Source organism: Chiloscyllium plagiosum, chromosome 36, assembly GCF_004010195.1.
Source record: "Chiloscyllium plagiosum isolate BGI_BamShark_2017 chromosome 36, ASM401019v2, whole genome shotgun sequence".
Lineage (NCBI taxonomy): Eukaryota > Metazoa > Chordata > Chondrichthyes > Orectolobiformes > Hemiscylliidae > Chiloscyllium > Chiloscyllium plagiosum.
The window spans coordinates 18,594,750-18,738,928 of record NC_057745.1 but is presented as its reverse complement, the minus strand read 5'-3'; the positions used below and the strand labels follow the sequence as shown (position 1 = coordinate 18,738,928).

At 39.9% G+C, this 144,179-nt stretch overlaps 1 protein-coding gene across 1 annotated transcript; it reads right to left on the bottom strand.

The window, feature by feature from the left end:
• Window positions 1-69,513: 69,513 nt before the first annotated feature.
• LOC122541017 (retinal dehydrogenase 2) lies at window positions 69,514-138,618 on the bottom strand. The gene is made up of 13 exons (XM_043677453.1): window positions 137,594-138,618; window positions 112,519-112,623; window positions 109,921-110,061; window positions 108,360-108,489; window positions 100,064-100,125; window positions 97,592-97,720; window positions 97,350-97,463; window positions 81,101-81,203; window positions 79,751-79,935; window positions 78,681-78,845; window positions 78,393-78,550; window positions 73,343-73,417; window positions 69,514-73,084 (listed from the first exon to the last, which is right to left on the bottom strand). The coding sequence occupies exons 1-13, from the start codon at window positions 137,708-137,710 to the stop codon at window positions 73,012-73,014; spliced, it is 1,557 nt and encodes a 518-aa protein (XP_043533388.1). The 5' UTR covers window positions 137,711-138,618; the 3' UTR covers window positions 69,514-73,011.
• Window positions 138,619-144,179: the final 5,561 nt, after the last annotated feature.

Sequence of the window (144,179 nt, the reverse complement as noted above, 5' to 3'; positions counted from 1 at the left end):
AAGTCTTCCAAAATAAAATAGATTAATTTTTCATGTGCTTTGCTTGAATTTTTATTTCTCCTCATAGACATGTATAATATATAAATAATCATGAAAATCCAGATGCATTGATACCTGTGGACATATATGTGCTTTAAACTTCTCTCATTCATTTTGCTTTCCTGATTAACCTGATTATCAATAGCTCCTTAATAGCCATTTGAAATATTTCTGTATCATACGAAAGCAAGATAATTTGTAGTTTGAAATTGTTTTCAAAGGAACCATATCACAACAACTGTTTGCATTAGTATAGTATCTTTAATGTAATAAGATGTCCCAAGCCACTTTACAGGAGCAATGCGACACCAAGCCATGTAAGGAGGTATGGGGGCAGATGACCAAAAGTTTTGTCAGCACGGTAGGTTTGAAGGAGTGTCTTAAAGGAAGAAAGAGAGTTAGCGAGACCAAGAGAATTGAGGAAGGAGGGAATTCCAGGGCTTACCTCCTTGGCAGTTTAATTCATGGCCACCAATGGTGGAGCAATTAAAATCAGGGCTCCCCAACAGGTCAGGATTAGAGAAATGATGATGTCTCTAGCAATGTAGGACTGGTGGAGATCACTGAATCAACATTAATAATCTTTCCTGTATTACTGTTCTAATAAAGAGAGGTTCTGCAAGGTACAAAGGCTTTTCCATCTCAAACATGATGGGCTGAACGGCCTCCTTCTATATTCTAACAATTCCATGATGCTGTGAAAGAACTGAGCACCTGAATTCTCCTGTGGGAGATTATCCTTAACAAGCAAGTGATCCTTCTAATTGCCTGCTGTAACTGAAGCCCAGGGATGATAAGTGGCTGGGGAAATGCTTTATCTCTTCACTTTCGTTTATTCATGTTAGATGTCTGCAGCGAACAATTGGGATGAATAGCTTGTTATCTCACTTAGAGAGAACATCTTTGCATGTGATCCCTGTGTTGTACAGGACAGCCATGAGCTCACACTCTCTGTGTGGGTTTCAGAAGCAGAGTATGTTCAGGGTGATGTGAAAGGAGGCGTTCTTGAGCATCTGTGTGCTGGGTGGATAAAGAGCACTTTCTGTACTCCTGGGATTAGGCATGTGGTAATTTTGTTTTTGTCTGGGTAAGGTTTTTGCTAGAAGAGATCTGGTGTTCTTCTTTATAAATCCACAAGGAATAATCTCTGTACGATACCTGTTACGCTGTAACAGCTCCCCACTACTTTCTCAAGGCCAACCAGGGTTGGGCAATAAATGTTGGCCTCGCCAATGACTCCCACATCTCAGAAATGAATAAATGACATTTGATTTTAGGGCAACAAACACTGATGGGAAACAAAGGAGTGAGGACATAAGCTCCAGTCGCAGTTTGTACTTTGCAATGCAAAATCAGTGAGGCGCAAAATCCCCGAATGATCAAGTTCAAATTAACATGTCTTTCATATACCAGATTTCAAGAGCACATCAAATGGAGAGTTTATCCAGAAGCACTGTGAAGACACATCTAAATGACACAGACACACTTGGATTATCACCTTGTAATCTTTACAGTTACTTAAGAAAGCAAATGGTACTGACTGATATGCAAGTGCTGGGGCAGGGATTTCATGTCCGTGCAAGGTTACAAGGAGAGAAGTGCTTTGATACAGGATCCTTCAGTGACTGTCGCATTCTTGGGAATTATGTTTTGGGCCCTCTGCCCAAAGATCAGTCCCTGCCTCAATGACTTCACCTGGAGCTGATTTGACTTGGAGGTGTCGGTGTTGGACTGGGGTGGACAAAGTTAAAAATCACACAACACCAGGCAATAGTCCAACAGGTTTATTTCAGAGTGCTGGTCTGAAAGCTAGTGCTTCCAAATAAACCTGTTGGACTATAACCTGGAGCTTTTTGGGCAGTTTTTGGGTGGTTTCTGCTATTGCCTTCCACTCTCAGGTACAGCTCAAAGGGGGTGTCCCATGTCTGTCTGAGCTGGAAAATAATAAAAAAAATCAATTAAATCCACATGACTTGGCAGAGTCCTGAACCATCCAATAGCCCTCTAGCCAAGTGAACTAACTGACAAAGTTTTGGGTGTGTATATTCTGAAATGGGTGTGTTTTTTAAAAATGTTTTTCGACCGAAAGATATGCACATATAAATATCCAAAGTGTGTGGATCCAAAATCTGAAAGTCTATTTATTTACATCTCTGTACTATCCTAATGTATGCAAATGTAAGAACAAAATAATACATAATACCTTCAAGCAACGGTCGTGAAATAAAATTTTATATTTGATGTTATTAATGAAGCAAATTGCAATGTCAATTAAAGACTCAGCTCTCTTTCTGCCCAGTTCCTGCTCCTAATGTTACTGCCAAGGGGGCTTGCTGGTTGGGGGCCAGGAATCTTTTGCTTTAGAAGTAGGTTGGGCTGATTGGCCTTCTTGTGAACAGTGTCATTCCATGGTTCTAGGAGGAAGGGTGAATCTGGTTCCTTTACTCATCTCCTCTGACAGTAATCTAGGAGCGAGGTGTCTCCTGACCTCTCTCTAGGGTATATTAGGCTTTAACAGATCTGTAAGCAAACTGGGCGAGTACCCTCCTCATGTAAGAATTAGCAGGAATAAACCATACATTAGGCAGCACATCTTATCGCGGAGGTTGTGCAACCTTTTAGAGAGATGGAAAGCTGGGTGCTTTATGCTGGGCTGTTCTGACCAAGAACCTGAAAAATGGCAATCGCTTACTGGTCATTAACGGACACGGTCATTTACAACAATTGCAGCCAATGGGATCCTCACAGAGGGTGTCTTAAAGAGATGGATTAACAGTTGGAGACGACAGTTGAACTTTAGATTCCAGACTAGTTGAGTGATCATCCAGCATCCGCCTCACTTATGCAACTCAAAGTTAGTGGGCATCATGGTAGCTCAGTGGATAGCATTGCAGCCTCACAGCACCAGGGTTTGATTCCAGCCTCAGGTGACTGCCTGTGTGGAGTTTGCACATTCTCCCCGTGTCTACATGGGTTTTCTCCCACAATCCAAAGATGTGCAGGTCAGTTGAATTTGCTGTGCTAAATTGCCCATAATGTTAGGTACAGTAGCCAGGGGTAAATGTAGGGGAATGGGTCTAGGTGGGTTACTCTTCAGAGGGTCAGTGTGGACTTGTTGGGCTGAAGGGCCTGTTTCCACACTGTAGGGAATCTTATCTATAGCAAAAATAAAATGTAGCTTTATTTTGTCTGATATATACCAAGCAGGGGAGGCAGTTAATACACAAGCTAGAATTTATTTCCTCTGCCTTTCCTTTATGTTCCAGGAAGGAAGCAGAGTTCTCCTTTAAGTATGAAGCCCAGGGACCCATTGTGATTTGCACACATGGAATTGATCCATGGGTCCAGGGCTGCAGCTGGAATTTCCCATTCTGTTTAAAGGTCAGCCTGGGGATTTGGCTGGGTTCAGGCATGAATCAGAAAAAAAAATGAAGGGAAATTGAGCCTGGCTAGAACACCCCCAGACTCACTGCTCACTCCATTGACTCATTATAGGGGAGACATGCCATAGTGGCAATGCTACTGAACGAGTAATCCAGAGATTCACATTGTTGCTCTGGGGCACATACACAAATCCCATCAGGGCAGATGGTGCAATTTAAATTCAATGAATAAGTGAAAGCTAGTTCCAGTGATGGTGACCCTGAAACTATAACTGAATGTCGTAAAATCCCATCTGGTTCAGTCACATTCTCGAAAGAAGGAACTCTGCCATGCACACCCAAACTAAAACAAAAACCTGCCAACGATGCTGGTGAGCTGAAACAAAAACAGAAATTGCTGGAGAAGCTCAGCAAGTCTGGCAGCATCTGTGGGAAAAAAGTAGAGTTAATCTTTCAAGTCTGGTGACACTTCACCAGAATCTTAATAAAGTGTTTTTCTTGAACTTTGTTCAAGTTAATGATCTTTCAGATGCTTCTTTAGTTAATCATCCTTAATATTCATTTATCCACTACATTTTTTGTAGGCTACATGTTCCTGGTAATATATATTTGTGGCTATGTGTCCAATGCATTAACCAATGCATTAATCATTGCGGCGACTCTCCTACTGGCAATTACAAGTGAAATGTTAGTAATTCATTCACAAGAAATCTCTCGCACTTACTCAGAAACTAAATGAAGTAGCTCTACCTTAAAATGTATGCAATACAGGCACTCCTGCTACTTCATGCAGGATAATGCTGGACATTTCAGTGAAATTAACTGAATCCATGGCATATTACTGAAGCCTTAACATTTCAGGGCGGATCATGAAGCAGCCACTGGAGACTGGAACAGACCCAGTGATTCCAAAAGAACGCACTAATCACCAGAAGATAAGTAGCGGAAGTTTCATGCCAAGCCTGAAGACCACTTTCAGTCCCAAGCTGTGTCTTTGGAACAAGCTATTGGCTTCCTCTGAACCGGGAGTTTTATATCCCAGTCTTGACTCCTCGACTGGAACTTTTCTCTGTAGAGGCTGTTTCACAGGCTTTGTTTCAATTTACACATGAGCTTAAAGTCAAAAAGAAACAGGCCATTTAGCCCAAGTGGTCCAGATCAGCATTATGTTCCACACAAATCTCATCCCACATTATTCCATCTGTCAGCATACTCTTCTAGTGCTTTCGCTTTTACCTGCAGATAATCCCTCCAGCAGCTTTCCTCAATTACTCCTTATTGTAGTAGATGTCACATTCTTCCCATTCTGAGTAAATATATTTCTCCATCAATCCACTTTTAAATATACTTGTCAAAAATCAAATGCCACCAGGTTATAGCCCAACACGTATATTTGAAATTGGTGCTATGCCTGAAAAGGAGCAGCGCTCCGAAAGCTTGCAATTTCAAATAAACCTGTTGAACTATAAACTGTTTTTGTTGATTTTTTACTTTGTCCACTCCAGTCCAAATCCAGCATCTCCACATCATGAATATGTGACTGTCTTATTTTCATGACCCCTTCATTTTGGTCTCACCCGCAAGTGGAAACATCATCTCTACGTATATCTCACTAAATTCAAAAATTTAAATACCCTTTTGTAAGAGTTAAATTGAAAAAATGTTTTGTTTTAATGGCCTCTGTCAGCTTCAGTCTTTGCTTTTCTAGAGAAAAGAGCCCCACCCATTTGAAGCCTTTTATTTTAAGTATGTCCCCTCAGTTCACCAGTGCCTGTCTGTTGCTTTTTAGAATATGAAGGTCTGAACCATGCACAGAGCTCCAAGTGTCGAACTTTTGAAGGGTAAAAACAGGACACCAGTACGCTGGCCTGCAACTGTCAACACATGAAAAACATCAAGTAACACTTATCCTGCATTGTGAGTTCAGTTCAAAGCCACATTGTTCAGTAGAAAAACCTCATCCACTTTCTCCTTGGATGAAACTAAGTTAACGTGATCTCTGGCAGGTCTGCTAGAGAAGACAAACCTTTTGCATGTTGGCTTTTCCCCATGGGGCCTAAGCGATGTCACTGCTCATCGTAGGCAACATTTCTACCTCAGCATGAGTGCATGTAGCAGTCACTCAGTAATCTTCACATGGAGCAGAATCATAATCATAAGGAAATCACCAGGATGGTGTCTATTATTATTTACTCTTTCCTGAGATGTAGCCATACCCAATGCTTGTTGCCCATTCCTAAATGCCTCGAATTAATTTGGCCATTTCAGAGGGCAGTTACAGCTCAACAGCATCTCTATGAGTCACGTGTTGGCCAAAGCAACAAAGGATGGCAGATTGCCTTCCCTTAAGAACATTAGTGAAACAGATGGTTTTTTATGACATTTTACCATGGCGTCATGAGCACTATTGTAGAGACAAGTCTGTGAGTCTATGGCAGATATTTTTCTCTGAGAATGAATAGATGGTATACTTATACATTTTTGCACATATTTTTTTCTCTCGGAGATTCTGTGTGGTCTTAAGCCACACACAAGAAAATGCTGAGTTTAATTATTGGGGTTCTGCACTTCAGCCTGAGTGCCCTTGGCTAGGGAAAGAGAACATTGGCCAGTGTTTACCCCTTTGTCATTACCTTGGGATTTTTGTTAACAAATGTGATTGTAAGCTGAAGAAAAGATATGGCCTCAACTGAGATAGTCGCATTGAGAGTAAGTGTTGACATTTACTGTTTAGGCTGAAGAATGATCAGCTGGGGAGATACAGACAGTTGCTGGGACCTACAGAGCTAAACCGTAGCATCAGCCAACTTCTTCAAGACAGATGGGACAAAAAATATTGAGATTCCTTATGGAACTGCCACATAAGGAACATTGGTCATGAACCCTCATTTATTACCACATGGCTTTGTGATGTGAAGAACCAAAATACCACGTCAAGCACTAAAATCTTTTAAACTTAAACCAACACAAACAGCAACAAGTAATGAGTAATTGTTCAGAACTTTTAATAACAAAACCATGGTCTTCACTACAGATGAGATTGTAGGTTCATAGAATAGTGGAGTACAACAGCACACCATTCAGCTGAATGATTCCACACCGGCTCTTTAATTGAGTTAGGTCCACTTGTGTATATTTTCCCCATCTCCTCATCTCAACTCTCTTTATCTAATCATGTCAAATTGCTGGCCTCTGTTGATCAGGTCTTCAGCCATTATAAACAGTTTCTCTTTACAAAATCTGTCTAAAATGTCTTTGATTTCTAAGTAAATCTTCCCTGTTATAAGGAACATTAGGAACCCATTGAAACCAAAAGTTAGGGTCGTGAGGTTTCTTGTGATTCAAAGCAGAATATTTTAGTCGTTAGTGAAGTCCAGCTAGTGAATGTCATCCGGACCAGTTTGTTTTAAAGAGAACTGGGGGTGAAATTGATTTTAGTCAGTGAGCAAAGGAGGAGGGTATGGAATTAGCAGTACATTTTACACCCATCAGATTCTTTCATTTCCATTTTAGCATGGAAGACAAAATTGGGCAGCTGTAAAATGATTTGTTGACTCACTTATGCATGTTTTTGCAACTGTCTCAGACTCATTTCACCATGTGATTTAAAACAAAATTCCTGATAACATCTTTTATAACATTTTAGTATGATGAGTGATGGTTTCAATGAATTACACCAGAAATGATGCATACATCGGCCTGAAAGATTTTGCTTCCATTTATAGTTCTGAGCCATATAAATTAACCAATGCAGGAAGTGAGGAAGAGGAAACAAATTTACATTTCTAGAAAAAATAACTTTACATTTATAGCACTTTTCTTAACCTTAGGATGTTTCAAAGTGCTTTACAACCAATGAGATCGTTTTGAAGTGCTGTCAGTATTGAGATCGAAGAAATATAACAACAAATTTGTACATAGTAAACTCCAACAAAAGAAATGTGATCATGCCTGGATAATCTGCTTTACTCATTTCTGGAGTAGGTCTGTAGTGATTGTAACGAGGTCAGCTAGGTGGTTTTCACAGAATGAGTTTCTTGATTGGTGCTGATCCAAATCAGGGAGCCACGGCTGACAGATAAGAACAAGGGTGCCAGATATCCTGTTCATCCTGAGAGTTGGCTCTGAGGGAGCTGGATCAGTATCAAAAGCTTTCCATATATGAATAAAGAGTGACTCGGTGATGAGATACCAGCCTCTGTGAGGTTATTTAAGTGGTGATGAGAGAAAAGCATGGGTCCTGAAGAAATTCACTCACAACGATCATCTTTGCAATGGGGTAAGCATTTCTAGCATCATGCCATTATTTGGGAAGCTTGACTCATTGATCCTGTCCTTGAAGACTGGGCCCAGTATGTGGGAAGAATTTTTTTTTTTCTGGGCAATTGATATTGGGGCAGATGAAAAGTATTCTCCTGACAGCTTGTGGGTCCGCAGTTTTTTTCATTTATTAGGAGCCTACCTTTCCCTGAGGCATCAGATACTAAAATCTTTCAAAAGTTAACAGGTTTGGGTAAGGAATATTATGAGCCCAAGCCTTCTCAAATCTGAGGTGCTATCGGATTTTACTCAGCCATTTGAGAACCAGAGGAATCCATGTCAGGATGTTTGACTAGGTGAAGATGAGAGGCTGAGGCACGTGACTTTGGTTTAACCCTTAATGAGATGTTGAGAGACTGTTTGGAATGTGGGATTAATGATGTAACCATGCAAAAGCACCTACTAGCTGAAACCCAACTGGACTCCAAACAAGCACTACATCTGGCTTTATCATTGGAAACTGTGGCAAGTGAAGCATATGAGTTGGGGTATTCCGACGGAAGTGAACACCCTTGCCAGTCCGATTGAACTTAGGGAATACCACTTGACTAAATGCAATTGCACAGCCTCACTCAGGACATACCCTGAACAGTGGGACTCTGGGTCATCCCACAGCAAAACCCCAAAACAAAGCCAAACCATGGCCAAATGATCGAAACTTTCTTCGAAATCAGGGCAGGCAAGCCATTACAGTTGCTGCTGGTGTGCAGACCCGAGACAGCAAAAGAGTCCCACTAGACTGAAATGGAGTATGAGAACTCATAACCTATATCCAGGAGAGTGCACACCCTGAATAGTTAAATTGCCTAGCAACATCCAAATCAGAACCAATCTAAATGGACATCTGGTTTAATGGTCACCCGGTTCTAATGGAGGCCGATACCAGTGTGCAGCTGTATCAGTGATCACAGAATCAGACTTTACAAAAATCTGCTCTGGATTCCAACCCTTGAATTTGCATAAGACCTCAGCTCGACTGAGATACTGTTCTAGGGATCCTTACAGATTAAGGGTACAACTTTGGTTCTGGTTTCCTATGAGATGCAGCTTGTTCTGATGGTAGTAAAAGGCTCGGGCCCAAGCTTGATGGGGCAAAATTAGTTGAGAATGATTCACCTGGATTGGTTTAACATTTTCCGATTAGAACATGGCTGCCTGAGTGAAATCCTAATTAAATACCTGGACAATTTTTAGGAAAATCTAGGGACTTTCCAAGGAGCCAAGGCTGCCTTACATGTTGACTTGGAAGCAAGTGCATGATCCTGCAAGGCCAGCCCAGTGCCATTTGCCTGACTGGCCAAAGCAAAGGTAGAAATCAGGAGGCTGGAAAGCGAAGGACTCATCAAACCAGTCCAGTTTGCTGAATGGGCTACACCAGTTAAACTGATTGTGACGTTCGATGGGTTGGTTTATCTTTGCAGGGATTTTAAACAAACGATAAACAGCTTTTCACAGCTGGATAAATATCCAATCTCTTGCATAGAGGATTTATATGCAAAGCTGACAGGGGACTGACCTTCATAAAGCTGGGCATGAGCCATGTGTACTTGCAATTGCAGTTAGAAAAGGAGTTCTAGAAGTATTAATTATCAATTAATTAATTACAATTAATACCCATAAGGCTTTGCACCAATACACGAGACTGCCATTTGGGGTATCATCAGTCTATGCAAGTTTCGAATGGACAATAGAGAACATTTTACGAGGTTCTACCCCAGGACCCATTTCTCTGGATAATGTGCTAATAACAGAGAAGACCAGTAAGGAGCACTTAAAAAACTTGGATGAAGTCCTGAGATGTTTCTCCCAAGTGGGTGTATTGCTTAGAAGCAAAGAATGTTACACGCACTCTCAAGTGACTTACATGAGCTAGAGAATGACCGAGACTAGGTTACACCCATTGGAAAATAAAGTCAGGATGATCAAAGGTCTCCTACGTCTATACCAGAATTTAGATCTTTCCTCAGGCTGTTAGATTATTATGGAAAGTTCATGCATAACCTGGCCTCCTGCCTGGCATCTTTGCAACAATTCTAAAAAACAGGTCAGCCTTGGAGATGGTCACATGGCCAAGCCTTAGCTTTCAGGGACGTGAATAAACAGCTGTCATCCTGGAAGGTGTTGGCACACGATGATGCCAGGTGAGATCTGGTATTGATGTGCCATGCCTTCCCATATGGCACCAGGATAGTATTATCTCATAGGTGGCCCAATGGAGAGGATTAGTGTATGCATCCAGGACTTTGACTAATGCAGAGCGTAAATACGCCCAGATAGAGAAGAAAGGTTTGGTGATCATATTTGGAGTCAGGAAGTTCCACCAATACCTTTATGGTCTTAGATTTGCAATAGTACTGGGCCACAAAACCCTGCTAAGTCTACTTAAAGAGGACAAGGAAGTGCTGCCCATAGATTCAGGCTGAATTTACTGGTGGGTTCTAATTCTAAGTGGTGGGTTCTAATTCTAAGTGTGTATAATTACAGGTTGGAACACTGTCCAAGAGGCCACGTAACAATGTGTGTGCATTTGTCAAACAAGCAGATGATGATAGAACAACTGCGAGCATCTTTTGCAATACACAGACTCCTGGAATTGTTAATCACAGATTAACTGTACATCATTTACGAGCAGGGAATTTGAGTATTTACTAAAGTCAAATGGCATTCCACATATATGGACAGCTCCATACCATCCATAATCCAATGTTCTGGCAGAAAGGGCAGTCCAAACTTTGAAGGCAGGCTTAAAGAAACAGCCTACAGCTTCACGAGACACCAAACTCTCCCTGTTCCTATGTGACTATTGGACTATCCCTTATGCAACGACAGGGATAGCTCCAGCAGAGTTGCTCATGGGTAGAAGACTCTGCATAATGTTAAAGACTCTGCATAAGGTTAAATCTGATCTTCCTGGAACTGGGGTGAGGAGGGTGAAAGACATCAGGAACATTATTTCTGTACACAGGATTTGGCTAAATGAGAGAGACAGTTTACTTCAGGGGACAAAGTTTGGTGTAGGAACCACAAGAGTGGGCCTGCATGAGTGAGAAGCTTGATTGACACGAGGTCAGGTCCAGTGATGTATAAAGGTCAGGTGGTGTGACAGTCCTGAACAAGCATAAGGACCATATGAAAACTGCAAACTCACAAACTGTGTGAAACCAAAATGTGCTCACACCTCAACTACTCTTTGGACTGTTCTGGAAACCACGGGCTCCCCCTCTCCACCAAGTGTTGAAGATACCTCGGAATCTGAGATGGACACAGTAGCTGCCTTGATGCTACCTGAAGAGGAGAATTAATTTCTTCCAAGATGCTTCAGGTCTAAGAGGCAAGCTACTGTGTGTTACATGCCACCTGTATTCGAGGCAGAGTTAGAGGAACCTGACCCAGTGCTAAAACACTCCAGGAGCTACAAAATATAACTGGTCTATATGCTAGGACTCAGAGGGGTAGGAATGTAGTGAGGAATATAATGAGGCCAGCCAGGTGGACCTGAAAGGATATGAATTCCCTAATTGGAGCTGTTAATCTAGTCCAATCTAATAGTGCGTGTTGGGTAGGCTAGAGGTTATTAGGACCGGATGGGATCTTTCCCAGGTTGCTGAAGGAGGCGGGAGAGGAAATAGCTGGAACCCTGACAGATATCTTTGTAGCATCCTTAAATACAAGTCAGGCGCCGGAGGACTGGAGGGTTACTCATGTTGTTCCTCTGCACAAGAAGGGTAGTAGGGATATTCTGCGTAACTACAGACCAGTGAGCCTAACATCAGTGGTGAGAAAGTTGCTGGAGAAGATACTGAGGGATAAAATTTATTTATATTTGGAAAAGAATGAGCTTATCAGTGATAGGCAACATGGTTTTGTACGGGGGAGATCGTACCTTACCAACTTAATAGAGTCCTTTAAGGAAGTGACCAAGTTGATAGATGAAAGAAGGCCTGTAGATGTCATATACATGGATTTTAGTAAGGCATTTGATAAGGTTCCCCATGGTAGACTAATGGAGAAAGTGAAGCCACATGGTATGCAGGGTGTTCTAGCTAGGGTGGATAAAGAACTGATTGAGCAACAGGAGACAGAGAGTAGTAATTGAAGGGAGTTTCTTGAAATAGAGAAAAGTGACCAGAGATATAAACAAGAACGTCAGAGGCTCTGATCACTCTGAGAGCGAGGGAAGGAGCTGGATCAGTGCCAAGGACTCTCCACCTGTAAGTAAGGAATGACTAGGTGACGGGATACTGGCCTCTGTTGAATTATTTCAACACCCAGCTCCAAACAAATATGCTTCTGCTTCTAATCATTCATCTGTTAAGTATAAACAGTTCTTGATTTTGAGAGTATTTTCCTTAAGAAGGAATGATGCAATGTATTTTCAGGTTGTGAACAGTTGAGTGTTTAACTGGTTTTGAATGTATTATTCTAATCGTTCCAAATGGAAGCCTAATCGGCCACTTCACCTGTACATTGACCCTGACAAAATGCCTGATGTGGGGGAGGTTATGTTCTGAAAACCCTTTGATCACCTGGCAAGGGCAGTAAATATAAAGAGCCATCCTCTGCTCGTTACAGTCCTCTCAGTAAGTGGAGGAACTGCTGGAATCCATTTCAGGCAATTTGTAGGACATGTGGTTACTGCCTGGGGAAGATTCTTAATTGAATTTCATCTGCTCTATTCCAAAATGAGACAGATCATAGTCCAACCCATCCCTCTTCCAGGACAAGATTGAAATCTCTCATGGCATTGGAAGAAATGTAGGAATTTAACATTAATGTAAAACGTAGCCAGTTCTTCAGACCTCGTTTCGTTATTGTGATGGAATTCAGTGCCACGTACTCACACTCACTTCATTTAAAGTTTTAGAACATTCGCAGTCTTAGTACTAAAAAGATCCAGGCTGACAGAAAATTATTGATGGTTCTCACAGTTCTGTGCTTAAAAAGCGTCGCCCTTTTATGTAAAATTCCACTCACTTTGAAGCCACCCTTCTAACAAACAGTACCCTACACAGTGAGGAAGCAGAGAGCTGATGGAACATGCTGCATACTGTGCCGATATAACTCTATCACATCTGTTAGCAAAGCCATTCTCTACCCAACACCTCTGAGAGCCATGCCTCCAGTGACATGAAAATGCAGAAATTCCTGTCAAAGGGGACAGCATTGATTAGCATCTTTTTGTGGAAGTGTTTATTTGTAACAAGGTAATGGGATTGGCTACACCCTCTTGATAGTCTGCATTAGTCAAGAGATCCAAATGGAATGTTGCTCTGTGTGAATTGGTTATGCACCCTTCAAGTATAAAAATTAAACCCATACAGAAGGTAATTAAAGGATTTTTGACGAACAGCTCACAAGGTTTAAAGCAAAGCAGAACAATAGGTACTACAAGATCTTTTTGAGTTGATAATCATCTGTGTTTGCTGCACAATTAAAGGCAAGTTTAATCAGTTGCATTTATTAAGTTTCCTGGAGTGTCCAGTCAAACTATTTGCTTCCACTTGACTCTTTATTTCACTCCAGGTGTGTTATTTATGTCTTTTATGCAGTGAAGGAAGTGCAATGAAATGATTTAACACATTTTGAAAATCAAATTTGTTTTTAAGGTACTACTTGCAACAAAGACATGATTGACAATGCTGTAAGTGATGGTCCCGTTAAGAATGAAACAGGACATGTGCCAGAGATAATAGAGAGCAGCTGATGCTCATTGAAGCATACATGAAAAAAAAGCTGGTTTTTCCAGCAAGGGGAGTTGGTCAGGAAGGGAAGAAGGAACAGGGTTGAGACTGTATGATGGGTAAATAAACAGTTGTGGAAGACAGACCGAGGCCTACTTTGATGATTAGCAATATAACAATGGTGGGCACACTAATGTGATCACAGGTGGAGCTCTGCCAATTCCTTCATTGTTTTAGTAGGGCAGAGGCCTGAGGTCCGTCAGACTGGCCATAAATTGAGAGCCGATTATTTTTATCTGCCCATCATCACAGTAATGCAACTAGATCTGACCATTTGCAAGATGGTCTGGGGAAGCTGGGGAGATTATGGTGGAGGAAGTGAGGGTTACCTTTCTCCGTTACTGGACTGTCTACTCTTTTAAGAGAGAAGGGGTAAGGGAGAAAGACACCTCCCGCCTCCTCATCTCCTCCACTTCCCCATTATTTTTATGACTAGATGAGGACAAGGGACCTAAGACCCCTGTGTATGTAGAAAGAAAAACTGGTGACAATGAACCAAACATTGTTACAGCGGAGAAGGAGGCCAATTGGTTCATCATACCTGTGCTAATTCTATTACTGGGTGCCAATCTGCTCCTTTTTCTCATATCCCTGCACACCATTACTACCCAAATATTCATCCAATGCTCCCTTGAATTACTCAAATACAATGTTTTTGAAATTAGATTCCCTACAGTGTGGAAACAGGCCCTTTGGCCCAACCAGTCCACACTGACCCTCTGAAGGGTAACCCACCCAGACCCATTTTCCTCTGACTAATTGACCTAACACTATGGGGAAATTTAGCAAACCAATTCACCTGACCTGCACATCTTTGGATTGTGGGAGGAATGTATAAACTCCACACAGACACTCACCTGAGGCTGGAATTGAACCTGGGACCCGGATGCTGTGAGGCAGCAGTGCTAACCACTGGGTCACCGTGCCACCCTATTTGTCAGGATATTGCCGGGAATGGAGGGTTTGAGATGTAAAAGCAGAATGGAAAGGTTGGGACATATTTCACTGGAGTGTAGGAGGTTGGGGGACGGGGTGTCTGGTTCAAAAAAGTTCCTATATCTTATCCTCAGCCCTATCTCATCCATATGTATTCCTACCTATCATGGAAGCTTGCAATGTGCAAGTTAAGTACCACATTCCCTACAACAATGATTATAAAAATACTAGGTTGGCTGCCTTGGGAAGTCCTGCAAGAGGAACTACATAAATATGAGAGTTTTTTTTTGATTTCTGATCTGATTACAACTGATATCCCACAAGAGGTGAATAATGTCCGTTATTCTCTGGAAGTAACCTAGAATATATCTAAACAGAAAACCATCAGTTGTTTCAATTTAAAATGTTTCAAGTACTTGAGTTTCAACATTAAATAGTTCAGACTGTGCTAAGAATTACACCAACAAGCAACTTAAGATCATCAGCAAGGCACAAATACTCAGAATTTGCACATAAATTGCACCATGGGGACAACCAAACTCTGCTGTGTCCCCATGGAAATGCCCTGTCCAATCAGAATCTACCTGTCTGGACTGAGAATTAAGATTGACAGCTAACTGTCTTTGCGTCAGGTCCATGTCAATGACAGTCCCAACCAATCAGCACCTTCTCTCATACTGCATAAAATGGTGTCTAAGTCTATCTTTTTGCATCCTAGTTCTGATGAGTGCAAGACACAAGCTTATAACTTCTGGTCTCCTTTTAGTAATGCTAAAAGGAGTGCTTTAGAGCCTGTAAACTCTGAAAGGACCAATATTGCAGCTCACCCCACCTTGCAAGAGCACCTCCTCTTGTCTGGACAGTTCCGTACTGATGAAGGGGTGAAAATTGATATTTTGGCCAGATCCCTAGGTGAGCAACAGGAAGACCTATGAGTAAAACAGACCAGATAATTAGTCAAAATGAAATGAAACATAAAGAAAGTCACAGTTTTTATATTGAACTAATATTTGTAGGTTTTTGTTTGAATTGTTAATCTACTGTTTCTTGCACAACTAAAGTAAGTTGAATCAGTTGCATTTATTAAGTTTTCCAGAGCTTCTCCAATGAAAATATTTGCTTCAAGTTGACTCTCTTTTTCTATCCTGATTTTTTTTTAAATGCTCAATTTCCAATCAAGAAATTATGGTCATTTTATATCTTTCACTAGAGCTGGAGGGCAGACATTTAAATTCAGGTGCATCTGAAAAGCACATGAACCTCACATGGATCATATATTAAAGACCTCCACTTATAGATCTAATGTTGGAAATGGGAAACAGTTCAGTCTGCGACTAATAGCGTGTGTGCCTTACGAGTATAGTCCTGTCATCACCTACATGCCCTTAATCAGCAAGCATCTGTTTCCTATTTCATTTTATGCAAGGTGCAAGTGTTTTGCACTTGAGGTCCTTGTAATATATGCAGCTTTGTCAGAATCATTTTAGGTAGACTTTTGTAAACAGACATTTTCAGCAGGGATTCAGATCTTCAGCTGAAACTATACACCGTTATATTGTCAAAACTGTTTTCCTGAAACGTAATCTGTTTGGACATGTTTCACTACTGGAAAACACATCTTGTAACTCTTTTACCATTAGTTGGCATTACACTCTTTGACAAATAACAGTTTAACGAAGAGATTTCATTGTTTTCAGCTAAATGTGCTCCCTTCCAGCACAGTGTCTGATCAATGCAGCAAAAAAAAACACTCCTGAAGAAGGGCTTATGCCCGAAACGTCGATTCTCCTGTTCCCTGGATGCTGCCTGACCTCTCCTGTTCCCTGGATGCTGCCTGACCTGCTGCGCTTTTCCAGCAACACATTTTCAGCAAAAAAAAACACTCCCAAACATCTGGCTTCCATGCTACTGAATTGCATGTCTCACAACATTTTATTTATCTGTTAATTCATTCTATCCTTTTATTAATTATGTCCTGTTTATTCGGCTGTTGTCAATTTAATCTGATGTGGAATCTATATAATATAATTAGAGAAAAGGGGAAAGATGGGCTATGCCAGTTTGGAAAAACCTCTGAGGCATACTTGTACCTAGACCGAATGCAAACTTGCCCTTTCTTAAAGCTGATGCTGACTGACTGACTTACATTGCACAATTGCATCTACTGAAATGATTCTGTGTGAGCTAGGGCAAGCTTTTAGCATGAGGTGAATTTAAAAACACCGTCGGCAATGGAGGAACCAGCTGCAGCCAAATCTTAGTCACAATTGCAAGGTTTAGGGTGCTGAATGTCAACCATTCTTGATATTGAGGGATGTCAATGGAAGAGAAAAGGAAGAATTGAATTTACATGGCACCTTTCACCACTCACGCTGGAAGTCTAGTTTGGGTATTAATGAATTGCAGGAAACTTGGTAGACATTTTATGTGTTAGCTCCCACAAACCACAATGGTCAGACAATCTGCCTTTCAGGATTATTGGTTGAGGAATAAGTATTACCTAGATGCCATTGCTGTTCAGAATTATACCATGTGTTAATTTGCTTTCATTCAAGAATACAGAAAATGTTCTGGTTTAGTGGCACATCCAGATGGTGACAGCTCTAACAAAGCAGCGCTCTCTCAGTATTGGACCTCAGTTCCTGAAGTGGGGCTTTAACTCACAAACCACCTGACATAGAGGCTGGGCTGCCAAAACACTAGCCACACCTATAGGCCAACAATGCTAGAGCCTGGTTCTGGTGGGTAACCCTGACGGCCTGGGAACTGAGTCCTCCTGGCCTGAGGAAAGGGTGAATCTGGCTGTTAAGGCTTGTCAGCAGCAGTAGTTTAGACTTGTCAAGTAAGAAAAACAGCTTTTGAACTGCATCCTCATCACTACAGAAATCAATGCAAATGGACTGCAGCGATTGAAGAAGGCAGCTCACCACCACCTTCCGGCAATTAGGGAGGGCAATAAATGCTGGCTCAGTCAGTGATGCCCATGTCCCCCGAGTGAACAGAAAAATTAAAACTCTAAGATTTCCTAATCCCTGCCTTATTTATAACAGTCCCGCACAACATTATATGCTGCCCCCCACCACAGACTGTAGTTTACAGTATATGAAGGAACTGTGATTTTGTAGGTAATTTCCTTAAACTGTGAAAAGGCTGTTCCATTCATTTCTCAGAGGTTGTGCAATCAAGTGAATCCCTGCAGAATTCTAGCCCTTGGTGTAGCTGGTGCATTTCCTGTATGTTGAAACTTTATTGCTGGAACAGCACAGCAGGTCAGGCAGCATCTAGGGAACAGAAGATTCGACGTTTCGGGCACATGCCCTTCTTCAGGAATCATTTCCTGTATGTGTCAGGCCGAATTCCTGTCACACCTTCAGCGGTCACATCGAATGATGTATTCAAATTCAGAGAAAGGCAAATCAAAATTTAAAAGGTAGGAACTATCATAGATCAGTTGCAGGACAGAAAGAGACCATTGTGTCTCTGCTGGCACTTACAAGAGCAGCTAATCCCAAACTCTCACCTCTTCTCTGTAATCTTACAAACATTTTTTTTCGTAATAATTATCAAATTCTCTGCTGAAAGCTTCATTGGAATTTGCTTCAGGCAGTGCGCTCCTGATCCTAACTGCTTGCTGCTTAACTAAGTTTTTTCTTGTGTCGCCATTGCTTCTCTTACCATTCATCTTGAATTAAGTGCCCTGAGGTTCCACAGTATGTGAACATGAAGAAACAGTGACCTAAGTAAGAACTTCACGCTTTGACTCAAACACTGCCTGGGATTTTTTTCAGAGCTTTGCCTTATTGCCTTCAGTAAGTTTGCGCAGAAAACCTACTCACTGATAAATGTTTCGGCACATTGACATCATTAGAGCAAGATCAACTGAGGAAAATCCTAGGAAGTAGCTCACAGCTGACACTGTAGTATCTGTTGATATGATGTAAGCATAATCTCTTGGATACAACTCAAATTAATTTGTTCACCCTTTTACAGAGACAATAAATTCAAATAATAACGTAACAGTTTGGTTATTGTGCTGGTCTCTATTAATAATAACTGATCATAGAGGACAAAAGGTTCAACTCATACTAATCCAACACTCCATCCATTTAAGATGCTTTGGAATACATTAGCTCCTGTGGAAGGCATTGATTACGCTCTAATGTGTACCAGGTTTGTAATCACTTTGAGAAATAATTTGTTTATCATTTCACATGCACATACACTGCAACCTCTAATTTAAGGATGGAAATCCATTCCCCAGTAGGTTGTGAGCCAAGAATCCAGGATGGTTATTGGCAAAATGTGACCACTCCCAGATTAGACATCCCCTAACCAAAGAGGTGATGGGAGCCCTACAATTGCTGCTAATTATCCTAACAGGGTTTTCTTATCAGTGGACAGTCAAACTGACCTTCTCAAACAAGATCACTTAGAGTCATAGAGTCATTGAGATGTACAGCATGGAAACAGACCCTTCGGTCCAACCCATCCATGCTGACCAGATATCCTAACCCAATCTAGTCCCACCTGCCAGCACCCGGCCCATATCCCTCCAAACCCTTCCTATTCATATACCCATCCAAATGCCTTTTAAATGTTGCAATTATACCAGCCTCCACCACTTCCTCTGGCAGCTCATTCCATACACAAACCACCCTCTGTGTGAAAAAGTTGTCCCTTAGGTCTCTTTTATATCTTTCCCCTCTCACCCTAAACCTATGCCCTCTAGATCTGGACTCCCCGACCGCAGGCAATGCTTTGCCTATTTACCCTATCCATGCCCCTCATAATTTTGTAAACCTCTATAAGGTATCCCCTCAGCCTCCGACGCTCCAGGGAAAACAGCCCCAGCCTGTTGAGTCTCTCCCTATAGCTCAAATCCTCCAACCCTGGCAACATCCTTGTAAATCTTTTCTGAACCCTTTCAAGTTTCACAACCTCTTTCTAATAGGAAGGAGACCAGAATTGCACACAATATTCCAACAGTGGCCTAACCAATGTCCTGTACAGCCGCAACTTGACCTCCCAACTCCTGTTCTCAATACTCTGACCAATAAAGGAAAGCATACCAAATGCCTTCTTCACTCTCCTATCTACTTGCCACTCCACTTTAAAGGATCTATGAACCTGCACTCCAAGGTCTCTTTGTTCAGCAACACTCCCTAGGACCTTACCATTAAGTGCATAAGTCCTGCTAAGATTTGCTTTCCCAAAATGCAGCACCTCGCATTTATCTCAATTAAACTCCATCTACCACTTCTCAGCCCATTGGCCCATCTGGTCAAGATCCTGACGTACTCTGAGGTAACTCTCTTCGCTGTCCGCTACACCTCCAATTTTGGTGTCATCTGCAAACTTACTAACTGTACCTCTTATGCTCGCATCCAAATCATTTATGTAAATGACAAAAAGTAGAGGGCCCAGCACCGATCCTTGTGGCACTCCACTGGTCTCAGGCCAAATATTGGGTCAGACTATCCTATCGCTCAGTGTGCTCAGAGCTAACTCAAAACATATAACCTCACAGAAATAGAAAGAAATAAAACTTCTTTGTGTGAACCATCGAGAAATTTGATGAATTTGACTTTTTCATTCTATTAGTTCTGCTATTCTTTTCTCTTGCAGGGTGATAATACTGTGGCTTTACAGGTGTATTTTGTCCTGGTTTCATTTGAGGAGAGGTTTTGAGCCACATAAGCTGCCTTTTTGAATCTAATGAAGTAACAGCTTCTGAGGCTTTGGAGTTGTTTTAATGGTTGGAAGAATAGAAGCAGCATGAACGGGTGGAGTCTGGCTCTCTCAGAACCAGGGTTTTAATTTAGCTTTCAGCAGTTGTTGGGCTTTGAAGTTGGCTTTGGAAGCTGTTACATCTCTCTTAGCCACAGCAACAAGTTAAAGTTCACTCTCTGCTGCCAGAATCACATGTGAGACAATCTGTATTACTGAATTTGCCTTTGCTAAGGGTGTGTCTATGGAACGTTACTACATTGGAAAAGTTGCTGTTGCTGGAAAAGTTTAAAAATATATTATTCCGTTAAATTTTCCAATAGAGTTAAAGTTATGCCAATTCTTCTTTCTTTTGTTTGTATTTTAAGTGTAGGGTAAGAATTAAGTTTACTTTGCTTAAAGCTGAATAGTGTAACCAACTGAATTACATCTGAAACACACTTGCCTTTAAATATGATAAAAGTTAGAGTTGAGGCTATCTCCTTGATATATTTGAAGGGGGTTCGGTTTGATCTATAACAGGAGGTAGTAACTCACTAAGGATTTGAATCCAACAAATGGCAGTGTCTTGCACTTTTGCCATGTATGAATTAAGAACTGACCAGCTGTCTGGCCTTCAGTGGCATCACAGGCTGGTGTAGACCTTGCCAACCTCTGGTTAGCAATAAGATGGAGAAAATCTAACTGATTTCTACCTTGTTTGCAGAGATTGCAGCATCTGCTATGGGGTGTGGACTCAATCAGCTGCAGTCAGTCAGCTTACCCCGTTTGACAATCGAGCCTTCGACGGTTTAATATACAGTATATGATAAAGAGCCACACAGGGAGTTCTGCTCTCCAGCAGAGGTACTTGGGAGGCTGATGCTGGTTTTATTTTGTGAATCTAATTATTAGCTCTCCTCTAAACATGTCAAAAGTCCTGTGTGGGCAGAACCACTTGATTTCCCCATACTCTGAATCATTGCCAAATTATATTCATAGGACAGCATTGTGTTGCTCCCAACGTGTGTGCAATTGTTTGGAGATTTCCAATAAGTCAATTATTTTTTTCAGTCCAAACCCTTAATACAGAGTGATTTCATTCAAATGATCTGTTTTGATGTTTCAGTCCTGACTTTTTAGAATTGGATCACTATTCATAGAATTATCTAGAAATTGCAGCATAGGAAGACGTCATTCAGCCCACTGTTTCCTGCCAATTTTTATGTGGCAAACGAATATTGTTCCACTCTATTTGCTGTAATTCTACATATCATTCTGTTCCATGCTCCTTCAAGTACTTAATCTAGATTCCCTTAAGTGCATCTATGCCACTTTCCTAAATAATTCCCTGGGTTGCAAGTTCTACATTTGGCACTCCTCTACAAATCCCTTACAAGATTTACCAGTGATTACGTTACAGTGAAGCCCCAAAGGCCCTAGCACAAATCACACTGTGCAAGAGCACCCCCCAACCCCTCCACTCCCATGTGGCTCTCCAGCTTTTCCTTCCATTTCATGAACAAAGTCCTCCAGGTTTCCGGGCTCCTCCCAGAGGCCCAGGATCCCAGTTTGGGGCCTTCCATTCACCCTACACTAGGGACAGATTTGTTGATGACAACTTGTTTTGAATTCCTCCACCAGAAATTTCTTCTCTATATCTATCTGAGCGGGAAGGAGGTGTTGGATGTGTCCCTGATCAGACTACAAAAGGAATTTGTCAGAATGTTTTATCACCAAAACTGTCAAGCAAGCCCCGACTGGTAGTGAGAGGGGCTTATCTGTCAATATCTTCAAACATACTTGGACTAACAGCACTATCTTACACTGCCCTTAACGCACGTGCGGTGGTAAGGAAAGATGGCCCAGCTCCTTCTAGAATGTGCCTTTGCAAAGAAGGTCTAGAAAGAGAAGCAATGGTGGTTGCTGAGCAGGAGGCTACTCTACGAGCCGTTCTCAAGGATGCACACAAGGATGATTCTGGGTGGCACGGTGGCTCAGTGGTTAGCACTGCTGCCTCACAGCACCAGGGACCCAGTTTGATTCCAGTCTTTATCTACGTGGAGTATCCATGTTCTCCCCATGTCTGCATGGGTTTCCTCCAAGTGCTCTGGTTTCCTCTCACAGTACAAAGATGTATAGATTAGCTGGATTGGCAAAGCTAAATTACTCTATAACGTCCACGGATGTGTAGACTTGGTGGATTAACCATGGTAAATGTGGGGTTATGGTTGGATAGGGTGGGGTGCTCTTCAGAAGGTTGGTGCACACTTCATGGGTTGAATGGTCTCTATCTGTACTGTGGGAATTCTATGATTATAAACATTGTGAAAGATGTACATTGACCTGCTGTGATTTCCTGATCTCCCAGCATAAGGAGCTGGCCATGATAGAGTGTTGCAGAATGGTGCCATCCAAGGGCAGCTGCCCCAGAGGAAAAGAACATTTTGGGCCTTCTCCCGTGGGAGATTGGGAGTTGTGTCAAACCACTTAGTTGTGTGTTTAATGTAAGGTAATGCAGATGCAATCAGCATTGTCAACATTGATGGCAACACTCATTCCTTTGTTGGACCTTAATATTCCAATGCATTCCACTCTCGTCCCCCAAATCCTACTCATCATTAGCCTGATGTCATCCAAAGCTCTGTTGCCTGTGTCGTCACTTGTATTAGGTGCTATTCATTCATCATCTCTGTGCTCATTCACTGATATTAACTCCCAGTTCAAAAATGCATTGATTAAGAGCTTCTGATCTTAGTTTTCAAACCTCTCCATGACCTCCCTATCTTTTCAGCCATCTCCAATAAACTCTCCATCATATTTATGCTCCTCTAATGCTCATGCCTGGATAATGCTGATCTAAATTAATCTATCAATGGTTATGCTTTTAGCTATTAGTCCTAAGCTTCAGAATTTCTTCCCTATACCTCTCTGCCTCTTTACCACTCTTTCTTCCTTTAAAACCCTCCTTTGAAGTGTTTTATTGCCTTATGGGGGGAGCTGCTGGCATTATGATAAAATCATGGACTAGTGATCCATAGACCCAGGTCCATATTATCTTTATGGCTCCATGAAGACAAATTAGAAGCTCATCCTTTCTGCTCTCCCTTGCCCGGAGCATCAGGTAAAAGTGGGCATGGTGTTCATGGAACACACAGTCTGCCTGACTGTGTTCCATGCCATCTCTTGATTCACTCAAAAGAAAGGGCCTACTGGCTGAGAAAGGTGCTTAAAAGTGTGTTGCTGGAAAAGCGCAGCAGGTCAGTCTGCATCAAAGGAGAAGGAGAATCGACGTTTCAGGCATAAGCCCTTCTTCTTATGCCCAAAACGTCGATTCTCCTTCTCCTTTGAAGCTGCCTGACCTGCTGCGCTTTTCTAGCAACACATTTTTAGGCTCTGATCCCCAGCATCAGCAGTCCTCACTTTCTCCTGGCTGAGAAAGGTGGCCAGCAAGTAGATGGGAAATCTGTGCAAAGTTGATGTCTATACTGAGGTTGAAAGGTGGGCAGTAAGGCTTTATTGGCACTACCAGCCTGTGCCGAGTAACATGAGTGAAAAACTATCCCCAAGAGCTTTCAATTAGCTTCATGGTAGTCAGAAATATTTTGCAGTACTGTTACCATCCTTGTAGACACTAATAAATTTTAGAATAATATTCAAGTTTCCAGTAACTGACAGCAACAGTTCAAGTTTTAAGCCTTATACTACAAGGAATAAACTAAAAGCTACATTGACTAAACACTTCGCCAGTGGGTAATTTATACTCCAAACTTAAGGAAAGTTTCTTCATTTAACTTTTAAGATAATCAAGAAAATCCTCCTCATGTTTATACATTATCCCTTTTGTGGACATTTCAATCCCCAGGAACCACTACCTGTTCCTGATGTTTCCTTTTCCCTTTTCCAGGCAGATAACTTTGAATTCCCAGCCTGACTTTACACTTTAAGGGATTCCCTGCAGATGCCTTGTTCCAGCTGAAGCCATGTGTATCTTCTAGCCTCATTTAATTCCTCATGAAACTGGTCTCTTCAATCTAAATGCGAGCTTCCACAGATGTTCTGCATGGTGAACAATACAGACTGTTGCAATCTCACTGCACTCTCTCCATCTCACTGTATCTGTGAAGTTCAAAAATTTCTTAAGTAAATCCTGTGAATCAAAACTACAATGGTTTTCTATGGCCTGTACCTCTCACAAAATCCAGCTCTGTGGTTATGTCATAGAGATGTACAGCATGGAAACAGACCCTTCGGTCCAACTCATCCATGCCAGCCAGCTATGCTAAATTAATCTGATCCCATTTGCCAGCACTTGGTCCATATCCATCTCAACCCTTCCTATTCAAATAACCATCCAGATGTCTTTTAAATGCTGTAATTATACCAACCTCCACCACTTACTCTGGCAGCTCATTCCATACGTGTACCACCCTCTGTGTGAAAAGGTTGCCCCTTAATCTCTTTTATATCTTTCCCCTCTCATCCTAAACCTGTGTCCTCTTGTTCTGGACTCCTCCACTCCAGGGAAAAGACCTTGTCTATTTATCCTGTCCATGCCCCTCATAATTTTATAAACCTCTATGAGGTCACCCCTCAGCCTCTGACTCCATAGGGAAAACAGCCCCAGTCTGTCAACCTTTCCCTATAGCTCCAATCATCCAACCCTGGCCACATCCTTGTAAATCTTTTCTGAACTCTATCAAGTTTCACATCATCCTTCTGATAGGAAGGAGACCAGAATTGCATGCATTATTCCAAAAGTGGCCTAACCATTTTCCTGTACAGCTGCAACATGACCTTCCAATTCCTATACTCAGTGCTCTGACCAATAAAGGAAAGCATACCAAACTCCTCCTTCACTATCCTATCTATCTGCGACACCACTTTCAAGGAACCATGAAGCTGCACTCCAAGGTCTCTTTATTCAGCAACACTCACCAGGACGTTACCATTAAGTGTGTAAGTCCTGCTGTGACATGCTTTTCCAAAATACAGCACCTCCATTTACCACTTCGCAGGCTACTGGCCCATCTGGTCCAGATCCTGTTGTAATCTGAGGTAACCCTCTTCGCTGTCCACTACACCTCCAGCTTTGGAGTCATCTGCATACTTACTAACTGTACCTCTTATGCTCACATCCAAATCATTTATATAAATGACTAAAAGTAGTGGACCTAGCACCGATCCTTGTGGCACACCACTGGTCACAGGCCTTCAAATACCACCACATTTTCAGCCTTCAACACCGCTTTCACCATCAGCCCCCACCGAAAATCTCTGTAAATCCAGACACATATCTAACTTTCATCTATTTGACTGCACTCTCATGAGTTTACTACTGCTTCAAAACATCACACCTGTACATCATAGGATACACATTCTGACAGCTATTCACCATAAGAGCCATGTTATCCAAATTGATGCATGTCACTCACACATTTTTTGCTGAAGAAGATGTAGAAAAAGTACCAATAGAAACTAATTACAGTGAGAAGGATATGCCTACATACTCCAAATATAGGCTTTAAGTATCCAGGTAGAAATGCAGATTAACTGTTTTCTGAGCCTCCAGCTTAATCCAGCTGTTCCTTGTGGCTGTGTTCTGGTGGGTCCATTGACTGGGCTGCTTCAGCAGCGGCTGAGGGTGAAGTGGATCTGGGCCTGGTTTCTCCTTGAGGCTTTTGCAGCAGCATGATTGCTCTGGCCCAGCCTGGGACTCCTTTAGGCAGTTCTGGCAGTGCCTGGAACTCCTTTCATTGGCTGGTTTCATCGGCGTCTCTCTGGGTCTCTGTGTGGCAGCTTCAGTCGATCTGTGACTGCATCCGACGTTTTCTTCGGCATCGTGGTGGCTCTGCCCCTGGATTCTAACAGAGAGTTTGTGTCCTGGAGCACAGAGCCATGAAATGGATTCAGTGGACTTTGGCTTAAACTCTTTTATTACTAAATTTATTTTTTTTCTTTATTATATTATCTTGGAATTATTCTAAACTTTTATTTTAAATTTATTACACAATTTTGGACTTTTGATGGTCTGTAATGCCAGACTTCTTATTTCTTTATTTTTCTAATTTTTTTCCGAAGGATTTGTACTCAAGTTGCTGTACCTAGGTACCTTTGTGCCTAAGATGATGCTGTAAGTGGCGATTTGTAAACTTTTCACTGTACTCATGTGAGTACATGTGGCAATAAAACTAATTCACTTCTATTTTGCCTTGGAATTAAATAGACAGTGTCGAGTATAACCATTTATAAACCTGACATCTGGCACCTCCATGTGGCACTTAGAGTCATAGAGTTGTAAAGCTGTACAACACGGAAACAGACCCTTTGGTCCAACCCGTCCATGCTGACCAGATATCCCAACTTAATCTAGTCTCATGTGCCAGCACTTGGCCCATTTCCCTCTAAACCTTTCCTATTCACATACCCATCCAGATGCCTTTTAAATGTAATTGTCCCAGCCTCTACTACTTCCTCTGGCAGATCATTCCATACACCACCACCCTCTGTGTGAAAAAGTTGCCCCTTAGGTCGCTTTTAAATTTTTCCCCTCTCAACCTAAACCTATGCCCTTGAGTTCTGGACACCCCCACTCCAGGAAAAAGAATTGTCTATTCACTCCATCCATGCTCTTCCATAATTTTATAAACCTCTATAAGATCACCCCTCAGCCTCCAGCAATCCTGGGAAAACAGCCCCAGCCTATTCAGCCTCTCCCTGTGGTTCAAATCCTCCAACCCTGGCAACATCTTTGTAAATCTTTTCTGAGCCCTTTCAAGTTTCACAACATCCTTCCGAGAGGAAGGAGACCAGAATTGCATGCAATATTCCAAAAGTGGCCTCACCAATGTCCTGTACAGCCGCAATATGATCTCCCAACTCCTATACTCAATGCACTGGCACTTGGAGAACGGTTTGTCCACATTCATCATAGATATGTTTGTCGTTGTCCACAGCTGAGAGCATCTTGTACCTTGCCAGGAAAAAAACCTGGGCCATGCTTTACCCTTTAACAACTAAACCATCCCAAACCTGATTCAGGCGAAAGTCAGAATAGTCATGTGACACCCTGCATTCCTCCATTTTACCTTAACCTGAAAAGACAGTCCACAACAACCTTATGAACATCTTATTTGTAACAGTTTTGCTTTTAGTTTCAGGCCATTTATAAAGAAGTATATTTTCTTTCCCGTGAGGAATATAAACTTCAAAATACATATTAATTTCTATTCTTGGCATAATTTTTAGCCTCAGTTCACTTAATGGTTTCAACCCCAGGAAAAGTATCTGCTGAACAATTATGGGCTTTTAGAACCCTATTTCCACATTGGGAGCCCTGCCCTAGAGTTCAACCATAACCCCACTAAATCAAATTGAAAGCATGATCCTGCAAAATAAATGCACAATTTGGAAGGGTTCAGAAAATACTTACAAGGATGTTGCCAGGGTTGGAGGATTGGAGCTATAGAGAGAGGTTGAACAGGCTGGGGCTGTATTCTCTGGAGCATCGGAGGCTGAGGGGTGACCTTATAGAGATTTATAAAATCATGAGGGGCATGGATAGGATAAATAGACAAAATCTTTTCCCTGGGGTGGGGGAGTCCAGAATGAGAGGGCATAGGTTTAGGGTGAGAGGGGAAAGATATAAAAGAGACCTAAGGCGCAACGTTTTCACGCAGAGGGTGGTACGTGTACGGAATGAGCTGCCAGAGGATGTGGTGGTGACTGATACAATTGCAACATTTAAGAGGCATTTGGAAGGGTATACGAATAGGAAGGGTTTGGAGGGATATGGACCGGGTGCTGGCAGGTGGGACTAGATTGGGTTGGAATATCTGGTCGGTAGGGACGAGTTGGACCAAAGGGTCTTTTTCTGTGCTGTACATCTCTATGACTCTATGACTCTAAACAGATGGAATATCTTCTGGGTTGAAGCGTGTTAAAAGTCTTGGTCATCATAAACATTTACAAAGTCATCTGAACGCTGAGCTTAGGTTACAACCTTGTAATATACACCTTAAGGCAGCTGTTATTATTTATAATGTAGGCTATCTGTGTGTACCTTAAAAAACAAACGTAAACCTTTGAGGACAGGAAGCCTTCCTGCTTTCAAACTGCACTCACTTCTTCTCACTTAACATCTGCAGAAATGGTATTCCATAAATTTCTAATATTTAAATATAATGGACCTCTTGTGGGTTTGTTTATGTCGGCCTTGCTCAGCCTTAATAGCAGCCAGTCCTCCCACTCCCTGCACAGTTAGCCATGTCCTCCCCTCCTCACAAACATCTGTCTCTCTCTCTCTCCCCGAACCCCAGTCAGTGCGAGTGCCTGGGAGTATTTGTTGAAAAGGGCCTCTGTCTCACTTATGCTCCCAATAACATCCATTGTTCCCTCTGCCTCCTCTGCTTCTAGATCATTGCACCAATGAAATAAACAAGAATTTGTTTAGCAGAACTAGACATTTGTGCACATCCCCACATTGGAATCCTCTTTAGCCGTGCTCTATTGAGCATGTGATCAAACCCAAGCCATTCAGTGACTTCTGGAAATGTTATTCTTTTACTTTCGAGTCAGACTCATAATGTACATTTTGTTTATGTCAGGCATCTGAAGGTGGGAAGCTGGCTGGCCATTTGAGAATCATAAATAATGAGGATAAGGTGCAGCTGGAAGCCAGATGTTCAGAGGCCTGTTCGGTTGCATCATGCTGTTTGTGGAAGGGAAATGTGGAAAATTGTTCGAGCCAAGTTTATGCATCTTTCTCTGGATTCATTCTGGTCCTACGCCATGCCCTCACTCAGATCATCTTACCCATGAATCCCATTTCCTGCTCCCTTGATCGCAATCTCATTAAACTCTTTCCTAACCAATCCCTATCCTCCCCACACCACCCCGTTCTGTCTAACATTCACTAATCAGGTACCATCCATCTCACTCTGTCCTCACTACCACTGACATCACTCTTGCAAGCTGACTTCAACCTTGCCTTCCTCTCTGTAGCTTCTGGAAGTTGTTAGTCCCAAATTTGTACCATCTTTCCGACAAGCCCAGGTTTAATTCTTTGAGATTTGTATTTCTGTTGAATTCCCAGAAAGGCAATAAGCAGGTTCATGTGACCATGGTGTATTAGCCTCTCAATCTCCTCAACACTGCTTTAATATAGTAAACCTTGCCATTCATCCTCAATGGCTTTCCTGCAGTGTTTATTTCAGTGTGATTTGCCTTTCTTGGGTGCGTTGTTCAGAGCTTCTGAAACAATTACTTCACTTCCTGACACCACACTGTTGGTTGTGGAGCGACCCAGCAGTCTGTTCTTACTCATTGGTATAGTAGCATTGTCCAGAAATATGTGATCCTCTCTCCACATGCACTACTGCCACCCAGCTCTACAGCTCCATTTATCCTCCTGATCGGTCCAATCTGTCCTCTGTCCCCATGTGTCCAATCTATCCTTAGACAGCCTGTTGAATATCCAAACTTGATTGAGTCAAAATTTCCTCCAGTTATTCCTGGGAAAGACCTGCTACAAACTCCATACTTTCTTTGACCTCTGATTCCACCTATTTTCCTGGGTGTAGACTCAGGCTGAACAAAACTTTGAGATCTTGCTGTGCAACTCAACACTGAGCTGAGTTTCTCATCCAATGTGCTTTCCATTAGAAAGACCCATATTTCCATCTACTCCAATTCTTGCCTCAATCACCTGTTGCTAAACCATTATCCATGCCATTGGCATCTCCAGGCTTTCCTATTCCAATATGCCCCTGATATTCCAGTGTTTAGCTCCAACTTGTGATGCGAGCAGCAACTATTCTTGTGTTTCCTGTTGTACAAGATTTATTTCAGTAGATGGCTAAACCAATCAGAAATTAAAGCAGACTAATAACTAAAAGTTTGGGCTTTAATTAAGTTACTCTGATTGCTTCTCATTCTAGCAGGAATCTTGCTGAAGTGATAGTGATCTCTGGTTTTGCAGGCTGTATCTGTGACCTGATTGGTTAAAAGTGTTGGATACATTTTATCACATAAAACAAATGTTTTAAGTGGGCACCTTCTTGAAAATCTCCCAAGAATTTTTGTATCAAGCTTATCTACAGTGATGAATAATGAAAATAACAAAGCATTTCCTGAGGTTGGAGCACTGTCTGATTTTAGTCTGAGTGGTGGAACAATACGTATGATAACCTTTCCTTGTTCATTATAAATTAAAAGCCCAATACGATACCAGAGTTGCATGAGGTTAAACTGGTCCTCAGAACATGTCATCTTCCAGTTTCATCCCCCTCTAGAACACGAAATGCAAAACTGAGTTACATAAGGAAATATTCAGTCAGATGATCCAAAATGTGATAGTTTTGAAGCAGAGACAGAGATGCAGAAAACTGAGATGCAGAGACATTTAGGGAGGGAAGTTTGAGTCTAGGAAACCAAAGATATGACTACCGATGGTGTACAACCAAATTAGAGATTCTCAAGAGGCCAGAATTAGAGTCTGACTTAGACAAGGCACATTATATCAAAGCTTTTTGTCTTACACTTTAGTCATCAGGACAATTCACAAGAATATCAGTTTAAGAGAAAACCAACATTTATGAGAGGAGAGTATGAGAGGAGGGTGCTGATTGTTTGGCAAGTGAACTCTGAGTGAAAGAGGCATTGCTATTTAAAATGTATCAATTCATAATGATTGACATTTAATTACTAGGCTTTACTTAAGACTCATACAGGATGGAAACAGATCCTTTGGCCCAACTTGTCTGTGCCACCCAGATAGCTCATCTGACCTAGACCCATTTGCCAGCATTTGGGCTATACCCCTCTAAACCCTTCATATTCATATACCTATCCAGATGCCTTGTAAATGTTGTATTCTGCCAACCTCCTGCCACCTCACTCCATATATACACCACCTTCTGCTTGAAAAACTTACCTCTCAGGTCCTTTTAAATTTTTAAATTCCACACTTAGGGGCATGTTGACTCTGATTAGTCAAGGTATTGTCCTGAATAACGAACTAAAGCATAATAATCAAATCCAATTGCCAACCCACTAGTACTCTCCTCTAATGCAGTATAAATTTTGGTTTTCCCTTAAGTTGGTATTCTTGCAAATTGTCCTGATGAGTTCAAGATAAAAAACTTTGTCAAGATGCATCTTATCTCAGCAATTCTCACGTTCTGTACAACCAACAACTACTTATCAGCTAGCATTAGATAAGTATATACATAGCAGAGGGCTGTGAGGCTGCATGAGATTACACAGATAAGGATGTACAGGAAGATGTATAATATGTTCTGTAATGCAAACCAGGAATATATTTTAGATTTAATGCTATAAAGAACATTACGTAGAAAATAGGAGCAGGAGGAAACCACTTTAGCCTTGAAACTACTCAATTATCCAGTAAGATCACTGTTGATTTTCAACCTCAATTACACTTTTCTGTCCTATCCCTATACCCAATAATTCCCTTAGAGTTCAAAAGAAATTCTGCAGTAGCCAGCTTACATTTCTAATACAAGGGAAGGTAAATGGAGTTTACAAGAATATTTTAAGAAGTTGCTCTTTGGCCTATCCACAGCCGGTGTGAATGGAAATCTTCACTGTGTACCCAAGTGTAAGTGAAGATCTGAAATGGAGCTTTACGCAAAAGGAAACTTCAAGAAAAAAAGCAAGGAAATAACCGAGAAATGATCTCCTGCATTCAGGTCAACGCAGCATTTCACAGCCTTCTTAACACTTCAATATTAGAGAACAAGGCTAGATTATTTAGATTTGCAAAACAAATGGTCGACATGTTCCCATTAGTTCCCATTGTCCGTTGTTCTATGCTGATAATGTGACCTAAAATGAAGAGAAACGAGATTGCATAATTTAAGGAAAATTCCTGATGGATTTATTATACATATCAAAGTTTGAAAACATGCACCAACTGGTTTATGGACAGCTTCTTCCCTGCTTTTACCAGACTTATGAAAGGACCCCAAATATATGTTTCCACACTGTAAGTAATCTAATCTAATCTAATATATTAAAATTGATCTTTCTCTGCATCTTCTCTGTAGCTGTAACCCTATATTCTGCATTCTGTTCAATTACCCTGATGTACTTATACAAGATATGTTTTATCTGATTAGCACACAAAACAATACTATTCACTGTATCTCAGTACATGTCACAATAATAAATCAAATCAAATCAAAGCAAATATCACAAACAAATAACGTAGTCTGTATCCATTTGACTTTTCTTATTATTTTATCTTTCTTATTCTCTCCTGGTTTTTGATTAGATTACTTACAGTGTGGAAACAGACCCTTCGGCCCAACAAGTCCACACTGCCCCGCCGAAGCGCAACCCACCCATACCCCTACCTTTACCCCTTACCTAACACTACGGGCAATTTAGCATGGCCAATTCACCTGACCTGCACATCTTTGGACTGTGGGAGGAAACCGGAGCACCGGAGGAAACCCATGCAGACACGGGGAGAATGTGCAAACTCCACACAGTCAGTCGCCTGAGGCGGGAATTGAACCCAGGTCTCTGGCGCTGTGAGGCAGCAGTGCTAACCACTGTGCCACCGTGCCGCCCACGTGATCTTCTGAGGGTGGTAACTCAAGATCTCTTAATGGCATAGCAAATACTCTTTCTAACAGATTGAAATTCTTCTCCTAAGTTAACAATTTACACAAGATATTGGGCTGGGGGATATTTTCAAATATTCAGTAATGTTGCCATCCACTCACTGCTGAACAGGAAATGGGAGCTTCAATGATACGCCTATGTTTGGCAGCATTACTGCCTATAATGCATTGCCAAGGAAGCTTTAACACTGTGGGAATGAATTCCTGCTTTTAAATTGAAAACACTATTTAAGTCAATTATTGGGGGGATGTATCTTATTTGCCAAGGCATTGTGTTCATGTTCTCCAGCTATTGAAAAGGCAATTTGAAGTAGGTTACAACATTTCCCGCTGACTCCTTGCCACACTTTCCCTGATTTATTCTCCATTGTTTTCAAGCTGTAATTGTATATCATATGATAATCCAACAAGATGAACACATGCTGAGCTGTGATGATATACTTCACTGTTTTTATTACAGCTTGAGTGCTAAATATGATATGTGTTGAAAGGTGTAGCTGTTTCATTGTTTGATACATGGGCTGCAATAGATATTTTCAAACCTGACATCATTAAACATGCAGTAAAATCAAACTGAAATTTGAATGTAACTGGCACAATGTACATCAACTTTAACATGAATATATTAATGAGAAGTGTTTGGAATTTGTGCCAGAACACACCAGAAACTGGAAACAACAGACACTAGACACTGTTTCACAATATGGTTCACTGACAGCATGGTTCAAATCTTTCTACAACTCAAATAGATCAGTTTTCTTTTATTCTTTCACAGGATGTAGGTGGCATTGGCTCACACGGGCCAGCATTTGTTACCCATCCCTAGTTACCCTTGAGAGGGTGGTGCTGAGTTCCCTTCTTGAAAAAAAACTTTTAACTTCTCTGTTGTAGCTTATCATAACCAAGAGGCTTGCTGCACCATTCGAGAGGGTAGTTAACGGTGATTTACATTGTATGAGTCCAGAGTCACAGCGGCCAGATGATGCTTGGTTGGCAGATTTCTTTCCATAAAGAATGCTACTGAACAGATGGGTTTTTAACAACAATCAGATAGTCTCAGTAATGGTGACCAAGAAACTATTTTTTTAAACTCAAGTTGGATAATCAATTGCATTAAAATCCCACTAGCTTCCATGGGATTTGAGATCATGGTCCCTGAGCATTAACCTTGGCCTTTAGATTATTAGTCCAGTAACATTATCATTATGCAGGGAAGAACCAATATTGAAATCAAAATTGATGCATGGTTTCTTCGCAAATTGTTAACACAGAATCAACAAGTAAGTAATATTTAAATTTCTCTCTCTATAATAACAGTCTTTGGTCATTGCAACATTTTTAAATATATTTTGAAAGGATCAAATGGTAGACCTTTAGAAGGACACAGTATGAAATGGTACAATATAGAAGGAGACCATTCAGTTCATCCTGCCTATACTAGCTCTTTGAAAGCACTAACTGGTCCGACTCACTACTCTGTTCTTTGCCATAACCATGGGATCGCTAAAAGATCTTGCTCAGAGTCAGTCAAGAACAAAGTTATGCATTGAAATATCAAATGACCTCCTCCTAAAGCTATGTGGATATTACCTGCTGATTATAGACTAATTCTTGATAAATTGCACAGAAAAGGACCTGAACACCAAACCTAGACACCAGACAGTGAATGCAGCATGGTCCCATCCCAAATCCAGAGAGAGAATAAATTGTCTTTGGAAAGGGTTCACAATAATAATATCAGGGCTCAGGGGTTCAATTATGAGGACAGACTGTATAAACAAACATGACTTGAATTTCCTTGGATTTAGACAACTCCGGGTGATCTAATTGTGAAGTTTAAAACAAGAAAGGATGTGACCAAGTAAAATCAGAGAAGCTTCTTACTCTGATGGGAGATTGTAAACTAGATTGGGTATAATCTTCAGACTAGAGCTGGGTAATTTAAGAGTGAAACCCCAGAGCACTTTTTCACACAATTCCTGAAGGGAATGGAAGGCTGAATTCTATGGCTTGGGCAGTCCTGCCACCCCACCCCCTTTTAACAATGTAAGATTCGGAGAAGTATTAATTAGGTTAGAATGATGTGTTGGCCCCTTTCTCAGGAGGAAGTTCTGGCTTGGGGGAATTCCAGACAACTGGAAATCCTTTGTCAAAGTATGTCAACGGCTTTCTCTGACTAATTATGTGGCGTACACTGTGTGAGGTCCTCAGCTCTTCCTAGGTGCCTTCTTAAGTGTTATGGTAGTGCCATCTCTGCCCTTTGGGCCATTGTCCTATTAGCTTGTTCAGATCTTCTGCTTCAGCTAACATTCGCAGTCTATGTGTGTTCAGGAGGGGTGGTGTCCTCACACCACACCAGCTGAAGCTGATGGGCATCTTGCTTACTCTTATCTGACTGTAAATGAGATCTCAGCTCATATGCATGACCTGCTACTTGGACTCATGGGAGTCGAAGAGTTGTGGACCACCTGATTTCCACCACCCACACCCCATTAATAGGGGATCCAGCTGGGCAGGAGGGTTCATGAGCACCATCCATCACCACCATCTCCTATGTACCTCAATCAAAAGTGTTCCAATGAAAAATCCAATAATTTTATATTGGCCTTTGTTTCAGTGTTAAATTGGACACAAACCACAAAATGCTGGAGAAACGCAGCAGGTCAAGCAACATCAGTAGAGAGAGAAACAGTTAACATTTAGAGTTTGATATAACTCGTTGCCTTGAAACATTAACTCCTGTGTATCTCTCCACAGATGCTGCCAGACCTGCTAGGTTTCTCCAGCACTTCTTGATTTCATTTCGGTTTTCTAGCATCCATAGTGTTTTGCTTTTATTAATGTGAACTGAACTCAATGCTAAGTTGAACTGACTTGCTGAAAGCATCATGTGCCACTTCATATGGGCAATTTGAGCTCACCTTATAGTTCCTGTCAGATAACTGGGGAACAGATACAGCGTGCACCAAGGGATGTTGCTATATGTGAATTGAGTAGGGGGATACAGTGAAAGGATTTCCTAGTCAGAAATCTTGATCTGTGCTCACATGTTCCTCACCTGCATCAAAATATTGCTTATTACTAGCTTGGAGAGACTACTGTGTGAAGAAATGTGAGCAATGAACTTAATGCTTTGTGCTCAATGGATTTCCAGCCCCATTGTGGACAGTAGTTGGAAAGTCTGGCTCACTGCTGGATATTCACTTCTGGACTCTGCCTGCTTTAGTGGAGCCATTTGGAATCAGATGGGAATCTGTCCACTTAAGTAACCATTCTGCCCCCACAACATCCCCCTCAACTTGTTTCCCACAGACTCCCCAATAAATGCAAGGACATGCTCAGTGTTTGCACTGACAGAGGCATGAAGCAGAATTGACATGATGACGTCCTCTGTCTCTCTGTTTACCATCTGCACTGATTGACAATTAGGTGCATTTACAATAGGAGAAAGTGAGGACGGCAGATACTGGAGATCAGAGTCAAAATGTGTGGTGCTGGAAAAGCACAGCAGGTCAGGCAGCATCCAAGGAGCAGGGGAGTTGGCTCTTCAGGAATGATGAAGGGCTTGTGCCCAAATGTTGACTCCCCTGATCCTCGATTGCTGCCTAATCTGCTGTGCTTTTCCAGCACCACACTTTTTGACCCTACATTTACAATCGGGTTCAGGCTTGCTAAGCAACATGAAGAAGGAGGAGGCAAATTACTTAACCTATAATTTCATGAAAATCAATAAAGAGGCTGCTATCCCTTTCATCCTGCTCAATCCATTTGAGATTGGCTACAGTATATTCATTTGTACATCCATCTGACATGGGAAAGATGGATATAGTGATAGTGTCCCCTACCAAAAGGTTCAAATCCCACCTCAGAATGTGATGGGCATGAATGTGTGATATCACATGTCCATATAGGCTAATTGAAAATGTATCTGTCTGATCTCAATCCCCACATACCAACACAGTCCTTTTGGACTTGACAAAGGAACAGTGCATGTGTGGTGTTGGAAAAGCACAGCAGGCCAGGCAGCAGCCGATTCATGATTCCTGATGAAGGGCTCATACCCGAAACATTGATTCTCCTGCTCCTCGGATGCTGCCTACCCTGCTGTGCTTTTCCAGCACCATACTCTCGACTCTGATCTCCGGCATCTGCAGTCCTTACTCTCTCTAAAGGAGCAGCACATGCCAAGGTTTCACATTCTGAAGATTACAGATACAATGTTGTGCCAAATGCTTTAAATGGATCAGCACTTTGCCAACGGCTTTTAAAATTACAATTGCCATTAAACCCAGAACCATCAGGTAATTCTAGAGCCAGACCGTGACTACTGCTCTCATTGACCCACTGTGCATTGAAGCCTGAAGAAAAAACATGGAGGTAATTCTCCCTAAGTTTATTAATGTCACTGGCTTCTCCCTGGGCAACAGGAGAATAACATACTGGAATAACAGGGAAGTCTGTTCACCCAAGCATCTGTTCAGATGAATTGTGCTCCACTTGCATTCTGCTCAGATTTTGCCTGAATGTAAAATCTACATCTGTGTGTCACTTTATGGCTAATATAAAACACTTTTTAAAAAATATAAAATTCAATTTCCATTATGTCATGAAAATAATTCATTTCCTAATAGTTCACTAATAATATTTTCAGGCAATTATTAGACACTTCAGGAAAAGCCCATGCAACCACACGCAGCACTATTAAATAAAGGAAACAGAACGACAACAAGTTCAATTTTCCAGCCTGCCTTTCTAAAATGGGGAGTTACATTAAGATGAAGAGCTACAGTCTATTGTGGCAATGTGTACAGGTCTAAGGATCTCTGTATTCTCAACCCTAGAGGTGTTCAGCAAATCTGATGTGACCATTTCATCATGTGAATTAGGTGCAGACCCTTCAGTCTGCTTCACCATTCACTGAGGTCGGTGCTACTCCAATTACTCCACAATACCACCAATGCACAATAACCTTTTACCCCTTTACCTCTCAAAAACGTGGACATGTTTCCAATGCAGCTACATCCTTCCTTAAATAAGGAAATCATTGTTGTATTTAATATTCAAGATGTGGTCTCACAGCACCCTGCATAGCTGGAGCATAATTACTCTACTTTTGAATTCAATAACCTTGCAATAAACAATAACATTATTTTAGATTTCCTAATTACTTGCTTTACCTGCTTACCAACATTTTGTAATTTGTGCATGTTGACAACCAGATCCCTCTATTTCCTGAGCTCTGCTATCTCACTTCATTTCGATAATATGCTTCTTTTTTATTCTTTCTGCCAAAATGAATAATTTTACATTTTTCCATATTATACTTCATTTAGCAGACCCTTGCCCACTCACAACTGATCTGTCTCCAACTGAAGCTTCCATATAACCTCTTAACAACTTAGTTTTATACCAGTCTTTGCACAATCAACATCTTTGGTCCCTTCATTTAAGTCAGTTATATATAAAGTATAAAATGTTGAGGTCCCAGGATTGATTCCTGTGGTATGATACTTGTTGCATCTTGCAAACCATAACATTATACCTTCCCTCTCTTTCCTGTTAGCTGGCCAGTCTTCTATGCAGTCAAATACATTATCCCCTTTTCCTTGCCTTCTTATTTTCTGGAATAGTCTTTAGAGTCATAGAGTCACATAGCATGGACACAGACCCTTCAGTCCAACCAGTCTGTGCCAAACATAATCCCAAACTAAACTTTTCTCACCCGCCTTCTCCTGGCCCATATCCATCCAAACCTTTCCTATTCATATACTTATTCAAACATCTTTTAAACATCGTAATTGTAACCACGTCCATCATTTCCTCAGCAAGTCCATTCTGTACACAAAACGCCCTCTGTGTAAAAACATTTGCCCCTCATGTATTTTCTCTCCTCTCACATTAATAATGTCCTAGAGAAAAGACAACTACCATTAACTCAATCTTTATCTCTCATTATTTTACAAACTTATACCACATCTCAACCCTGTACTCCAGTGAAAAAATCCCCAGCTTACCCAGCCTTTCTTTGTAACTCAAACCTTCCATATCTGGCAACATCTTGGTAAATCTCTTCTGAACCCTCTCCAGCTTAATAATATCCTGCCTGTAACTAGGCAACCAGGACTGGACATCGTGCTCCAGAAGAGGCCTCACCAATGTCCTGTACAAGCTCAGTATGACGTCCCACTCATATACTCAAAGGACTGAGCAATGAAGGCAAGTATACCAAACGCCTTTTTAACCACCTGTCTATATGTGACGCAAACTTCAAAGAAATATGTGCCTGCACCCCTAGATCCCTCTGGCCCTATCATTAATTGTATAAGCCCTACCCCTGTTTGTTGTACAAAATGCAATACCTCGCATTCATCCAGATTGAACTCCATCTGCCATTTTTCAGCCCATTGACCCATTTGATCAAGGTCCCTGTAATCTTAGAAAACCTTCTTCACTGTCTATTATACCACCAATTGTTGATGTCTTTCCTGAGCAATGTCTCTTGCCAATCTTTGTAGAGTATATTCATATGTTCCCCTTGAAAGAATTCAAATCAGTTAGTTAATTATGGTTGTTCTTTCACAAAACCATGTTGCCTCTGCCTGATTATCATCTCTAATTGTCCTGCAAGAACATCTTTAATAATAGCTTCTATCATTTTCCAGTGACTGATATTAAGCAAAGTGACCAATAGTTTCCTGTTTTCTGTCTCCCTCCTTTTTTGAATTAAGAAGTTATATTTGCTATCTTCCAATCTAAATGTGAACTTCCACAAATCAAGGGAATGATAGAACTTTTAAAATAATGCATCAGCTATCTCACTAGCCACTTCTTCTAAGAGCTGAGGATAAACTTTGTTAGGATACAGGGACATGTTAGCTTGTAGTTTCAATGACTTGCTCAAGACCACTTCTCTGGTGATCATAATTTTCTTTAACTCCTCACATTCCTTCTCTTGATTTATAGTTACTTCTGGAGTGTTACTTTATATCCTTCATTGTGAAGACTGATGCAATGTACCTGTTCAACTCATTTGTTACTTTTTATTTTCTGTAATTATTTCCCCAGAAATAATTTCACTTTCTTGAGGATAAGTGCTCACTTGGTTAACTCTTTTTTTTTAGTAATATTTAAAGAAACTCTTACTCTTTATCTTGATGTTTCCAGCTACTTTTCAGTTATGCTCTAATTTTTACTGCATTATTAATTTTTTAGTCAAACTTTGATTTTTAAAAATTTTGTCCAATCTTTTGACCTGACTCCCATTTTCACACAACCACATGCTTTATCTTTAATTTTTGTTTGTTAGCCACGGATGGTGGGCCCTCCCCTGGGATCTTTCTCCCTGGTTGGAATGTTAGAATGTTGAACACATTGCAAACCTATGCAGAATAGGAAGAAAACCACTTGCATTTATTTGGTTTTAATGACCACTGCACGTCTCAAAGCACTTTTCAGCCAATTAATTACTTTTGAAGTGTGGTCCCCGTTGTTATGTAGGAAATGCAGCAGCCAATGTGTGCATTGCAAACTCCCACATATAGCAATGTGTCTTTGTGCTGTTGATTGAGGGGTGAATATTAGTCTAAAAATCGATCCTAGAGATGAGGAGAATTGAAATTCCTCCCACTAAAATCTTTTGGTGAAAAACTTATGTTAATACAAAGCAGGATATCTATTTTGTGGTGAGGTCCGTTTCTTTAAAATATTGCCTCAAAAATCTGAATGGTACAACTAAATAAACCTGCAGAGAATGTGTGTGTGTGTGTGTGCGCATGTGTGTGTGTGTGTATGTGTGTGTGTGTGGGAAAGATGACTTGGTCTGAGCTGATTTACTAATACAAGTAAAGGTTTGTTTTTTCTCTCCCCAGTAGGGAAACAATGCCAGATATTTTCTGCAGATGTAAGCAGGGGCAGATAATGAGCTCAGAAGAAAAACAACACCAGTTGAGTTGGATTTTAGCCAAGGATTGCTTGGCCTGTGGACTCAAATTGGGGACCGTTCCTGCTTCCTGTTGCCTCCAATATCTCTCGCAGGAGTTTAGGAACAGAAAAAGAAGTGGCACTGTTACAGCTTCACAGCATGCCAGCCTGGACAACAAGATATAAAGTGGAGATGACTGAAGAACTTACATCTTGCCATATAATAGAAAACCAAAAACAAAGTTAGAATATCTGCTGCAGAAAGGTCCATTGATATTTAAAAGAGTGGAATCTGAATAAGTTAATTTCACATTTTAGTGACAGCACTAGCATTGAAGGTTAAACAAGGACCAATGTACACGCTCACTATCTCCAACATGTGATTCTGTTTGCACATCATTCCTGGAAATGGAACATTGTTCCAAAGCTTCTAGCCTCCTGAGTTTGAATAAAGCATATCTAAGTGAAATCGAATAACATAGCAACTCATTTCCAGTGGCAAAGGAAGGAGGTTTTATTCTCCTTCTGACTGGCGCTGGGAAAAGTTAGATTAGATTCCCTGCAGTGTGGAAACAGGCCCTTCAGCCCAAACCGACCTTCTGAAGAATAACCTACCCAGATCCATTTCCCTCTGACAAATGTACCTCAACACTATGGGCAATTTAGCATGGCCAATTCACCTGCCCTGCACATCTTTGGACTGTGAGAGGAAACTAGAATACCCAGAGGAAGCCCACGCAGACATGGGGAGAATGTGCAAATGCCACACAGACAGTCACCCAAGGCTGGAATTGAACCTGGGACCATTGGTATTGTGAGGCAGCAATGCTAACCACTAACCACTGAGCCACGTCAGCACCATTGTTTCAAAGACTGGCTCCAATGCAGGAAGAGATTTAATGACTGAGCCAGGATTGCCAACCTAAGATTAAGAATCACACAACACCAGGTTATAGTCCAACAGGTTTAATTGGAAGCACACTAGCTTTCAGAGCGACGCTCCTTCATCAGGTGATTGTCAGGTGACAATCACCTGATGAAGGAGTGTCGCTCCGAAAGCTAGTGTGCTTCCAATTAAACCTGTTGGACTATAACCTGGTGTTGTGTGATTTTTAACTTTGTACACCCCAGTCCAACACCGGCATCTCCAAATCACAACCTAAGATTACCCTTGATATCAGTCCTGTTATCTTTACAGACCAGAACCTCCTTACTTAACCCTGTCATTATCAACCCTTCACCAACTATTGCTCATTCCATTCCCTCAGTTAGAGTAGGATACTTCATCACACCACTGTCTGTCACATTCTGGCAACCACACTCAATCCTGCTACCCTCACAAATACCAGGGTGGCCCACACTTGCTGCTTTTTTCCTTCCTTCAGTACGGGCACTATACTCTGCTGTTTAACCCATCATCAAAATGAATCAACTGTCCAAGCACTAAGCACCTGCTATTCTTTTGGCAAGGGCTATTGGTTCAGAAGACTAGGGAGAATACACAAAGAAGCAGACACCCCAACATGAATACCAATGGAGGAGGTAACCTTGGCAACCATTGGCATCTGGAGGTCATGCAATTCAAGGCTGATAGCCATGGCCAGTAAAGTTCTTGTGTATTTGCTTTTCTTTGTATATATTATATAACGCATAAATGGTTCAAAATAATATTTTATAATATTTTAGGGCGGTACGGTGGCACAGTGGTTAGCACTGCTGCCTCACAGCGCTAGAGACCCGGGTTCAAATCCCACCTCAGGTGACTGACTGTGTGGAGTTTGCACATTCTCCCCTTGTCTGCGTGGGTTTTCTCCGGGTGCTCCGGATTCCTCCCATAATCCAAAAAGTTTGCAGGTTAGGTGAATTGGCCATGCTAAATTGCCCGTAGTGTTAGGTGAAGGGGTAAATGTAGGGGAATGGGTTTGGGTGGGTTGCGCTTCAGTGGGTTGGTGTGGAGTTGTTGGGCCAAAGGGCCTGTTTCCACACTGTAAGTAATCTAATCATAATGTTACCTTAGCCACAATATCAATTGTATTAAATTAATGGAAACAAAGTAATTTGTAGGTGGTAAAGCAAGCTCTTTCTTCTTACACTGACACTGTTGTTTTGAATTGTACAAGATTTGAAGTTGAATATAGAGAAATTTTCTTTGTTATAAAGTTCGCCCTGTCATGTCTTTTATTGAGTTAAACTGCTACCATCATGTTTTGTTAAGTGTTTATAATGGAAAGAAACTTGCAGTTTTTTTTTTCATCTTTATTTGAGAGCATTGAATTTTCTAAGCAGAAGAATTTTAACGTTAAAGTAACAACTTTATTACAATGGGTTACAACAGTACTAAATAAATCAGATGGATATCCAGGATTATTAATCACTCAGGAAACTGAAGCTAGGGAACATAGTCTACAAATTAGAGTCAGAGCTTAAAAAAGGGAATCATTTCCATGCACAAAGTTTTTTCTTTTGCAAATTAGAAACTCTCTTACTCCAGTGGCAATTGATTCTCGATTAATGCTATTCTTAATTTTTTTTGTTTTTAATTTGGGATTGATAAATTTTTGTTAACTGAAAATGCAAAGGATATGGGATAAAAGTAGATCTATGGAATTCAGTCATGACTTCATTAATCAGGGGAACAAGCTCATGAGGGTAAATAGCCAATTCCTGTCTTTTTGAATTCAGGACATAAATGCTGTTTTTCTGTTGCATACTTTTAGTTTCATTGTGAGGATATTTTTATTGCTACATAGATACAACAGAGACTCAAACTCTCACAGATTTTAATACTTGCTCATATGCCTGCAGACTTCAAAAGCACTTCATTGGCCATGAAGCTCTTTGGGTATCCTGAGGATATGACAGGTACTGCATAAATGCAAGTTATTTCTATTTTGTTCTTTCTACCTGTTACTTTAGTCCATGCTGTTCCAAACAGCTCATTTTTATTGTAATCATTCTAAATGGGAAATTCCAGCAGATCTTGTGTTAAATGAACTCTATAGATACGAGTTGACCCAAAAATGTAAAAGCATAAATGACAGAGTTTTAAAATAATAAGTTGGTGATTGTTTGCAGTTAAATTTTTAGAGACTTGAGACATCCCTACAATACAACCTCCAATATGAGAATACAATTATTCTCCAGACTTGTGACACAAAGGCTTCAGAATGATAATCTCTGGGTCTTCGAGTTTGTAAGTTCAAGATATAGTTTTATTGAATTAGGGGGAAATGACTGGGAAAACTTAGCAATGTAAGTCATCAGAACCTCTAATTTGTTGCTCTAGGATGTAGGATAATGTAGCATAGAAGGAGGCTATTCAGCCCCATATGCTCATGCCCGGTCTTTGAAAGATCTATCAAATTAATCCCACTCCCCTGCTATTTTTCGATAGTCCTGCACATGTTTTCACTTCCAATATTCTTACAAGTTACTATTGAATCTGGTTTCACCACAGTTCAGGCAATGCATTCCAGACCATAACCATTTATTGTGTGAAAAAGATTTCCTCATGCCTCGTCTGGATCTTTTGCTAATCACCTTCAAACTTTTTGTCTTTTTGTTACTGTCTCTTTTGCCACTAGGAACAGTTTCTCCTTCATTTCTCTTTCGAAGCACTTTAAGACTTTCTTCACTTTAATCAGATCACTTCTTCACCTTCCCTGCACTGCTGTGAAAAGAACAACCCCAACTTCTTCACTCTCTCTACATAATTGCAGAGCCTCATCTCTGGGATTATTTTAGTCAATCTTGTCTGTGTTTTCCAAAGCTTTGACATCCTTCCTAAGCAATGGTGCACAAAACTGCCCACAGTACTCCAGCTTGGGCTAAACAAGTATTTTATTAAAGATTTAGCATAAGGTTCTTACTTGTGCATTTTACGCCTTTATTCATTCAATATGATTTCTGTCTCCCTTTTATGAAGGCTCTGTAGAGGTTCCATACATTTTAGTTTATCTTGAGGCAATTGCCAGCTCTTTAAAGGATCTGTAGTGCATTATACAACTTCTCTGTTGTAGATTTATTGAAAACCCAAGACATTCAATTCTGAGAATACTTGTGAAAAACCATCATATCTTGGAAATAGGATCAGTGCAACCAAAATCCAGATTTAAGACAAGAATATTTCGATTGGGTTTGTTCTGCCTTCTGGTGTCAATAGGTGAGAAGGAGTTGGATCTTTATCCAATTTTTAGGTTTAACTCATGTGTCATAGCTTTACACTGTTTGAAACTTTGGCCACTTGTTTGTTTAATCGTATGGATTACACTTTTGGCACAGCATTATTCAGAGCATTATATGATTCAATCAGGAGACATTCCTCAAACAGAAAGATCAAGAGAAAATAAACATATTGAGCAAACCCACAAAAGTGGACATTTGTAAAGCCAGAAATTAAAATAACAACAGACAAAATCAAGCACAGATGTCGGACAAGGGCAGCTGTGTACAACTTTGGAATAGTTCTCTTTATTTGAATGAGATGGGTAATATTATACATTCTGAAATGATGCAACTGTAAAGAACGTCTCACAAAGACATCGGAGTGGATGTGAGGAAAGGGAAGACAATTCTGATCATAGAATGAAAAGCTAAACAAAATGGAAGAGTAAAGCTACTATTTCTGTAGTACTTGTTAATGAGTGGAATAACAAATTTGGGATATTGATGCTCTAGTTCAATGTAGGAGTCAACAATATTCAAAGGGTTGTACTATTGTTCAAACACTTACCTCTTATGAATTGTAAATGATGAAGGATTGGAGAGATATCAAGTAAATAAATGTTCGCAGAATCATACAATTATTACAGCACTGAAAGAGACCGTTCATCCATCATATCTGTATTGGATCTGGGAATGAGTAGTTCATTTAATGCCATTCTCGCATCTTCTCCTTGTAAGCCTGCACATTCTTCCGATTCAGATAATAGAGTGATTGCTCTTCGAATGCTTCACTTGAACATATTTTCCCCACGTTCTCAGGTAGTATGTGCCAGATCCCAACTTCTCACCGTAGTAAGCTAGAAAATTGGGAAAGTTTTAAAAACCAACTAAAGATGGTCGAAAAATTAATATAGAGGAGAAAATAAACTTTGGGAATAAACTTTCAAATAATATCAATTAGGACAATAAAAAACATCTTTAAATTTATAAACAAGAAGAGATGTGCCAAAGGAAACATTGTGAATGAGGCTGGGGAAATAATAATGAGGAACCAGGAAATGACAGAGGTGTTGAATTAACACTTTGCATCAATCTTCACAGTAGCTGACACTAACAGCATTCCAAAAATATTAAATAATCATGGGGTAAAAGAGGGAAAGGAAATACATACGATAACTATCATTAGAGAAGATGTGCACTGGAAACTAACAAGGTTAAAGACAGATAAGTCCTCTGGACCTGTTGGGATACATCCTAAAATATTAAAATGAGTAGGTACAGAGATAGTGGATGCACTGATAGTGAGCTTTCAAAATCTTTAGATTCTGGAAAACTGCCAGTGGAATACCTTTATTCAAAAAGGGAGTTTGAATTTGAGTTTGATTTATTGTTGTCATGTGCTGAGATACAGTGAAGACTGTTGTTTTGCATACCAGACATGCAGTTCATACCATATAAGGGTAGCAGAACAGAGTGCAGAATATAATGCTACAGCCACAGAGAAAGTGCAGAGAGAGAGAGAGAGAGAGAGATCAACACTAACATTTGAGAGGTCTGTTCAAAAGTCCGATAACAGTGGGGAAGAAGCTCTTCCTGAATCTGTTCGTAAGTGAATTCAAATTTTTGTACCTTCTGCCTGACAGAAGAGGGTGGAAGAGAGTATAACTAGGCTGGGAGGGGTCTTTGATTATGTTGGTTCCTTTCCTGAGACAGCAGGAAGTATAGATGAAGTTAATGGATGGAAGGCTGGTTTGTGCGATGGACTCAGCTATGTTCATGCTTCTCTGTAGTTTCTTGCAATCTTGGGAAGAGTATGCCATATCAGTGTGTGATGTATCCGGATAGTATGCTTTCTACGGTGCCTCTATAAAAATTGGGAAGAGTCACTGAGGAGGTGCCAAATTTCCTTAGCTTCCTAAGAAAGTGGAGACATTGTTGTGCATTGTTGACTGTCACTTTGACATGGATGGACCAGGACAGATTGACAGTGATCATCACTCCCAGGAACTTGACATTCTTGATCATCTCCACCTCAGTCAGCACCGTTGATACAGACAGGGGTGTGCCCTCCATTCCACTTCCTGAAGTCAATGACCAGCTCCTTCATTTTACTGACGTGATGGAGAGATTGTTGTCTTTACACCATGCCCCTAAGCACTCAATCTCTTTCCCATATTTGGTCTCATTGTTGTTGGAGTTCCTACCTACAATGGTGGATGTCATCAGCAAATTTGTAAATGGAGGTTGGGGTGGAATTTGGCCACACAGTCAAGAATGTATAAGGAATATATTACGAAGGGTTGAGTATGCAGCCTTGTGGGGCAGCAGTGTTGAGGATTATGGTGGAGGAGGTGATGTCAATTCTTCTTACTGATTGTGATCTATTGGTCAGGAAATCAAAGATCCAGTTACAGAGCAGTGGAGTCATAGTCAATAAGTAGGAGCCTGATATAGGTATCCTTGTTATTCAGATGGTGCAGAGATGAGTGTAGGGCCAAGGAGATGGCATCTGCTGAGGACTTGCTGTCAAATCCCAGTGACAAATTGTAAAGGATCAAAGGACTTTGGTGGCCGGAGTTGATGTGAGCCATGACTAACCTCTCGAAGCACTTCATAAGTATGGAGGTCAGAGCCACCAGGCGGTAGTCATTGAGGCACGCCGCGCAGTTTTTCTTTGGCACCGGCATGATGGAGATCTCCTTGAAGCAGATGTGGACTTCCGATCATAGTAAGGAGAGGTTAAAGGGGTCTATGAATACTGTCGCCAGCTTGTCTGCACAGAATCTGAGTGCACAGCCAGAGATCTCATCCGGGACAGTCACTTTCCATGGGCTCACTCTCAAGAAGGCTCATCTACTGTCTGTGGCGGTGATTGTGGGGCTAGATATACCCGAGGCTGTTGGGATAGATGACATCATTTCACTGCCCTTCTGTTCAAAGCGAGAGTAGAATGAATTGAGCTCATTGGGGCAGAATGCCCACGATTTTATTTGACTTCACTTTGTAGCCCGTTATGTCATGTAAGCCCTGCCACACACGACAGGTGTCCAGATGTTTGGTCCGGGTCTCAAGCTTAGTCTGGTAATGCCTCTTGGCATCTCTGATGGCCTTATGAAGGTTGTACCTGGATTTCCTGCATGGATCAGGGTTGCTGACCTGAACACCTCAAACCTGGACTTCTGTAAGGAGTGGATCTCCTGGTTCATCCACAGTTTCCAGTTGGGGAACATTCGGAGTAGTTTCTTCAGCAAGCAGTTTTCTACACACTTACCAATGAAGTCTGTAACGGGTGGTCGCATACTTGTTTAGGTTGGCTACTCAGTTCTCAAATATGGATCTGTCCATCCACTCTATGCAGTCCCATAGTAACCCTTCTGTTACCTCAGACCAATACTGCACTTCTTTCTGTGCTGGCTCCTTGTGCTTCAATTTCTCCTTGCTGGAAAGAGAGAAAGTGTGGGTAGCTATGGACTGGTTAGCTGGACAGCTGTATTGGGAAAATCTTAGGGTTTATTTTATAGGATGTAGTTGCAGAGCATTTAGAAATGCATGATATAATCAAGCAGAGTCAGCATGCTTTCACAAAGGGGACAGCATGCCTAACAAAGTTATTAGAATCCTATCAGGAGTTAACAGGCAGGATAGATAAAGGGGACCCAGTAGTTGTAAGATATTGGATTTCCAAAAGGCATTCTTTAAGGTACCATACATTAGGCTACTTAGTAAGATGGGAGCCCTTAATGTTGAGTGTAGTACATCAACATGGACAGAGAATTGGCTAATTAATAAAGGATAGAAAGTTGGGATAAGAGGCATTTTCAGGATAATAACTTATAACTAGTGGAGTGCCACAGAGATTAGTGCTTGAGCCACAATCATTTACAATATATTAGTAACTTGAATGAAGAAAGTGAATCCACTTTAGACCATTTTGCAGATCACACAAAAATAGGTGGGAAGGCAATTGGTGAGGATGACAGAAAAGTCTGCAAAGGGACTTAAGCTTGGCAGATGGAATATAATGTGGGAAAATGTGAGTTATGGTGCTTTGGCAGGAAGAATAAAGGAGCTGAATATTATTTAAATGAGAAAAAGACTGCAGCATTCTATGGAACAGATGGATTTGGGAGACCTTATGCATAAATCACAAAAAGCGAGCACATAAGTGCAGCAGTTAATAGTGAAACCAATAGAATGTTGGCCTTTATTTCAAAGGGAATGGAATATAAAACTAAGGAAGTCTTGCTAAAGCTAATCAAGGCATTAGTCAGACTGCAGCTGGAATATTGTGAATAGTTTTGGTCTCCTTATCTAACGAAAGATATTGGAAGCAGTCCAAAGAAACTTCAGTAGGCTGACCCTGGGTATGGGGGGGATTTTTTTTTGAGAAGAGACTGAGCCTGTACTCATGGCCCTGTACGCATTGTAGTTTTGACAGATGAGAGGCGAACTTATCAAAACATGGAAGATTCTGAGGGAACTTCTCAGGGTCAATGTGGAGAGGTTATTTCCCCTGTGGGGGGAGTCTATGATCAGTGGGTATAACCTTAGAGTAAGGGGTAACCCAATTTGGAAAGATGTGAGGAGGATTATCCTCTCTCAGTGAGTAGTGCATCAGTGGAATTCTTTACTATGGAGGCTAGCGAAGGCTGGGTCATTGAGCACATTCAAGGATGAGATAGACAGATTTCTTATTATTGAGGGAATCAAAAGTTAACGGGGAAAAGACAGGAAAGTGGAGTTGACACAATTGGTTGAGTGGCTTACTTTTGCCGCTATGATTTTCCTCATATCAGTTCTCCTTTATTACCTGAAACCTCTGTGCCCTCTTCTTCTCAATTAATTCACAAAATAGAAACAATTTCTCTTTATTTATTCTCGCTGTCCTGTTTTTGAGCACCTCCATCAAATCTCTCCCAGGTATGAAATATTCAGTCTCCATAAATTAATTACCGCGGAAACATCTTTTCTGCAACATTCTAGTGACTTGTTTGCAAGGGAGGGGCAGGTAATATCCTGGATATTAAAGATGTTAATGTTTCCAACCTCTTTTGATGTAAATTCCACTCTCTGAATATTTGACATCATATCTGTTTCTCAATGAGACAAAGGAAAGTTTGGAATGAATAAATAATCTTCCACTCATCGAGCTTATTCCTCCATCTAAAGGTATGGATTCTATCCTGACAATGGACCATCTATACATTCCCTATCTCCGGTTTATGGTCGCAGATGTTGTCCTTCCAGCATATCTAACACTACTCTAAAGGAAAGGAACAAATTGCTGTTGTTGTGGAATGGCTAAATAAATTATGTAACTCACAGAGTCTGCTTCTAGCATGAAAGAGTTGATTGAAATGACACCAGTGGAAAGAAACTTCTGGGGATCAGAAGCTTCTTCAATGAACAAAGGAAAGACAGAAACTTTTATATGTTTGTTTTCAACCTGTCTTTAACATATTGTTAATTAATCACATGCACACCCAATCAAAATGACCGTGTAATTGTACGCCAACGGTGGGCAGCTTATGGACAACCTGTGGTCTTCCATGATCTTTTGATGTTGAGCAGCCACCCCTATCTCTATCCTTGGGGCTTTCACAATCCATGCTGTCTTTAACCAAATTCCAGCACTGCTGACTTCTACACTTGTAATTCAATCCTCCCACTACCAGTTTGGGGGAGGCCCTCACTTATTGTCTAAGACCTCCTTATCCATGGATTTTTAGTGGCATTTCTTTAAATGTGGATTTGTTTGTTAGGTTGTACATATATATATTCAACATTTATAACTAATTCAAAATCTAAAGCAATGATTATCTAGAAATTTTAACTAAAATCAATCTATTTGTGATGGATCTGAAACTTTAAATTAGCTAGATATGGAATTTTTCTGTCAGCATACACAAGGGTGTTCTTATCAAACTATCTCTGTATGAACAACTGCAACTGTGTGCCTGTAACAGGACCCTTTGTGTACTATCTCAATCATGTTACCTCGGGCATGTTCTGTTGACAAGGCTACAATTGTCCTAACTGAAAATGTGTTGCTGGAAAAGCACAGCAGGTCAGGCAGCATCCAAGGAACAGGAGAATCGACATTTCGGGCATGAGCTCTTCTCCTGAAGAAGGGCTCATGCCTGAAACGTTGATTCTCCTGCTCCTTGGATGCTGCCTGACCTGCTGCACTTTTCCAGCAACACATTTTCAGCTCTGATCTCCAGCATCCACAATTGTCCTAACGTATGGTTTACTTTAATACTGCACTAAACAAGGTATTCTGTGTTAAGTGAAACCACCATCTTGTGCTGCTTTTAGCCATGGGCAGCCCCAACATGGCTCTTTTGTGGAATGGTTTATCAACTGCCATTCTACTATCTTGTGATGGAACATTTTCTAATCTCTAACGTTGATGGAGCTCTTTAGTTTTAAGCTATATTCTAATTCAGCACTTGAAATGTTAAGACATCATGCACCTTTCTTAACATTCAGAGCATTAGATTCTTAAATGTTCCCAACCTACTCCTGCCTATCCTACCATCCGCAATAAAAAAGAAGCTCCATTCTGGAAATCTGAACCATCTAAATGTTGCCCTTCAACATAACATAATGTCCTAAGGCACATCACAGAAATGGCACCAGTCGAACTTTGACACTGTGCCACATACAGAGATATGATGCAGGTGACTAAACCTTGGTCAAAGCAGTAGGTCTCAAGGAAAGTCTTTAAATCCATTATGTAGAGGCTTAGGTCCTGGTTGTGTTTCTCTGAAACTGCCCTCTAACTTTCTTTTGAAGGAATGAGATTCAAGATTTCTCACCTTAGAAGTGAAATTCCTCATCAATACTTTGCATGAAATTGCTTACACGGCCAGAAGAGAGGAAACCATTTCCGTACTCAGAAAGATCTTTTTGATAAAGATAACAGGAAGATAATTTGTACTGATTAATTTTCAATTATGATACAATTTGTTACCTAACAGGGTTTAGTGTCATTAAAACAGAAAATGCAGGAAATAGCCAGCATCTGTGGAGTGTGAAACAGTGTCAATGCTTCAGGGGCATCATAGTGGAGAGACAACAGAATTCAGAAGGCATCTATTTGCTTCTCATACACGTACCCTGCCAAAGCAGTACTGGAGTGCACATATGGAAGGAGAAGACGGGGTTTGCCAAAGAGGACTTTGCTGCAAAGGAGAACCTCCCAAGAGTGGGACATCACTGGGCTGGAGCTCAAGAGATTATACTGGATTGGAGCTGATGGTGGAAACTTGTTGCCCATTGACCTGCACAGGACCAGACCAACTAAGTCTAAGATCTTTGGCATTTATAGTGGGACTTACAGCATATGAAATCAGCCAGATGGAGAATTCTGAGCAAAAAAGGACACTGTAGTGTTGTCACTGGTGATGAAGGGGATATTGGAGATGGGTAGGCCTTGCTGGGGGGATTCACTCATTCATTAATAAACTGGCCTTGACAAGTCTAGAGGGAGCAAGACAGAAATATTTGTTGATATTGTCATCTGTGACATTTTTTACCGTGCATTGGAAAATATTAAGGGAAATAATATATTGTATTTAGTCTTTAACCATGAGCATGAGATGATATTCAATTCTCATGTGGGAAACTTATTGGCAATAGTGATCATATTTTTGTTGGTTAGATAAATTACCACAGCAAATAAGTCCAAATTTGGAGCAGGTTTCAAATTGACTCTCTTTTCAAAGAAATGAAACATGTTGGGAAAGATGGAATGAATTCACTGCCAAAGGCAGCAATCGTAACACAACAATGGAAAATATTTTGATCTATCCTTACAAACAGGGAAGCTTTGTATATTTCTTGGATAAAAAAGATATATACTAATCTAAATCTACATTGCTCAGCAGAAAGTCATAAGACAGCAAGTCCTCAAAACATATTTCACAATGTTTAAAGTAAATAATACAATATAGTGGAGACAGGTATAAGACACAGTTGAAGATAATTAAAACAAAGTGACTAAAATAGATTCTCTGGAAATAATCACAGGAATGATCTTACCAGACATGAAGACTATCAAAGATGATAGTGTGCTGCACTTGATTTCATTTACTTCAGAGTGCTGAAGGAAAGTTGGAGTGTATTATCTAAACCATATGAGTTATGTAGTTAATAACTGTTCAAGATCTGGCCATATTTCAATAGGCAGGAGTGAGACAATATACAATGGTAACTAAGAAGAGACAGAGTCAGATCTTGAGGTTACCTATTTCTGTTTGACAGCAACTGCAAAGAAGATGATGGAGATGACAATGTTCTAAGGGATGTGATAATCTGGAGAGATGGGCATTTAGTAAAGAAAACCAAGTGACTTCAAGCCAGAAATGTTCTGCTTCGATGTGTGTTGCAGTGTTCAAATTACTGATTGATAGAAGTCTGGCAAATCTTGTATCCTTTGATTCCCAGGCTGCTTAAAGGGAAATGTCTGTTATTAAGAAACATTTTGTCATTTGGGATAGCTGGTCAGATATTTTGCTGATTCCTGATGAAGGGCTTTTGCCCGAAACGTCGACTTTCCTGCTCTTCGGATGCTGCCTGACCTGCTGTGCTGTTCCAGCACCACTCTAATTTAAACTCTGGTTTCCAGCATCTGCAGTCCTCACTTTGGCCTAGATATTTGGCTGGTCAGACAATCGGTTTTAATCTTAGAAACCCCCACCTCCATAACATTTGAACCTCTAGATACGACTATTCTAACTGCTCCTGATTGGCCTTCCATCTGCCCACACATCAAGCCCACTCCTCCACTCCTGTATGTTTGAGATTATCCAAAGTTTTGCTGCCAGACTTCTAACTTGTACCCTGACCAGAATGTAATACCAACCCCTTTGGATGGAGGTCCAAGGAGAGGCAAAGGGTGGCATTTGATCAGGTGGGAGACTTGATCAGATTGGGATATCCAGGATATCCCAACCCAGGATATCCAAGAAGGAGGGTCCTGCTGAGCGCCACTTGCTGCCATTTCTCCTGACTCCTGCCATTCCCCTTTGCAGGAATCCTGGCAGCAGTGTTCACACTGCCAACAAGGAACTCAATTTCCTCTGAGTTCCTGGAAATTGAGTTAAAAATCATACAACACCAGCTTATAGTCCAACAGGATTATTTGGAAGCACTACCTTTCGGAGCGCTCTGAAAGCTAGTGCTTCCAAATGAACCTGTTGGACTATAACCAGGTGTTGTGTGATTTTGTCTACCCCAGTCCAACATCAGCTCCTCCACATCCTGGAGATTGAGTTAATGAGCATAAGAGCATAAAAAACCAGGAGCAGGAGGAGGCAATTCAGCTCCTCAAACCTGCTCCATCATTTAATACAATCATGGCTGACCACATCTTGGCTGCAAACCCACTTTCTTGCCCATTCCCTATGGGCCTTTAACACTTTACAAATTAAAATTCTGTCTATCTCCTCCTTAAATGTATTCAGTGTCCCAGTACCCACTGCACTGTGGAGTAGTCGTACGGTCATAGAATCATAGAGACATGCAGCAAGGAAACAGACCCTTCGATCCAACTCATCCATGCCGACCAGGTTTCCAAAACTGAACGAATCTGCGCTGCCTGTGTTTGGTTCATATCCCTCTAAATCTTTCCTATTCGCATACCTGCGCAAATGTCTTTTAAATGTTGTAATTTTACCTATAACTACCACTTCCTCTGGCAGCTCATTCCATACACCCACCACCCTCTGTATGATAAAGTTGCCTCTCAGGTCCTTTTTAAATCTTGCCCTGTCTCACCTTCACCTAGGCAGAAATGGGCACTGCAGATGCTGGAGATTAGAGTCAAGATTAGTGTGGGCTGTAAAAGCACAACAAGTCAGGCAGCATCCGAGGAGCAGGAAAATCGATGTTTCGGGCAAAAACTCCCTTGCCCTAGGACAAAGACCTTACCTATGCCTCTCACGATTTTATAAACCACTATAAGGTCACCCCTCAGCCTCCGACGGTCCAGAGAAAGAAGCCTCAGCCTATCCATTCTCTCCTTCTTACTCAAACACTCCAGTCCCAGCAACAACCTTGTTAATTTTTCCTGTACCCTTTCTCCTTTAGCAACATCCTTCCTGTGACAAAGTTACCAAATTGTGAGCAGTATTCTAAAAGTGGCCTCACCAATGTACTGTACAGCCTCAACATGACATCTCACATATTCACAAACTTTGAGAGAAGATTTAGATCTTCCACCCCTTAAACTAAATCTATGACCTCTCATTCTAGATTTCCCCACAAAGGGAAACATCAGCTCTGTGTCTACTTTACCAATTCCCTTTAGCATCTTATACACCTCAATTACATCTTCTTTTACACTTCTAAACTCTTGTGAGTATAGGCCTAAACTGCTCAAACTCTCCTCATAAGGTAGTGAGAGTGCCACCTGGTTTACTACTAATGTATGGGTCCCCACTGCTCACATGAAATTTTATTAACCTGCACTGATTAAGCAAATGTCGATATTAAAATTCCCATTCATTTTAGATTACTTATAGTGTGGAAACAGCAAGTCCACACTGACCCGCCGAAGCGCAACCCACCCAGACCCATACTCCTACACTTACCCCTTCATCTAACACTGCGGGCAATTTAGCATGGCCAATTCACCTGACCTGCACATTTTTGGACTTTGGGAGGAAACCGGAGCACCCAGAGGAAACCCACGCAGACACGGGGAGAATGTGCAAACTCCACACAGTCTGTCACCTGAGGCGGGAATTGAACCCGGGTCTCTGGCACTGTGAGGCAACAGTGCTAACCACTGTGCCACGTGCCGCCCATTCCTGTTTACAAATCCTGTTTTAGCTTAGCCCCATCTCCCATCCCTATCTGTAACCGCCTCCATCTCTCTGAGAAAACCAGATTTTTCCAGTTCTGGCCTTCTCTCCATGCTGATTTTAATTACTTCTTCTTCGATGCCTGGGTTCTAAGTGCTGCAATGCTTTCCCTAACCTTCTTCTGCCTCTTTTCCTTCCTTTAAAATACTGTCAAGCAAGTTGTTGATCATCTGACCTAATATCTCTTTATGAGGCTCAGTGTCAAGTTTTTTTTTGATAATGATTTTATGAAGTGCTTTGGGATGTTTCATTTCCCTAAAGGCTTTATGAAAATGCAAGTTGTTGTTTTCCAGGTTTGTTATTAAAGGCATAAATCTGAAAGCATTGAGCATGTATTTCCTTAACCTTTCAAGTGTGAACTTGACAAATTTCCCAAGGGAGAACATTTAATGTTCAAAGGTGTAAGTTATGGTGTAGTTGCAGTGGGTGAGATGTCTGAATTCCTGCAGGCTTGCATGGAGGTGTTAAAGAGGCATTTCGTGAAGATTTTCTGAAAAGTGGCCTCAGGCTTTGTTCCATGTTTATGCTTCCCCAAGGAGATTTCATAGCTAAGAAGCTGGTTTGATGTGTAGAAGCATCTTGTCAGGGAGTCCTTTCCATCTTCTATTTGTAGATGTCTCCTCATTTTTCTTTAACTTCACAACGTCCAGCAATTTTACAATGACTGCAACCCAAATACATTTCGCACCTTTAGCATCCTGTATGCCTGCTTGCAACCTGTGTTTTGAACAGTCGTGACATAATAATTAGCTACCTTAAATCTTTTTGCTATTCCTTAGCCTATCTCCTACTCCTTAGCCTAACTCTCTGAATGAAGTTTATGTCCCTTACATTTGTGACTTGGCAACGTGAGCAAGATTTCTGTTGCAAAATCAAAATATTTATGAATGGTGTAAATAATTCCGAAAAGATCCACCAGGCATTGCCTCTGATCAGGAAGCCCCCCCTTTTTTTGCATTTATCATCACTGTCCTTTGCGTAAAGAAGTTATGATGTGGAGGCTCTGAGGTGGACAAAGTCAGAAGTCACACATTACCAGGTTACAGTCCAACAGGTTGATTTGAAATCACAAGCTTTTGGAGCGCTGCTCCTTTATCAGGTCACATGATGAAGGAACAGCTCTCTGAAAGCTCATGATTTTGTTAGATTATAACCTGGTGTTGTGTGACGTCCGACTATGAAGAAGTTGGGTAGGGCTCAAACCAGAGAATCTTGCGTCACTTTTGTGACAATTTTAGTAAGTGATAAAATGATCATTTTGACACAATGTATTCTATCACGTATTTCCTCTTAAGCAATTAGTACAGTGGCACCAAAAAACAGCTCCTATCCCGACTTAACTTGATTGGTTGTTCGAGCCTGTGAACATTCGAATCTGAAAGGAGTATTTGCATATTATTTTCCGCAACAGAATTTTGGAACAGGTTCTGAATAATCTGCCCTAAGATCCTGTTGAAGTGGATGAGGTGCTGCAGTGAAGCTCTGTTGATGTTGGCACTCAGGCTCATTGCAGTGCCATTTGCTTTAGGTAGTGCTGCGATTTTTAAAAAAAATCAATCTGCTACTTGACACTGCATTCACAGCAGGCCTCTTTAGATCACAAATAAAGCTGCGTGCAAGTGCAAACCTTGAATCATTTTGTCTGTGGCCCCATTCATGATTCAAAGGCACACAGCAAAAGCCTCACAAAGGTCTGAAGCATTCCTTTTGAAAAGCGAGAAGACATCGATGTGTTATATTCCATCAGCAGCACAGACGGCCATTCCTCACATTTTCCCAATGAGGCAGCTGTCAGTTGAATAGCTTGGTTATCTAATCACTTTCTTTAAAATAAAATGAGAAGCTGTCCTATGTTTTACGTTACTACTCTAAAAAAGTAACATGCAAGAGGAATGCACGCAGTGTCTTGTGTTGGGGATTCACATGATCTGGTTAAGGGCAATTAACATTGAAAAATACTTTCAAACATCTTGTTTTAACCAAGAACTGTGCCACAAGATCACCTATTTTTTAATGAAACAAAATCTATTGTATAGAAAGGGCCTAAACAAAACAAATACGATTAGCTTAACAATATGGTCTAGAACTACAATGTTATGCTCTCAGATTTACTATTTATTTCCTCCAAGAATTTTCTTATAAGACACATAAGTCTTATAGTTATTGATTTATCTAGTGACCTGCCATATGTATGCCACAGTTCTCTGGAGAATTATCCTCAGATCCAGCTATTCTCAGGTAAAACTTTTATTTACTCTTTCTTTGCTTGTGGGGACCTCAGTCCTTTGTTCTTGTTGCATTACTTTCCAATACTTCCAAGCTATTGTGCTGGTTATTTTCATTTACAATAAAACACTGTGTGGCCCATTGTAGATTCTCCCACCAGCCACGATGTAGACAAAACTCAACCTGAGCATGAGCTGCACCTGTCCTTTATGTGGTTAGTAATGGAATTAGTGACTTACTCCATAAACAGCAAGGGTCTTTTCTGACTGGTATTTATTTTGGCTAACTTGGTTCAATGACCTGCAAACTACATGAGATCCAAACTGCAATTAAACTAACCCCTGTCAGCAAACACCCAGATAAATTGAAACAAGAGATTTTTCCTAAGATACATCAGTCTGCATGATGATGTAGACTGTTCTGGGCTATCCTGAAACCGATCTTTAAAAAAGGTGAAACTTGCAGGTGGTGGTGCTATAGTCATAGAGTCATACGGCACGGAAACACAATCTTTGGTCCAATCAGTCCATGCCGAACATAATCCCAAACTAAACTAGTCCCACCTGCCTGCTCCTGGCCCATGTCCCTTCAAACCTTTCCTATGCATGTATCCATCCAAATGTCACTTAAATGTTGTAATTGTACCCACATCCACCACTTCTTTGGGAAGTTCATTTCACATGCAAACTGCCCTTTGTTCCCATACGTCTGTTGTGTTGTGAAGGGTGCTGTTAGGGAAGTTTTCTTGAGTTATTAAAGTGTACAGCGTATACTGTTGGCACTGTGCATTGGTGATGGAAGTGATGGATGTAGTGGCCAAACAGATTGCTTTGCCCAGGATGGTGTTGAGCTTCTTGAGCGTTGTTGGAGCTGCACTCATCCAGGGCAAGTAGAGAGCTTTGGGGTCTGAAAGTCATGAAAGGAGCAATAATTATTGTTCATTAACTCATTTATTCTGATTGGCAAGTTTTACTTTTCAACCTCTTTCTATTCAAAGGTTTGTTTTCAGTGATGTCAAAGGTATTAAGCAACAAAAACCAATCTGCCGACTTATTTCCTATTCCTATGCATCACCTTTTAAAGCTGGTATTTTAAAATTTGGAGCAATGAACCCCAGAAAACGATGATAACACGATGATAAATTTAAAAAGTGACCTTGGTGGAGAAAAAAGAGGAACCAAATGAATTTTGACATGCTTAAAGAAGAGAAAAGAATGATCCAGATTATTGGATGTGTATCTTGGCAGTACTAGATTGGATCAGTTCAAACATAAACAGCAGCTGACTCCAAATTACAGTTACAGACTAAATAAATGAATCGCATGCTCTTTGGTGCATCTGTAGCCAGTAAAACCACTTCTCATGCATGAATTTAGCAGAAATGCTTCCTCAAGAAAAATTATCTTGGTGATTTACACTTCAAAGGTGCAATTCAGTCATGACAGAGCTTCCTGTACTGAAAATCTGGCCCATCCCCAGCTCAGTCTGTGAAAGTGCTGTACATGGCGAGTGAGTGGAACACATGCAGTTTGAGGCAGGCCTTTCCCATGCTCTCTGCAAGTACCCCTCATTTGATGTGTAGATCTGGGCTGTGTTGTTAATATCTCATCTCATAACATTAGAGATGTCAGTCTTAATAGATTTTTTTAAAAAAAATCAACTATTTCAACAGTGCACAGTCACTGCAAAATATTTTATAAAATAAACAGTGTATTTTTTGTACCTTTTGTTGTAATAAATGAGGAGTCACTAATCTTCTGGAGGTCAACGTGCTAAATGGTTCCAGGGATACCTTGTAGAATGCATGAAACTTGGAACTGAACCAGAAAAGCTAGAGAAGCATTTTGGTTTATCTTGTTACACCATTCTGGTGATGCCTCTGAACTATGAGAGTCTTTGAGGTAATTTTGTTGATTCCAGTTTTATCCCCATTACGTACTTCATGGAATTTACATAAAACTCAATATTTATTTGTGCATGAATGTTCCAATAACTCAAGGAATTTTATTTTGATAACTGCTTTGTTTTTATGAAGCTTGAAACATGCACACAGCTTGATAAGTAATTAATGTCGGATGGTACAACGTTGAAAATTGGAATGCTAACATTATAATAATGGTGAGAACAATTTAAAAAGCAAATTAACTTAATTTTTAAAAAAACTCTTTCTACTTTGTTGTCTAGTTTTGTCCTTGGCAGGATTACCTTCAAACTGGAGACTTCCAAGATCTTATTGTGACTGTATCTCAGCAGAGCAATTGTTTTGAAGACAATCAGTTACCCTTTGCACTGGCTTCCCTCTTTTTCATCTTGAATGCTGATGATAATGTCAAACATTTCCGAGTGGAAATTGGATTTTGTGATTGAGGTCACAGCATGACTATGCTTTGTAAGTTTAGTCATTGATCCGTTGAATAAAAACCTGAAGTCACTTGACAGCTGTCTGAATCCCAAGACTTGGAAATATCTTCCTGAGCTTCTTCACTCCTTTCTCATCCTTTATGACTCATCTTTAACAATTTTCTTTTAAAAAATTACAACATCCTCTTTGACAAAATGTTGGTCCCACACCCTTCTAACATCAATTCCTTTGTGTGTTTCTGTCTGATCACATCTCTGTGATCTGCCTTGGACTGTTCTTGTATGTCAAATGGGCTATATAAATGTAACTTGTTGAGGATGTAAAACGAGCTGTTGAAACCCTATTAAAACAGTGAGTATACTATAATTATCTTCACGTTGAAAATACATAGAAGAAAATTGGAATCCAAGTTCATAGTTTAGAACTGGAAATTAGCTCACATTAACAGAATCAGATGGAGCTTAATGGAAATAAAGACAAAGTATCAGGGGTAGATATTTAAATATGAGATTGGCAAGGTACTGCTTAAATGCATCCTGAGTGACAGTGAAGAGAACAGAGCAAAGGCAAGAGATCTATGGATACATAATATATATATTGAGGCATTTGATAAATACTTTACGGATAATGCAGAATAAAACTCAGAGTCTCGATTAGAGCGGTGCTGGAAAGCACAGCAGGTTAGCCCTCATTCCTGATGAAGGGCTTTTGCTCGAAACATAGATTTTCCTGCTCCTCGGATGCTGCCTGACCTGCTGTGCTTTTCCAGCACCACTCTAATCTAGACTCTGATTTCCAGCATCTGCAGTCCTCACTTTCACCCAGAATAAACCTCAGCAAACTTTATGGAAAATGAAAAGGAAGCAATAAGATAAAAGAATTCCAAGGATAAAGATATTACAAAATAGTATTCCATACATAGGGAAGCATGAAGCACTGTCACAGGGACAGAGAAGTAGGTAGTTAGTCAGCAAAGGCAGTTATAAAATTACAATGAGACAAAAATGAAAGAATCACCAGAAGATCAGGACATCTCTGCAGGAGTTCCTCAGGGTAGTGTCTTAAGCCCAACCATCTTAGCTGCTTCATCAATGACCTTCCCTCTATCAAGTCAGAAATGTTGGGTGTTTGCCAATGATTGTGAACCATTCGGGACTCCTCAGATACTGAAGCAGTCCAAATGCAGCAAAACCTAGACAATATCCAGGCTTGGACTGAAAAATGATAAGTAACATTTGTGCCACATAAATGCCAGGTAATGACTATCTCCAATATGAAACAGTCCACCCACCACCCTTGACATTGTTTCCCTCCAGCACTGATGCAGAAGCAGCACTGTGTACTATCCACATGATGCATTGCAGAAATTCATCAAAGATCTTTAGACAGCACCTTCCAAACCAACAACCAATTCCATCTAGAAGGACAAGGGCAGCAGAAACGCTACCATCTGCAATGTCCCCTCCAAGCTACTCACCATCCTGACTTGGAAACAAATTGCTTAGTGCTGGGCTGCCTGCCACTATCATGTAAATTAGCAGGCAGCACAATCTGCCTTATATGACTACAAACAGGCATGAATCAATCGCACATTACCATCTTGGTACCCAATTAACATCCTCACCGACACATTTCTGTCAGGCTGTCGTAAATGTCGTCCCTGCTGTCTTTAAGGCTTCTTGATCATTCTCCTCAAATGTTCACTGTAACAGCCTTGGCTGGATGCTGACAGGTTCCCTGTGTCAATGAACATTGTTACAGAGGAACTGCAAGTTACTTCCAAAGAGAGTGCAATTAATTTCAATAACTTATTCAACAAGACCAAAATGATAGAGGTCTTGTGGGCGCCCCAACCTCTGAGTTAGAGACTCCAACTTCAAGCCCCATTTCAGGATTTGATGGTCAAGAAAGGTCATTACTTGAACAAACAGGTGGATAATCAACTTGTGAATCCTTCCAGTATACACCAAATGCAGGAGGTAAAACTGGGCAAGATTCCTGGTCAGCCGTGTGATGGAAAGAAAATTGGAGCCTCTATCATCACTATCTGCCACAGCTGCTCATACTCACTAGGAACAGTTTGACTCAGTTGACTGGATGGCGAGTGTGGGTCAGATTGTAAACAACATCGGATTTGATTCCCATTCTTGCCGGAGTGGGTTCACATCCTGCCTCCTTTCTCTACCCGTGCTCGAGAATGTAACATGGTGAGTCAGAGCTGTCTTAGCCAATCACAGCAGTGTTAAGCCAGTCAGTTTAAAGGATACATCAATAATGACACTGTAGCTTTAACAAACATCCAACTTAAGGTAACAATCTTCCTAATCACCATCTGTTTTATATTGGTGCTGTTTGCGGTTCCTTGATGCAATATTGGAAAGTCTTCTCATTTAATCAAAACTGGAGCTAGTTCTGAGATTTGGGCACTGTCTGTGTGTAGGCTTCAAACCATCAAAGCCCATCAGGTTTATATTTTGATATGTGATATGCATTGGGCATAAACTGATCCTCAGGCCTGAGTGCCCACAATAAAATGAGCTGGTGCCTGAAACACAGCAACTCTCAGGGTGCCTGTCAAAGCATTATTGTTCATGAATACTTAGAAAGGCATGAGCCAGTAAGGAACAGTCTGCAGATTTGTAAAGGAAATCACAAAATGCATAGATAAGAACAACACGTTGAATGTTGTTTACCATTTTTTGAAGGTATTTGGTAAATTACCATAAAAGAGACTTATTACACAAATTGAATCGAGGCTAATTACTTCAAGAAAGTGTGACTGCATGGATAAAGGGATGGCGAAGGGATACAAAATGCAGAAGAAAATTAATGTTTTTCAGATTGGTAACATGTGGATAGTGATGTGACTTTGGGAATTAGAAGACGTTTGTTTTCCATTTGTGAAAATATTCAAACACCACAATAAGAATGATTCTAATGTTTGCTTATTACAGTAAATAAAGGGAGAAGGCATATAACAAGGCAGAATATAAAGACTGCAGAAAGACCAGAGCAGCTAGGTGGAATATGTCATAGGTGGAGAATGTAGTTTAATGAGGAAGAAAGTGATCCTGTGTATTTTAGAAAAAATATTAGTGAAAGGCTAAGTATTTGAAACCTTAAGCCTTTTCAAAGCGTGAGGCATATAGGTCTAGCAGTGTAAAAGCGCAAACCTTTCAGAGGACATCTGAACAAAATGAATTCCAAAAGGCAAATAAGATATTGGTATGTGAATTTCAAAGCAATGAGGTGAAGTTGAATCTGTGCAAGCTGTTGGTTTGCATACAGTTAAGGTGCTGTGTACAACCTGACTACCCGACAATAGGAAAAACTTGGATAGGTTGTAATGAAGATTCACAGGAATGAAGGCGGAGCTATAATTTTGGAAAGAAATCTGAAGCCATGGCCTTGCACATTTGAGGACAAAATGTCTGGCAGATAATTTCGAAATAATGAAAGGTTATGAGATGTTAACTAACAATGGAATGTCCACAGGTCAACAAATTGTAACAAAGTGGGACTAGTCAGCCTAGAATACATATTTAAATATTAGGAGTGAGTTGTGAATTCATAACCTTTTGACTCAGAAACAACAACACTGCAATATGGACATTATTTAAATCAAAAGAATTTTAAAAATATACTTAAATAATGTAAAGAATTACATTTTTAAAAATAAAGTGCATTGTAGGAACAAAAGTTTTTATGTATCATTTTTATAGTTTTATTGTTTTGTTGTCAACTTTCTCCCTTCCATTTCTTAAGAAAATTGACACTTGACAATGATATAGTTCCTCCTAGCACCCCTTATTCAGGTGTGATCTTTCACAGTTACTAAACGTAGGATTTATAACTGCAACAGGAATTTCAATCAAACTCAACTCTGTGCCTATGTATCTTAAATTGTACAACCTATAATAATTACTGGCCTAGATTTCCACTGGTCTCGAAGCAGCTGCAGAGAGGTAGAGACTGTCACACATCTCCTTCTGTAATGTGCCCTTGCAAAGGAAGTGTGGAGAAACATACAGTGGTTTTTGTCGAGGTTCATCCTGAGCAGCTCCAAGATGCAGGACACAGTGCTGTATGGTCTGTTCCCTGGGGCACACATCGAGACAAACATCAACTGCACCTGGAGGGCCATCAACTCAGTGAAAGACGCTCTTTGGTCTGCCCAAAACTTATTGGCCTTTCAGAGCCAAGAGTGGACCTTGACCGAACGTTGCAGACTGGTACATTCCAAGGTCCAGGACTACATGCTGAAGGATGCACTAAAGTTTGGGGCAGCTGCCACCAAGGTGCAGTGGGGAAGTCTGAGGTCTTTCTGCCAAAGTTAAATGGTGGTCCGTTCCCCTCAAATATATGTAAATATAATCTTGAACAAGTAAGTAATGTCTTTGGTTTGTTTGTTGGATAGAGTCAAATTCCAATGTTTGTTTGTTTCCGCATATGCTACTGTACAGAATTGAACTGCTTTAGTGAATACGTATGCATAAAAAGATATTTTTTATGAATAAAGTATATTTTTGAAATTTCAAAAATGGAAATCCGCGACAATTTTTCACTTCCGAACCCAACAACGCAAACATTGATCACAATAATCTTAATATAATCTCAACTGATATCAGTTAACATAGTGCATGAATTAATTTTGAACATCTCTGGTTCAGAACAACTCAGGATTTCACTGGATAAACTCATTGGGCTTGGTGGAGCACTTGTCCATCTATTTTTCCTGGCTTTCTCCTTTCGAGACAATAGGCCATTTCTGTTTTATCCTTTCCATTGCTATATCCTTACATTCTGTCCTTCAGTGTTATATTTCCTTGATCCACCAGAAGATACAATGATGCATGGCTGATGGATATGGTTGGGAATCTAAAAGGATCAGGGATTAAGACTTGGAAAGGAGACAGAATATGATTATGGATCATGGAAAAATAGAGATTGAATTTGGCACCAGGGAAGATGATTGTTTCTGAGTCTGAGAGATAAAGTAATATTTGTCTATGAGGGAGATAAGCTGATAAGACCTTGGATGAAGAGGAAGTGAATATGAAGATTTGAACAGATTAAGTAAATGAGTCTTTATATCTAAAATGAAGAATAAAACTGTGGTTTAGTATGACGATGTACTGAGTCAATGGATAACCCAAGGAAGAGGCCCATGCTTCCATTTTTTACTGTGCCTAAACACCTGAGTGAACTAGGTTAATATACACTCTGATGTGGAGCCATATTTGGAGCACATATGATAATGCTGCCATTGTTTACTCTATTCCTGAATAATTGGCATTTAATCAGTACATGCACTGCTTGGGTTGCAAACTGGTTCTGTTCTACAGTCCATTCACAAGTGGATTCGTAAGCAAGTTAAAGCACAACCCAGGACAATATGAAGGAGTATTCAAAAGGAAATGCTTGCATTAAAATTACATCCCTGTATGAGACAGCATTTGTAAGTAAGAGTGTACGTAAGTAGGATGTTCATAAATCGGGATCCTCCTGCACTACCACAGAGGCGGGGATGTCAATAGATAGAGAGAAGATAGATAAGCATATAAATAAATAAAGGGACCAAAACCGCTCACAGTATTCCAGATGTGGTCTCAACAAAAACTTTTCTTTATTCATGGTACGAGGGCATTACTGACCAGGCCAGCATTTATCCATCTCTAGTTGCCCAGAAGGCAGTTAAAAGTCAACTACATTGCTGTGGGTCTGGAGTCACATGTAGGCCAGACCAGGTAAACATGGCAGTTTTCTTCCCTAAAGTACGCTTGTGAAACAGATGGGGTTTCCCCCAACAACCCACAATGGATTCATGGTCATCGTAAGATTCCTAATTCCAGATTTTTACTGAATTCAAATGCAGTATCTGCCATGGGAGGATTTAAACTCAGGTCCCCAGAATATCATCTGGATCTCTGGAGTAACAGTCCAGCGATAGTACCACAAAGCCATAATCTCCCCACCTTGTACAGTTGCAGTCTGACTTCCCCACCTTTATACTCCAACCCCCTCAAAACTAGAGCCAACATTCCATTGGCCTTCTGGATTACCTGCTGCACCTTTGTGCTGGCTTTCTGTGCTTTGTTTGCAAGTACTTTTTTACAAGTTTTCAAGACTTGTTTACAATTGTTTTAGTGTTGCAGTTTTCTGCAGTTTTTTTCCATTGAAATAATATCATGTTCTTTTGTTCTCCCTTCCAAAATGAATAATTTCATATTTTCCCACATTATATTCCATTTGCCAACATTTTGCCCACTTACTTAACCTATAAATGTTTCTCTGTACACTGTTTGTATCCCTCTTGCAACCTGTCTTTCAATCTATTTTTGTGCCTTCTGCAAATTTGCATTCACTTCCTTCCTCCAAGTCATTAATATATATTTGTGAACAGTTTGAAAAGGTTATATTAGCTCATCCAAAGCTAATCTGATTGTTCAATTTTAAATATCTACAATTGAGCAATGTTTAACACTCATTTTCAGAACAGAATATAAAACTGGGCAGAAGAGCAGATACAAATTGTGCTAAAGACAAGTGTGTTGGACAGTGCACACAAATCAGTCAAGAAATAAACTTGCCATAAAAATCATTTAAATCAACACTTGGCTCCTTTTGTCTTCGGGTTTGCTTTTGTGGAAAATGTGTACATTTATCATAGGTACCTATTACTCCCCTGAGTCTTAAAGACCAAATTAGGTCTTATGAAGACTTCTTTTTAACTGAGAAACCTTGATTTAAACTGTGGACAGCAGCAGGGCAGAGGAAGAAAATGAGGAAATAGGAGTTAGACAATGCTAATTTAAAGCATAATTGATGGAAGTTATCAGTTTTTAGATTCTGGGGAAGAATGAGCTTGCTAAGACACTTGTTGAGAGGCACTTGTTGAGAGGAATATGAAAGAAATGTTTATAAAATTAGGTTAGTCAAAACTAATCTCACTAGCATAAATTGCTGTTTACTACTATCTATAATAATTAAGATCAAAGAATACTTTAGAAGTACCATATCAGATGTACCATAAGTCGCCAGACTTGAAACATTAACTCTATTTGTCTTCACAGATGCTGCCAGACCTGTTGAATTTCTCCAGCATTTTCTATGTTTGTTTCAGATTTCCAGCATCCGCAATGTTCTGCCTTTTTATTTTATCAAAGTCATGCTTGATGTTTTTCAAAACGTGACAATGCAAAATTATATTTATGATCTACAATGTCATTATAATGATGTATTGGCTTGAAGTTAAATGTGAGCATTCTTGTTACATTTTGTAAACATTGTTAATTGGCAGCAGCACTTTGATGGACTTGCCTCAATCTACCATAGTGCTTGGTAAATTGTGTTTATGGTTTCTCTTCAAGCTAAAGAAACTTTCTTTTCCCCTTTTTTTTTCTGTCCATATGGTTCTACTGTTACCTCTAGTTCTGATCCCACAATCTGTTCAGTCCACTTTTATGCTACTGTCCCAGCCTCTCGATCAGCAGGCTTTCTTTATCCATTTCCCAGCACTTGGATTTTTGGCAATGGGTTGCCTCAGAGAGTGGAGCTGGGGACACTATTTTCTTCAATTTGTAAGTTCCTGGAGTTCAGAAGTTCGAAAGAAAATGCTCAAGATGACATGAAACCAAACAGTGAAGCAGTACAGAAACTACAGAATAAGTTGGACAAATGTGTAAGAAGGCAGAACAATTAAATTAAACTGAGACAAATGTTGCACATAGGAAGGAAAAATAGGTGACACAGATACCCCATGACCGTGTGAAATGATTAAAGATGAAGCTGGGAAACTTACAAGTCCAACCAATTTAGAGCTTCAGTCAATAAAATCAATGAAAATGATTAACTACATAGACAGAACAATTAACTACAACTCAGGTGAAAGGAATCAAACTTTACAATGTACTGATTTGATTCCTCTTTGAATACTGTATCCAATTTTGATCACCTAGAGACAGGAGAGATGTTTAAATGCTGAAGACAGATTAAAAAGGCATGAGATGTTCCTCACTTTTTGACATTGAGTTAAAGAGAGAGATTGGAATAACCTGAAGTTTTCATCCAAACATAGATGGTGTTGGAGAGATATCCTTATAGAGGTCTTCTGTCTTAAAGAAATGGGAAAAGTAACCTCTGATATTACACTAGATTTTGACAGGAGTTACAGGCCCAAACTAACAAAAGGCAATTTTAGAGCTAATGTTGAGAAATTCTTCACACAGAGTGATCAATGTGTGGAATAATTTTCCACTCCGTTTAGTGGAGGTGAAAATTTTGAAAGCGTATAAAAATGAATGAGTGCTACAGTGGGAGCTTTAGCATCACTCTGGCAGAAGGATTCAAAGGGACTGAATGAAGGGGATAAGCAAACCTTTGTTTAACTAACTACACACATATATGTAGAGTGTCATTGCTTTTTAGATTGTCATTGCTGTGTAGAGTGTCATTGCTGTGATGTCACCACATCTGCTACATGTTCAGATGGATGTGTTTAACTGCTTCACACCTCACTAAAAAATAATAATGACTTTTCACAGACTTTGTAACATAGTCAAACATTTATTAGCTGTCAAATGAATTGCCAAAATGTTCAGTTGTCTTTCTGGATATATTCTTATAACCAAATATTTATGCAGGTTTGTCAACATTGACATTATTTGTACCTTTAGTACGATAGAAGTTAAAATATTGAACAATTAGTGGAATTTTATATATTAGAACAAAAACTCTTAATAATAGTGAGTTGGATGAATCCAATGTGGTAATTTTATTATAAACTGCCTGTGGGGTCTTCACGATTGGTAGGTTTTTCAGGTCTAAATACTGAGAGGCATGTATTCAGGTACAGTTGCCAGAACTAAGTGTAGTCATTCCATTTTTGTCTGATTTTAGTCTATGTGTCAGAGACGGAAGATGAATTGGGCTCCAAATATAAAATCCTGTTTCAGACAGGTAAATAGGGAAACGTAAGATGCCTGTCACTGATTTTGAGAGTCCTGTATTCCTGTTGTATGCAGTGTCTGGAGAATGAAAACTAGTTTTTGACCAGGTGCCAGGAAATAGATTTCTAGGCAGGGACTTTGTGTATACACAATCTAGTCACAACCAACACAACACGGCTGACACTCTGTTCTAAAACATCAGCAGATTTTTAGTGAAATTGTTTCACATAATTCTTAGACTCCAATATCAAATGTGTCTTCTTTCTTTAATGAAAAACAGTATAGAAAATATCTTTATATCTTCATAGTACATAATTGTATATACATGATTTCAAAACTGCAGTACAGTTAACAGAAGAAATTTGCAGTCAGTGTATAAAAATGCAAGGATTTATACATTATTGCTTTTTGTGACATCGACCATAGGTGACCTAAATCATAGAAATGGAAAAAAAAACAGGAATAGTGATAATTTATCAAATTAATGCTCAGTTTCCATATGTGTTGATTGAGAAGTATGAAATATAATAAAAGGATTCATTTTTATCATGGTAATTATATTGTAACAACAAAATATTTTAAACATACATAAGCCTTGAAATGACTGTTTGTGATATTAACGGTTGAATGCTTAATGCTTAAGGAATTCCTCTACGTACTAGTTTAATAGAAATGTTAACTTTTTATTTTAAATTGATTAAAGCCTATGTTAAAATATTGGACAAAGCTATATCCTTTTACTTGTGTTAATTATTAGTCTGCTAATATCACCAAAAGCAATTTCTAGACTAACCACTCAAGAGTTGAAATAAGTTCCTAATTACTTTGGTATCCTCTCACTTTATATGATACATTCTTTGTTATTATTGCCAACCAGTTACCTCATTTTCAGACTTTTTGACTGATTAAAGAGATTTTGTTTCTCTGCTATGAGCTGCAGATTGCCTCTTACTGTGCCTTTATTTTTGTTGTTCAGAATCATGATGATTAAAAGGGTGATAATACTTGTGTTGAAATCGCTAAATAGCAGACAAAAATTCCAAATGATTCATTGATGTCTAATGTCTGATACAACATCAAGTGATTCGTCTTACATTGCAACATTGCCTAGGTATTGAGCTGCTCAATATTACCAAGGCCCAAGAGTTATTCCATATATTGATAACACTCAACAGTTAATGGTGTAACATGTAACAATGTCCCAGACAACACAGAAAGAGGACATGGCACATATATAAGGGCATTGTCTTTATCAAATCTACCTTCCCTTAGCAAGGGAGATAACAAGGATATGCTCTGTATTCAGAGGAGAGCACTGTTTATAGCCAAATGAAGTGAGGAGGTTATTCATTGTAACTTACCAAGCTGCCATTATGGAAATAAGTGAGAACAAAGATTTGCCAAAGAAATTGCCTAATATTAGTGCCCCATGTAATTCAGTCTAGTTTTGTTCTGGGCTGCTTTCTGTATTAGACATAAACAAATGCAGTTCTAGTTGGTATTCCAGGAGACATTTTACAATGCTCAAAAAACATTTTAAACTTGAAGTAACAACAGTGAAAGCCCTTTCGTGTTTAATTCTTACGTCAATACACATAATGACTGGAGAAAGTCATCTTCATTGGATAGCATAAATGTGATAACCAAAATACCTGGAGAAACTCAGCAGATCTGCCAGCATTTTTGGTATGAGAAGCAGAGCTAACACTTTGAGTTCAATGACTTCTTCAGAGGATGGAAATGCTAGCTCAGTTTTACCCTCTCCATATAGCTGCTGAGTTTCTTCCTCCAGCACTTTCTGATTTATTACTGGTTGTTTTAAGTTGCTTTTAACCTGGTGCTGCTTAAAACAGCTGGCATCTGCTGGAAGAATACAATAAAAGGTTGGGGGAGGAGGAAAGAGCTGCACAATCTAACATTGCTCTCTGACAACCAGTACAGAACTGGATCCTGGTCCTGAATTTCCTGGGGCAGTTTGAGGCGGCGAGTAGGTATTGTGGGAGGTTAGAATTTTTATCCACTTACTCTTACTGTCCCTGAACCCACTATAAATGCTTTGCCCAGCCACCTGTGTATATTTTGAATGGGTGCTGCCCACACTGTTTCTGGCTCACACCAGGGTGCCCCAAGTGGCTGGGCAGAGCAGAAGAAAAATTGTCCTGCAGCACTGAGCTGAAAAATTGAAATGAAAACATATTTTAACATTGAAATATTATAAAGACACCTGAACTGCAAAAGTACTCCTATTAAGAAAAAAAACATGAACAGCAACTCCTTTTGCTGGATCAGGGAAGGCTGAGGGATGACCAGATAGAGAGCTTTCAGTTATGAGATGGGAACACTATCAGCACCATAAGAATAAAGTTGTGAATAAATCCAATCTAGGAGTCACTGGTTCACTCAGGCAGTGCTGGGAGTGTGGAACTGGCTACCACAGGGAGCAGCTTGTGTTGATATATATTGTGTAGGGTATATGTTTAAGGGGAGCTGAACACATGAGAGAAAAAGGAGGAGATGTGGATGAAGTTGAGGGAAGAAGGGCAGGAGGAGTCTCATGTGAAGTATAAACACTGCTGTGGCTCTTGGACTGAAGGGCTGGTTCAATCCTCGAAATACTAGATGTTATGTAAATCGTGATTACCAATATAGGTAATCTGCCCACCAGTTCTGCCATACCCTCACTTTCAAACCTCATATTGGACTCATGGGGGGTGCACGGACATTCCCAAGATCATAATTAAAGAGAATTCCTTCAGACAGTGGATATGGACCCCCCCACAAACTCGGGGATTCCTGTGCTGCCCTTCCCAAGTGAGACTGACTCTGGGAAATCCGAGGCTTCCCTTGTCCTTAGAGGTAAATGGTGACAGTAGCAGATTAAAATTGTTCCAGTGCAAATTTATATCTTAAACGTTGAATTCTTGCAGCTAATGGCAGACTCTCAGTTCTCTGCTGGCTATGAGAATCAACCAGTGAACGAGTTTTGAGAAGATTTGTAGCTCAAGTTGAGGTCCTGGATGTAAGTTTGTTTGCTGACCTTCCAGCTCAGCTAGCAAACTTATATCCAGAATCAACTAGTGTACAGCCCAGATACCTACACATTTATATTTGGGTAACCCATAGAGCCACCTCACCATATCTCAACCCCCGCCTCCCGCTCCCCCATCCTTCCCCAAGCATCAGAAAAATGAGAACACACTGGATTTTGTGACTCGCTTGCATAATTGTACCTTTTTTGTCTAAGAGAGTGTGTGGGCCTAAACTGATGATTACACTGCGTCACTGAAGGGATGTGAACATTAGGCTGACCTCACCCTTCAATTTATTCCCCTCCTTCATGGATCTGAGCCAGCTCACAGCACACGCTGATTTTTAGCCTGGGGTCTTTAGCTTCTATGGCAGTTTTCAAAGTGTTAATAGAGGCAGAACAAGGCTATCAGTTCCAGTGACACTAGAAATGTTCCCAGTCTATTAAATCTCCATAGTGGACAGATTCCATAAGGCTTGAAATGATTTTAAGGGGAAATGTGTAATGAATGCACTCGGGGAATCTGCTGAGATTATTGTATTTTCCTCAAATACACAGTATTTGTGTTACATATACATTCACTAGTATAGTTTTTGTTACTTTTGATAAGATAAAGCTTCAACCGTATACTGCACAACCCACCATTGTGCACGTTTGTCCTGCTGACCACAGAATGGATTCACTGGGTCCATGTACAAAACATCAGCCCCAACAACCTTAAGAATTCTTCTGTTGAATTCTGACTGTTACAGTTTTGATTTCTGTATATTCCTTTAGCCCATACTCTCCCCTAGAGAGAGAGAAAGAGAACGAAAGAGATAAATAGCACGTTCACATTGTACGATTGACTAAAATAATACTTTGACACTGAAATCAGAAAATGGGTTTTTAAAAAACACTTTGCAAATGTGAGGAATTCTGTTTCCTTCTTCCCCGGTGTTTAATTTTTTGAAGTTTAACAGAAGATGTGTTTGTGGAAATAAAACAGCACTCTTGAGTTTGGTGATATACACAGTGTTCTGAAACCCAAGTCTATAAAACTACTTACATTTCTCTTCCATTGCCAGACATTTTAAATCCTCCAAAGGGACTTTGGACATTTAAGGCATTGTAGCAATTAATCCTGCAATAAAAGAAGAATGAATTTAATTTGAATTAAATTACTGTTTAAAGAAATCCACTCAATTCTAAAGTCTGCAAGACGAGTGAAGAAAAACAAGCATAAGGGATGATTTTTAACTGTATTCACAAGAGGGTTTAGAGTTTGATGTGCAACATATGACAATGAATTGTGACAGATGAACAAAATTAATCAGATTGGAAAAGAGGCAACACAACCTTAAAAGATCAGACGGAATTGAAATCATTCAGAATGGATAAAAACTCAAAGCTTCAACTATGTCATATTCCACTCTTCCTCCACTATCTTAATGGAAAGTTGTCCTGTTTCAGTAATTACATTTGTGCAAATGATTCAGCTCTTGGAGTAATTGCTGCTGCTTGAAATTCCTTGGTACAAAGCCAGGATTTTTAAAATACAAGTCAATTTGGAGCATACTTTTAGCAAGTTTGAGGGCTGATGTTATCAGCCCCACTAAATATGCCTCCAGAATAACTTCATGTACATAAAATGCATGCATATACGCTAAGAACTGTCAGACGTGTGGCCAATTTTTTAAGGAAATGCCTTTTGTAAATTTCTCCTTGTAATGTCAATACACCAAGTGCATCAAAATCCATTGTCATATCACATGAACACATTGAAACCACGATCAAACTGATACCCAGTTCTGATCCAAATACAACAACTGCACCAATGAACAATACATGACCCCATTTGAAAAAGAGGCACAAATGTATGTTGGAGAGAGCAAATGTGAGTTGTTTTTTAAATGAGTGATTTTTAAAACTGTCAGTCTCCTAATTGATTAGAATGTTCTTTGCCTCTGCGGGTGTGAGTGAGGCAATCTGTCTCTCTGTGAATGTTAAAACACTTGCTTGTACAATTAATTGCAGTCCTGGCATTAAGTTTTGAACTCCAAGGAGGTTCAAATTGACTATGACTTTTAACACTTCATCTCAAACAGGCATGGTGCACATCAACAACTAGTTATATTTATATAGTGCCTTTAACCAAAATGCTTCATAGGAGCATTATAAAATAAAACAACACCAGGCTAGCTAAAGAGACATCAGATCAAATGACCAAAGGCTTGGATAAAGAGGTAGATTTTAAGGAATATTTTAAGGGAGAAATAATTTAAAGGAGAGAAGGTGTAGGAAGGGATTTCCAGAGCTTGAGGCATGTGCAACAGAAGGGCATGGCGACTAATGGTAGAGTAATAAATATTAAGAAGAGGCCAGAAATTAGATGAGCACAGATAGCATGGAGGTTTCAAATGAAAAGTCACTGAACTCTGCTTTCCCTCCATAGATGTTGCCAGATCTGCTGAGTTTCTCCAGTAATTTCTGTTCACTGAGGGTGGCAAGAGCACAAAATGTACTCTGAATGGGTGGCTTCAGTGTCCATCATCAACAGTAGCGCAGTCTTTGAGGAGAATAACTCCCACCTTTACACCGAGAATACCCTCTATTGTGTTGTGTGGCAATATCACCATGCTAAATTTGAACGGATCTAGACTGAGCATCTATGAGGCACTATGACTGTCATCAACAGCAGAATTCGCAGTGACGAGGAGAAAGCGAGGACAGCAGATGCTGGAGATCAGAGTCAAAAGGTCTGGCACCAGAAAAGCACAGCAAGTCAGGTAGTGTCCGAGGAACATGAGAATTGACGTCAATTCTCCTGCTCCTTGAATGCTACCTGATCTGCTGTTGTTTCTCAGTGTCACACCTTTTGAGCAGAATTTGCAACCACATGGCCTGTCACATTGCCCATCTACAACTACCATCATAACCAGGGGATCAACTTTGCTTCAATAGAGTGCACGCCAGGCGCAGCACCAGGCATACCTAAAAATGAGAAGTCAATCTTGTGTAGCTACAAAATAGGACTGATTGCATGCCAAATGGCAGAAAGTGCAAGTATTAGACAGGACTAAACAATTCCACAATATCAAATCTAAGCCCTGCATTCAATTGTGACTGGTGGTGGTCAATTAAACATCTCACTGGAGCAGCAGGCTTCAGAAATATCCCTGCTCTCAATGATGGGGGAGCCTAACACAGTTAATCTCTATGTCCATTGCAAAGAAGATGTGGAAGATCACAGGCTCTGCCCAACATTATGGTCGCCTTTTGTTGATGGAGAGAATTCAAAAGAGGGAATTTTGATTGACTTTCCCTCCTCATTTGAGAGACACTGAAGTCAATTGTAATTCCTTATCAATGACCTGGCTGTGAAAAAGGGACTCTGCAGATTGGAGTTCAGCATGACACAAAATATTGCAATTAGTTACTAGTTAGCATCTTCCGTCCCTACACATATTTCATTTCACTAGACAAGGCCCAAAATACACTAAAGCCGTCGTATTTCACCAGAAGTAAAACTTGAAAAAGCATAAATAAATCTGATTGTACAAAAGAAACCTCCATTGAGTGCTCCAACTCATGACAGAGCATTTTTATTTATAATATTCCACATCTAGAAATTGCTGATCCTGAATAAAATGAAAGATAGAATTTATGTTCAACATTGCTCAGGACTGAGTGTTTGAGTTTTGATATGTTTTGTTTCAATAAATATTCTTTCCTTCCAAAACGTTGACTGTAATAACGGAATGAGCTCACTAAAACAGTCACTGGTAAGCAGGCTGGAAACCATCTGAGGCAAGAGGCTGTGCAATGCTTTGTGCCAGCAACAGACTGTAGTCTGAGAGGGACTGGCAAGCTGCAAAAGCAGTGAGTGATGTAGTAACACATCAACCGAATTGGACAGCTTGAATCCATTGTTCAGCATCCATTCCCTGTACTTACTTTCAGTAGATAACTGGATATATTTCTGGAATAAACTATGTCATAGGAAGCTAGTAACAGACGTCAGGAGGACATGGACAGACTGTGGAAATGGGCAGGCACAAGGCAGATTTACTGCAGAAGAGTGTGAAGTGATGCATCTTGGAAAGTAGAATGAGTAGATCCAACATAAACTAAAAGGGACAATTTTAAAGAGCATGCAGGAAGAGAGAGTCTGGGAACTTCACATTATCGTATCTTTGAGGAGTTGTCAAAAAAGTTGCTTAATAACAAAATCAATCAGGATTCTTGCCTTTATAAATAGAGTTAAACATCACACAACACCAGATTATATTCCCACAGATTTATTTGGAATTTAAGGAATTCTATGGGGTGAATTGCATTTGCAGATACATTCTAAGTTGTTCAAAAAAGCACATAATCTGTACGCAGTCAGACCACGTGACATTATAAATTCCTACTTTGGAAATAGAACCGGTCTGACTTAAGGTTGGAATATAGATAAACTCTAACCTCACAACTTTAAAGCATTGTCTCCGCTGAGATGTCACTTTCTTTTATAAAACCATGGGTTATCTCAGGAATATAACTGAAAGATGTTCTGGGATGTACATATTAATGAATCAAAACCTGTGACCCATTCTAAGTGATTAAAGACTTAACAGCAATCTAGGTTTGTTCAAAACATCGCATCAGTTGATCTTTTCCTCTAAACTCTGTGCCCTATGATCCAGCCCCACTAGCTACCCGACGAGTGAGCAGCACTCCGAAAGCTTGTACAGGTAGACAATCCTTTATCCGAAATCCTCAGGACCAGCTGTCTTTCAGATTAATCGACATTTTCATCGTAACATTTTTAAAAATTACTGAACAGCAGACCCACCTGTGATTACTACACGCACTGAGACAGAATTGATGCCTGCCAGTGCTGGGCCACACTGCTGAGTGACGTGGGTTGAGTGGGTGTGGTGTTGCATTAACTGTTTGCACGCCAAACCACTTTATTAATGAGATAAAATCTGCAGGAAAAATACTTCGGATTTTGGAACTTTTCGGATTTTGGAATTTCAGATAAAGGATTGTCTATCTGTACTTCCAAATAAATCTGTGGGACTATTACCTGATGTTGTGTGATTTTTAACTTTGTGACACCAGTCCAACACTGGCACCTCCACATCATTTATAAATAGAGGCACTGAGTAAAGAAACAAGGAGGTTATGGTAAAGCTTTAGAAATCAGCCTCAATTAGAGACTTGTGTCTACTTGTAGGCATTATGTTTTATTATTAGAATGGTAGAAGGCCATCAGTTATATTAGGAGATGGGAGAAACTTGGATTGTTCTCCTTTGAGTCCATATAGTTAAGGGGAGATTTAATGGAGGTGTTGAAAATTATAAAGGGTTTAGATGGAGTAGATGGAGAGAAACTGTTTCCACTGGAAACAGTTTGGTAACCTGAAGACCCAAAATTGAGATAATTTGTGAAAATCTGGAAGGAAATGAGAAGATTTTTATGCATCAAGTTTTTATGATTTATAATGCATTGCCTGAAAGAGTGGTAGATGCAGATTCAATAGTAACTGACAAAAAGGTGCTTTGATATGCTGTTGAAGAGCCAATGTTTGTAGGACTTTGGGAAAGGAGCAGAACCATTGGACTAATTGGATGGATCTTTGAAAGAGTTAGAACAGGCATGATGGGCTGAATGGCCTGTCTCTCTATTGTACAAAGTAGCTAATGCTACCTTTGTAGATGTGGATTTGTTTCATTGTTGTTGTCTATTGAAGTTTGTAATAAGGTCAAAACAGACTCTATGACTCTGTTTGACTATATGTGAAAATGTTGATCTGTCACATTTTGTAAGATTCCACTTCCAATGAAGAACTATTGCTTAATACGAGTTGCTTGACAGTCCATGCTCCTGTGAAAGTGGTTCTAATCTATGAGCATAGTATTACAAACTTTACCCACTTTCATCTGATTTGGTCAGTTCAGTGTCTGACACCACCCACCTTATACAGCCTCTAAATTAAATTACTAAGAAATCTGTCTTTGTGGTTTTCTTCTGGTCTGATCTTTGATCAATGATCTTTTTCCTTGAAACATAATTCAGAAATGTGATGGAGTTCAGGAGAGAGTTGTCTCACATTGTGGTTCCTTACCAGACTGTCCCAGCCTGCATCGCAGCAGAAACCGTTAATGCTTTATCGATGTCCTTGGTGAAGACTGCAGCTACCAGACCAAACTGAGACTTATTAGCCCTTTCCACAACCTCTTCCATAGTTTTAAACTTGATGATTGGTTGAACTGGGCCAAAAATCTGAAACAAATGAATGAAGATACTCAGAATCAAAATACAAGTTAACAGTAAAATAGCATTTCAAAGTCTATTGTTGAATGATATAATCTATAAACTTCGTACTGGAAATAATTAGAATCGAGTCCAGTACCTCTTCCTTCGCTATCCGCATGTCATCTGTGACATTTGAAAATACAGTGGGTTCAATGAAGAATCCTTTCTTCCCCAATGCTTTGCCACCACATTCAAGCTTTGCTCCTTCAGCGATACCACTTAGTACAAGTTCAAGGACTTTATCACATTGCAGTTTGTCAATCTGAAGATAAGCAAAATCCATTATGAGCACAGTTGGTCGCTCTGTACCACAGCAAATGCAATCTTATAATCTGTATAGTTAAAAAAAAAGTTACATCGTAGTAAGCTTATATCATACTGTAAAATATCCAATTGTATAATACACTGAATAGTCACCAGATAAAAAACCTGAAACTCATGGTGGGTGGACTGTAGTGGTTCAAGAAGGCAGCCCACTACCACCATCACTATCATGACCACCACCATCATCATCATCACCATCACCATCACCACCAACACCAACACCACCACCACGATCACCACCACCAACACGATCACCACCACCAACACGATCACCACCACCAACACATCCATCACCACCACCACATCCATCACCATCACCACATCCATCATCACCACCATCACCACGATCACGACCACCACCGTTACATCCATCACCACCACCACAACCTCAAGAGGAAATGGGGATGGGCAACAAATACTGGCTTTGTCAGCTAAGTTCGCATCCCATGAAATAGCTTTTTAAAGACAGTACAGTATAATCCCAGCCTTATAATTCATCAAAAAAAGCAAGTCTTATACCCAACAATGAGCAAACTTACATCATAATAAACTCAACCTGATACCATAACATAAGAAACTGTACGATGAAAAGTAAGGCCAAATCTACAGTCACTCTCCCTCTAGAATTAGATAGTAATACTAGTACAGTTTACTAAAATTAATCTGAACTGTATCTTTCAGTGGCTTATTGTGTTTGTTTTAGTGTTTCTAGATTGACTCCGATGCACAGGGCTATGTCAAAAGTTTCTAAGAAACTAAAGTGTGTATTGAAATTATCAATAATAAAAGTGAACAAATGTTGACATAACCATTTTTTGTTTGTTTTGCTTAAGAAAATCTTACTTGCGGGCCCTGCTCAGTGGCAGGATCAAAAGGGTTTCCTACTGTTCTCCTCTGTGCACGTTCTGTACTCTTTCTGACAAACTCATCATAGATTGGCTCCTCTACATAGATCCGTGATCCTGCTGTGCAGCACTGGCCTTGGTTGAAGAACACTCCCTGATGAGCCTGTTCCACAGCATAATCCACTGCAAGCATAAGCCAACAACATGGCACATGAGGGATTAGTTATTACCTTTTCTGTGTTAGGAAGTCCCAGTATCATCTTAGACAATATATTTCTAAGTGTCATACGTTTCCCCCCAAATATTTACAGAAAATGAGGAACCACAGATTTCTTATCTAAATATTATAAGAAGTTGAGAAAAGTGACATGCTTAAACACAGTGGAGTGTTTTATATACAGCACTAACAGCTGTGGCTCAGCAGTTATGTAGGTCGGTATCAAAGTACAACTACACATAATATAATCTTCAAAGTATAAAAGCAACATTTCCAGAGCCAAATCAGATTCAAATGATTTTTAAGAAGAGATAATGAAATTCTCTCCTTACAAATTCTTTACCTCAAGAGTATCTGAGTAAAACAAATTATTCCTCTTATACCAGACTTTTCAGCAGACATCACCTTCCAACATGGAAGGTAACAGGCAATGGTTTGAGTTGGCAAAGGTGGAGGATGTCACTGGTCACTGTGTCATTTGCAATCGCTTGCTGTTTAAGCAAGTACAACAGCTGAAATCTCACTTAGGAAACACTTAAGAGCAGCAAGATATTATGCATGCAACTGTGTTACTTGACATGTCCAATTTCAGAGGGGTGTTTAACAAGGTTTAGTGGATTAACCACTTATTTAACACCATTGTTTTCTTTCCATTGAGTAAGTGGATGGGTAATTTGATGGGCAATCACTGGGGCAGCACAGTGGCTAGCACTGCTGCCTCACAGCACCAGGGTACCAGGTTCGATTCCAGTTTCGACTGTCTGTGCAGAGTTTGCACATTCTCCCAGTGTCTGCGTGGGTTTCCTTTGGGTGCTCCGATTTCCTCCCACAGTCCAAAGATATGCAGGTCAGGTGAACTGGGCATGGTAAATTGCCCATAATGTTAGGTGCATTAGTCAGAGGGAAATGGGTCTGGGTGGGTTACTCTTCAGAGGGTCGATGTGGACTGGTTGGCCGAAGGGCCTGTTTCCACACTGTAGGGAATCTAATCTAATTGTGCACTACATCAAAATTGAGAGTTTTGTCATGCATGTGCTTGTGTGTAAGCCCAGTTGCATAGGAGGGCATTTTGTACTATAAATGTGTGTGTCCTTGCTCTGTACAATAGTTGTCATTTTAAGTTAAACCTACAATCAGCATCTGCAAAAATAATGTTCGGGCTCTTTCCTCCCAGCTCCAGTGTTACTCTCTTCAGATTACTCTTCCCAGCTGCTTCCTGGATTAATTTTCCAACCTAATGATAAATACAGAATACAAACTTTAGTCTGAGGCTGTTCTGAGATTTAGTAATATTAAAGTTCAAGTGAGGAAAAGTGATAACTCATAGATCGGAGCAAGGCTGTCTTGGATACTGAATATTCTATCAGTGAGGACTAAAACAGATTCAACAAATGTAACATAGCCAACGGGCATGTGTTAGAAGCAGCTGTTAACATATGACTGCATAATTGTTACATATCAGGAGAGTGATAGGTATGAGAGAGAGTGGATATCATACACATTGTAACAGCAGCACATTCACAAGTCTTCTTCTGTGACCACTCAAAGTCTTTAACACTTTTCCTATTTAAAATAAATCAGGGGATGAAGGCGAGCACATTCGAGGCAAATTGGAAACCCTGCCGAGTGAATGATGGGGTTTGTAGTTAATGCAGCTGTTAACTCAGAAAATTGGGCGGGTGGGATTTGGTTCTAGTTTTACTTCCATTTACTTTGATGCTTCTCCTGTGTCCAGCCAGCTACTGATATGAAAGTAAAAGCATACTTCAAGCAGTCTTTTTACATTCAATTGGGTTAGGAGTAGATTTCTTTACCAGCTGAACTGCAGAATAACATTAGGTTTTGTCAGCCAGAGGAGGTTAGACAGACAGAATTCACCAAATGGCACAATTTGATTATCTGTATGTCCTAGTTATAATGCCTAACATGGCTCCCTAATCAAGGCTAAAGAATTTGCCCAGCACAGATACAAAAGAAAACATGAAAAAGACATCAACACACATGACTTGTTTGGTTATTGGCAGTATAAAACACAAGGAACATAACAACACATGACAGAAATACTGAAAGGCAATCTTTCCAAAAACACACTCAGATTTTTCTGTAGCTGTGATCCAGCACAGATCATGCTGTACCATCATTACTCACTGTCACCTGATCACTGGAATATTGTGAGGTGTCATCCTTGGCTCAGTCTCACTCTGACCTCCAAAAGACAATTGTGGGTTTAAGCCTTCACTCCAGAGACTTCAGAATTGAGCTCATAATCTGGCAGTTCCATTCAGCGCTGAAAGAATGCTGCATTGTCGGTCCTTTCATGTGATTGCAAAAGATCAGGGCCTACAAATGTGTGGGAGCTACGTTCATGTTAAAAATTCAAATCATATTTTAAAAACGGGCTCTCAGTATTCAATATGGTCAGCCTGTACATTCAGTGACAGAACTATGCCCATTGGTAAAGACCCCTGCAGAGGTGACCAGGGCTTCTGCATATAAACTGCTAAGCCACCCAAGGGATTGACACTTTTAACTGGGCACTAATCATCAAATGAGGCTGGTTGGCCAATTTGTTGGATCCTGTCATTACTGCTTGACAGTGTACGAATTGATGTTTCTGGGATCTTGCTGTACGTCAAGTGCACTGAGACTTCTGCCTTACCACAGTGACCACACTTTGAACAAGTACTTAACTGGCCGTGTTATGAAAAGTGATATGATATTCTTTCTGGTTTTTAAGTATTTAAGTATTTTAAGTATTCACCTTTTAAAGTCATAGACCTCAACCTTGTTTTGAAAATATAAAGGAAACAATTTATATTTGTTTTTCTAGAAATACATAAATTAGTATCAAGTCTGACACGAAGCACAGGAGCATCGGCAAACTTTTTCTTCACTCTAGTGATCTATTAAATCTAAACAAACGGTGACTGTTCCCCTTCTTTTAAATGAACAGTTCCCTCACTTCAAAATGCAATAGTCAGATGTACGTAACAAAGCATTTTTTGAAACAGAAAATTAATTTTGCAAGTGAATTATGATTGATCAAGTCAATTTAAAAATGCGAAAGAGAGTTTGCAGGGATGAGTTTAATGTCTTTTGCATCTTAGGCAGATTTTGGAGGGTGACGGGATCAGTTATCAGATATGAGGAGTTTACTGGCATCTAAAAACGTGCAACTTCCTGACTAATAGGACCATAGAAATGGGAGTATTTTAGTTTTTTCTCAGAAGATTTATTAAGGCTCAGAGTTACTGTTTGCTTCCTGTTGCTTTATGGCTTGAAAGAAATTCCTTAATTTTGTAATCGCAACATGGTATGATTAGTGCCGTATGAGCTTTGGTCAAAAGGATGTTTGAAAATGTTCGTCATTCCTTATACTTGAAAAAAATTATCATGGGAAATCATTACTGACTATGTAAAACTTCAGAAGAATGCTTTGGGGAAATTACTGTGGGCTGATTCTACTTTTAATTGACACTTTTGGATGAAATAGCCCCCCAAAAAAGTGCTGAGTTCTGGCATTTAAGGGATTGAGACAGGAAACAGCTTTCTCCTCTTTTGACTTCAGACTTTTAACAGGACATTCTTGAAATCTTTCAGAAACAGGACAGCATCAACCATTATTTCAGATTCACAGAGTTACTTATTCTCTCATTTCTTGTACAACATTAATTTAATGCCTCCGTTTTTTAAAAAATCTGATGTGCAAACAGCATCTGAATTTGGCTATCTTCTAAAGGCTAGACTTGCTTATACTGGGATAAAAGGCCAGAAAGGATACTTTGTCATGAGGAGTGAAACACAGAGAAGTCGACCCCATCCTGTCTCTCGCCACTCATCAATGGCCAATAGCAACGTCTGGTCTCAGTTCATCGTAAATAATTCCATGGTTTCCTTACATGTTGAACAACCCACTTGCATCAAATACACGTCCAAGTATTACTTATATTTCAGAGCTTTGGTGTTTCCCCTCTTTGCATTTTTCAATGACAGAGCAGAATATTGAGCTAATTCCATCCACAGGTTCACTTGCAACTGCAGCATGGGTTAGCCCCATTTCCTAACATGTATACTCCCCTCTCTCCCAACACCCTCAAGTTGAATGGTTTACAGATACAAAAAAAACCTTCCTCACTTGTGAGATTCCATTTTGGATATGAGCCAGAACCATATGAAATATTCTCCAGAACATATTCAAACATTGTAAAGACTTCTTTAGCAAAAGCAACTCAGTGCACCAAATAGCAGCAGAATCGCTTGTAATTCATTAGGAAAAGAGCATTTTTGCACCGAGCTGAGCCTCTAATGAGCAAGATAAGATGTGGTCTTCCTCATCTATTGATCCCCAAACATGAAAGAGCTGCATTCCTGCAATCAACAATTCAGGGGAGAGAAATCAAATCTGGGTCGTTTAACTGCTCAGGCTTGCTCCAACATTGGCAAAAGTGAGGACTGCAGATGCTGGAGATCAGAGTCTAGGTCAGGGTGGTGCTGGAAAAGCACAGCAGGTCAGGCAGCATCTGAGGAGCAGGAAAATCGATGTTTCAGGCAAAAGCCCTTCATCAGGAATGGCCTCCTGATTTTCCTGCTTCTTGGATGCTACCTGACCTGCTGTGCTTTTCTAGCACCACTCTAATCTAGTCTCTGCTCCACCATTGGTCTGATGGACATCTCAACTTCCACTTCCTTGCCATGGCTCCATATGCTTTGAAAACAGTTACCCACCAAAATGTTATTTATCTCAGTCTAGAAAAATTCAATATTCCTTTTACCCACCAAAATGTAATTTATCTGTCTTGAAAAATTCAATATTCCTAGAACCCACATGAAAACATGTTTCCTGATTTCATTCCTGCACACACTTGTTCTAATGTTATCATTACATACCCTTGCTCTTGATTCCCCCCAACAAAGGAAATAATTTCTTAGTTTTTTTTGTAGCTAATATCCTTTTAAATGCCTTGATCAAGCTCCATCTCCTCCAAAGAATTATGAGCCATGCTTATGCAACCTGTCCCTATAATTTAGTCCTACACAGCAGGGTGTGGATCTTAAAAATCTGTACCAAGCTATCTCCAGCAGAGCAACACTCAAAACTGAATACTGTGTTCCAAATTGAAGTCTGTCAAAGACTGTATATAAGTGAAGCATTGCTTCCTTCCCTTTGCATTTCACCCCCACTTAGGCTAAACAGCAATCATGCATTCACCATCTTGAAGTTTTTTTGTATCTGTCTATGGATGTTTAATGTCTATGTGCTTAGATATTTGAATCTCTTTGTTGCTTTACAGTTCACAGTTTTATATTACCTTTTAAAAAAGTATATGTAACCTTTTTGTCCTCAAAGTCACCTCACACCTCTGCCATTTTTTCATCCATTTATTAAATTTGTCTATCCCCTTTGCTCTTTATTCTTATTGTGGGATGTGGACATTGCTGGCCAAGTCAGCATTTTCTACCCATTATAATTATCCTTGAAGGGAATGGCTTGCTGGGCCATTTCAGAGGGTATTGCTGTGGGTCAGGAGTCATATACTGACCAGGATGGCAGAATTTCTTCCCTGAGAGGACATTAATGAATCAGATGGACTTTTATGACAATCAATTATAGTTTCCATTATATCATAAGACATTGGAGCAGAATTAGGCCATTCAGTCCATCGTGTCTGTGCCACCAATCATGGCTGATAGGTTTCTCGATCCATTCTCTTGCCTTCTCCCTGTAACCCCAATCCCTGTACCAATCAAGAACCTATCTGTCTCTATCTTAAGTACGCTTAGTGATTTGAAGAGATTCCTCCTCAGTTCAGGTCTAAAGTGTTGCCCCTTGACTCTGCGGCTGTGCCCTCAGGGGGATAAACATCTTCTCCACGTCCACTCTATCCAGGCATCTCAGTATTCCATAAATTTCAATCAGTTCCCCCCTCATCCCATCAAATATAGACCCAGGGTCCTCAGCCAGTCCTCATACGATAAGCCCTTCATTCCGCGGATCATACTTGCAAATCTCCTCTAATGCCAACACATCCTGCCTTAGATACGGGGTCCAAAACTGCTGACAATATTCCAAATGCAGAGCCTGCTCTTGTATTCTCGCCCTCTTGAAATGAATGCTAGCATTGCATTTGCCTCCCTATCTGCCAACTAAACCTGCATGTTAACCATGAGAGAATCCAGAACTGGAACTCCTAAGTCCCTTGGTACTTCAAATTTCCAAAGCCTTTCCCCATTTAGAAAATAGTCTACACCTCTATTCCTCCTAATCTCATACGTTCGCTTTTGTTTCCATCTGCCACTGCTTCGCACACTCTCCTAGCCCCTGTCCAAATCCATCTGCAGCCTCCCTACTTCCTCGACACTACCTGTCCCTCTGCCTAGCATACAGATTGTTCAAGGATAACGTGAATGATTGTGTTTCATTGCACCATTCCTGAATTAATGTCACATTCAAAGTTTTTAATTGAACTGAAAGTCCACCAGCTGCCATGGTGGGATTAGAACCAATGTCCCCAGAGAATAATCTGAGATGTCTATCAGATTATTAATCCAATAATATTACAGCTCTGCACTGATTTCCTCTTTGCAAATTCCTCCTTCCATTTACACTGTTCACTCTCCCTTCTAAACTTTGTCAAATAATGATTCAAACAGCAAATTGGTGACATGGAGGAAATGACCTGGTTGGCAAATCAAGCCCATTAGATTTCAGGCCAACTTCCTAACTCTCCACTGATTACCTGGAGGGTTCCCCATCATTAGTTCTGAAGCATTTATTCCGATGCCCACTGATGATTTTTGCCTTTTGAGTCCATTTCTCCTTTGTGGGTAAGGCTAATTTTTTTTTTTAAATGAAAAGCAGAGTTTACTTTATTGCAGTGAAATGTAAGCATTGCAGCTGGTGAGGTATGTTGGAACATGACATCGGACACAGCCGTTTTCCATTTAAACATTTAATGATCTGAAACCTAGTAAAGTCAATGGGAGTAAATCCTGTATCTTGACTTGAAACCACGCAGCTGGTGAACTGTAGCCAGCGAGAATAGGACACAGAGACCAGAAAACATAGAACCATAACCATTTGCAACACAGAAAGAAGCCATTCAATCCATTGTGCCTGACCTGGCTCTTTGCTTGAACAATCAAAACTAAACTCACCATTCTGATCTCTCTCTTTGACAATCGATCCCTTAAAAGATTGAGTAATCTCTGTCTCAAACACTCCCTTTGGAAAAGCATTCCATCCTCTATATACTCCCTGTGTAAGATCAATCCTTAAGCTCTGCATCAAATTTGAGTTACTACCCATGCGTCACTGAATCCTCAAATAGAGGAAATAGCCTTTTAATGACTTACTGCTTAAAAATCTTTCATGGTTTTCAAATTGCCCCCTTAACATGCTCTTCTCCTGTGGCACCAATTCAAGTGTCATGGTTCCTTCCTCAAACTTCAAACACCCCATCCTTGACGTTGTCACGCGATGAGGCAGTAGGGATTGGGTTAAGAGAGGACGTTGCATTCAGAGGATGCAGTGGGTTATATAAAGCACAGTGATTATGTGGGGCATCCCCTTTGTCAAACTGTCTAACTTGCACAACATTGGCTGTCACTCTCACCTGCTCTAATCACAGGACCTTCTTAGCATTTGCCCAGCCAACAACATGCTTGTATTTATATAGCTCCTTTAATGTAATGAATCATCCCCAGGTACTTCACAGGAAGTCTATAAAACAAAGTTTGGCACCAGGCTACATTAGGAGTTTCTAGGACAGGAAAAACTAAAGTTTGGTCAAAGACTTTTAAGCGGAATTTTAAAGAAGAAAAAGGAGGAAGAGAGATGGAAAGTTTTAGGGAGTCAATTTCAGAACTTACTATCTTGGCAGCTGAAAACACAGACCAAATAGTAGAGCAATTAAAATTGTCAACACTCAAAATGTCACAATTTGGGGGGACAGATATCTCAAAGTGCTGTGCAGCTGGGGACATTTGCAGAGATAGGAAGAAGATATGGTCACAGAGGAATTTCAAAAAGGGGACAAAAATTTTAAAACTGAGGCATTGCTTGACTGAGGACTAGTGCAAATCAGGGCAGTTAGGACATGGGTGTCAGAGTTTTGGATGGTATCAAATTTGCAGAGGATTTAATTGGAGAGACTGGCCAGGAGTGAGTTGGAGTAGATTTTTTTTATTCACTCGTGGTCAGACTTTATTGTCTGTACATAGTTGCCCTTGAGAAGGTGTGGTGAGCTGCCTTCTTGCACTGCAGCAGTCCATGTGCTGTTGGTTGACCCACAGTGCCCTTAGAGAATGAATTTCAGGATTTCAATCCAGCAACAGTGAAGGAATGGCCATATATTTCCAAGTCAGGATGGTGAGTGGCTTGGATGGGAACTTGCAGGGAATGGTGTACCCATGTATCAGCTGCCCTTATCCTTCTAGCTGGAAGTGGTTGTGGGTTTGAAAGGTGCTGTCCTCATGCATTGATGCTCAATTGAGCTTCCCTTCTCACAGAACATGATAATATAAATGAAATTACTGAAATTTCCAAAATAAAAATGCATTGCAATTAGATGCTATGTTTAAAGTGTCAATATTAAGTCATCTCATTTGTTGAATAGAAATTTTCCAACTGGAAGCAAGTTGGCTTTGTACCTCTAGAAAGCATATGGAAGTTTCAAAATGAAGAAATTTATTCATTTTATCAGCTTTTTAAAAATGTAATTTTACTTTTACTGGTAAGCCAAAGCAAAGGCCATAACACCGTAAGTGCAGGACACCAAAAATGTTACAAAAGTTAAGATAAAATGGAAGATAAACTGAGACTGGGTGATTACAAACTCTAGTTTCAACAAAGCCTGAAAGTGAGGAAGAAAGTGAGAACGAGGTGGTGAGGAGTTCTCCGACTATACTCTAAAAGAATAAATGAAGGGTCAGAAGCTGTTTTGAGTCTAAGTTTCAACCCAGTGAGGCCTTAGAGATGGGAGAGAGTACAAAAGGTCAGGAGGCTGAGTTTTCAAAGGAACAAGAGAGAAACCATAGTGGGACATTGACCGCACCAATATCAATTGTAAAGATTATGTCAGTTACAAGTGAAGATGCAGCAGACAGCAGAGGAAGGAGGTTTGCTTCTAGAGAAAATTAGGAATTGCCTCAGTTCAGGATGAAAGAGCAATGCTAGGAGGAAGGGCTTTATTAAATATGCCAGCGGTATTAAAAACAAAGGAAATAGCAGCAGGACCATACAATACACTGTGTTAACCCAGATCCACAAGTCAAGTCAATCACGGCCAATCTTTCGCTTTAACTCCATTGATCTAGTTGCTCTCCCTATCATCACATTCCCTGAGATATTATTGGCTTCTCCTTGAATTGGCTTTGCTTTTATTGAAGGGAAAATAAAGTCTTGGGTTAATAAACGTAGAATTACTTACAAGCAGCTTTAGCAACAGAGGAGATCAAAGAGTTCTATTTGTGGTCAGTGTGGCCAAGATTAATAAAGGATCAGAGTGGAAGTACCAGGGGCAAGAGGTTGTACCTGTTGGCTAGTAACAGACATGAAGAAACTGCTGCAAAAATACTTTCTACATCAGGTTCCACAGCATAAATTGCACAACTCCTCGAGCTTTTTCCATATCACAATGTTTATATCAGAATCAGAAAGAATTACTTCAAGAAGATTGTATACAGTATATCACAAACGTAAGTAAAGAAAACGAGACCAATCAACCCATGTAGCTCCCCCATTTTCGAAACCCTGTGTCATAGGATTTGGCTGTATCTTTTCAGAATTATATCTGCTACATAGAAGAAAGTAAACTTCTGAGTAAAAATATATGCTCAGCGTCTGTTAATATAAAAAAAACAATTGTTCCGATAATCACAGGAGGAAAATTCCAGCAAAAGAAACCTTAGTTACTGGAAACTCAATCATCATAAGAAATTAATTATTAAAAGATGCAAAAGAAAGTCTCTCAAGCAGACTTCTTGGAGGACAGCAGTGCAGCTTTTCAGAAGGGAGCAGATCACTGCTGTTTGCAGGCAGACCTTTTATTACACTAGACCTTGCGGTGCACTTTTTATTAGAAAATAGATGTCCTGTTTTGTGGTATTCCTATCAAACCAAATGTTAACCTCTGTGAGACACAGCTGCTTTTAGATATTTGGATCATAACAGGAAATCAAAACCTAAAAAGGACACAGTATATAATGGCTGAACATCGCAGTAAGCATCTGGTTTTGTTTGGATCTGCGAGATGGAGCTTTAGATTTTGGATAATTTTCATTTTCATTTTTAGGGTCATGAAGCTTTTAAATGTGCAGGTAATGAAAATAAACTGCAATTGAGGCAAACCACACAATATGACTTAGAACATATGCTTTAATGAAAGCAGAACCTTCTAGAATTGCAACTAAAATAATTTTGCCTGAAGAGGCACCTCCAAATCACTTACAACTTTGAAATACTTGATATGAAACGGTTCGAATCTCCATTTTAACACAATGATAATTTTTTTAAAAATCAATCTGTCAGACTCATTGTTTGGGAAGTGATTTTGCCTTTTATAGTGCAACCTGTTGTCTCATGGACAAGCTGCTTGTATTCCAAGTGGTAAATAAATGTCTGTGCAACATGATTCAGAGAGACTTTCTGATCTAGTGCCCATCTCCTCAGGCACCCAGAATAGCTTGGATTAAATTTTATGATAGTGGTTATTACATTCCTCAGACTGCTGCATTCTTTATGCAAGCTGTTCCATCCGAAGCAAACTCTAACATACTCAAAGATCTGAAGCCCAAAACTTATCCTACGCCAAATCCTAATTCAATTTCATCCTTATCAACCAACACCCCTCCACCCTTATTTGATTCTCCCCCTCCACTATGAAATTGAATTCAAAATGTCAGTTTGAGTTACAAATCTCATTGTGTTCTGTCATTGTGTTTTGCCTTTTAAGCTTTTCAGGGCAATGCACCCCTAGGTCTCTGACCTTCAGTGCATCACTTACCCCTCCCATTCTACAATCTGCATGAAAACTTGAACTGCAAACTCTGGAACTCACTGCATAACATTCCTCCTTGTCACCACACCCTCAAAAGCTTCCTGAGGGCCTACCTCTCTGACTACATCTTCAATCCCCTCTGACTACATCTTCAATCCCCTGACTCTACTACTTCCTGTTTCTAATTTGTATCTTTATGAGAAGTCTTTAAACACGGACTCCAGGCAAGTTGTTACTGTTAATGGAATTGGCAGTTAGTCCTTCTACCTAGTTGAATTGTTTGGGCCTTCTTCAACTCCAAACACACTTGTGGGTGACCATAAGATTTTGCCCCATTGCGTCATCAAAAGGCATTTGAAAAGGTACCACCTAAAAGGTTATTGCATGACGAGGGAGTTTGTGTTGGGGGGGTAACATACTGACAGGTATAGAAGATTGGCTCTCTGGCAGAAGACAGAAAGCATGCAAAAGTGGGTCATTTTTAGATTGGCAGATGTGACGAATGGGGTCCTGCAAGTGCTTATGCTGTACTCTTGAATTTTTTAACATTTGTGTCAATGATATAGATGAGGGGATTAGAGGCATGGTCTATTTGTAGTGCAATGGCAGTGTCCAGATTCAAGTCCCACTTGCTCCAGAGATGTGTAATAACCTCTCTTGAAAGGCTCATCAGAAGATATCTAACTAAAATTGCAAATGACACAAAGAGATAGGAAAATGTATTGGGAAGTTGACATAACAAGGATGCAGACCAATACAGATAGGCGAGATGTGGGCCAACAATCTGGTAGATGGAGTATAATGTGGAAAACTGTGAAGTTGTTCACATTGTCAGAAAGATAAAAATGAGTTATTTAAATGGTTTAATTATTTTAAAGAGGGATCTAGGCTTTCTAGTGTATGAATCACAAAAAGAATGATTCTACAACAAGTGATTAAGGCAGCTAATGAAATGTTATTCTTTATTACATGAGGAATTGAATATAAAAGTAAGGATTTATGTTTTTGTTCTACAGGGCATTGGTTAAGACCAAAGCTTGAATATTATACAGTTTAAGGCTCCATATTTAAGGAAGAATATAAATGCATTTGAGGTGGTTCAGAAGGGTTTTATAGATTGAAACTAGGAGTGAGTAGGTTGTCTTTTGAGGACGGACAGGACAGACTTGGCTTGTTTTCATTAGAATTAATAGAATGAATGATGACTTGAATGAGATTTATAAGATTCTAATAGGCTTGGCAAAGTGGATATGAAAAGGATGTTTACTCTTGTGAGTGAATCCATAATTAGGGATTAAATGTTTTAAATTATGGTTGAAAAGATGAAGGGATTTTTGTTTTTGCTTAGAGAGCTATGTCAGAAGGGCGGAAGTGGGCATTATTGAATATTTTCAAAGCACAGTAGAATCTTGTTAGTAAAGGGCTTTGAGGGTAGCTGGGAAGTAGAATGTGAAACACAAGCAGTTCAACCATGATCTTATTGAATGGTGGAAATTGTTTGAAGGACTGAATGGCCTACTTCTGCCCATAATTCATATGTTGATATCTATCCAGTGACATGGCAATATTTATCCCTCAATCAATATCATTGATGATCTGGTTATTTTCATATTGCTGTTTGAGAGAATTTGTATTTCCTGTGTTACGATACATGTCCAAAAGCACTCCACTTCCTGTAAAGTGCTTTGAGTCATCTGGTGGTGATGAAATATGTGAATGGAAGTCTGTTCTTTTCTCTTTCTTGGGTGTGGATCTTTGCAGTGCACAGCGTTGAAGCTGAAAATATCCCCTCAGATTTTATGTCTGAATCTTTCTTCTTTGTCTTTTAAATTTCCCCTCTTTTCATCTGGGTTTTTATTCTGACTCGGTTTTCTTCACTCTGGATACAACTTTTGAATGTGCTTTGTTTGATCCTTGGAATTGGGAGGAAGATGCCTTTCAGCATCCTGTCACACGTGCAAGGTGTACCTTGCTGCAGGGATTGTTCAGGATTAAGAGAAGTCCTCCCTATGCTGCCGGGCTGAGTAGCATTTCAGAACACCCAGAACAATTTGCCTGTTTTTGCTTTATATTAATGTGAGTAAAAAAAGGTAATTTAGGAAAGCACTACTGCTCCGTGTTCAGTGTCCTTTGATAGGTGTACAAGTTGAGAGTCGACTGCAAAAGCTGAACAAGGGGTGGCACGGTGGTTCAGTGGTTAGCGCTGTTCCTCACAGCACCAGGGACCTGGGTTCAATTCCAGCTTCAAGCAACTGTCTGTGTGGAGTTTGTACATTCTCCTTGTGTCTGCGTGGTTTCCCTCCAGGTGCTCCGGTTTCCTCCCACAATCCAAAGATGTGCAGGTCAGGTGAATCGGCCATGCTAAATTGCCCAAGTGTTCAGAGATGTGTAGGTTAGATGCATTAGTCAGGGGTAAATATCAGGTAGGGGGAATGTCTGGGTGGGTTACTCTTCGGAGGGTGGGTGTGGACTTGTTGGATCAAAGGGCCTGTTACCACACTCCAGGGATTTTATATACATAACAATGACACAAGAAAAGGTTTTAACTCAGCCATCAGTTACAATCTGGATTGTGCTTCCTAAGAGCATGGAGACTTTCAAATTGTAGTTGGATATTGCTCTTAAGCAAAAGCAATTGCAGAGCCCTGAGATAAAGGTGGCTAGGGGAATTACTCTTTCAGACAGGCAGCAAGAACTCAATGACCCAAAAGGCCTCCTTCAGCTCTGTAACCATTCAATGACACTGTGCCCGAAAATGTATTAGCACGGAACAGCAAAATAAGAATGAAATGTCCGCATCTTGCTTGATAGAACTGTGTTAAAAATCTTTAAGTATGAACTCATTCAATATTCCACAGCTGCCCACTCAAATTAAAAAAAACACATTTAATCCTATGTTAGGCCTAGCATTAGTAATTTCAAAGAAGCAGTGCAATTGTCAACACAAAAAGTTAAAGTAGTTTCTGCTTAAGAATATCAGTACAGTGTCTGCTAGCACCTATATTGCTGGCAAGTATGAAGAGAGGGAAGACTGGAAATGTAAAAGGCACATTGGATGCACAACCTTATTAAACCTACTGCAACACAGCGACTTATCTTGGCATTACAGGCAAGGAAACTCTGACTCCGTAATTAGGCTGAACATCAGGTATGCTACTGGATCTGAGATGAAGACCTACAAGATTAATCAACCTCTTGCAATGCACTGCTCTTACAGTGAAAATCATCACTTCTCTTAATTGATATGCCATATCACCCGTCCAGACAGCTACAGAGTTGACCAATTGCCTTTTGCTTCCTTTTCTGGCACAATAATTGAAGGTCAGATTATGAGACATATTTAAAGCAAATTAATTTTGATTTATATTGCAATAATCGGTATGGCTCAGTTGGTTGGATCGTTGATTTGCAGAGCAGTGTGATGCCAACAGTATGGGTTCAATTCCCATCACTGGTTTGAGGTTACCATGAAAAACTGTCCTTCTCAACTTGTTCCCTCACCTGAGGTCTGGTGGCCCTCAGGTTAAATCACCACCAGTCGCTTCTCTCTAATAAGAGAGCAGCTCCTATGGTCTAGTAACACTACAGCGACACTGTATGTTGCAATATTACTGGTGTACATGATGTTGCCTCTTGTGTTTGGTAATTCTCTCTGTGCTAATTGTCTACAAGTTTGAATACTTAATGCTCCAAAACTGAAGGTATAGCATTGGTGAAAAGCCAAAGCTTTCTACTGATCTGCATAGGATGCAGAACATCTGCTATTCAAGTCATCATTAATCTTAACCCCCCCCCCCAGTACTAATCACTCGAGTGTTTTCAGAGGTTACAGAATTACCAGCTGTGCCAATTCATGCAAACCCTTTAGTGGAGGGGAACATCATCTCATGTGCTCATTGATCCACTGAAGCATAGAATAGACTTGAATTTTCACTGTAGTATTAGAACTCTAGTAACGGTTAACATTAGTTAAATGGCTCTTCGGTTGTTTGTGCAGTCTTAAAGGCTTAATTCCAGACCATCATGATTAGTATTGATGAATAGGCAATGAAATATTAGTCAAGATTATATAGGTCACTGGAGGAGGGTGGTAAAATTGCAGGAAACGTCATAGAATCAGTGCAAATGTGATCCTTCTGCAGGGACTTCCCTTCTGACAGTGGGAGCAGATGAGGATTAGAGCCTGCTGCAAAGTGGCTGGCAGATGACGAGCATTAATTCAGGCCGATTTCAGGTCAACATGGGATTGACCTTCGGCATCTGTGAGTAGTGGTGTTAGGGGCAAGATGGTGATGGAGATGGGAGGGAGGTCAGGTATAGGGGACGAGACTTTCACAGCCAGAAGCTTGATGGCTAAAAATATGGGTGCTCGGCAGGACAGACTACACCCTTCCCCTTCCCCACAGCTCCAATTATCTCCCCAGTGCTATTTCAACTCTACCCCTCTGAGCATTTTATAGTTTTTGAAGATTATATTGGCTTAGCTCCAGACCTCTTCCCCCATCTGCCTTAACATTGCTTCTAAGAATGAAAGTTCTAACCCAAATTTTGCTATGAACTTATTAAAATGACTTATTAAAAATAACATCATCAATTCTTGGTTTAAAGAAATCAGGCCTTAATAGTAATTATAGAGATATACAGCACAGAAACAGACCCTCCAGTCCATGCCAACCAGACATCCTAAATTAATCTGGTCCCATTTTCTGGCATTTGACCCATAACCCTCTAAACCCTTCCTATTGCCTGATGCCTTTTAAATGCCATAATTGTCCCAGCCTCCATCACTTCCCTGGTAGTTCATTCCATACACACACCACACTCTGCATTAAAAGTGTTGCCCCTTAGGTCCCTTTTAAATCTTTTCCCTCTCACCTTAAATCTATGCCTTCTAGTTTTGGACACCCCCACCACAGGGAAAAGACTTTGTCTATTTACCCAATCCATGCCCCTCATGATTTTATAAACCTCTATAAGGTCTATGCCCTCTAGTTCTGGACTTCCCGACTCCAGGGAAAAGACTTTGTCTATTTACCCAATCCATGCCCCTCATGATTTTATAAACCTCTATAAGGTCACCACTCAGCGACCAACACTCCAGGGAATATAACCCCAATCCATTTAACCTCTCCTATAGCTCAAACTCTCCAACCCTGGCAACATACTTTCAAATCTTTTCTGAACTTTTTAAGCTTCACAACATCCTTCCGATAGCAGGAAGACCAGAATTGTATTCCAATCGTGGCCTAACCAATGTCCTATACAGCTGCAACATGACCTCCCAACTCCTATACTCAAGGCACTGACCAGCATCTGGTCTCTGGATAGTTGAAGACTATAAGAAGTATGACCCAAGATGATCATTGGGATGCCATGAAACTCCTAACGTACTGACTCTGTGGTAATTGCCTGGTAAGTTATCATGAGAGGTGTGGATAGGGTAAACAGCCAATTTTTTTCCTCTAGGGTGGGGGAGTCCAAAACTAGAGGGGCATGGACTTAAGGTGAGTGGAGAAAGATTTAAAAAGGACCTGCAGAATACTCCAGTGGAATATTGGCCAGAAAGTTCAGCGGTAAGCGGGTACGTTTTTTTCTTCTTATCAGTGACAGAGAAAGGGCTGACTAGAAGTTTCAGGCTGTGAGCTATTCTGACTTATTTATTGATGCATTGCAGAGGGACATTAATTCAAAACCCTATTTGCCTCATTTAAAATCTACTATCACCTCTCACCTTAAATCCACGCCCTCTAGTTTTGGACTCTCCCATTTGGTGGAAGGCAAGGTGCTTTCTGGTCTTTGCCAAAAGTCAAGCTTGAAACAACCATCAGAGAGTTTAACTAGGGGTCACAATTTCAAGATTGTCAGCAAGAGAGTGAGGGAGTGAGATGAAGAGTATTTTCTTAGAGCATTGTTAGGAGTTGGAATGCACTGCCTGGGAGACTGGTGGAGGTGGATTCCATAGTAGATTTCAAAAAGAGCTGGATATAGATTTGAAAGTGATGAATTTAATGGACTACAGAGACGGGGGGATGAGTGGGACTAGTGACTCTGTGGGAGCTGGAACAGAAACAATTGGTCAAATGGCCTCTTTCCGTGCAGTAAATTCTATGATTCTAATTAATCTTCCATCTCATTTTAGGATCATACTGTATGCAAATTGTCTGCCTCATTTGGTTACTACACACAGTGATAATACATCAATCCATTGGTAGTGGAGTACTCCAGAACATCCTAGAGACATGATAAAACTATGTAAATGCAGACGCTTCATATTTAATTCTATTATTTGTGCCACTTAACAACTCAATATAAACCCACAGTGTTAATTTCAAGTCAATATAACATTGTGTTAATTTTGACAATGATTCTGGCAAGTTGTGTACCTCATTTGATCCTGTAAATGCGATTTTGTCGATATCCATATGAGAGGCTATTGCTGCACCAGCTGTCACACCAAATCCAGGCACAATGTTGACCACACCTGGGGGAAGCCCAGTCTGTGAAAGTAGGATTAGATGACATATGTTCAGTAAAGGAAAAACTGCCTCGAATAACTGGAGAGATATCAGAGGAACTGTCAGATCTCACTACTTATGTCATCATTGAAAGTAAAAAAAAAGCACACCTCAATGATGAGGGCTCCCATGTAGAGCGCAGTCAGGGGTGTTTGCTCTGCTGGTTTGATGACTACTGTGTTACCACAACACAAGGCAGGAACTATCTTCCACGCAAACATGAGAAGGGGAAAATTCCACTGCAGGCAAATGAGGGACAGAAAGATGATTTTAAAAATGGGATATGTAAAATCATGTTCTGATGACAAAAGCTCATAATTATTTAAGATGAACTGTTGACAAAACTGTTTGTACATTTCTGTACAGTAATTAAGTAGTACCATTGCTGGAGTTACGTAAAAATGCATTTACATACTTAAGCTGAAGATCACTGTTGATCACCAATACACCAAGAATTTCTGACAATATTGCCTTTTGTTCTAAATCAGCTAATTCATCAATTTGTTTTAATACTTTCATTAAAATATTGGACAAAGAATGTTAGATATATGTATGTCTGTTCAGTGTTGATCTATCATAACATAAATGTTAATTTACAGGCTATATATTTTAGACAAAGCAGCAACTTGCTGGTTTCTCACTTTATTAAGAATTGTACTTGCACTATTCAACATATGTTCCGCTGCTTTCTTTTCACCATACTTCATTTTTTTTTGTATTTTCATGATTTCTACAATTTCTTTGAGAAAGAGGGGAATCTCATTGAAATAAGAATGAAAGTTCTAACCCAAATTTTGCTATGAATTTATTAAAATGACTTATTAAAAATATCATCAATTCTTTGTGAATGTTTTTAATAAATCTTGACAACAGTAAGTTTCAGACACATTGTGAATATTTTTAGATTAGAACCATTGACCAAGTAAACAATGTCTATTGACTTAAGCATTGACATTTCAGTTAGTGATTAGTGGACTATTCACGCCTTTTTTCCCCCTGCAGCCAGGATGTCGGATTGGCTGCCTAACCCCTGGGTGTCCAACTACTAGTCTTTGGACCAACTGCTAAACGATGAACAAACATTATCTGAAGCTGCATACTCTCTCCAAATGAAGTCCCTTCACACATTGAGGTACGTGTTTGGCCCCTGTTTGGATTTCCTCCCAGTAACATGGCTTGGAAAGAGGATGCAGTGATCTGAGCTGTACATGGTTCATCACTTGACAAAGCTTTACATTGACATCTTTGATAACTGTTTCAGGCCTACTAATTGGTATTGGCTATTGCTCAGTTGATGGTGCATTCAAATCTAATTCCAGGATGTGAGGACAAAAATCAAGGCTGGCACTCCAGTGTAGCACAGAGCGTGCTGCACTGTCAGAGACACCATCTTTTGGGTGAGATATTCAACCAGGGACCTGTCTGCTTGCTTTGGTGAATGCAAAAGATTGCACAGCACTGTTTGAGAAAAGGGTAGAGACTAGTGTCCTGGTCAATATTTATCTCTCAAATAACACCAGAAAAACAGGTTTCCTGGTCATTATCACATTGCTGTTTGTGAAAATTTACAATGTGGAAGTTGACTGCCACATTTCCTACATTGTCATAGTTACTCCATTTCAAAATTATTTCATTGGCTACAAAGTGTTTTGAGCTGTCTGCTGGTTGGGAAAGGCACTAAACGAAAGCAAGTTTATTTATTTATTTTTCTACTCATCCAGCCTGTTTACAAAAGCTACAATTCTTCCGTGCCTGGACACAGTTATTTTCCTCATGTTATATAAATCATGTCGTGTATAGGTCACTCCCTTGTATAAATACAGATCCTTGGATACATCAAAATAGACAATAATTTTATACTGCAATTATTGCCCAAAGTGATTGACATTTAAAAGCCAACTATAGTCATGATGACAGCGAAGCATGAGGCAACAGTATTTCATTTACACTCAATTACACAAACTCAAAATTTGCTAACTTAAATGTTACCACTCTTGGGTTTTAAATATTATAATTCATTTTATAGGTTCAAGCATACTGATATTTATCTGAAAGAAACAGATACAAGACATGAGCTTTATTAGGATATTTACTCTCCATCTATTTACATTTGGATACTTCTCAGTCTACATTGCGAAGTATCCACATTATATATATTCAGCTATCAAGAATATCCACAACTGTTGGAAGATACTGTTAAATGTTCTGTAATCACACTTTTACTGTAACACATGTGCAGCACTCATAATCTATTCTGCATTTAATCTCAAATCCCTGTACAAAATAACTGAACCATCAGAGATTTTATCTGATTAATAAAGAATGTAAGGTGCTGATTTGATTTCTCTAATACATGCATTAAATTAACTATGAATGTAGCCAAATAAATAAGTCCCTTCTACTGTTTGAAAATAGGCTTTTCCTCGTATTCAATGGGCTGAGTTTTTATTTAAGGACTCCCAGCTGCAAGTTATCCTTTCATGTCAGAGGTGCACAAATAATAAGATTAAAAATTGGTCTTCAGTTTTCATCTGTGGTATTTCTGAGAACATAAACACCTACTGTTGATGAATAATACTCACAGGGATGATCTGTCCACACACCCCTATTGGCTCATGTCTTGTAAATGTGAAATAATCTCCATCTGTAAGAAAGGTCTGCAATTACTCATCATTCCTGTTTGATTTGGCTGCACAAAAAAACATTAAATACTTCTCGGCACATTAATCAACTTGCACAGGAGAGAAAATATGTAGACTATCTTTTACTGTCAAGTCCTGATATTGACAAACCAATGTAGTTTTCATGAAAAATAAATTGCGAAGAGAACTGTTTAATAAAAATCCTTGTTATAAAAAGGGACCAGGTAGACTGCAATTACATGATTAAAATCATTGTTTTAAACCTGGTTCAACAATTTGATTGTCAATAAAGCATAACTTTTACAATACTTTTTCATTTTAATATTTGCCCAATCTAGTTGTTTTCATTGTCGTTGAGTAAAATCCATTCCTTTTCCCACCTCTGGGAGAAAATTGAGTTGGGAAGGAAACATCCAATTCCAATCCTGATGTGAGTCTGTAACGATCCAACAAGAGGTTTTTTTATTGTTTCATGGGATGAGACTGTAACTGATAAGGCCAGCATTTCTTGCCCATTCCTAATTGCTCAGAGAGCAGTTAAAAATCAACCACATTGCTGGCTCTGGAGTCACATGCAGGCCATGTGACTGATTAAGGATGATCAGCCATGATCATATTGAATGGTGGTGGAGGCTCGAAGGGCAGAATGGCCTACTCCTGCACCTATTGTCTATTGTCAGACCAGGTAAAGATGGCAATTTCATTCTCTCAACAACATTAGTGAATCAAATAGCTTTTTCCACAATTGACAATCGCTTCACAATCATCATCAAACTCTTTATTCCAAATGTTTATTGAAATTATGATGTGATTTGTACCTGGGTTTCTGGATTAACAGTCCAGCAATAATACCACAAGGCCATCACTTCCCCGTATGCTTATGTTGAATATGACATATAAGATATTGAATGGGGTCATCAGGGTATAAACATTAAGGCATTGTTTTCCTAGCTGAGGGATTAAGTAATCAGGGGCATGTTCTCAGGACAAGGGACTGTTCATTTAGAAACATAGACATAGAAAATGGGAGCAAGAATAGGCCATTCACCACTTGCACCACTACGACCACAGCTGGTCATCCAGGTCAGTATCCAGTTCCTGTTTTCTCCCAATAGCTTTTGATTGCTTCAGCCCTAAGAACTACATTCAATGCTTTGACCTCAACCTTTTGCTGTGGCAGAGATTTCCACAGCCTTATCCCTTTCTTGATGATGAAATTTCCCCTCATCATGGGCCCAATTGGCTACCCCCGTATCAACTGTGACCACTAGTTTTCAATTTCCCACTCATCAGGAATATCCTTCTCTATTTATTCTGTCTATTCCCATTAGAATTTTATAGGTTCTTATGAAAGCGCGTCCCCCCCTTACCTTTTGAAACTCCAGTGAATGTAATCCTAATTAATTCTATCTCTCTTCGTGTGTCTGTCCTGTCACTTCAAGAATCAGTCTGGTAAAATTTTGTTGCACAACCTCCAAATCAAGAATATCCTTGCTCAGTTAAGGGGACCAAAACTGAACACAAAACTCCAAATCTGGTCTCAACACAATTGCAGCAAGGTATGCCTGCTCCTGTACTAAAACACATTATTTGCCTTCCGTACCTTCTGCTGCACCTACAAACTTACTTTTAGCAACTAAGTTACAAGGGCATCCAGGTCTTGTTGCACATTCCGTTTTCCCAGTCTAAATTAGGACTGTGATGAAGAGAAATCTCTTCACTCAAGTGGTTGTGAATGTTTCAAGTTCTTCACCTTAGATGGTCGTGGGTGCTCCATCACTGAACATGCTTAAGGCTGAGATAGACAGATATTTGGTCTCTCAGGGAATCAAGGGTTGATTGTGGCATCCTAATTGATATGCTAGGGTTATAATGAGTAAGCAGTAAAGTGAAATTGAAGCTGAAGATCAGTCATGATCAGAATGAAAGAAAGAAAAAACTCAATAGGTTTTAAGCTTGACTCTTGAACCTATTTCTTAACTTTTTATGTTATTTTCTCAAGAATATTATCTTCACAAAAAAAAGATATATTCCATGAATGGTGGATACTGATCTAGCCTTGTTCATAGAATGCATTACAGCCAAGCCTTTAACTTGAATATATCAAAGGAAAGGTGTAAAACAAACATTTCAACATTTATTCTTCAACATAAATTCAAATTGTGAGTCAACCCAGCTGCTTGACACTGGGCCAAGTCCAAAATCAGTCTGAAGTGGAGTTGTAAATATCTTGTCATTTTCTTAAGGTTTAGATGCAATTATTGGAAGATGTGTCATTAGGAATTTTTTTAAAATTGGGGATTGACAGGCAGAGTTAATACCATGGAGTCCAAGATCGGCTAAAGGACAACTCCACGATAAAAATAGCCAAGTTCCACGCCAGTCAACACCCACAGTCAAATTATTGCCAGTCAGTTATACTTGGTGGAAGAATGTGGTGAAATGTATGCATTTTTCCAATTTCCAGAGTGTTTATATTCTGTAAATAGTAAGCAGTCAGCGACGTACATGAGGGAATTATTTTTATGCGATGATTCAAGAGGCGATCTTTCACTTATTTCAGCAATCCTCAGTTTAAAGGTTGAAAATATCTACAAATGCATTAAACTTCCTTTTCACAATTCTATAAAAAGTATTTATTTGGTTGTAAAGCACATTGGGACATTCTGAGTTCATGAAAGGTGCTATATAAACACAAGTTATTTCTTTTTGTCTCCAATATGGAAGCTTGTATTTCTATGAAAGATTACTGGATTGGCAGGTGTAGTATTCCTTGTCTCTGTTTAACCCAGGGTGCTTTCACTAATTGTGGCATCCTAGCTGATATGCTAGTTGAAATAGTTTAAGATCCTTCTAATACATTCTTTAAATTTGGATTCTGGAAACTGATTCCTAGTATTCACATTGTTAGATCCATTATCTACAGTTTTATGGCAAACTCATAAACCCTCTGCACAACCCAAAGATTCAAAGTAAGACCCTCCAGTGCATCGACTCAGCTGCTGAATGGGTAACTTCACAGGACAGCATGAGGCCCATTCTAATTTTTTCTGAAATGCTTATTTCTTTGCATTTCAATACGGATGCACAGAATCTCAGAATTATTCCAGTGCAGCAGAAGGCCATTTGGTCCACTGTGCCTATACTAGCTGTACAAACGAGCATCATTACCTAGTGCTCATCTCCTGTTTTCTCTCCACACCCTTGCACGTTTCAATAGTGAAAATATAATGCCACATTTTAATGGACTGGCTTTTGATAATCATTAGTGCCAACATTTCCAAGATTTGCATTTACAAAGTGCTGTGAAGGGTGAATGCTTATGTTTTATTTGTCTTAACAAAGGTTTTTTTCTTTCACAGTTTATGAACCGATAAAGAGAAGCAACTATATTAAAGGCACAGAGCGACAGTCTATTTTTCATTCTCATTGGAAATAACTAATGTGCATGTCTCCTGTCTGGGAGATATCAGTAGGAGTCCATTTGAATGAGGTCTGCACATTTGACACCAATCTGAAGGTGCCTAAAGGAATTTTTTTTTTAACATTGGAACCTCCCTGTGATGTTCCACACTTTGATCTCTACCACACCTGAACCTCTCTGCAAGTGCTTAAAATGCACGAGCACTTGTCATTTGAGAACACAGAACATGTCAAGATCAAGCTGTTCCAGTGGCTAGTCGGATACAAATAAATACATTGAATGCTGCCTTCAAGAAGGACAGGATTCCTGCTGAGACATACAAATTAATGGAAAAACAAAGGTAGAAACTATTTACATGAAGAGTTACCAGCTGAACTGATTCTAAAAATAATTCTAGCATGGGTGGTGTTGCACTAATTAGAACATTTCCAAAATATGTTTGAATTTTTAATGCTTCACTGACTTGTCAGCCAATCTAGAATCATAACTAATTAGGATTACACTAAACCTATGTTTCAATCTACAACAGCAATATTTTACATACCAAACGCTCATCTTAAATGAGCCATACCATTGGTTTAAGACAACTTTTAAAAATCCTTTATTTTATTGTCTATTTTAAATGTTATTGGAAAAAGTGATTCTAGAAAAGTCAATGAATCCAAGAGAGTAAAGGAGCTGAATTGACACAATTGCTGAAACACCCCAAGCTCTTGATATTATCTATTAATCTTAGTTCAACTTCCTTTCACTATTGGGATAAGCATCTCGTTTTGGCCAATTTCTTTCATGCTGTCATCAGGCTCCGATTATTTAAACAAATTCTGTTTTTTGAAACAACAGAAATAGAAATAAAACGAAAGGATGTTAAAGTTCAGCAGAATTTGTTTCAACTGTGGGATTTTATAATGGAGTTCTGATGGTACATCTTCCCCTTTAAGCATTTCAATAAACAAATCCCATTCTCATGCCCAGAATGTCAGGACTAGCAGGAAAACAGCACAGTTGTAAGGTATAAATCACAGCTTTGGAAAGGGCTGTCGAAACACCAGAGGGAAAACTGACATCCCAAAGGCATTTCAGAATCGAACCGAAATCCAACAATGGTTTCGTTTCCAATTTGTTGTAAATACTTTAGAAAGAACAACTGACAAGACATCAGACGTTTTGAGTAATTTTCATAGTGGGATGATTTGAGGGTTAAAGAATTCCTGGCACATGAAAATCTCCAATAAAATTACAACAGAGAGTTTCTTGAAAATAACAGAGCAGCATTTTAAGAAAATGACTCATTTTTAAGCAAAAGACATTGTGTTTCATTATCAAAGAGGCAAGAATTTAAGATGAGATGTACTTGAAAATTATTATCTTAAACCCTCTTTAAACTACCTACCACTTGCAAATATTTCTTGGACATCATAATTATTTCATTTGGACATAGATTGTTAAATGATTTATCACTGATTATAATTCAGCCTACTCTAGGCTACACAGTCTGAACTGGCTTCACAGTGTTACTACCCCAGACTGACAGATTCACTGCATGTGCATTTTACAAAGTATAACTCTGTCTCCCCTCCCACTCGTCAAAACAACATAAACTGGGAAGACATCTGGGCCTTGACTCTGTCATCATTTATACCAGTTCTTTAATGTCTTTCCACCATAGACACCCACTCTGGAAGCCAGAACTCATTAGCTCTAACCCTGCAATTCACTGTGATTAAACATTTAATCAAGTGGTGTTTTTAAAAGCAGTTTCCACTATAAAGGAAATCTATCTAAAAAAACTCTGCTCAACTACTGCTCTCAAAGGAATTAAATTAAGAAACTTGAGAAGCTCTTTTGACTCTAATGTGTGTGCATCGTCCCATAGTAACTGACTTTCAAGAGCTAATACAATAATATTTGAAGAATACAATCCTGCTATGGATTGTTTTTTTCTCTTTGGAACTTAAAGGCACGTGAAAATAGAGAGTGTCAATGACAAATGGGTGACAGGACATTAACAATCCCCAATTTTGTTTTCTGTCAGCAATTGCATAGCCTCGACTTGAGAGAATTCAAGTGGTGGTGATCAGGAGGGAACTGTCTCATTCATCACTAAGTTAGATATGACTAGATTGTTTTAACCTTACACAAACTCACAGTTCTAGTGGTCATTTGACCCAAACTGATGTTTTTAAAAGTTGCTGGTTCTATTCAGATAACTAAGCACTGAACAGCATTAAAAATTCTTCAATAACTAAGGCAGAGACCAGTAACACATACTTGTGTTGAACATACCTTAATTTTCATTCAAAACACAGATTTTAAAAGGTGTACCACACTACAGAGACTGGCAGGACCACACCAGTTGGGATGTTAATCTGTACTGGCACTTCTCAAATAGGAACTGGAGTAGGCCATTCCCTAAAGTAATTCACAATAACCACCGACTGCATTGGCGGAAGTCTGACAAAGAATTACTAACAATCTCGGCTAAGATTAATATATTGCATGGGGAATGCAAGAAAGGAAAGTTATCTGCAAATGGGAGCATCTCAAGGGATGAGTGGAGCTGTGAGCTGTAACTCTGACTTCTAACCTTGGTATCTACATTCCAATAAAGTGAAGACCCAGGTTAGAAGTTTGTTTTCTTTTGTCCATCATCAGGATATTGAATAAATTGAGTTTGGATCAGTTTGGAAAATCTTATGAAACTATCACTATGTGGACAGGAATTGATAAAGGTTGGTGTAGCTAATCACAGTTGCAGGGATGCTGATCTGGAGTCAGGATTATGTCATATTAAAAGTATTTACTTATTTTTCTTGGTTCTTCATAATTACTGACCAATATGAATTTCAAAATAAAAGGTTGGACCAAGCAATATTTCCAAGATTCTGTTTGCACAAGATGGCAATTAATCTTTTACATCAGCTATCCATATAAATCGAACTTGTGCTGAAGTTATACTGCAATGAGACCAATTCTTGTAGAATATGAGAAAGACGAAAGTTATACCACAAAGTTATGCTCCTGGGGAGCTTTGTTTTACTGTTAGAGAAGCAGAGTTTGATTTCATGTATTAAGAAACTCAATACTGAGCTTTTTTAGTGCTCAGAAAATTCAACAGTGACCCCTAAGTCATGCAGTTACATTGATATAAATCTGAAACTGCTTTCGATTAGTGTGAAACTCTCTGTATAACTATATTGTTAATCAACTGGGTTGGTCTGAAAAGTAAACTGTATCTGACATTTTTTTGGAAATAGTATGATTTGTAATAATCAGATCTCCATGGTTAGAGTTTACTGCCAGTTTCCTGTCAATTTGAAATGATTTCAGATGTGTATCAAAGCAAAAGGGCAAGTATAAACCAGCAATCACATCCTGATCTAAGCCCAACCATCAGCACCACCAGTTGCTTCATCGATAGCCTTCACTCCATCATAAGGTCAGAAGTGAGAATGTACACTCATGAAGTGAGAATGTACACAATGATCAGTATCCTTCACAACTCCTCATGTACAGACTCAGTCTGTGCATACATGCAGCAAGATCTACACAGAATTGAGCTGATTAATGGCACACAAGTGCCTGCAATGACCATTTCAAACAAGACAGAATCTAACTATTTTCTCTCTCTGCACAGCTCCTGTTGAACCTGCTGGGTTTTTGCAGCATTTCTGCTTTTGTTTCCAATTTCCAGCATCCATAGCTCTGCCTTTTGACTTAACCATTTCACCTTGACAATGAGAATGCCATTGCCGAAACTTATAGCATCAATATCGAAGCTGGGAATTGTGCAGCAAATAATTCAACTCCTTTCTCTGCAGTGCGTGTCCACCAGTCTCAAGACACAAGTCAGGGTGAGAAAGAGTAATCTGTTTGCAAGGACATATGCAGCTCCAGGACAAAACAGCCATCTTGATTGGAGACCAAACAAATATATTTAACATCCACTCCCTTCATACTGATACACAATGTCACAGTGTGCACCACCATCTAGAAATGCACTGAACAATTCAATAAACCTCCTTCAACCGTACCTTTCAAACACATGATGTCTACCACCAGGAAAGAAAAGGACAGCAAATGCAGAAACTGCCACATCCAAATTCCCCTCCAAGTTACACACACCTTGACCTAGAATGTTTTGTCAATTCTTTACTGTTGCTGGATCGAAACCCTAGAACTCCCTCCCCAACATTGCTGTAAACATACCTAAGACAGATAGATTGCAGTTAAAGCAGCCAGCTCATCCTCTGAAGGGCAATTAGGGATGGACTACAAATGCTGGTCTTGCCACCAATGCTCACACCCCATCAATGACTATCAAAAAAAGCTTAACTATACATCTAAGTGCGCTGAAAGCAAGCACTAACACAAGCCGAAGATTTAGACTTACCAGCTGCAGATTGAAATTCCATTTCAAAAAATCCATGACAGTATGACTGTTGTCTACTGACTGAACATCATACTCACCACATAACAAATTTTGTGACTCTTAGTTTATATACATCCTAAGATTTCTCAGTAACCTTGTGACCAGATTTAGACTATCAATAGTAAATGCTATTTAGTGTAAGCTACAATATCTAAATCAGGCATATGTATCAAATATCATCAAAAAGTACAGAAGCTCTGTTGAATCTGAAACAAGGCACCTGATGTTTAACTCTTGTGAGAGATTGTTAAAACAAAAGTCAAGTTAAGCACAGAAACAGCTTATTCATTAAGTCTCATTTCAGCTTTAGTTTTGGTATTCCCTGCTTGAATTCCTGCCAAGCAGAAACACCAATGGGTCCCTTTCCTTTGTCAACTTACCAACAGGAATTGTCTTGCCATGAATCTTGTCAGTCCAACCAGCAAAGTATCTGAGGGTTTTTATGACTCCCTGTAGGTCAACATAATAAGCCTGGAGAAATGGCTTTCCACTGTCTAGAGATTCAAGTGTCTGCAAAGAACATAATGCAATTCAATGAGATGATAAATCAAGCTGGGGATAGAAAGTGAGATTACAGCATGCCTTGCTCAATATTAGTTATTTGAAGGTACCTATCAGTCTCTCTTGGTGTATGGACTGCATCCAACTGGACACCAATCATATCATTCATGACTGATGAAGTGATGAGTGTGTTAATGTGATTAGGATCATAAAATGGATTATTCATATTTCCCATGGATGTCTGACATATAGGTGTTTCACTTCCTCCAATGGGACATTGGTTAATACATTTTCGTCTGCTTTATAATAGTGCATAAGGGAATCTACCTAAACACATTGCCAGTAGAAATTTAGCCCCCTAATGCATTCATAACAGGTGTATTGTTATTTGAAGGGAAAGACAAACAATTTATTAAGCAAAAAGATGAACCCCCTCAATATGGAAAGGAATACAGGCCATCTACTAGGAAACATTGGAGAATTGGAAGTATAGACAAGCAATGATGAACTGTTTATCTTGTAGTTTTAAAGGAATTAAAAGATAAGTTTATTTTCAGAGATCACAAACATTTCTAATCTGTTTTTCTCTATTACATGAAATTGTATGACTCTGTTTCTAATGTTTCTGCTCTAAGGCTATGTTTTGTTCGGTTAATGTTTTCTGGGTATTTCTTTTTAAGATAGCTATTCACAAATTACAGTCACTGAACTCCCAGGGGTCAGTAGAAACTTTCCAGGGGTGTGGGGATCAAAACCATCATGTGTAAGTACAAGAAGCAGGAACAGAATGCAGTCACCACAATATGCATAGCAGAGTGGGTTGGCTGCCTCACAGGAGGGGGGGTTTGGATTGTACATGAAGGAGCACTGAAAACATCATAAAAGTAAATACCAAGTTTCTGAAAAGCTTTAGAGAAATACTCTTCACATGTAGCTCTTTTGTTTGAATATTATAGAACCAAAATCTTTAGATGGGGATCCATGGTTATTTACTCATTTGAAGGGGAATCCTTCAAACAGTATTGTGGAGGTTTGAAAATCCATGTTTTTGGTTACATTTCCTGAAGTATATGTTCTTAAGATGTATATTCTTAGGATATGCATTTTAGAGTATATTCTCCTATGGTAGATGTTTTTATGGTTATGTTTCTAGGTTATTTGTAGTGAAAATATATATTTAGATTAGATGTTTTAGGGATATATTTTCTAAAGGTATGTGTTTAAGTTTTATGTTTCTAATGTTTGGCTTCCTCAGATTTCTGTTTTGTTATTTTTGGCTACACTTTATTTTTGCTGTTATTTTGTTTATCTTTTGTTTAACTATTTTATCTGTCCTTCTGTTAACTGTGGGTGGGAATAAAATGTCCTCTTTGCTAGTCCTGCAGTTTGTTGATCGTGTAATTCAATGCCTGATACTGCAAGATGTGACTGGATGCTCACAGCAAGATGCGCTCGGTCTCGTTCCACCAGATCTGCCAGCTTGTCGATCAGCCGACCCCTCTCTGAAGCATCCATCCGCCTCCACACGGAGCCCGGGGAAAAGGCAATCCGAGCAGCTTGTACTGCCTTGTCCACATCAGCCTGTAGAAGCAGTGTACAGAAAAATAAACAATTAATGTTACAGTAAGAAGCAATCTTCAATTTTAACACAAAACATTTTTCTTGTACATTAAGTGACTTATGCTTGTATACATTGTGAGTACTAAAACTCATCACATACTATTACAAATAAGATGCTTAAAAGTTATGCACTATTGAGCCTAAACATTTCTGAATGTGTAGCTGACAATGGCACAGCAATGCTAAAGAAAACTGAGCCACTGTGCTCAGTTGGACAACTGTAAGTCACCATAGTCTTACCAGACGATAGGGTTGCTCTCTCATGAATGAGAGACAACTGGTGGTGGTTTAACCTGAAGGTTCCCACGCCTTAATGTATTTCTTTTATCAATTAATGAAATGAATAGAGTAAGAAACAAACCAAATGACAGAAAGGGTAATAGAGTTAATGTAGATTCAGAATGAGAAATAAAAAGAGAAAGGAAACCTTTATAACCCTGCGTGGGTTTCCTCCAGGTGCTCCGGTTTCCTCCCACAATCCAAAATAAAATGTACAGGTTAGGTGAATTGGCCATGCTAAATTGCCCGTAGTGTTAGGTGAAGGGGTAAAAGTAGGGGAATGGGTCTGGGTGGGTTGCACTTCAGCGGGGTCGGTGTGGACTTGTTGGGCCAAAGGGTCTGTTTCCACACTGTAAATAATCTAATCTAATCTAATCAAACAAACACAAGATGAGAAAATTGTAACCCAGTTGTGTTTGTGAATTGTTGTATTTTGTCCTTGAGAAGTTAATGAGTGAATGAATGAGTAGCAGGACAACTATGCAAATTGTATAAACATTCTTGATGCATGAAGAATAAAATGAGAAACCCTGTCCATCACGATCAGGATCAGTGGGGCACCCAGGGGCAAGTCATTACACTGCATTCATCGGAACACAGAAATTGCTAATACAATTATGATGGAATTGTTGACTGATCATGGCAATCAATCTTTATCAATTAATCTACAACAGACATAGAAATGACAGAAGAAAAATCCCAGTGGTGGAGAGAGTTGGGAACCATAGGTCCTAAATCATTGCTTTCCTCCCACGCATGCTACATTTACTAGGTCATGTCTCATATTACACATGCGCTGCATCCCAACATTTTTTCCTCAAAGAAATCTATCTTATTTGCACTCAAGTGTCAAAACAGCTTTGCATCCAAAAAAATCATTACTCTCCTACACTAACAGAAATGACATACAAATACTGCCAAAGCAGATAGTTATAGAGTCATAGAGTCATACAGCATGGAAACAGACCCTTCAGTCCAATTAGTCCATGCATGACCATATTCCCAAACTAAGCTAGTTCCACTTGCCTGTGTTTTGCCCATATCGTTCCAAACCTTTCCTATTCATATACAAATCAAAGGTCTTGATTTTTTTAAAAATCTCTCCAAGAACAATTCACTAATCGCTGGTCTGAGACTTCACAGCTTCACTATTCCCTTTTTGAACCTTTATGTTCCAATGTAACATAATGACTTTAGAAGGGCCCTTATGACATATGTCAGCAATTGTATATGGCTACAGCCAGAGTAATAGGCACTAAAAATGGAAATGTATTTTAATGGGGGTGCTATTGGTGAACTTTCAATTTTTTTCTCAGTTTCATTAAGGATAATATGGAGTGGCATAAATTGCCCCATCAATTAGTGGCGAATCGAAATTCTTCTCATATGAGTGAATTAAAGTTGATAGATAAAAAAATGAAAAGTGAGTAATAAAGAGAGAAGAAGAAAGAATGGGTTAAGAGTGAGAGAATAAAGTAAGAAAGTATTTATTATTGAGCAAATAGAAAGCAATAAAATTGTAACCCAGTTGTGTTTGTGAATGTTGTATTTTGTCGTTGAGAAGTTAATGAGTGAATGAATGAGTAGCAGGATAACTATGTAAATTATTAAACATTCTTGATGCATGAAGTATAAAATGAGAAACCCTGTCCATCACGATCAGGATCAGTGGGGCACCCAGGGGCAAGTTATTACACTGCTTTCATTGAAACATAGACATTATTGAATGCTAATAAAAACCTGGGTCTATCTAATTCACCTTCCAGTCTGTCAGTTGCATAATACAATGACGATGGAATGACCATGGCAAACCATATCTATCAATCTTGATGAGATTCTTCTATACCATAAAATGGTCAATATTTCTACAGCCTCGAATGGTGAACATTGTTCCTTTACCAACAATTTCCCAGCATTTTATAGCTCATATGTGTGCAAAGTAACTATGCATTAGGCCTTTTGAAACACGTTGTGTGTATAGATTGTGGACAAAATTACTCCTCAATTCCTATTGTACTGAATGTTGATGAAATGATTTTATGCATATATTGGACACATCAAACTAAGGGAAATTACAATGGGAATGATTTGATCTTTATTTGACAAACAAATGTTGACATTATCACCAGAGCATTTTACCTTGTCAGCTTCTTGAACATCACAGATTTTCTCTCCTGTTGAAGGGTTGGAGGTGGAGAATGTTTTCCCACTCACTGAATGATGCCACTCATTGTTAATGAAAAGCTGATGAGATAAGAAAGCATGGAACTCCATAAAGAATCATGTAATCTAAAAAGAGTTGGACAGCCATATGTAAAAGATCAATGTGTACACTGCAGCTCATGCTATTCATCAAGTTGTAACTCTTAAGGAAATCATATATAATAAGTATAGAAGGCGTTCATTCAGTCATTCATGGCTTTTTGCAATATCCATTATGTCCCACTTCTCTGCTTATCTCCCAGAGGCCTACAAAATGTTCCTCTTCAAGTTTTCTTGTTTCAAAAGTTTTTTTTTAATCTGGTTCCACTATACTTCCAGGCAGTGTATTCCAGATCACAACAACTTGCTGTGTAAAAATGTTTTCCTCATGTCTTCTGGTTCTTTTACAAATTACCTTAAATCAGTTCCGTCTGTTTAACGACCTCCTGCCACTGAAAACAGTTTCTCCTTAATTAAGCCTTTTTCAAAATCTTGAAAACTACCTCCCATTAATCTTCTCTACTCGAAGGAGAACATCCCCACTTTGTGTAGCCTTTATGTAATTATAGTACATCATCTCAGTACCATTCTAGTAAAATTCTGAAGGCTCCAATATCCTCAAGTGCAAAATACTTAGAATTGGCCACATTGCTTCAGATGGGGCTTCACCAGTGTATTATAAAGTTTAGCATAATTTCTTTGCATTTCTATTCTATCCCCCTATTTGCAGAGTCAAGGATCCTGTATGCCTATTCTTAGTTTGATTACTGTCCTGCCACCTTCAAAGACTTTTGTATATATGTCCAGGTCTCTCTTCACAATGATTCATTTCACACATCTCTGTATTACATTTTGTTTGCCATCCATCTGCCCATTTCACCCACCTAAATCCTCCCCAAGCTTATTACTACTGCTTTGCTTTTATATGACAGTTGTAAGTTCTGTGTCCTTTGAAATAGTTTAAAATGTTGCTCCAAATGCTTACTTCTGGGTCTTTAATGTATTTCAAAAAATGATTGACCTAATGTCAGTCTCTTACCAATGCCATCATATACTTCAATCCAGACTGATAAATGACCACATTTCTCTGCTTTATTAGTCTTTTTTTTAAAAAAAAACCTTTTTCTCCCTTTAATTTCAGGCACTTTAATTTTACTGACAAGTGACATTTTACCAAACTTTTGAAAATCCATATGCACATCCACCGCAATACTCCCATAATCCCTCTCCATTACTTCAACAGAGAACTCAAACAAGTCCATCAAACCACAAATTTGCAATGGCTTTCTTAAACCATATTTTTCTAAGTGCCAATTAATTTTGTCCAGGATTAATGTCTCAGAAGTTCTGCTTCACGGACTTTAGGCCGACTGGTCTATAATTGCAGAGTTTGTTTCTGTCCTTTGAATGTGATGCAACATTTGCTACGTTCCAGTTACCACACAGTCTGTTACGCCTTACACACACACACTTTAAGGAAGTTTACATATTTTCTATAACTGAGTAAATGCAACAGGAGTCTGGCAATGTGGTTTGCTTCCGCAGTCTTTTTCCAACTATCCAGAGTTTTGCACACTATACTGCGTGTGGAAGGAGCATTGATTTATGGGAGACCCTCCCATCTTCTCTCCAACTGTCTCATCGACTGTAACTTGTGTCCCACTGACTCCTGTAGTCGCCAGGATACAGGGAAGGGTCTGGGTGATGTTTACATCTGCGCCTCCAAACCAATGGGTCTGTACTGGTTTGAAGCGTTCCCATCGTATTTAGTCGTCTGTTGTTTTATAACCGCTCCTATATTTTACCGCACTCCTAAATTAAAGGCGCTACATAAATAGAAGTTAAGCTTCCACAAAGATAGCCACGTTGTAAATTAACATTTCTCAGTCGGTTTAAAACCGAAACAGGTGGTTTAAAGGTAAATACCGTCCTGCAGAGATTCCCCTTGCAGTTAAACAACTTATAGACCATTCATTTAACCAATGGCTCTCGCTTTGAACATCGCCAGCCATGGGAAGTTTTGGTGTTTGCCAACGCGAGAGACAGGAATGTGGTCCAGCGATCGTGTGTACAGTTCTCAGCGAGTGTGTGCTCTGGTTTTTACTTCTCCAGTTTATCGAAGGCATTACAACCCGCCCCAATGCACTCTGTTTGAGTCTGTTCAGGAACAATATTTATGGTCCCCTCCCGTGCCTCACAGACGCATGTTTACCAGTCTCTAAATATTTAGATCATTGAATACTGATTTATTGAAGTCAACCAGAGCAGATACGTAAATGTAATCTGTCCGCGAGACAGGGATTAGTCGCTTCCAAGGAGATCTGAGAGAAAAGAGAGCAGCTCTCTGGAACTGCCTCATGAATGAATCGTTGCAGCTGACACACAAACACTTGGCAGTTTCACAAAAGCGACATAACTCACTGGTGAAGGCGGAAGCTTATTCACGCTCAGCTGGTACCTCCACTCGCCAGCTTGGTCAACGAAGACAGAAAACAAACCTGTCTCCTCAGCGAACCCCCTCCTGTATCACTGCTCGGACAGATGATTGGGGACACAACACAGTGGGGGCAGGCAGCCTCTGTGCAGAGAAATCAGAGTGAGGGTTTCGGGTCCGGTGTCGCTGCATTCAGAACTGAGGAAGGGTAACCGGACGCGACACGTTCACTCCGATTTCTCTGCACAGATGCTACCAGACCTGCTGAGCTTTCCCAGCAACTTCTGTTTCTGATTTGCAGCATTCGCGGTTATTTCGGGCTTTTGTTTAAAACGACAATGTCACAGGTAACCTCCACTGATTCACAATTCCCCAATGGCAGTTGGTGAGTTTTAAATTTAATGCCAGTCGAATGACCATGTAACAATCCACTTTTTAAAAAGGGAAATCACCGATGTTCTTGACTTAGGAAAGGCAATCTGTGTCCTTACCCCACCTCATGTGACTCCAGACTCACAGCAGCGTTGCCCACCACAGACGATTAAAGCAAACACTGGCTTTGCAAGTAACGCCTATATCCAATGTGAGAATTATAAAATATGTTTTGGTTTTTATGTTTTCATCCAATTTATGAATTAATAATGGGTACATTTTGGGAAGTGATTTTGTGCATTTTTCCAGAGACCTGTTTTCTTGTTTGTCAGATTGAATCAGTTAATTGGGAATGAACTCAGCTAAACGGTAATTCACATCAAGGTAATGGATGGTACAGGGAGGTCCCATTCTTAAGGGAGCAAGGTACCCAAAACATTAATCGTCCCCTAACCTTTCCCAACTGCAGCTTCAAGCAAATCCGATGCTATATTCTATTTATCTAACCTATACATTGATGGAAAACCTTACAATTTTTGGAAGTAAGCAAAATATTCGTGTTTTGTTCAGGTCTGTAGAACTCCCCAGCCATTTAACTTGGATATTTACTCAACGTTTTGAAACAAATGATCATTCAGTTTCACTCAACTGCAGCAACTGGCCGTTTTAATGTGTGTCAGGGACAGAGACCCGGTCTCTTAGTTAATCAAAACCAGTGGAGTAGAATGTTACGGGTGGTACTTTTTACCGAGAAAACTGACTGCAGTGTTCACGTTGCCATACTGGGTAGTCATACATTTCTGAAGTAGCCGTCTGGTGAGAAACTGAGAAAAGCCTCAGGGTTTATCCTGTTGAAATATGTTTAATCCAGTTTGGGACGAGCTGGTCAAAATATTCATGACGTCGATATGAAGAATGTAACAGTGATTGTGTTGCCTTCTGGGTTCTGCCTGTGTTTTTTACTTTGTATTTTACGAAGTGTGGGACTGGGTGTTAGGGGGCGATGTACGAGTCTGCCTTTCAGAAAGGCGTGTGAAAACGGAGCAGAGGGTATTAACACTTCATTCAGGGCAATTGCATGTTGGGCTGTTTTAAACAGTTTCGTGTCACCACCATCATAATTTAAACTCGTTTCCATTGGCCATGGTTCGATCCTTCAGTGCTCATTGTGTAACTTAGAGTTGTAGACCATGCACATCTACGGCACAAACATCAAGCACCACTTAATCTTAGAGCACCAGAACATGTGTTTTACAGTGGAAATGTATAAACTGTACAGTTGAGCTTTGAAATGGACTGGAATGCTTCCAGGATCCACCCCAGGACTTGCTGAATTACTTGATCTAATCTCACACACTAAGGATCAGTCTGAAGATCCAGGGAAGCCAAACACCTCCCTCCTACAAAACTCAATCTTGTCCCAGACCCTGCTCTCCCACCCCTTCCATCTTGTCCCAGACCCTGCTCTCCCACCACTCCCATCTTGTCCCAGACCCTGCTCTCCCACCCCCATCATCTTGTCCCAGACCCTGCTCTCCCACCCCTTCCATCTTGTCCCAGACCCTGCTCTCCCACCCCTTCCATCTTGTCCCAGACCCTGCTCTCCCACCCCTTCCATCTTGTCCCAGACCCTGCTCTCCCACTGTTCTCCCCAACCCTTCCATCTTGTCCCAGACCCTGCTCTCTTGACCCCCTCCAGCTTGTCCCAGACCCTGCTCTCCTGACCACCTCCATCTTGTCCCAGACCCTACTCTTCTGACCCCATCCATCTCGTCCCAGACCCTGCTCTCCCGACCCCCTCCTGTTCCAGATCCTGCTGTTCGAACCCCCAGCAATGTCCCAGACACATTCACTCCCAATCTTATCCCAGAGACCCCATCCACCTTGATCTGGACACTACCTTTTCCATCTTTTTCCAGGCACAGTCCAATCAGTCCATTCTATTCCCTCATTCAGTAAGATCATGGTTGACCTGGACCTTCATTTTATCAACCCACATTGATAGGAGTATTGGCCAAAATCTTGATTAAAGTAGTAACCAACGTTAAATTTATAGTGTCGGGGTCAGGAGCCAAAATTGGTCAGCAAGGAGACAGGTGACAAGTGAGGAAGAACTAATATTGTATGGGACAGGGCCACAGGGGGCAAACTTTGTCTCATGTACATATTAGGGAAGCATCATTCAACACACTTATTAGTTCATACTGATGCAATTCTCTGTATTACATAGTGAAATAAGTAGTACTTATGCTTATATGCGAAAGATTTACCAAGATGTTGCCAGGAATGGAGAGTTTGAGTTATAAAAATAGGCTGGATAGGCTGCGACTTTTTTCTCTGGAGCATGGGAAGTTGAGAGGACAACCTTATGGCTTCATTTGGAGGTCGCCACTGATGATGTTACCTCGCCAGGTAATGAAACGTCTGGATATCAAACCTACAGCTCAGTGAGCAAACCTACACCCTTATGGAGATTTATAAAATTGTGAGGTGCAGAGATAAGTTGAATAGCAAAGGTCTATTGTCTAAGGTGGGGCAGTTCAATACCAGCGGACATATTTTTAAGGTGAGGAGAAGAAAGATTTAAAAAGAACATGAGAGGCAACCTTTTTACACAGAGACTGATTAGTGTGTGGAATGTACTGCCAGAGCAAGTGATGGATACAAGTACAGTTACAATGTTTAAAAGACATATGAATAAGTACATGAATAAGGAAGTTTGGAAGAATATGGGCCAAATGCAGGCAGGTGGGACTTGTTTAGTATGGGAACATGATCAGCAGGGACTAATTGGACTGAAGGGTCTGTTTCCATGCTGTATGACTAAATGAGCTGGATTCAACAGAATCTTACCTTCTGAAATGACACACACTAATGGTGAAACAAAAACAGAAAATTTAAGTGCACATGTAAAGTTTCAGTTAAACTATATTTCTAAACACTTAACATATAATCAGCAACACTAGCTTTCTAATAATATTTTCTGGTTTGAGGTGGCATTGATAAATCATTCAAGCTGAGATGTTTTGGTTGATTTTGCTATCTCCACACTATAATTCATTCCAGTTTTGTAACACATTCCAGGCTTACAGTATCCCATACATTCAAAAGCTCATGGAGAATTACAAACAGAAATAAAAATATAGCATCACAATAACAAAATGACTGAACAAAGTAGTTTTCAACAAATTCAATAAAACCTCCAAGATTATATAAATACCCTTTGACTTTTTTTATGGATTAAAATGCATCGAAAATAAATGGTAAAATGTGACCAACACCTCTACGTGAGTTAAATTGAATATTTATATCTTTGTAACTAGTGACTTAAGACATTCACTGTATTGGCCATAACATTTTTTTTTATTGAGCCTCTGGGAATTATAGACACTATGTTCAACAGTAATTACTTCAAAACAGTCTCACTTTGAACGAATGTAATTTCAGCTCTACTTTTAAATATCATAAGTTTGTTTTTTGTAAATTGCATTGCAGGCAGTGAAAGCTTCAAAATTATAGATTGCAGCAGGTGATTAACTGCCATAATCTTTCTTTTGGGTTTCAGAAGATGTCAATAAAAGGCAGAATTTGCTCTGCTAGTTTGTGATGTAATCTGGCCTCCAACTCAATTATAACTTTGATTCACTCCCACCTTCATAATACCATATTCCATTTTTCTAACAGAACTGCCAGGGACAGATTTTCAACCATGATCTGTTGTATGTTTCTGCCACTTGTAGAATAAGACTTAGGATTCATTGGAAGGGTTTATGATATCTCTTAGATTAGATTCCAAATGTAGGGTCAGTTAGTTCAGTTGGTTAAACAGCTAACATATGGTTTGGATAAACAGCACAGGGTTCAGTTGTCAATCTACCCCTAGACTGAGAGTCTCAGGTTCAAGTCCCACCTGATCCTGAGGTGTGTAATAAGATCTTTCAACAGGTTGATTAGAAAATAGGTGAAATCTGATAGACTAATTACTTGTCACCTTTGAGGCCTTTCTTGTGGCACAGTGGTAGTGTCTCTACCTCTGAGCCTGGATGCCTGGTTTTAAATCACACTGGCTCCAGAGCTGTGTGTAATAGCACAGCTGAATAGGTTGATATGGAAATATCTCAATTCGCATTCTGGTTGGGGATTTACAGCTTACCTGTGTTAAAACAGTCACACCACTTTGTCAATGTGCAGCAAGTTGTTATTCAGGATCTACCCTCAGGCAGAGTGAGAAGGAATATTTAGATTTCCAATGTGTTTAATTTAGTACAACAAACTCTTCACATATCTTGGATGATTAAATGCTTCTAAATGATGTTGAGGCCCTAAGGAGTTGTTGCTTGAAGTGCTGTAATGTGTAGCAGCAGTGTCTTTTCATCTCTGCGTCCTGATATAGTTCAGGCATATTAATGCACATCTCCTATAAATGCCAGTTAGGTATGATTTAGTTTGGGTACCCTTTATATATGAGAACTGAACACTAACTGTCCATAATTCAACACAGATTAATACCTGATCTTGCAATCAAGCGAGAACATGATTGCAGTTGGAGAAAGAAAAAGTTGCACTATTGTAGAAGGGGTGCCTTTTCTTAAGTTGGAGTTAAAGGTACACTGACAGACAAAGCAATGGGATTTTCACTCCACATCCGGCCATACTATTTTTGTCATTAAATTAACTGACCTGGAAAAGTTGAATCATTTGTTAAAACACCTTGAGAACAACATTCCTTCAAAGATAATAACCTGAACGTTGTAATTTTCTTTTGTTAATTGAACAACTATATGTCCTCGATCTCAAGCGGGGGAACGTGGAGGGGGTGAATAGCTGGTTAGAGGGTATAGTTGTAGCAAGGATGTGCCACAGATGTCAGTGTCAGGTAGGGCTGATAACTGAATTTAACATAAATTATATTATGTGGACACGAAGTGCCATTATTTGATTTGATTAGCTTCACAGTTGTTTATGTTTGGTTTAGGGGTGTCAAAACATCTGAAAATCTTTCACCCCCTGTTTAGTCATTGGCTGTGCCATCTCTTATTTCAGTGAATGAATGGTCCATTTCCAGTATATGATCACTGTCTTACTTCACCAGCTCACTCTTATAAGCAATCAGTACAGGCATTGTTAGGGAATTACCATGAGCAATGCTGCTAAACATTACGCTCTTACAGCAAACTCCTCTGTCTGCAATTTTATTGGAGGCACTGAACCATTTAAACTAACTAGATTAATGTCTCTGTTCAAATAATAGATAGAGGAATTAGTTATAAGAGTGTTTGCATGATAACATTGCTGACAGTAATTCTCAGACAATTATTTTATTGTTCCAGTTTTGGTGAAGGGATCCAACTATAATGTATTTTTCTTCCCAATGCCAACTGACACACTGTCTATTCCTGTTTTATTATGCTCAGGTTTCCTGTAAGCAATGATTTCTGTTAATTACACATGCACATAGTATTTTATAGCCCAGAAATAGGGCATTTAGCCCACTAGATCTACACTGGTGTTCATGCTTCATCTCCAATATATCATTCTATTTCTTTCTTCCTTAAAGATTCATCTAGCTTCCCTTAAATAGAACAATGCTAGTCACCACAATTACTCCAGACAGTGGAATGTTCCACATTCTCACCAGTCTCTGAGTAAACGGGTTTCTTCTGAATTCTTTCTTTATTTACTAGTGACTGACCTGCCTTATATTTATGGCCCTCATGTCAGACATCTCCCACAAGTGGAAACAGCTTCTCTGTGTTAGTCTTATGAAACTGCTTCATTAAAGACCTCTATCAGGTCTCTTCTGGAGAAAAATACTCTAATTTGTTCAGCCTTTCTTGATAGTTGTGCTCTGGCGCTACCCATTCCCGCACCCACCTCCAGGCAGCAGCATCAACCACTGAGCCACCATGCCATCCTATGAATGTCCTCTCCAGAAGTTTCAACATCAGATGTGATAAACTGCAGAAAAAGGTCAATCTTAGTTTATTCTATATTTTGGTTTGCTTATCCAACATATATATCATAATCTATCAGCATTATAACCTGTTCACCATTAAGAAGGCCATAAATGATCTGATGGATTTTATCCTAGAAAAGAGAACAAGGAGAAATTGAGTGCTTTCGTTTATTTGAGAATCTAATTTCAGTCAAAAGCTTACAAGTTATTTATTCAATCAATTAATAGCTGCTGAAGGAGAATCAATATTTATTTTAATTAGATTAGTCTACTACTTTTCCTTTAATTTTTTAAAAATTGCTCTACGATATATCACAAGAACTGGAGACTTAACCACAAGTGTTTCTCATGGCTGTTGTGGGATGTTTTTGTATTTTCAGCTTCACACATGTTTTGGTACCGGAAGAGTTTTCACATCCCAAATAACAGTTTCCCACATGAGGAATAACTTTAGGTGAATGGAGGATTGAATGAATGGGAATTTCTTCTATTTTAATTGATTTAGTTGCTGGTTGCAACTTCATTCCATAGAAATAATTCCTTTTTCATATGTAGTTTCCTGCTTTGAGAATTTTTGACTCCCATGCTCAGAGAGGCAGGCATAAAATGCTCAGTTATTTTTGAAGCATTAGCAGCTGTTTGGCTTCCAATGTCTTCCAAGTCATGGAATGACACAGTTTTGTAAATATTCCATAACCTCATGCACATTGGGCACCTGCTCCTAGGATAACTCAGGAAATTTCATATCCTGTTCCAACTGAAAAACTTCATTTCCGCCCATTTGGAACATTCAGAACTTGCAATTATCATTGTAATGGAAGTGACATGAGACTGAGAAACACAAGTGTCATTGGAGAGGCACTCAATTTTGTTATATAAATGTGGCACAGATTTAATCATTAAAATTCTGAATAAATGTCATATTGTGACTAATTGTCAATTAATATATGCAAGACACAAATCCTTCTTGTATATATGACTCCAATTATAGTCATTAGTTTGCAATGTATGTGCCATGCAACTATACATACAAGATCAAATTTTGGATATGCGGAACAGATATTAAACTGGAATTCATAATGAAATAGGAACATCTGTGTCTTACAATAATTGTGCAATAAAGCTGAAGTCACAAGGCTAATCAAATGCAGTTTGAATTCTTAAGTCATGACTTTTTGGATGACAAAATATAGCATATCACTGCACTATAATCTTAATCATATTTAATATGTTCCTCGGTAATTAACTTTTTAACATCATTCCATAGACACTAATATAATCAGCATATCTTTAGCATCAAATGAGCACAACAATAGTGGATAGTTAATAATAATCTCTATCATGTTTTGCTTTGGTCTTTAACTCTTAGTAAAATATAAGCTATCTAAAGGGTTGATGAGAACATTTGGTACAATGAGTTTGTAAATTCATGACCTTAGCTGATTTTAATAAATAATGTCATTATTTGTATTCAAATAGGTGTAAAAGTTACTTTATTCAATCTCATTTTTGAAAATTCTTACTGGTGGCTTACAGGGTGATTCAAACAAATCACAGAGAATAGACTCACCCCATAACTTCTAAGCGAAGTATGATGAATGATTGAACCAAAAGGAGAGAATGAACTATTCAAAAAAATGAAGTGGGAATTGAGATAACTCATCATAAATTAATTCACTAACTCGCCTCCATTCTATCAAAGAATCATCTGAAGATCTCCTGTGGTCGCAATAAATACATTGCAGATAAAATATATTTATAATGAACATGATTTGTACTCAGATAAAATTTAAATAGAAATATAACACAGGACTTTAAACAGAAATGTTTAATGTTTCAACTAGATTATTATCTGTGCCAGTTCTTTTCAGTAAGACACATGTGGCCATTAACTAGGAATCAAAGAGCTATGGATGAGAAATGGTTACCCCACCCATCAGCCTCACCAAACCTAACTGGGAATAATTAGGTGTGCCTCTTACCTTCCATACAAGTGCCAGCCCCAAACATAACCTAGCTAACATTCATATTATTTTGCATTATATCTGCAGCAACATTCTTTCCATGCTTTCGTTATCAGAAATCCTCTAAGCAGACTCTTAAAGAAGGCACTATATTGTACGTCAGCCTACTCCATATACATCCCCACAATTTGTGGAGTCACATCCTAATTACAGTTTTGCTGATTTTCTAATTCTGGAGCTGATTCTTCAGTCCTGTTTTACTGGCAAACTTAATATCTTCATTTCATTGATACCATTTATTAGCTTGAATAGATTAATTCAATGTTTTTTTTGTATTTAATATGAATGATTTACTGAATGAGAAAAAGAGAACAATTTGCATTAAATGTACAGTTCACTGATTTAAAACTGCAAATGTAGGGCTGGGAAGTAGGATTAGGTCTTCACTGGGTGGTCTCAAGTGTCATAAATTTCTATAGTTCTATGAATATAAATTTCTAAGAGTGAGGATGGATCAGATGAATCAGTTTAACACCATTTTTGATAAAGTTCATTCACTTTTCATTTCATTTACACTGATCTTGAATCAACAGAGCAGGTACATGTAGAAATATGGGTCAAGATCAGAGTGGTGCTGGAAAAGCACAGCAGGTCAGGCAGCATCCGAAGAACAGGAAAATTGATGTTTTGGGCATTCATGATGAAGGGCTTTTGCCCGAAACGTCAGTTTTCCTGCTCTTCGGATGCTGTCTGTCCTGCTGTGCTTTTCCAACACCTCTCCAATCTTAACTCCAATCTCCAGCATCTACAATCCTCATTTTCGCCTACATGGAGAAATATGTTCTGTGTCCAAGGATTTTTCTGAGATATCTATTGTCAAAATGTATTAATGAGTCCATCAGCACTTTTCTAACATTAAAGATATTGAAGTCCAAAAAACAGTTTGGCCTCTTTTTTTAAACATTAAGTTTCAAATGTCATCTTTTGCAGAGACTGCAGATACATTGCAGATGATGTGAAGTCAAACTGTGTGAGACTACTCTGGCCTATGACCTGCTGCATGATACCAAATTGATACTAGAGCAGGAACTTCCCTTTCAGCAAATACAACCTATTCCATAAAAATGCATCCATTATTTCCACCTCACAACTAACGATAGAGGTTTGATCTTGAACTTTTACTCAATGCTCTTATTGCTATTTCCCAATATTCATGTTTACTTTATTGATTTCTGACTGGTATGTCATATTGACTAGTTTGAGATTTGTCAATAATGCTTCTTTTGTTTTGCTGTTGCCTTAATCTTAAAATGTAAATAATTCTTTACATTACAGGTAATCACACCTCAAAGCAGTATCTGTACTTAGCACTAAATATATCTGGCTAATTATTAGCTGAACCACTCCAAGTTCTTAATTTTGTGAATTTATGGCTGCACATTGTGTGATTTCCAAGGTGTTCAGTATTATGTGGAAGTTTTAAAGCTGCTGCTTACTAACTTTTCACTTGTGTTTTTTACAGAGAAAGTAAATGCTTATGCCTGATGAGCTATGTCATTAACTACTGCCAAGACAGGCAATGGCCAGTGTTACTCTGCTTTTCCTGTACATTATTTTAACCTTGTAAAAAACCTCTTTGCCTGCTTTCTGAGGACATGCTACCTAGGAATAGTACTTGAGCATAGTCCTGAATAGTCGATGTGTTACATTCATTGAGTTTAATACACTTTATAGGGAAATGCTATAATCTACCTGATAGTTGATTGTTATTGATCTTCCTTTAGAAGAGGCTGAGGTTGCAAGAGGAGGTCACACATCATGTGGTCTGTTTTACTAACTCAATCTTGCATCAACTGACAAATGTTCTATTGACATTATGTTTATGGTACCGGGCGAGATGCGTCAGGTTACAGTGCAACTCGAGGAGACAACCTCCTGCTGCTTTGAATGAAGGATGTGGGTTGCACACCGGCCTTAATCCAATTGTAGCAAGCATATAGTTTAATTCTGGAGAAATGGAGAGCACTACCAAGGTACAAGTGGCTGTCAGGACGTCAGAAGGCCTGGAGGTAGATGGATGACCAGAACTTGTGCAGGAATGGATGCGACACTTTCAGTTTCACCAGGCCAAAATTTTGAAATGTGTGAGCGAAACTGATATGGTTTAGGTGGACCAGTGCAAGAGTCACTTGTTGTCCAGTTAATTACCAAGCCAATTAACTGCTTTCCCTTTCTTTCCATGGACCATTAACTGCGCAAATATGTTTACACAGAGTGTGAATTCTGCAAGTCTTCAATTTAAATCTGGATACCTGATATCTTTTAACACATACCAAGTTTACTTTTCCTCTTGGGGGAAGAATTGTTTTGGTCACAATGTTTAACAACACTGTAAATACTCTTGAATGCATTTACCATGCAGTGACAAGTAGTGCCCAGAATAAATCCTTGTGTGATCCCAGATGATCCTGTTCCTGTCTAAACCAGTTTGCACAATTTTCAGTAACTTACATAGTCCCCCAAAAAAACCAAGCACTGTCTGTAAAGTTATGTTATTATATACCAAGTTAAGAATGAGTTTCCCAAACCAAGTAATAACATCTCATGTAGTATAGTGCAACCCTCAGTGGAAATCCTGTGATTACCTCCTTTACAAGACTTTTAAAGTCAGGACTGTGATTTACCAATGAGTCATGATAGGTAATAGCAACTGCTGGAAAATATTATCTTTTAATACTATTGTGAAGAACGAGGTAATCTTGATGAGTTTTTATAGTTTCAATGAGTCACAGATGGTTTTTCCCTTTTCTTTGTTGTGGCACAAAACTGCACTATTTGTATCACAGGCCATCAGCAGGAAGTTAAAAAATGCTTCCAATCATTGCTAATAACAGGACACAACTCTTTGTAACCATTACATCAAGGATTATTTCCATACACTCTACATTCTTTGTTACTTTAAAACTTAGTTTAGCCTTTCTCATTATTTTAGATCTTTTAAACATATTTCACTATACTAGCTTTGTGTTTTAAAATTTAAATATGTGCCTGAATGCATACTTAATAAACATTGACATAATCTAATTGACATAAATCAAAGTTTAAAAATTATCTAATCACGTTTATTTTAATGAGTAGTTAAACAATTAGCACAGAAGCATTGTTTGACATTGTATCTTTATAGGTATGTTTATTGTAGTTTGAAGGATGCAATTTTTTAGAGAAAAGTCACTGGGTCAAAATCCTGGAATTCCCTCCCTAATGGCATTGTGGATCAATGCACAACATGTGAATTACAGCGGTTCAAGAAGGCACCTTCTCAAGGGCAACTAGTAATGGGTAATAAATGCTAGCCAGCCAGCAATGCCCACATTCCACAAAGTTCATAATTTTGAAAATGGCAGGAAAATATTTTAGGGTACAAAATAGTCTGGAGAACTCTGTGAGGAGTTCTGTTGGTTTTAACCAATAAAACACAAACTTGATGATAGATGGTTTGCTAATTTGGATCATTTCATTAAAACTACAAACTTAGTTTCTTGATCTTGGCAAACCAGACTCTGACAGATTTTAAAGGACTCTATATAAATATATATATTAGTGCCTTCTCCAATCTTCAGTTATGTTGCAATCACCCCTTATGTTTTTGGGGGATTAGTTGTACTATTAGTCTCTATATATTTTAGATATTTAAACGATTTAAGGGTTAACTCTTCTTACCAATCTATATGTTGTCTCCACACCATTTTGCTCTTGACAGCTGCACACTATTTTGTAGTGAAACCATCATCTGGGTGGGTGAAATTTTACCTTGTCTTAAAACATTAACTGTAAATAGTTGAGCCAAACCTGAAATATGTAGATTTCAGTGTGGAGTCCATGAAAGCTGGCATAATTCTTTTTCCATGAGTATCATAATCTTACATTGAACCGCAAAGCATTCTTGAGGGATGTGGCTTGCCTCATGAGGTGAAAGAAAAAGTAAAGAGAAGGGAAATCCAGAGCGCATCATCCCTTACCTATCTCTAAATGTTTGCAAAGAAACTGGCAGAACAACATAGTCAAGGCAGGGAATTGGGATTAGCTATGCTGTGATTGCAGAGAACTGCATGGACACAAACGGCCTCTGTCTGCACAGTAACCATTCTGCGTTCTGTGATCCTACATTCTGGATAGGGCTAGCAAGAACACAATCAAACCGGGAAAATTAAATGCAAGTAGTTTTTGAGAATGTGAACTATTCAGGGAACTCAGCCAAGAACCTAAATGCTTACTGTATATGGGTGACCAAAAACTCAGATGTGGTAAAGAAAGTCTAATTTTATTCCTCTTGAAACATTATTTAACTTGAGGTGGAATTTTAACAAATAATTTTACAGTATCACTGTCCACTCTTATCCTGAAAGTTTTAGCATAAAATGATTGCATGCATTTATTAAGAAGATTGTTGTTAGACAAATATCTCTTCCCTGGCTGTCTTGCAAAAAACACCTCTTTCCGTATAAAATATTGTTTAGTATACTATATTTATAAAATATTACTTATTAGTGGATTCTTGAAGAAGTCAATTCTGCACCAGGTTCTATTATTAACTGGGTTAAGACTGAAAAGAAATTCTGCATTACTTGCGAATGCCACGTTGTAATCTACCAACGAGGTGTGGTTAGATTGGAAATCAGGAGGGTTGGCTAACGGTCACTCAACCCCAAAAATGGAACTCTGTGTATGGATCAGAACTCAATTTAATTGACTGACCTCTTTATTTCTGTGTAATTTTCAGATACCAGTAAAGCACAATCATACATTCACTTCCAGACATCACTAAACAGTTTAGAGTTAACGTTTCGATTGAGTGACCCATCCTCTGGGTTCTGATTTCTCTCCACAGATGTTGCCAGACTTGCTGAGCTTTTCCAGCAATTTCTGTTTTTGTTTCTCAGTTACAGCATCCGCAGTTCTTTTAGATTTTACTCAACAATTTAGTGTGCGTTTTCAGTCCTTTTGGTGACATTTTGTTTTGGTTTTTCTAATTCCAAGAATACAATGCCGTGTTTGGGGTGCGTTTTGCACTCCAAAGTCGTTCAAGACAGACTTTCGATATCAGTTTAAGGCTCAAACAGTGTTAGCGAAGACTTCATTGTTGCTAATCTGAACCAACAAGGATTATAGGCATTAGAAATGTAGAAACGGTTGTGTCTTGGTGAGAGTGCTCGGTGGGAGGGCTGCCTCGCATTGATAGAATGGGAGGAGATGACACTGACTATCTTTTACTATCGGCCATCAATCTGTTATGAAACTAGGAATGTAACCTGACATTTTGTTATGGAACAAAATACTTGCACCAAATGTTTGCTCAATCTATTTTCCTTGTCTCCTCAATTAGTCGTGAAATTTACATATGGCAACAGAGCAACCATAGGGCACCAAAGTGTTTATTTTCTTACTGTGAACGACACATCTGAGGGACGCTGCTATGTCTCGAATGTTTGCTGATTTCCAGAATGCGGAATGGAAGGTCGCAGTGCCTTATGCATTTGTGGCCAAAGACAATAGTGTCAACTGTCACTTATTGAAATAATACATTAAACAAACCTTTGCAGCATGTCTGTTGACAAACGTATTTACGCCTCGTAATTTAGTCCAAAATTATATATTTTATACTTTATACTTTTCCTACGGTTCACAAGTAAATTTTCAAACATTCCTCGTGGAATCCAAGAACGTGACATTTTGCGACTGATTTCTAAAAACGCATTTTATATGTTTACACACTCTGGCTTCTTGTTTTTTTATTTTGTTGGATTAATCAGATGCCCTGCGATGTTGGAAACCACGTGTACGTAGGTGCCCACTATGATTTTGGTGGACATTTTGCCTTCATTCACCGCGAAATGCAATTGAACAAATAAGGATGAAGAGTTTTTCTGACCTTGGTCTGAGTGTCGGAGGGCAATTCAAGATTATACCACAACCCACCTTCGCCAAACGAGAAAAAACGAACTTTGGCTGATAATACTGGATGAATGAACAGTTTTTTCGCTATTTTAACATGGGTGTTAATGTAGTAAAATTAAATTAGTTAAGCATCACTAAAGTAAGAACATTAGTTTGTTTCAAATTACACAGTTTTGTAGAATGATTGCAGGTGGGAATGCAAGAAAATGGTGATGTGATGAATTTAACTTATGCATATGTAACTGACGCACAAGTCTTTTCACAAGCGCATTGCCATTAATTGGCTAAATAAATTTAGTGAAAACACAATATGTGTTAATTATATCCGTTTGAGAACAGTCTATGTATGTATACGAACATTTACTAATTAAAAACTTGCTATCTACATGTTTTAATTATTTAACATTTAAATAACATTTATATAATAATTAAATAACATTATTTCGAGTTATATTTACAGGAGATTCCACTGCTCTGTTGCTGAATGAAAATTAATGTTATCAAGAGAATGGTCCCCTGATCAAACAGAGGAGATCGCTGGAATGTCAACTTCATTTGCAACGGCTCCATTTGGCCCAATCACCCGCCTTGGCAATGATGAATCACCGGCAGTATCCCTACCTTCGCCCGTTTGATCTCAGCTCAGCAAGACTTAAGTTTTGATCTGAAGAACTCCAGATCACTTGGGTCAGAGACGAATAGCAGAGCCACTGACCTGCACAGTGGTAGAAGGAATAATTTAGGCCAAAGCGATGAAGGTACTTCTTGGACATTCTCAGCCTATCACTTCTCCTCCATTTCTCATATACCAATGTTCCACTTTTTCCAGAACTCCTGTTACACAAGTTCAAGTGGCAAGCGAATTAGTTTGGACTCTTTCTAAGACTTCTTATCTCTTTGGTGAATAATATGAATATGTCTTCCAGACAAAACTGCTGGCTGTGTTTTATCTTGAACAAATGCTCTTTTCAAAGATATGATTTGTGGAGTTAATTAAAATAAATTCTCTGACTGCCAACAAATGAAAGAAATGTGATGATAGTTATATATCAACTTAATTGAATGTTATCACTCTAAGTACCAGATACAAGGGGCACTGGAATGCTATCTACTTCATTGTTTAAAAGAACTAAAAACATCCTGACAGCTCAAAAGTGATTAACCTTTACATGAAACTAGGCATGACATTCGAGGTAAGAGTTTCAAACAAAATGTCAGCATTTATGAGATAAAGGTGTGAAGTAACAAACCCCAGCACTACAGCAACCTGAAGCTTTCGTGAATAAATGGTCTTTTCTTCTGTTACCCAGTGCATCCCATCTCCTTCCTCTGCTGGAATCCTTTCATGAATTTGATATAATGATACTAAAATGTGCAGGAAAGCTCATTACTGCTCCTGCTGTTTACAAGGCAGGATTTATGCCCAATAGACTGAACTTTGTGACACAAAATCACTAAATGGCTGGAACCACCAGCAATGCTTTCATTTGGGGAATTTATCACCCAGACAGTGCAAATACCTATCAACGTGTGGAGGTGTGGAAGGCCATATTAATTACAACCAACACATGTAGCCTAATAACCAGCCGCCCTTTAAGGAAGCTTCAAGGCACTGGAAAAAAGTTAATTCACCGCAACCCTTTGGTCTAGCCTAGTATACAATATCACATCAATTCAATCCATTTAGCAAGATCTAAACTCTCCAGAGAGGTAAATGAAGTCTAATGTTGTTGTTATTCCAGGTTCGCTGCTTCCACTCCCCCTGAGAGCTGCTCAGGCAAACAGCTGGGAGAGGCAACTACAAAGAGCCCTACTCACACACAACCACTTTGTGTAGAAAGGGAAATGTCTTTACTCAGGAATAAGTTATCAAGGGCTTGTTTATTTAATGGGACATTCGTGCCTAAGTAGAAAAGAAACATTTACTTAAAGAAAACATGCAGGAAAATTAGGCCCAATTTGTACTTGCTTAAAGTGTGAGCTCATTACATGGTCAGAGTCAGATTTCCACCAAAGTAATTTACTGCTAAAATGTAATCTGTAGCTGAGATCAGACTTGAATTCTGATATGTACAGGATTTACTGATGGAACTGAAACAGGTATTACTGAACAGTATCTAATGATGCAGAGTTTAAGCTATTATTATGTCTGAGCATGCTGATTAATTTCAATTAGTTTACTAAAGTAAAAACAATTAAAGCTGAGTGACTTAATCAGTTTTATTTAATATTATAACCATGGAACTTTGAATAAATAATTTTATGTTTGATTTAACTCCAGTTTACATCATAACAGGCTGGTTCTGTTGTATTGTCTCAATCAACTGAAAGAACCACAGGTTCTAAACAATTGATTTCTATTCCCCATCAGAGTTGTACTTAGCAAACTGGCTATGACTCAACTTTGAGTCTTGCAACAAGAGAATGCTGTACCGGGGCAAGCCTATTCAAGAAATAAACCTACAAAGGTAGATCATAACTGCCCAATTAAATTTAAACTAAATTCTGTGGCCTTCTGGTAAAGATTCTGATATTCAATAACCTGGGCTACATTTTGTAGAAGTGCAGAATCAGACTAGTTGGGAATATAGAAACAGAAAAAGGCAGATTTTCATGTTGTGTGCCATTTGTACAATAAATAATTTACATATTATGAGATTGCCCTGCATCAATCAATAAAAATTAATCACTAATTGTTAAACTATGTGATTTTTTTGTGCCTTCTGTTGCCATTCACCATGATAGCTTCACTAGCAAACACATCAAACAAAACATTGATTTCTTTGTGTGGAGTTTTTTAGTGACCAATTAATACAGACTTACAAAGGTTAACAGTTTACAAACTGGAATGTGATATGAATTGATTAGCCATTAATGATAGTGCACAGCCCTTTTTAAATTGCATTTGACTCTGTCTTATTGTACTATATTTTGAGGCTGGGATGACATAACACACCTAAGAGTTTATGAATGCTGTTTACTCTATTGTCACAGCTTCTCTGTTTGTTCCTGTACTGGGACAAACATTATAGTGAGTAAAATAAAAGTACTTATAACTTCAAATAACTATGATAATGATTTCTCCACTTTTTAGTGTGAAGAATAGTAAGAGAAATTGTGGCAATTTATAAAATATTAACAAGTCATCAAAATGCTCACAATTAATGTGGACTATTCAATTCCAGTGTCACACTTCCTATAATTAAAGGCATCACTTAATTCAGATATCACTCTGTTTACAGTCCTATAGATTACACAATCCAAAAATAAATGCTCTAGCCACAGTCTTCTGGGTCAATCGATCCAAATATCACTCTGTTATTCATGATACATCTTCATAGTTCATTTCAAGAACTACACTTCTCATGCTGTGACTTTATAATAAAATCATCTTAAATGATTCCCAGCAGCTCTGTGATGATATCCAGTTGAGTTTTTAGCCAAGTTCAAGTTCTAATTTAGGCTGAATTACCCAGATAGGAGCCAAGCTAATGAATTTAGCCTGAATGGTTCCAGGACATGTAAAGCAAATTTATCTGTGCTTCCCCTGTTAATCATTATTCAGTGACTTCTGCAGGATGTATATGCATGTCACTTGAATAAGGGCATGTTGGTAAATAGGTGCCAAGCATTTGCTGTCAAATTCCGTACAACTGACAAGGACTACTTGCTTGAGGGGGCAGAAAACAGCTTCTATCCATAGAATGAAGAAGCCAACATCATTAGGAGGTTGACAAGAAGGAAAAATGTTTAAAATTATCTGGCAGATTCTGATCTTTTTAGTTTTCTTGTTATGTAACAAGTACATGGCAAGTATCTGAAAATTGCAGGTATGATGTAATAATCCATCATTATTTGTTTTATTATGGAATTAAAAACAGGATGCTGTACACTTGGTAAAATTGTTTTTTAAATGAATACAATAAGCAAGAATCATTATGGAATTGGGATGTTTATCAAAATTGGATCAAATTACTTAACATTTCTTTGTATAGAATATGCATCATCTTTGAATACCTTTTCAACTGTAAAATAAGCCAAAAACGTTAAATATAATGCATAGCTTAGAGCTATCAGCCCTGAATCTCAACTTCCCTCCAGTACGTAATTGTTCATCTAAAATAATAGAACTGAACTTATCATTTAACAAGACAGAACCAAACCTATTAATTATTGATATCAAATTTTCCTAGCTACTTCTGCCATGTGTAACTTTCAAAAAGAGTAATTTCATTTAAAAAAAAAGGAGTAGCTGTTCAAATTAATGGGAAGTTAGGTTTAAGGGAATTGGTAAAAGGGAAGATGAGAATTTATTTTATGGAGTGAATTGTTTGATTTGAGAATACGTTATCTAGAAGGACGTCGAAAGCAGGTTTACTATTGACTTTCAAAAGAGATTTGGATATATAACAACAAAAGTAACGACATTTTTTTTAGGAAAATTAAACAGGAAGGGGCGGCATAGTGGTTAGCACTGCTGCCTCACAGCGCCAGGGACCCGGGTTCAATTCCCGCCTGGGGTTTGCATATTCTCCTCGTGTCTGCGTCGGTTTCCTCCCACAGTCCAAAGATGTGCAGGTTAGGTAAATTGGCCATCCTAAATTGCCCGTAGTGTTGGGTGGATTGGTTAGGGGTAAATATAGGGGGGTGGGTTTCTCTTCGGAGGGTCGGTGTGGACTTGTTGGGGCGAAGGGCCTGTTTCCACACTGTAGGTAATCTAATCTAACTCAGTTGGTAGAGAGCACTACTCACTGGCTAGCACTGTCAAAGAGCCAGAACACGTACAGTAGCTTAAATATCATCCATCCATGTGAAAAGATTCTATGAATTTTAATCAAATATTACACTCGCAGAAGAAGGAAATAGCTTGCCCACAATGAATTTGTATCAAGCAGGCAGCTCATAAACACAAGCAAATATTTCACGGACTATATCCATAAGATTCTACTCTTAAATTGGGTTCCAACTATTCAGAACCCTGTTCAGAAAATGAAAACAGAGGAGAAACTGGGTAGGTGTGGCAGCGTCTGTAGGCGGAGAAACCGAGTTAACATTTCGAGTTCGATCATGATTCTTCATCAGAACCTTGTCCATGCTCACTGGCTCCTCTCTGCCGTAGCTACTTCCAAGTGAGCACTGCATATACTCCACAGTGGAGGTGCCGGTGTTGGACTGGGCTGTACAAAGTTAACAATCACACAACACCAGGTTATAGTCCAACAGGTTTAATTGGAAGCACTAACTTTCGGAGCGCCACTCCTTCATCAGGTAGTTGTGGAATATAAGATTGTAAGAAATTCTGTGTCTTACAGTCTTATACTCCACAACCACCTGATGAAGGAGTGGCGCTCCCACTGTTGGACTATAACCTGGTGTTGTGTGATTTTTAACTATATACACCGGGCATCATATAATTGGAGCAATTCCACTCCCTCCCCCATCACCCCACCCAGGGATGCACTCATTAACATCCCTGGCACCACACATGAAAAAGGTCTGTCTCCGCACATACACGGGGTCGCTTCCATCATGAACAGAGCCATCATCCAACAGTTACAGGCAAATGTTTAAAGAATAGATTGGAGGTGCTCGAGCCGGGCAGAGTAGGAGCAGGTAGACGGTGAACCAGATTCCCACCCAATGGGTGGTCGAATGGAAGAGTGAAGATGTTATCAGGCGAAAGTGTAACATCAGAGCCCAGGGCCTTATGTACACGTTGTGTTAAATGTGTGTAATGTAAATTGAATGGAAAGGCATTAACTCGCTCTGAGATGAAACAGTCCGATCTTCCCAGGCTCGGATCCGTGTACCGAAATTCTCTTTAATGTCAGGTTGACCCTGACTTGGGTCTCAGGCCCCATTTAAACTGCAGTACTTGAGAGTGTGAACATTTTCCCCGTTTTGATTGGAACCTCACTTTACCATGGAATTATTTCTACACTTAAAGATGGGCGTGAGCCCTTCTCAAAGTAAGAATTCAGAATTGAATGAAACTAGACTCCTTGATACACTCTGGAACCCAAGTGAGTGGAGTTTGGGCTGATTGAATAACGGAACGGAATATTTAACCATTGCTGCGGTGGCGCTCACACACGCCCTGCGTTCTCTCGGTGGGATGGAATGAACTCCACTGGACTCGGGAAGTCAGGAAAGGCTCGATTGCGATCAACGTCAATTTGAAACATATTACAGATCAGCATAAAGTGCCAGAGGCTTATTTGTTTCTATCCATGAGGTTATGTTGTTATAAATCTGCGAGACAAGGCTATGGGCCAAGTGCTGGAAATGGGATTGGAATAATTAGGTGCTTGCTTTTGACTGGCAAAGACTCAATGGGCCGAAGGGTCTTTCTCGCTGCTGTAGGACTGTATCGACTTTCCACACTTTACACCCCACGCTGTCCATGGACTGAGGGGTTTCTGGGAATTTGTCAAATCTACCCATCTCATACATTTCACTCGTTAATTCGAGGACGTTTAAGTGTTTCCAGTCTATCGAGAGCGCGGTGTAACATTGTGGAAAGTCTCATTCTAAATGTGCACACATTAGCCATCGCCCCCAAAGCCACCCTTCCCTGCACCGCCCCCATGTAGATTGATGTGAGAAGTACAGGAGGCAAGTTACCATCCGGTCACTAAGCGAGGCTTTCGTCCCCAATTCGTTTCTGAAAGAGAACCGAAGCATCACTTTCCAAATCTTGTCCTATTTGGGCTGTGTGTTGACCTTTATAAATAAACGGGAAAGTGGATCCTGCTTTAAAGGGCTGCACTAAAGACTGCGACTCGACACCCAAGGCACGAAGACAGCGATAAATCTGCCCCGCTCCCTTTGAACGCATGAAGGTCCATGCAGAATGCGAGATGTTCAGATCCCCCTGCGGAAAACCATCTCGCGGGCGTGTAAAAACTAAGATGAATTCTGCCAAAAGAAAATCTACAACCGCACGAAAACCTGAACGCAGCTAAGACAAAATGCCTTTGGATGTCCCAGCGGCATCAAGGGAATCACAGAGGGATTACGGGGCAGTAGGTGGCCGTTCGGCCCATTGTTCTATTACCTGGTGTCAGTCTCCTGCCTTTTCCCCATATCCCTGCACACAATTTCTGCCCAATCACACAATGCCTCTCTTCAGAGTCTCAACAGAGCCTGCCTCCAGCACTTTTCACCAGTGAACATGTTTAACTCGGTCAACCATGAACCAAACCACTGACCGCTTTACTGCCGGTTCTAACCATGACTGAGTCGCGGAATTATTACAAAAAAAAATCAATCACATGGTAGGGAATTGTGACAGAGCAGGTTGAACCAAATGCTGCTTTGGAAGCTGAACAGGGAGCATCACAGGAGCTGCCAACTGCTCCAACAAGTCCTTTGGGAAAGACAATCAGTGACAAACCTGAGCTCAGTACATCCTAGACACAGAGAACGAGAAAGCCCGCCGCACTCCCGATCATAATCTCCACATCACCCGATAATAAATCCTACCCGAGGGGGCAGAGAGAGCCACTGGTCTCACAGGGCTCAGACTCAGACTCGTCCCTGTCTACCTCAGACACACAAATGCAAACACCCACAGACACACATATATATATGCACACATATAGAGACAGACATATACACACAAACACAGTCATAGACAGATACACACATCCACAGGCACACATACATACACACAGACACATACAGACATACACCCACATCCACACATACAAACACACACACACATACATTTCATCCAGATACCTTCATGCAGACCCCATCACCCAGGCCCCACCACCCAGACCCCACCATGCTGTGATTTGATCTGAAGAGCTGCATTAACGCACGACGACACTCGGGAGGCCTGTGATGGAGTGTCTTCACGCTTCTGTTTGTCACTTTCATTCTCTTGTGAAGATGCCCCTCGCGGGGTAAAACCACCTGCTGTTCTCATCACCATGTAAAAGCCAAACAAACAAGTCAAGAGGTAAACTATACGGCAAGGTACTGGAAATAGAGAAAATTCAAAAGTCGGTGTGTGAATCCAGGGGCTGCACTTTCCCATGCTGAACATTCCCAAAGTGAACTTGGAGCCCACAGTGTGGGCTGCAATAGGCGCTGGGAAGCTGAGTCTACAAACAGTAGTTCAAATATCGTTCTGGTGTGCTGACCAAATCGAAGAAAAAGAATCTTCAAGATTCAAGATTCACACACAGACACAGACACAGACAGACACACAGACACACACACACACACAGACAGCTACAGCCGCCTGGCCGCAGCCGCCATGACCCCCAGAGTGCCATGACTCCCTCACTCTTACTCACACTTTAATGGAAAAAGGAAACGAACCTTGGTGTGTTGGATTTCTAGGTTTGGTGTCGGCGATGGTAGTAGTTGGAGGGAAGCGATCAGAGCGGCGGGGTCAGCCTTCACCTCACTGGGGATCTCGATTTCACTGGAAGTCATAGTTGTCGATTTGGCGAGACGGGTTGCAGTCAGGATGCCGAGTTTTTTTCTCTCTCTCTGTCTCCCCTCCCACCCACCCCCCGTTACTTTTGCTGATCAGAGATTCTGACTTGTGTCCCTGAGCTCTGGGCTTTTCTATTTAAGCAGGTGTCAGTCTGTGTCTCTCTCTTATTGGGCATCAGCTGAGAAGGGGGTTGGGCTGTCCTTTCTCAATGACATGTTCCAAAGAGGTGAAACTATCGGACTCATTGCCTTTTCCAATGCACTGTTGCATTCACGAGAGACAGTCAGTCCTGGTCCTACCTTGTCAGATGGTATGTTTTATCTGAGACTCACCTCCTCACCTGCGCAGCCAGCCAGACCTTGGGGGGGGGGGGGGGGGGGCAATGCAGCGGATGACCCACACGGTTGAAATCCATTGGATTTTTCAGCCAGTTTAACCTCCCCCTTCCTCTCCCCGATTAATCCTGGAGCGATTTTCACCGGAGATCGTGCCTCCCTCACCACTAGAATTGGGAAAAGAGTCGCAGTTCCCAAACTCCGATCTTTCAAGCCCTTTTCATTCCTACAGTGGACATTGGCTCCCTCTCCCTGTTTCTGGTTGATGTTGCGGACCGAATTTCCCTATCGGGGACGCAAATTTCTGTTTCAGTTTTGGTCCTAATCTGTTTCGCCTTTACCTGATTGGCGTGTCCCATCCCTGAGGGGCATGTGCACCACTTATATAGAAAGATGGACAGGAAAAACAATGTCTGTGCTCCTCCAGCTTTTATTATTGTTAAAAATCTCAAACTTGCACAAGAAGCAGATTTTTAACCGGCAAAAGCCGACAGTCGGTTGTTTCAAAGCTGCTATCGGCTTCACTAAAGAACATACGGCGAGGTGACTCTGGTTGGGGAGGTAAATGTGTGTGTGCCTGTGTGTGTGTCTATCTGTGTGTGTCTGTGCGTATGTCTGTCTGTGTGTGTCTGTGTCTGTGTGTGTCTGTGTGTATCTGTGTGTTTGTCTATGTGTGTGTGTCTGTTTGTGTCTGTGTGTGCCTGTCCCTGTGTGTGTGTCTGTCTGTGTGTATGTCTGTCTGTGTGTGTCTGTGTGTCTGTGCGTGTCTGTGTGTGTGTGTGTCTGTGTGTGTCTCTGTGTGTCTGTGTATGTGTCTCTGTGTGTGTATCTGCGTATGTGTCTGTGTATCTGTGTGTGTGTCCGGCCGCTGGAGCCCAGTTTCCCCAGCAAACTCTCACAGCCCAAGCCCGCCACAGGCAATGGAAACGAGCAGCGCTCGGAAGCGACAGCGGACTTTTCCCACAACCTCCAGACAGGATCCGCCACTTCTCCCCAGCTGGGAATTCTCCTTGCCAATGAAAACGAAAGTTTGAAGGTACACAAAACAGCTTCTGCGGAACGAGCTCTTCGAAACCGTCCAAAATAAACGCGTTTTTCACAAAGGCAGACAGGCAGACAGACAGCAGCAAACTCCCGGCACATGGTTTTTTTTTTAAGCTAGTAACATTTAACACTTACAGAGCCCCCACCCCCAAGACCCAGGCCAAGAAACTCCCATACTTACAGAGCCCCCCTCAGTATCTCCCTTACAGACCCCCTCAGCCTCTCCATTACAGACCCCTCCCGCAGTATCTCCCATACAGACCCTCCCTCCGTATCTCCCTTACAGACCCCTCCCTCAGTATCTCCCTCACAGACCCACCCTCAGTATCTTCCTCACAGACCCACCCTCAGTATCTCCCTCACAGACCCCTCCCTCTGTATCTCCCTCACAGACCCTCCCTCAGTATCCCCCTTAAATAGGGTAAAAACAATGACTGCAGATGCTGGAAACCAGATTCTGGATTAGTGGTGCTGGAAGAGCACAGCAGTTCGGCAGCATCCAAGGACCTTGGATGCTGCCGAACTGCTGTGCTCTTCCAGCACCACTAATCCAGAATCCCCCTTAAATACCCTCCCTCAGTATCTCCCTCACAGACCCCTTCCTCAGTATCTCCCTCACAGACCCTCCCTCAGTATGTCCCTCACAGACCCCTCCTCAGCATTTCCCTTAAATACCCTCCCTCAGTATCTCCCTCACAGACCCTCCCTCAGTATCTCCCTCACAGACCCCTTCCTCAGTATCTCCCTCACAGACCCACCCTCAGTATCTCCCTCACAGACCCCTCCTCAGTATCGTCCTTACAGACCCCCTCCATCAATACCTCCCTTAAATACCGTCCCTCAGTATCTCCCTCACAGACCCCTCCTCAGTATCGTCCTTACAGACCCCTCCTCAGCATATCCCTACCTTAGAGACTGTCACCCCCTCCCTGTCCCAGTATCCCCCTTCCAATTACAAACCTCCACCAGCATCTCCCTGACACCTGCAGACCTCTCAGCATCATCTTTTTGCTAGTGAGGAGGTCGAAATTCACGCCACAAATCCAGTGTTGGCTTCTCTTAGCCCTGTCATATTTTATTCCTATATTGCCAGGTACATTCACCACCCACTCTGACAGCTGAGCTGAAACAATAACCTGTTTTGTGTTTTGCATCGCCAGTATTTCACCCTCTGCCCAGGCATTGCCATATGTGCCAGCCTGTGGATAACAGACGATGCCAATCTTCAGAGGAGGCGCTAAACCTGTGTCGCAGCGCTTTGGAGGGCACTCTCTGGTGTTATTTGAGGAGCGGAGAGTTCCCCTGACCAATATTCCTCCCTCAAATCAACAGCAAGAGCGAGAGATCCCCTCGTTCCATTCGCCAAAGCGTGGCATCTTCCTATGCACAAATGGACAATCGGGTCTACCGTCAGAACCCAAGTACCCGCCCCTTAATGTCTTTCATTGCAAATTAAACCCTTTGAAATGTTTCTAGAATATCGAATAAGGTGCGAGAAGAAAACGGGACTTCATTTGCGATCCTATTAGGTAGGACCTTGTTTCTCAGGCTTTTACACGAACCGTTAATGTTATCCCTGCAGCAAACTTCCTCGACAGATTTCAAACGACCTGCGAATTTCGCGCATGCTGACAGCCTGGTCTCTGTCTGGAGCTGCTGCTGAATCAATACAATGGGTATTATTAATGGCGAAGATCCTGAGACATACTTGGGCACTGAGGAAATGGCAGAACATTTAAAGTTGGTATCGAACGATTTACAACCAAAACAACAGCGCTATTGATTTTCCTGACTTCACAGCCTTGGATTTACGTAAGAAGACAGAATCTTATCAAAGTGCGAAAACAAAACCCTCGAAACTATTCTTTTTATCGTCCAGCATATGTGAATATTGTTTTTTTTCTCCTTCGAAACCGCTTTCCTGCAATAGAGGTTTACATCAAAGAGCTTATTTTCAGAAGAGACTGACAGTGATTAATGTAATCAAAACATTTTACTCTCAAGTCATTAGTTTAAACACAGACAAACAAGAACCCCACATACAGTTAACAAAGCAAAGCACAGAAACCAAGCCAGGCAGTGGGAGTTCGGTTCCAACACTACACGCACACATTATGAATGTTGGCTCTCGTTGCTGAGGGGAGACGCCCAATGTAACGAATCCATTGGCCTGTCATTTAGTTTTCCTTTCAGTTACCATAGTGTCTACTTGTCCCACATGAGAGTCAGTCCAGTGGAACCTTGTTAAGTCAATAGGTGGAGGTGGTGGGAGTGGAGGTATTTAAATGGTTTCTAATCTGACTTGATTGTAACAGGACGGTTATTGTGTGTGACAAGTAAAATGGAGACATCCTAACAATTACTATACAGAGTCATTTTCTATCAACATCAAAAGACCTTATGAAAACGGCGCAGCAGGAGACTAGACAGCCCCTGGAGCTTGCCTCCCATTCAATAAGATCATAGCTGATCCTTGACTCAATTCCACTCTCCTGCATGATCTCTATGTCCCTTGATTCCCTTAGATTCCAAGAATCTATCAATCTCAGTCTTAAATATACTCAAGGACAGGACATTCACAGATAAAGAATTCCAAAGATTCACAACCCTTTGAATGAAGACATTTCTCATTTGCTCAGTTCTAACTGGTCTTGTCATTAGATTTTGCCCCTTAGTTTAACCCCTACCCCCCTCCCCACCACTGGCCAGGGGGTCATAGTCCTCAACAGCACAGTGGATGATGTATCAACATCCCAAGGATTGCAATGGTTCCAGAAGACAGTTCACTATCGTCTTCTCAAGGTCAATTAAGAATGGCCAAAATAACCTAGCTAATGGTTCCCACATCCAGGGACCAAACCTAATAAAATGCTTCTTAGCTTGTACTTTGTCAAGCCCTTTCACAATCTTATGGGTCTCAGTGACATCTTCAAAACTTTAGAGAGCCCTTTTCACTCACGTTCTTTTTATGGTATGGTATATCTATGTTTTCTTGTCACACTAATCAATTTACTAACTTCTGTTTCACAGCCTTGAAAGCAAGCATATCCTTTCCTGAGGCAGAGTCCAAAACAATACATGGTATCTCAGGTATAGTCTCAACAAAATGCTGTACTATTGCAGCAAGACTTCCTTACCCTTGCAATGTCAACCTCTTGCAATTTAAAAAAACTTAGAATTTAGGCTCCTAACTGCTTCTTGAACTTGTATGTTAACTTCCTGTGTTTCATGTACAAGACATCCAAATCTCTTTGAATGTCAAGCTTTAATAATTTCTCACAACTTAGAACATATTTTGTTTTTGTATTCTACCTACCAGAATAATTAAATATTACATTCCAAATGTCATCTTCTTGCCAATGACTTAACCTACCTATACATCTATGCAAACACACTTTAGTGCAGTCAAACTTTACTTTCCTAACAAGCTTTATATTGGACTGAATTCCTTTATATAGGTCACAAATATAGATTGCTAATAGTTATGGACTCAGCATCAATCATCAGTAACATCCTGCCCACTTGAAAGTTACTCAGTTATTCTTACTCTCGGACTTCTAACCTTTAAATGGTTCTCTATCCATGCTGATATATTATCCCAAATTTGTAGTTCAAGAAGATCACCATTTTTTTAAGAGCAACTGGAATGGGCAACAAATTCTGACCTGGCTCCAATGCCTACAGCCCACAAAAGAAGTTTAAAGAAAGCTTTCTATGGCACCTTAGCACACACATGTACATTTTGAAAATCTGAGTATAATACAACTATCGGTTCCTCTTTATCCACTCTGCAATTTACATCCACAAATAATTCTATTAGATCTATCAACCACATTTATCCTTTCATAAAACTATGTTGAATTTGCCTAATCATATTGCAACTTTCTAAATTCCCAACTTCCACTTTTTAATAATTGATTCCAGCATTTCCCCCCACAACTGATATATTAACAGGCCCATTGTTCCCTATATTCTCTCTCTGTCATTTCTTGAATAGAAATATTACAGTTTGAGGCACTCTTGAGTTCTTCTTTCCACCTGAGTTGCATCATGGTAGGGCTTCGGGATGTCTGAGGAACTCATTGCTGCCTTCAATTAGACATCAGACCCAGAGGTGGACAATGGGAGGGGACACTTTCTGGAGTATGTTGTGATACTGCATACCCATGCAAGGTCAGAATCTCAAAATAGTCATGACTCCTGAAAATACTCAGTCAGCTTCAGATTCCACCCAATGGATGCACAATAATGCTGGAGCCAGTCACTAACAGGGCACTATAATTGCAGCCCAAGCAATATGCTTTTAATCTAGAAAACACCCAAAGTAAAATATTGGCCTAAAAGTTACTGAACATATATCATTTAGCAGATAGAAATCGTAACTCAGAAACTATTGCTTTTTTTGTCATCATAACTGTGGATCAGAATTGAAGACATTTCTGAAAAAAATCTAATAAAAAGAAGCATGCAAAAATGTTGTGTAAAATTAATACTGAGTGCCTATTTATGTACAAAATCACCAACCACTCAACAAGTAATCAAGGAAAGAGTTTGAAGCGATGCTAGAATTAAAGTTCCTCTGATAGTTCATTTAATTAAAAAATGAAACTGTAATGTAAGCTTATCCAACATGGATAAACATTATTTATGCAATTCACAAAGTGTTCCTCAGATGATGCAATTCTTAAAACCTAACTGGCAGCAATAACAAAAGTACGCAGTGAGGTTTTTCTTTTTCCGGTGGAACGTTTATACGGCAGGGATTGGCTGTAAAGTTACACATACACCTTAGATAATTATAGCTGAAGTAATTCTAATCTGTATTCCATCAAACATTGCAATCTTTCAAGACTTTGCCACTCAGAATTATTTGGCAGCAGTACAGAGAGGGTTGTGAAGGATCTAGAGAGAATACTGATATGGAGATGTGATTACAAGACAAACAATTGCTTTGAATTTCTGAAGATGACATTACAATCTAATCCATTAGAATCATATGATCTATCACCATTTCTTTGCATCTTTGCCAATATCAAAGCATTTAATACTTTGAAATGTTCAAAGTTTGTGAGAAGATTTGTAGCTC

Coding starts and splice junctions, on each gene's coding strand:
- LOC122541017 (XM_043677453.1), bottom strand. CDS start 137,710: ATGACTTCCAGTGAAATCGAGATCCCCAGTGAGGTGAAGGCTGACCCC. Junction 112,624..137,593: donor TAGAAATCCAACACACCAAG/GTTCGTTTCCTT, acceptor TTATCTCATCAG/CTTTTCATTAACAATGAGTG. Junction 73,418..78,392: donor ATGCAGGCTGGGACAGTCTG/GTAAGGAACCAC, acceptor CTTTTATTGCAG/GATTAATTGCTACAATGCCT.